The sequence below is a fragment of the Cervus canadensis genome, chromosome 20 (assembly GCF_019320065.1).
Source record: "Cervus canadensis isolate Bull #8, Minnesota chromosome 20, ASM1932006v1, whole genome shotgun sequence".
Lineage (NCBI taxonomy): Eukaryota > Metazoa > Chordata > Mammalia > Artiodactyla > Cervidae > Cervus > Cervus canadensis.
In genome coordinates, this window is record NC_057405.1 from 32,852,674 (window position 1) to 32,996,852 (window position 144,179).

Below are 144,179 nucleotides of genomic sequence, written 5' to 3' on the forward strand. Positions count from 1 at the left end.
TGGTATTGCTGGGTCATGGCAGTTCTATTTCCAGTTTTTTAAGGAATCTCCACACTGTTCTCCATAGTGGCTGTACTAGTTTGCATTCCCACCAACAGTGTAAGAGGGTTCCCTTTTCTCCACACCCTCTCCAGCATTTATTGCTTGTAGACTTTTGGATAGCAGCCATCCTGACTGGCATGTAGTGGTACCTCATTGTGGTTTTGATTTGCATTTCTCTGATAATGAGTGATGTTGAGCATCTTTTCATGTGTTTGTTAGCCATCTGTATGTCTTCTTTGGAGAAATGTCTGTTTAGTTCTTTGGCCCATTTTTTGATTGGGTCATTTATTTTTCTGGAATTGAGCTTCAGGAGTTGCTTGTATATTTTTGAGATTAATCCTTTGTCTGTTGTTTCCTTTGCTATTATTTTCTCCCATTCTGAGGGCTGTCTTTTCACCTTGCTTATAGTTTCCTTTGTTGTGCAAGAGCTTTTAAGGTTCATTAGGTCCCATTTGTTTATTTTTGCTTTTATTTCCAATATTCTGGGAGGTGGGTCATAGAGGACCTTGCTGTGATTTATGTCGGAGAGTGTTTTGCCTATGTTCTCCTCTAGGAGTTTTATAGTTTCTGGTCTTACATGTAGATCTTTAATCCGTTTTGAGTTTATTTTTGTGTGTGGTGTTAGAAAGTGTTCTAGTTTCATTCTTTTACAAGTGGTTGACCAGTTTTCCCAGCACCACTTGTTAAAGAGGTTGTCTTTTTTCCATTGTATATTCTTGTCTCCTTTGTCGAAGATAAGGTGTCTGTAGGTATGTGGATTTATCTCTGGGCTTTCTATTCTGTTCCATTGATCTATATTTCTGTCTCTGCGCCAGTACCATACTGTCTTGATGACTGTGGCTTTGTAGTAGAGCCTGAAGTCAGGCAGGTTGATTCCTCCAGTTCCATTCTTCTTTCTCAAGATTGCTTTGGCTATTTGAGGTTTTTTTTGTATTTCCATACAAATTGTGAAATTATTTGTTCTAGTTCTGTGAAGAATACCTTTGGTAGCTTGATAGGGAGTGCATTGAATCTATAGATGCTTTGGCAAGTATACTCATTTTCACAATATTGATTCTTCCAATCCATGAACACAGTATATTTCTCCATCTATTTGTGTCCTCTCTGATTTCTTTCCTCAGTGTTTTACAGTTTTCTACATATAGGTCTTTTGTTTCTTTAGGTTGATATACTCCTAAGTATTTTATTCTTTTTGTTGCAATGGTGAGTGGTATTGTTTCCTTAATTTCTCTTTCTGTTTTCTCATTGTTAGTGTATAGGAATGCAAGGGATTTCTGTGTGTTAATTTTATATCCTGCAACTTTACTATATTCACTGATTAGCTCTAATAATTTTCTGGTAGAGTCTTTAGGGTTTTCTATGTAGAGGATCATGTCATCTGCAAACAGTGAGAATTTCACTTCTTCTTTTCCTATCTGGATTCCTTTTATTTCTTTTTCTGCTCTGAATGCTGTGGCTAAAACTTCCAAAACTATGTTGAATAGTAGTGGTGAAAGTGGGCACCCTTGTCTTGTTCCTGATTTTAGGGGAAATGCTTTCAATTTTTCACCATTGAGGGTAATGCTTGCTGTGGGTTTGTCATATATAGCTTTTATTATGTTGAGGTATGTTCCTTCTATTCCTGCTTTCTGGAGAGTTTTAATCATAAATGGGTGTTGCATGTTGTCAAAGGCTTTCTCTGCATCTATTGAGATAATCATATGGTTTTTATCTTTCAATTCATTAATGTGGTGTATTACATTGTTTGATTTGTGGATATTAAAGAATCCTTGCATTCCTGGAATAAAGCGCACTTGGTCATGGTGTATGATTTTTTTAATATGTTGTTGGATTCTGATTGCTAGAATTTTGTTAAGGATTTTTGCATCTATGTTCATCAGTGATATTGGCCTGTCATTTTCTTTTTTTGTGGCATCTTTGTCTGGTTTTGGAATTAGGGTGATGGTGGCCTCATAGAATGAGTTTGGAAGTTTACCTTCTTCAATTTTCTGGAAGAGTTTGAGTAAGATAGGTGTTAGCTCTTCTCTAAATTTTTGGTAGAATTCACCTGTGAAGCCATCTGGTCCTGGGCTTTTGTTTGCTGGAAGATTTCTGATTGCAGTTTTGATTTTCTTGCTTGTGATGGGTCTGTTAAGATCTTCTATTTCTTTCTGGTTCAGTTTTAGAAAGTTATACTTTTCTAAGAATTTGTCCATTTCTTCCAAGTTGTCCATTTTATTGACATAGCGCTGCTGGTAGTAGTCTCTTATGATCCTTTGTATTTCAGTGTTGTCTGTTGTGATCTCTCCATTTTCATTTCTAATTTTGTTAATTTGAACCACCTGTTTTCTTATGGAGGAAAGGTTGGCTTTATTATGCTGTGCTGACAGTCATACACTTTCGTGTTTTATTTCTGTGTTGGCTACAACCAACGGTTTTATTTTTCTTTGAGAATAATCCAATTAGACCTATTCATCATCAACAGATTACCATGCACAACCTCCTCTGAGGTTGACAAATGTATCTAACATACTCTGCTTTCAAATATGTAGCTTGATAGCAAATATGAAGTGCATGGATGCATTTGGTGGTATTCAAAACCACAGGAGGAAATGAGCCAGGGCATGGAACCTCACCTGGAATGTGGCTTGCCACCGGAAGTACTGACTATGGTCCCCCTGATATGAGCATGGGACCTGCAGCTGGGGCCTCCAATGGCCAGCCACCTCTGCTAGATTTCAGCTTTGTGCCTTGTTTGGAAGCAGGTCCCTGGACCTATAGAACCAGGGGAAATTAATGTTGGTGCCCCTGAGGACTATCCCACCCACCCAGTCACCTACAGTTACTGTCTGACTCCTGAGAACTCACCTCCAAGGCAAGTCCTAACCCGGTGGAATGTGTGAGCTCTGGCTCGGCATCCAGGCTAAGCTTGTACATACTCCCTCCTGTCTGTCCGGGTGACTCGCTGAGGGTTCAGAGCACATTTTCCCTTCCCTGGCTGCCAGCTGTAGCTATTGGCTGGCTCCCTCTCTCTTTGGAACAGCTTGGCACTCCTGTGCTAATGCAGCGGCTTGAACTGATGTGCAATTGTGCAGAGGCCTGCCGAAAAGCGCAAGACTCTCTTTATCACGAGGATGCGGCCTGGGAGCCATCACATCTGTGGGAACTTCAGACCTGGATCCTTCCTGCTCTCTACCTGTTGCTACTTACTAATCCTCCTTGTGGCCCTCTTCCGGTTTCCCAGTGTTCAGAAACCTCACAAATGGCAAAGACATGAGAGTGCCAGTGGTTGGAAAATCAAAGGCAAATTGTCCCCTTTCATCTGTGTTCTAGAAATGAAGGGCTTGTGAGTCTGGAAATAGGGGCAATTTTCTTCCCTGCTCTGCTGTCCTTGGCACTTTTGTGTAGTTTGGAGATCATTAACTGAAAGTTGTAGGTGGGCCTACATCTCTTGTAAGTTACCGATCTTTCCAACTAGACTCCCTTCTTCATCAAGAGCAGGGTTCCAGTCTCCAGGGTCTTTTGTACCTTCCCTAGAGCCTAGTTTAGGGTTGGGTTTAATGAAGCCTTCGAAACTAGGCTTCCCAAAAGAATGAATGGGACAAACTGCCATGGAAAAGCCAAGCGTGTTGAAGGAAGGGCTGGCTTGCCAGTCATATTAATTTTTTCCACACACTTTCTACACCGTCAAAGGAAAGCATTTCTTATTCTTGGATGAGAGAAAATGCATAATAAGTCAGTCTGCAGTAACCTAATTTCACCTCATGGGTTAAGCCAACAGCCAGAGTGAAATTTTGAAGAAAAAGTGTTTGTAGGCATCTGGGCACATGGCAGAGGCTGGGTATTTTCTGTGAATTTGTACTTGGGTATGAATACTTAGACTTTCCAGTTATTCTTCAGTAGATGGAAGAGGCAGCTGGGTCTCTGTAAATACAGGCAGTGTACACAGTGGATAAGATAATGTTGAGGTTTGACAGAAAGCAGCAAAATTCTGTAAAGCAATTATCCTTCAGTAAAAAAATAAATTAAAAAGAAAAAAAGAAAGAACCTCAGAAAAAAGAAAAGATCTTGGGCTCTGGATTCAGAGACTGAAACTTAGTGAGGCCACATTCTAGCTGAGTGAATATGTGTGACATCACTTTTATTCTTTAGTTCTTGGGTGCTTCATTTATCAAGTGTGTGTCATAGCAATCCCCTCATAGAGTTGATTAGAAATCAATGATATTATTAACACCAAGTGCCTAGCCATGTAGCTGATATAATCAACAAATACCCAATCAGCAGTAGCTAATATTATTAATGATGTTTGACTAAAAATGCAGGATTTGAAGGATGAGACAGTAAGATTGATAATCCAGGTTTTAGTTTGTTTCTAATGTTAACCTGAATTTCTGAGCACTTCCCACCGAGAGAAAAGGGAAAAATGACCAAACCCTCATGGAAAACAAAGCTACAGTAAACTAAACAGAAGTGTCTACTGCACTCTCCTTGGCTTATTGTTAATGCTTTACCTTTTGGAAAGCGGGCTACATAAGGACTTGGTGGAAGACAGAATTGTTCCACCACTTTTATTCCCAAATATGTAACTGGTGTTCTTACAGACTCTTTCAAAGGTTGAATTTCAAGCTTATGTAACCACATGGAATAACTCGATGATTTGAGAGATTGCAATTCATTGTGACAACTTGGATCTATAAGCCATTTCCCTAGCCATTCCAAATAGATAAAGATCATCTACTGTCAATACAACTGGGATTTAAGTTTTAAAAATTGGGAGAAAATAAGTTTTTCATGTGGTCCCTTGGTTTTGAGGGCTGTCCATACTGAGCTATCTGGGTATTGATTTTACCCCGATGGCTTCCAAATGAAAATAGATGCGAGAAATATGTTCACTGCTTATACATTTAAAGTCTTCAAAATTAGCTAAATGATGGGGAGATATTTATAGCAAGAGGCTTTGAACTTTCTGGGAAAATCACATTTTATTTTTCCAGTTGAGCTTTTAGAAATAATACTGACTGTGTCTTATATAACGCTAAGTCAAAGATCACATACTTTAATGAATACTAAAATTGCTCACAATATCCTTTAAAAGCCAGCTTGGAGAGAAGCTTTTTCATAAGAAATGGGTATTTCTGGAACAGAATAAATGCTAATGTAGGAGCACTTGCTTCTTAATTTATATTTCCCATGAACTCTATTTGAACTTTACTTCAAGGACACACAGCAGAAAAGCTAGAATACCCCACCCTAAACAGAGAATGAATGTATTACATCCCAAGGATGGACTACACAAGTATTGGCTCACTACTTGATAGAGGAAGAAAAATAAAAATACTCCAAGCCCCTTTTGTTTAGGAAAATTTCGGTTTTCAGGTTTATCCTCAGTACTTTGAAGCTGAAGGGACTTGGAGCTCTGTGGCTGAGTGGTATATTTCAGCTGTGAATAATAAGAAATATGAAAAATGGGTTGCTGTTGTAAAAAGCTGGCTAGCTCTGGTCCAGAGTGAATCAAAACTCTGCTGAGATACTACTTTTGGCCCAAGACATGTCTTCTTGGCTTAAACTTGCTCTGAGTCAGATGGACACTTTTCGGGCTTTATCTCACTTGACCGCTCTATAACATTTGACATCGTTGATTTGGATTGTCCTCTGTGAATCTCTCTTCTTTGGCTTCTGTGATTCTCCACTCTGCCTGGTGATACCTCTTCTTTTTCGGTTCATCCCTTAATTGTTAGCCTTTCTGCAATATTTTTTATGATCTTGTTACATCTCACACTCCACATCTGGTGATGTCATTCATTTAAGGCATCATCTACTACACACAGACGGGAAGGATCAAAAATGTATATTTCTACCTTCTTATTAGATTTTTTTTTCTTGACTGTTCTTCTAGGACCCCAAATTTAACGTGTCCCAACTGAACCCATAATTTTCTGTCCTACTTCTCCTGGTCTTCCTTTCTCAATGAATACTATTACTTAACTGCCTAATTAAAAAAGCCTAGGTGTCATCTCTGACTCCTCTATTTCCCTAGTTCTCTACAAAGAGTGATCTGCAAGACCTGATGTATCCACACGCTACTCCTCTCTCACGATTATCCATTTCTGTCCAAACTCAGTGTCTGAGTCCAGGTTCTTATCACTTGGCTCTTTGATCACTACCTCAGAGGCCTTCCTGGTTTTTCCCTGACTCCTTTCTTCATGCTCTAGAGTGTAATAAAGCATTACAAAGTAGACACTGGATCATTTCTCTTGTCCAATTAAAACCCTTATAAAATTTGCCATCATCCTTATGATAAAGTTCAAATGGGTAAGTATTAGCATAAAATATCATCTATGCTCTGATTCCCTTTTTTTTTTTTTTTTTAACTTCTTTAACTTCAACTCTTGACATTTCTCCTCTTGAACTTTACCCTCCAGCCATGCTGAAGTACTTGAAGTTACTGAATGGACCATTTTCTGCCTTTCCTCTGGGCCTTCACTATGTTTTCCTCTCTGCCTGGAACAAGCTCCCCTTGTTTGTGCAGCTCACACCCACCCATCCTTTCAGCTGAGAGGGCATTTCATCTGGGAAACCTTCTCTGATCCTCTTTCCAATCCCAGATCTGAGTTAGATGTTCCTCCTTGTCACCTCTTACAGCACCCGACGCATTTATATTCTGAGGTTTGTTTTTCTTCAGTCACTAAGTTGTGTCTGACTTTTTGCGACCGCAAGGACTGCAGCACTTTGGGCTTCTCTGTCCTTCACTGTCTCCCGGAGTTTGCTCAAATTCATATCCATTGAGTCAGTGAGGCTATCTAACTGTCTCACCCTCTGTTTCCCTCTTTTCCTCTTGCCTTCAATCTTTCCCAGCATCAGAGTCTTTTACAATGAGTTGACTCTTTGCATCAGGTGGCCAGAGAATGGGAGCTTCAGCTTCAGCATCAGTCCTTCCAACGACTATTCAGGGTTGATTTGATCTCCTTACCAGGTTTGATCTCCTTATCAAAAATTATTGTCAATGCTTATTTACTTATCTTTCTTCTCCAAGATCTATTTGAGGTCAGGAAACATATCTTTGCTACATTGTATCCCTAATGTTCTCCTCAGTCCTAGGTACATAGAAGGCACTCAATACATATGTTTTATTTATTTATTTAAAGAGAGGGTTTTGAAAAGTCTTAATGACTTTAAAACTTTGTTGCAGTATTGCTTCTGTTTTATGTTTTGTTTTTTTTTTGGCCTCAAGGCACATAAGATCTTAGCTCCCCAACCAGGGATTGAACAGGCAACTCTTGGATTGGAAGGAGAAGTCTTAACCACTGGACTGCTAAGGAAGTCCCCAATACATATGCTTTAGAATAACTACTTAATTGCTGAATTACAACTCATGGAGAAGGATGTGATTCAAAGATCTTGCTTTATTTTGGAAACACCAAGCATTAGATAAGGCTCTCTGGGCAACTTTCTATAATTCTGTACCCTCCACTCACATTCTAGACATGAGGGCATTAAAGAGATAATTGACAACTGACATGAGGCTGTGATGGACAGGGAGGCCTGGCGTGCTGCGATTCATGGGGTCGCAAAGAGTCAGACATGACTGAGCGACTGAACTGAAATGAACTGATGAGGCTGTGATGGCTTCAAAAGCCTGAATTCTAGGAGTCATCTCCATGTCCTTCGAAGGAAACAAAAGAAAAATGTTTCACTATTCTTGAAGCCATTATGTGCCGCATGGTTTCTGAAACCAGAGAAATATTTAACTCCACATTCATGGCTTTTGGGAACTCATGTGAAATCCAGAATGTTGGATCTGATACTCCATGAGTTTGTGGGAATCAAATAAAGGTTGTCAGTGGCTCAGACTGCCAAGAGGGCTTGATATTTCCATCAAGTTTTCTTCTTCCAAATGAACCTTGGGGTTATTTGTCTATAGTTCTGCCAGGGGCGGTGATTCGTTGGGAACAAACCACCGTGAACATACTCTCAGGTCTCCATCATGCTGCTGTTGTGTGAGAAATGGAACTTATCAAACATGCAGCAGAGCCGAATTCTCTGAATTCTACAAGACTGTTCAGAAAGCTTGGAACAACACACACCCACAATTAAAGCAGAAAAGAAGGATGAGTAAGTGAGGAATTGCGAATCACATATTTTTCTAAATTAGATTTATCTGGTAAGCTTAAATATGTGCAAACATATTTTGAATGATCTGGTATGAACTACAGTTTTGGGATTAGATAGCTCATTTTACTTTGTCCTTATGTGTGAGGTAAAAAGAGACTTACTTTGCTGGATATTTGTCTTTAGTAAGTATTGGATTTTGAGGGGATATGAGGCTTTTTAGCCAAATTGAAAAACTGCTCAGAATTTAAAGAACACTCCATCTGAATTCAAGCTGTATTTGGGTTTGGCAACATATATATATTTTTTCCTTTGGAAAGGAAAAGCATGTTAAATTCTTATGACTTGGTAGATCTCAAGCAGGTTCCCATGCAAGCTTGTAGTCCTTATGATATACAGAGCTTTGGAGGGAATCTATAGATGAGGGCAAGATTTATCTTAAAATGAAGCAAACCAATGATGATTTTCAAGGAGAGGAATTGTTTCCAATCAAAGGCTTTGAGATGTGAAGCTTTTTATAGTTTGATTTTCAATGTTTTTTGAATTGCAAAATTTACTGGATTTTCTCATCCCTTGCAGTTTGTTGTCAAATTCCTCTTCATAAATAGTAGAATAAAAGTGGTTTGGATACTTTAAGGCTTAGAAGAAAAATAAGTACTACCTGTGTGTGTGTGCTCAGTTGTGTCTGACTCTCCACCACCCCATGGACTGTAGCCCCCAGGCTCCTCTGTCCATGGGATTCTCCAGGCAAGAATACTGGAGAAGGTTACCATGCCCTCCTCCAGGGGACCTTCCTGACCCAGGGTTCAAACCTGTGTCTCCTGTGGCTCCTGCATTGCAGGAAGATTCTTTACTGCTGAGCCACCAGGGAAACCTAACAACTATCCATAAGTACCTATTATATGATATTGGGCTTCCCTGGTAGCTCAGCTGGTAAAGAATCTGCCTGCAATGCAGGAGACCCCAGTTCAATTCTTGGGTTGGGAAGACCTTCTGGAGAAGGGATAGGCTACCCACTCCAGCATTCTTGGACTTTTCTGGTGTCTCAAATTGTAAAGAATCCACCTGCAATGTGGGAGACCTGGGTTTGATCCCTGGGTTGGAAAGATCCCCTGGAGAAGGGAATGGCAACCCACTCCAGTATTCTTGCCTAGAGAATCCCAGGGACAGAGGAGCCTGACAGGCTACAGCCCATGCTGTTGCAAAGAGCTGGACACCACTGAGCAACTAAGACTTTTACTTTCACAAGTTGGGTCATCGAGCTCCTTTGGCAGAAACTTGGGAATCCATATGGTGGCTCTTCTGCAAATCTAAAAGAGATGGAAGGAGTGGAGACTCTAAGCGTGGAGTGATACTCTTTAAAAGGCTGACTCAGGGGGCCTGTGTGGATACATATGTGGCATTAGTGATGAAAGATGGATAAACAGCTGAGAACTCAGAACCAGTAAGGATGACAGACCCTGAAGAGGCACGTAGCCATATCCAGTCATTTCCACCTTGTCCATCCAATTCTTTTCTCTCTTTGCACTGTTTTCTGTTGTGAATCCCATTACTTTCCCAAACTGTGGTTTAGCTGGTCCAAATGTCTTGGACCTGTAGGATATGCTGGTAAGTCAAACACAGCACAACAAGTCTAAACCCCAATTCATGTCATACTTTTCTATTCAAACATTTCCCTTTCCTGGTTTTCTCCATTTCTCTTCATGGAAACATTAACACTTACAGTCATGCAGGTCAAAACTTCAGAGTCATCTCTGATTCCATCCCTCTTTCCTCATCTAGGCAAGGTCCATTATGTAATGATGATGATGATGATGATGATGATGAAAGTTGCTTCAGTCATATCTGACTCTTTGTGACCCCTTGGACTGTAGTCCACCAGGCTCTTCTGTCCATGGACTTCTCCAGGCAAGAATACTGGGGTGGGTAGCCATTCCCTTCTCCAGGGGATCTTCTTGACCCAGAGTTCAAACCCGGGTCTCCTGCATTGCAGGCAGATCCTTTACTCTCTGAGCCTCCAGGGAAGACTACTCATTATATAAAGTGAAAGAAATGAAATCTCTCAGTTGTGTCCTACTCTTTGTGACCCTATCGACTATAGCCTACCAGGCTCCTCCATCCATGGAATTTTCCAGGCAAGAGTACTGGAGTGGGTTGCCATTGCCTTCTTCAGGGGATCTTCCCAATGCAGGGATCGAACCCAGGTCTCCCATATTGCAGGCAGATGCTTTACCGTCTGAGCCACCAGGCAAGCTCCATTATGTAAACATATCTGCAAATCCCCAGCAGTATAACAAGAACACTCTAAGACACAAATCACACATTCAGCAAGAGTTTGAGTAAAATAAATGGATGTCTTTGCTTTTCAGTTTACTGCTGTTTTTGTGCAGGGAAGATTTTTTACTGTTGAAGAAAGAGGAGGAGAAATAGAGAAATCAGAAAACCAAGTATGATTTTTGCCACAAAACAGTCACATCTCACACAGTTAGAAACTTTTGATAAGAGATAGGTTAGGCACTTCAGGTCCCTGGTTGCTTCCTGATATCATTACACCATCACCAGGCACTGTGATTAGAACTGCAGGTGTATTTGGTAATAAACCAGGAGGACATTGAAAGGATACTAGAAATATTACTTGTCATAATCACCTACTTTGATGGATGAATCTCAGAGTTAAGATGGATGAATGGAAGCTTTAATGGATGAATCTCAAGTTAAGAACCTCATCCTCAGACCTTCATTCCAGTGCTGAGGTCTTGTAAAATTTCTTAAGTTCTTACTGGGTAATGTCTGCCTTCTCCAATAAAGCAGGAGATGAATTCTAGGAGAAAGTCAAGTATATTTCTAACAAAGCTCATCTGGTTCTCCTCTTTACATATATTATTAATGAAGGAATTTTGGAAGAATGGAGGGAAAAGATACATAGGCACCTGGGATTTTAAGAGAAAGAGCTTGTCAGATTTGGGAGTTTGAAAATTTTGGACACGTTGACAAAAATGGTGAATGAAAGCTGTCTTCTTGAAAACAGTAAAAAAGAAAAAAAAAAGACTCTCCATTCCTACTGTCAACACCTACTTATCAGAGACCCAGTCTGAGGGAGTCATCATTCCTTCATGTTGTTACTGAATCTCTCCTCTATAGAAAACTCCCTTTGAGTAAAAGTGAAAAATTAGAATCCAGAAGGATATTTTGCCAGCAACCTCTCTAATGGCCTTTTCATCTCTCTGATGAATTCACTGTAGCTATGGAAATTCTAATTTCCTATCTTGGGTCAGCTTCAGAAATGTGCTTACTTACGTGCTTCAAATGGACTTATCAACTAATGAACCAAGAAATAATTTTTTTTTTGGCTGTGTTTAAATACATCTTGCTCAAACTTTAAAGGTTAGGGCATTTTGGGGTCAGGTTTGCTCCATAATTTTTCTATGCAACATATTCACTTCCTATTAAAATCTATTTTTTTTTTCTAACAAGAAGGTGTTAGGCTTCTGATCTCTCATGGAAATTTCACTTTGCAAGAGCATTACCTCATCCAAATGTATATTCCCAGTGAACCTGTCATCAAGTGGACTTGAAGCCTTCATTTTTTCCTTTTGTAGCAAGATGCCTGACTCATTACTTATGCAGGGCTTGCTAGTAAAATTGGGGATGGGGGAGTAAAAGGAATTAAAAAATAATATGGCAATTATTGACTTTAGACCTGAGTGCAACCATTCTTGCAACATCTGATGCTGAGATTTTGGGGTAAACCAAGTTGTTCTTTTAGAATCAAAATGAGAGCAACTGGAGTCTGTTTATATAATACTTGAGTCAAGTTCATGAACTCTATAGTTACAAAGGTAACTGTGCCATGGATTCTGCTCTCAAGGATGCTAAGACACACCCATGGTTTAGCTATTCATTCAGCAAACACTTTCTGAGCATGTTTTGCCTATTGAGGTTGTCTCTGAAGATGCAATGGTACATGGTGCACTTCCTTACAAATGCTGAGTGTAAGTCCTGATGTAAAGTAATAGGCTGTGAGTGAGGAGCAGAAAATGAATAGTAGATATTCAAGAGATATAGTAGCTTCATGTATGTGCCTGGGACTTAGTCTTCATGAAGGAGGGAGTATTTGCTCTAGGCCTTGAAGGATGGGCATGATTGGACATATAGGGAAGATAGGAAAGATGATCCATAATGGAGGAAACGTGAAGCAGCTCAACTGAGGATGCCTCAATCTCTAATGTTCTCTAACCGGATGATTCCAAGTGCAAGTGGAATCAGGGCTCCTCAGAACTGTGGAGGACTGAAGTCAGTGGTGCAGATTCTGCACTCAAAAGAACCTCGCCAGTCAGAGGAACCACCCAGAAGATCAACTCCCATGAGAGTCTAAGTCATAAGGAACCAATTCCTGTTTGGCCATGTTTTCTCAACAAAATTTCTACCCATTCACTACCTAAATGGGCCTACCTCAGTGGTAAAGAATCTGCTTGCCAGTGCAGGAGATGGAGGTTTGATCCCTAGGTAGGGAAAATCCCTGGAGTAGGAAATAGCAACCCACTCCAGTAGTTTTGCCTGGAAAATTCCATGGACAGAGGAGTCTGGTGGGCTACAGTCCATGGTGTCGCAAATATCTAACACAACTGAGAGACTGAGCGTATATGTACCAGCTGAATACTTAACGAACTTGTATTCTGAGTTCAGAGGCTTGACAAAAGTCTAGAATCCTTTTACAGAGAACTGGATAAAATGAAAGCTGCTTTTTACTGCACACATTATGTAGGAAGCAGGCTAGCCTCCATTATCAGAAAGTTCTGAGGGAGAATCTGAAATGGGACACCTAACTCAGCAGCCGACAATGATATTTTTTGTTGATATTTTACATTTGTCTTCAGTTCTGTTAATTTCAGTGATTTCCTAATTTACTATTGAGATCCTTTAATCAACTAGGATATCAAGTCATACCGGCAGACTCCTTGATTCAGGTTTGTAGCCACTGAAATTGTGAAAGAACAAATCTATTATTTTAATCCATCAAGTTTGTGATGCTTTGTTACAGTAGCCAGAAACTAACAGAAATGTCATCTGTAAAATGAATAATACCAACCCATCAAAGATACAGTGAGAGCATTGAATGAGAGCATGAATATAAAGAACTTTGCCTTATCTGGTCCAGAATAGTGTTAGTTGTGCAGGCCTGCCCCACTCTTCATGCACCGTGTACAGGCTCCTCTGTGCATGGAATTCTCCAGGCAAGAATACTGGACTGGGTAGCCAGTTCCCTTCTCCAGGGGATCTTCCCAACCTAGGGCTCAAAACCTGGGTCTCCTACATTGTAGGAAGATTCTTTATTGTTTGAGCCACCGGGGAATAATTGATCACTAAGTCTTATCTTTCTGGATCGAATTTTCCAGCCCACGTCTCTATGCCAGTTTTGGATCTTTTTCTTTAGCAGACACATGCACAGGCTGTTGCCTTCAGTTCTGTGACCCCATGAACTGTAGCCCACCAGGCTCCTCGGTCCATGGGTTTCTCCAGACAAGATTACTGAAGTGGGTTGGCATAACCTTCTCCATGGGATCTTCCTGACCAGGGATCAGACCCACATCTCTTATGTCTCCTGCATTGGCAGACAGATTCTTTACCACTAGCGCCACCTGGGAAGCATAATACAGATCATACATATCCACATACAACTGATTGCAACTTGCTTCACTCAGACCTCATTCCGGTCTTCCCATATGCTCTCAGCTATGAACCTCTCAAGAGTTTCTCATATTTTTGAAACTGCACACATCTGAGAGTTTCTCATATGTTTTTAAAACATTTATTTCACACTGATAGCGAAACCAATACTAGGTGCAGAAATATAGGCTGGGGAAGAGATAATATACAAATTAAGTAAATAAAATATACAATATGTAAGATGATGACGAGAAATTTGGAGGAAAGTTAATTTGAGGAGGAAGTTGGAGAGTCAAGTAGTGTGTTGCAACTTTTGTAGGATGGTCAGGGAAGGCCTGAGAAAGTGCCAGGTGAGCAAACATCTGAAGGAAGGGGCATAGTAAGAACAGTTGTTGAGGAGAAGTGATTGGGGTTTGGAAGTCTGAATTACTGGGGAGAAGCCTGAGCTGGAGATAACTGACATAAACATGTTTAGATAAATTTATTTAGAGTATTCTCTGTTTTTATGAATCATTTATTTACAGAATATTCTGGAACAATGTAAAATTTTCAGCTTATTCTGAAGCCCATTCTCTACCAGCCCCTCTTCTAGAACTGATTCTAATAATCTAACTGAGGACATTGACCACCGGCCATTTAGATGTACATGCTGGTGTTGTGTATGCTTACGTTGTGGCTTGAGCTGTAGTCTATATTTTGCAGTCTTGAAAACGCTGTGTAGTGCTCTGGTCCATTCAAAATGTGAGAAAACTTAAGTAAGGGACATGATTATACCTGGCTACTTCAGGCTCTCCACATGCAAAATAAAAGATTAGGTTTTAAAAAGGGAACGTTTGGTTCACAAATTTCATTTTTACATGACATTTGCCTTGATTCTAAGGTGGAACATTTTAAACTGTGAGCATATTTCTAGCAGAATTTTTTTTCAGAAGAATTTTCTTTACTCCTGATAAAAATGGTTCTTCATGTACGCTTCTCAGAGGACTTCTCTCACTGAGAAAACTTATTTACAAGTTTGACTCTGGACTGAGGGAAACAGATGCTATCTGAGACGACCTTAGAATGTTTCATAAGGCAATCAAGACATTTTTCTGCCTTGGTCCTGATGATGTTTAAAGCAAAATTATTGTAAACTTCACATATTTTTGGATCCTAGATGTTCATTCAATTTAGAGCAACTTTAGGCTTTCAAAGTCTTGGAACTAACTATCATCTTCTAGTTTATTTTAGTTTTTATCATTGTTGGAACAGTCATTACTTTGTCAAGTCCTTAAATCTCATTATAAGACTGGATTCTTTCTTTTTTGTCTATTTCTCCCTTACCCCATCACTATTCAAGTCTGTTTCTCTGTCATTCAAAAGTAAGGGTATGTATGCCTGCTTAACTTCAGAAGCATAGTTTATTAGTCTCTGGTTATTACTCCCCTTTGAAGTGTTATTGTTGATAAATCATCTGAATGGTGAGATTCTTCCTTCTCTAAGAAAAGGTACATATCACTGATTGAACCAGGTGAAGCAAAGTTTAGAAAAACATAATTGACTCACTTTGTATCCTGATGGCCAGTCACATGATTTAAAGCCTCTCAGGAATTTTATATTCTAGGAAGGACTGAGAACAAAAAAGATTGGTGCAAGCAGGAAGCTCATTTAACAGGTTGGCACATAGTGAATACTCAGTAAGTACTAGTTGAATAAAATCACACATTATGTACATTTAAAAAATCCACTCTCTGATAAGAAAGTGTCAAAATGAACTTTAAAAAGTTGTAGAAGAGTTGATGCTTTTGAACTGTGGTGTTGGAGAAGACTCTTGAGAGTCCCTTGGACTGCAAGGAGGTCAAGCCAGTCAATCCTAAAGGAAATCAGTCATAAATATTCATTGGAAGGACTGATGCTGAAGTTGAAGCTCCAATATTTTGGCCACCTGATGCAAAGAACTGACTCATTAGAAAAGACCCTGATGCTGGAAAAGATTGAAGGCAGGAGGAGAAGGGGATGACAGAGGATGAAGTGGTTGGATGGTATCACTGACTCGATGGACAGGAGTTTGAGCAAGTTCCGCGAGTTGGTGATGGACAGGGAAGCCTGTTGTGCTGCCGTCCGCAAAGAGTCGGACACGACTGAGTGACTGAACTGAAACTAATCTCTTTGTTTAGATTTAGTAACCAGAATAGGCTTGAAACAAGAGGAATAAAAACTTCATATATGGAATCACTGTGTTGTGATGTGTACTCTTGAGCAGAAATAGAAGAAATCCTTACAGAGAGAATCTTCTGAGATGAAAAGTCACCTTGGGATGATGATAATGATAATGACTGGTAAGACTTAGTATTTGCTAACTATTTATTATGTACCGGATTAAACACTTTCCATAGATTATTATTTCATGTAATCTTTACAACAAATTTGCTAGGGAGGTAGCAATTTTAGAATTTTAGAAACCTAAGAAAGCCTTTTCCATGGTCTTACAGCAAGTGGTAGCACTTAGATGAGAATACATATAGTGAGTTACAGAACCTGCATGCTTATCTACTACATTCCAGTGAAATTTGTGATATAAGGAGGAGTCCAAGAAAACTAAAAACTAATAAAAAAGCAAGAGTAAAACAACTATACTCCAATAAAATTTTTTTTTGAAAAGCGAAAGTGGAAATAATTTATATGAATGAACACTTGCAAAGGAGGCAATAAAGGCACAATTGAAAGTATTAAAAATCTGAATCAGTGATGTGGAGACTCCTTGAAACTATTACCACAAACAAAAAGAGAAAACTATTAAGGGACATGATGACAGCTGCAGTGGGCAGAGAATGGAGATACAGCCTGAGAATTATATGAACTTATGAGGAAGTAGCCACGAGAGAGGAGAGTGTGTCATGAAAGATTTACTTGGAGCAGATTCTTCCTTTTTTTTTCCCCCAAAGTGGAAAAGCCCTAGAGATGCAAATCAGAAGGGCTTACTGAATTCCAGGTTAGAGGTGGGGTGTGTGTGTGGGTATACAATGCTGCTGCTTCTAAGTCGCTGTAATCCTGTCCAACTCAGTGCGACCCCACAGACAGCAGCCCACCAGGCTCCCCCGTCCCTGGGATTCTCCAGACAAGAACACTGGAGTGGGTTGCCATTTCCTTCTCCAATGCATGAAAGTGAAAAGTGAAAGTGAAGTCACTGTTGTTTCCGACTCTTTGCGACCCTGAGGGTAGACCTATTCCAGCCTTGCAAAATTTTGAGTTGACAGAGATTTTAAAAAACATCTCAGGTTGACATTAAAATTTACCCCATCCAACAGTAAATATCAGAGAACCATGTAACAATCCACAGAGTCATTCATGTGTGAAGGCAACAGAAAAACACTGTCAGATACTCAGAGGCTCCAGAAATATACTAACTGCGCCCTCTTGAAATTTACTTGAAGACAAACATTAACTCATCAGTGTAAGATTTTAAAAGGGTCCTGTCACTAAGTGAATACATAGGCATTTTCCCCTCCCTTTTAGAATTCTACACAAAGGAAATAAATGACAATGCGCAAAGTAATATATGTGAAAATTACGGTCTCTGGTCCCATCACCTCATGGGAAATAGATGGGGAGACAGTGGAAACAGTGTCAAACTTTATTGTTTTGGACTCCAAAATCACTGCAGATGGTGACTGCAGCCATGAAATTAAAAGACGCTTACTCCTTGGAAGGAAGGTCATGACCAACCTAGATAGCATATTAAAAAGCAGAGACGTTACTTTGCCAACAAAGGTCCGTCTAGTCAAGGCTATGGTTTTTCCAGTGGTCATGTATGGATGTGAGAGTTGGACTGTGAAGAAAGCTAAGCGCCGAAAAATTGATGCTTTTGAACTGTGGTGTTGGAGAAGACTCTTGAGAGTCCTTGGGACTGCAAGGAGATCCAACTGTCAATCCTAAAGGAGATCAGTCCTGGGTGTTCATTGGAAGGACTAATGGCTGAAGCTGAAACTCCAATACTTTGGCCACCTCATGTGAAGAGTTGACTCATTGGAAAAGACCCTGATGCTGGGAGGGATTGGGGGCAGGATGAGAAGGGGACGACAGAGGATGAGATGGCTGGATGGTATCACTGACTTGATGGGCATGAGTTTGAGTAAACTCCGGGAGTTGGTGATGGACAGGGAGGCCTGGCATGCTGAGATTCATGGGGTCGCAAAGAGTCGGACACAACTGAGCGACTGAACTGAACTGGACAGTGTTATATGTTATAGGCAAAAATTGAAAATGACCAAAGGTTCTATTAGAAGAACATGAGATGTTATTCAGTCATGAAAATGATTAATATAAAAAGGAATTAAATAATATAGAAAAGTCATTTCACAGTTTTCATTTTGTGTGATCTCATTTATGTGAGACAAATACACTGAACATTTCTTGGAGGGAAATAGTTCATTTTAGTTATGTCTGAGTTGACAGGATGATGGATATTTATCTGTTTTGTCACTTATTTTCCTTTCTTTACAAATATTTTGCAATAAACCTAAGAATTTGGCAGCAATGCACAAGTAGAGAATAGTAGGGATTGAAATCTTCAAACTTAATTTGGGGTTAATTTTAGGCAACAAGAGTTCTATAGATTGCCTAAGCTGGTCATACCATTGAAACTGAACTATTAAAAGTGCAAGTTGTATAGGGATGCGACAGGCCACAGGCCACAGGTCACATGCCCGAACAACCTTGGAGCCAAGTTCCCTTCGGCCATGAATTTTGGAAGAAAACGTTCTCTTTTTGGAATATTTGCTATTCTCCCCTTCCATGCTTCATTTCTTTCTTTTTTTTTTCTAATTGAATTGGAACTTCTACTTTAGTTTCCTTCAACCTTGCAATTTCTTCAAACCATTTGGATGCTAACATCTCCAATAACAGTGAGATTCCCAATAGTTAACTTCAGAGTAACTTTCTCAAAGGTAATTTCTCCAAAATCATCAGAATTGCTCTCCTTGCAGCAGAAATCTTTCCTTTCAGTGATATTTACATAACATAAAAATTTGCTGTTTTATGCAGAAATATTTTGTCCAGTGGACCAGTTTTTATTCCTTTTCCTAAAATACTTATATAAAGAAATTATCATTTGAACACAGTATGCCAGCCTATCTGCTTTTCCCAGAAAGGCTGAAAAGGATCTGTTAAAACGATGAACTGTCATTCCAATCCTACCTCATATCCCAGACGTTTGTAAAACAAAATGACTGTGTGGAGGTCTGCACCATTGCTTAGTCCTTTATGCATATTATAGTGCATTGAAGCTATAGATGATTAAACATAGAAAATTCTGGAATAAAAAGCAAAATGTATTTTCTGAACTTTTTTTTCAATAATAGTTCAGTTTCTTTTTTTTTTTTTTTCTGTAGAACTCCTTCTTTATATGTCTTCCCTCATCCTATCTTTGCCATCAATGTCTTATTCTCCTTTTTATGTGTCTTGAAGGAAGTATCTGGTTTTGTCTTTCATGAGTAAATGTTAAACTTCACCTCTTTTGTATTTCTCTTGCCCTCACATTCATTATCTTTTCTTCCCTCTCCAAGCCAGTACTTCCAAGTACAGCAGTTACTTGATGCTTTCAATAAAGCCTCCCTTCAAATAATCCCAAAGCAATTTACTTATGGTCCTGTGCAATTTATTTACACATATGACATGTTAAGACAAAACAAAAAGCAAAATTGAAATAGCATACAGAGGTCTTTTTGAGAGTTTAGAAACATTCAGTTTTAAGTGATTGTTTTATTGTGCATGAAAGTTGATACCTGTTGTTTTTAGAGTTTTTTCAGACCCAAATCCTAAATATCATTACTGGTTGTAGAAGTCCTGTGATTTGTATAACCCTGAGACCTGAAATGAATTTTGAGGCTATTTGCTTTAGAAGGTAGAAGAGTACAGGAGCTAAATAATGGACTCAGGAGCCAAACTGCCTAGGTTTGAATCAATTTCTTTTCTGCCACTTTCTAGCTATCGGAACTTGAACTAAGTATTTAGTATTCTGTTTGTCTCCTCAGTTAATAAAGTGAAGATAATAATAGTATCTACTTCATGGGTTAATTGGACTTCTCCAGTGGTTCAATGGTAAGAGATTTCCTCTGCAAAGGAGGAGACGTGGGTTCGATCTCTGGGTTGGAATGATCCCCTGGAGGAGGACATGGCAACCCACTCCAGTATTCTTGCCTGGAGAATCCCATGGACAGAGGAATCTGGTTTTTATAGTCTGGGCTATGATTCATGGAGTTGCAAAGAGCTGGACACGACTGAGCTACTGAGCACACATGCACACACACATGCTCAATTAATATAAATATTTAGAAAAGTTCCTGGTACTTGGTAAGTTGTATGTGTTTAATATTACTACTTTCCAAGTTATTATTTTTAAGATTAGGGTTTTCCTAAAGTGCCTGTCATTCCATATACAGGTGAATAGGATGGATTACCTAAAGGATTACTCTTCTTTCATAAGAATGGTATTAAACATTAAATTGTTTACTTCAAGCATATAGCTACTTAACAATTTCTACACTGTTTAAATTTCTTTTTCCTATTTTGATTACATAGCACCTTAGCTGGAAGTATCTGGAAACTCTTAGCAAATAAATATTTTGTTACTAAAGTGTGTTTTTTTTAAATTTAAGAGAGTTATTTAATCTACTTAAGGATAGAGACTGTTTTCACCTGCAAGAACTGGCATGGCTGATTCATGTCAATGTATGGCAAAAACCACTACAGTATTGTAAAGTAATTAGCCTCCAACTAATAAAAATAAATGGAAAAAAAAAAAAAAAAAAAGAACTGGCCAAGTGAAAAAAACAAGAGAGGAAGAAAAATTTGGAGAGAGATGGAGGTGAGTCTTAAAAAACCGTAGCTAAAAATCTCTTCATCAGTAGTTCTATCTTTTCTTTGTTCAACCAGTGGTTTTTAAAACACTGTTTAGGAAATGAGTGGCAAACGCTACTTCCTGTCTTCAAGGTGTCTGTTTCTTTAAATTACTTTTTGTTGGAGTACAGGTGCCTTACCATGTTGTGTTAGTTTCTACTGTATAGAAAAATGAATCAGCCATGCATACACGTATGAAAGTGAAAGTGAAAATAAGTCGTGTCTGACTCTCTGTGACCCCATGGACTATACAGTCCATGGAATTCTCCAGGCCAGAGTATTGGGTTGGGCAGCCTTTCCCTTCTCCAGTGGATCTTCCCAACCCAGGGATCGAACCCAGGTCTCCCGCATTGCAGGCAGATTCTTTACCAGCTGAGCCACAAGAGAAGCATATACATATACCGCTTCCCTTTCGGACTTCCTTACTATTCAGGTCACCATAGTGCATTAAGTAGGGTTCTGTGAGCTATACAGTATGCTAAAACAAGTTATTTATTCTATACTTGGTAATAACAGTATATATGTGTCAATACCAATTTCCAGATTCCTCCCACCACCTTTACCCCTTGGTATTCACCCCTTGGTATTTGTTCTCTACTTTTGTGTCTCTATTTCTGCTTTGGAAATAAGATCATCTATACCATTTTTCTGCTTCCCTTATGGCTCAGCTAGTAAAGAATCTGCCTGCAATGCGGAAGATCTGGGTTCAATCCCTAGATTGGGAAGATCCCCTGGAGAAGGGAAAGGCTATGAACTTATTTACAAAATAGAGACAGACTCACAGATTTAGAGGATGAGTTTATGGTTACCAGGAAGGAAGGGTAGAGGGGGATGGAGAGATCGAGAGTTTTGGATTAACATGTACACACTGCTATATTTAAAACAGATAACCAACAGGAACTACTATAAAACACAGGAAACTCTACTCATTATTTTGTAATAACCTAAATGGGAAAAATTTTGAAAAAGAATAGATACATGTATATGTATAACTGAATCGCTTTGCTATACACCTGGAAATAACCCAACATTTAAAATCAACTATACTCCAAAATAAGAGAAAAATTTTAAAAATGTCTTGCTTAAGGATAGAATTAAAGGTAGACTTATTGGTTCATTCCAGAGAAGGATTCTTCAGATTAGAACTTGCTAAAATCTGCAAAAGAAGTTGTTAAGAGAGAGAAACCCCACATTCTGCATTGAGAATTATATAAGCTTTAATATTGCCATCGTAATAGCTAATACTTTATTGTGTGCTAAGTACTTATAATTATTATGTGCTAAAAACAATTCTATACATTTATTACACTTTTTTGTTGTTGTTCAGTCGCTAAGTCATGTGTGACTCCATGGATTGCAGTATACCAGGCTCCCTTGTCTTTCATTATCTTCAGGAGTTTGCTCAAATTCATGTCTGTTGAGTCAGTGATGCTATCTAACCATCTCATCTTCTGCCATCCCTTCTTTTGCCTTCAGTCTTTCCCAAGATCAGGGTCCTTTCCAATGAGTCAGCTCTTCATATCAGGTGGCCAAAGTATCGGAGCTTTGGCTTCACCATCAGTCCTTCCAATGAATATTCAGGGTTGATTTCCTTTACGATGGACTTGTTTAATCTCCTTATAGTCCAGTAGAGTCTCAAGAGTCTTTACCAGCATCAAAATTTGAAGGCATCAATTCTTCGTTGCACAGCCTTCTTTATGGTTGAACTCTCACAACTGTACATAATTACTAATCACTGTACAGGTACCAAATTGAAAACTTAAAAAGGAGAAGAAGTTTGTTTGGGGTCAGGTGGCCTATCAGTGGTCTCAGAGAGGTCTACCTGACATCATATCTAAAGCACATCCCAAGCAGGCCTGTCCCTCTATGACACTTTAACATGTTCTGTGTCCTTCATTTGAAATTCTCTTTTATTTACTTATTTACTGATTTACTTTTGTCTCCCTGACATGATCCTGTGTATCACATAAGAGCAGGGCAGTGACTGGTTCACAATAAGTGACATTTTATTAAATGAATAAGGGTTTAACAGTACTTCATAAAATTCTTAAAATAACCACATATCATAATTATTATTTTTGTGTTGTTTTCTTTTTACAAATAGGAAAATAGAAACAGGTGGATGAAAAAAGAAGACCCCAAAGCACACTATGGATTCAAACACACTTTGGATTCAAAACTAGATTAATTTTTACCCAAACTTCATACATTTTCCTATATGCACACTAAGTCTCTGCTCAGAAACACCCTTGAAACAAAGCTGATAAACTATAACAGTAGCAAATAAAGAGGATAAAAAAGAATCAATTAAAATATGGATGGAGGAGAGGGAGGAAGTTCCCAGAGGGAGGGAATATATGTATGCATATGTATATATGTATACATAATATATGTATACTGATTCACTTTGTTGTACAACAGAAACTAACATGAGATTATAAAGCAACTAACCTCAATTTAAAAAACAAACAAACAAACATGGACAGAGCAGAAAAGAAGAAGATTTTTTTTTAAGGTATCATTTTTGTTTGGGTATCAGATCACTCTTGTTCCTTTGGAACTGTCAGAATTGGAGTTTGACCCTATCATGTGACTTATGCTCCTTGATTCAAAATAGAGTATATTAATAACAAATTGAAGAAGAGTAAGACCAACAAATCAGTAGACAATTCCTATGAAGAAGATGGTTGTTTACTCAGTTTTCAGGAGAAGGGGGACTACCGTTCCAGTGGGGGCCACGCAGGGAAGTAGCAGACGGGTTACCACGCAGCAGGAGGGGGCAGAACTGTCGTCAAGGACCTGTATTGTGGTTTCTGCGGGAAGAATGGGCAAGGCATGGTGAACCACCTTACGGCTGGTGAGTCTGAACAAGTTCAGCAGGCTCTGCTGTCTGGGGCATGTCCCTAGGTGTCTGGTACCTGGCCCTGATGATTATGGATTAGGAACGATGGACAGTGGCCTAGAGTGCAAAGACTAAAGTGTAAAGGAGATGGTGTAAGTGTGAACTCTGAATTGGTTTGTATTTGAAAAGCACACATGTGGGCGAGTTGTTTACCATCTCTAGGAATTGGCTAACCCTGGATGGGACAGCCCCTCTGGGGACAGCAAGACTCCAAATGTCAAAGCATCAGAATACAGGAAATAAAAAGATATGGTGAAGACATTCCTCAGCTGTGCTTCTGAGACACTGATTACAGAACAAGTACTGAAACCACATTTTTTATCCATTTGGGTTACAAGTAGTCCATTGAAACAGCAGATTTATATGCAACTGTTTGTTTTTTATGCAGTTCACAAAATTTGTGTTTTATAGAACCAAGGTAAAAATGTGTGGTATGTTTTCTGTGTTACCTTTTTGCAAGCTTTCTCTAACTTCTCTTATTTAAAGCTTATTTTTATTTCTTTATTTATTTTGGCTGCACCACAGAGCATGTAGAACTTCCTGGGCCAGACATAGAACCCATACCACCTGTAGTGGAAGCATGGAGTCTTAACCCCTGGGCCACCAGGAAGTCCTCTCTAACTTGACCTTTATTTTCCAGGAGAAGAAAAAATTATTTAATATAATAGAGTGGTCCTGAATTGGGGGCAGTTTTGCTTCTCTTGTGGCTCAGCTGGAAAAGAATCCACTTGCAATGCTGGAGACCCTGGTTTGATCCTTGGGTTGGGAAGATCCCCTGGAAAGGGAAAGGCTAGTCACTCCAGTATTCTTGCCTGGAGAATTCCATGGACAGTCCATGAGGTCACAAAGAGTCAGACACGACTGAGCGACTTTTACTCACTTGTTCCCTGAAGGGGCATTTGGCAATGTCTGGAGACACTCCTGGTTTTCACAACTGAGGAGGATACCACCATCAAAGCTGCTACTAGACATCCTACAATGAACACACAGAATAATGCCTGCAACAAATAATTAGCTAGTTCAAAATGTCAATAGTGCTGAGGTTAAGAAACCCTGGTGATCATGGAATATTACTCAGCCGTTAAAAAGAATTCATTTGAACCAGTTCTAATGAGATGGATGAAACTGGAGCCCATTATACAGAGTGAAGTAAGCCAGAAAGATAAAGAACATTACAGCATACTAACACATATATATGGAATTTAGAAAGATGGTAACGATAACCCTATATGGAAAACAGAAAAAGAGACACAGAAATACAGAACAGACTTTTGAACTCTGTGGGAGAATGTGAGGGTGGGATATTTCAAAAGAACAGCATGTATACTATCTATGGTGAAACAGATCACCAGCCTAGGTGGGATGCATGAGACAAGTGCTCGGGCCTGGTGCACTGGGAAGACCCAGAGGAATCGGGTGGAGAGGGAGGTGGGAGGGGGGATCGGGATGGGGAATACGTGTAAATCTATGGCTGATTCATATCAATGTATGACAAAAAAAAAAAAAAGAGAAACCCTGGTGATATAGAGTGATTCTTAGTTTACCTATTTTTTTTTAACCTTCTTCTGGGATTTCCCAGGTGGTGCTAGTGGTAAAGAACCCATCTGCCAATGCAGGAGGGGTAAGAGACTCAGGTTCCATCCCTGGGTTGGGAAGATCCCTGGGAGAAGGGCATGACAACCCACTCCAGTATTCTTGCCTGGAGAATCCCATGGACAGAGGAGCCTGGTGGGCTACAGTCCTTGCACTTGTATCCATAGGCATTTGCTAGCTCTTTCTGTTCTGACATTAGAAAATAAAGCATAAACTTGACAATGAATCCAGATTCTGATTTTTCCCATTGTTCTTCACGTTCTTCCTGCTCTTTGCCTGATTTTGGAGATAGAATTCCATTCTATGTTATGTAATTTCAATACTTATATTTAAAACTCAAATGACTCTTTTCAAGTCTGTGTTATAATTGCTAAATTACATTAAAAAGAACCTTTAACTTTCTGTATATACTTTTTTTGAAAAGGAATGAGAAAAATTGATGGCAAGGGTCATTATATGGAAATAACTTATTTATTCAACATTCAGTGAAAAAATTTTTGCTGAATGATAAATTTGTTTGATAAACCTATAGCACGGAGCAGTATGGATGTTATTTATTTTGCCTGAAGCTTTGTTTTCAGTAGTAGATTAAAGCTTTCTTTTAATATTAAAGCTTAATAGATTAAGCTTTCTTTTCAGCCTAGATTAAAAAGTGACACCTTTTCTGTGGTTCTCTAGTTTCTTTCCAAAAAAGAAAGTGAAAGTGTTAGTCATTCAGTTCTGTCCAACTCTTTGTGACCCTATGGACTGTAGCCCACTAGGCTCCTCTGTCCATGGAAATCTTCAGTCAAGAGTACTGGAGTGGGTAGCCAATCTCTTCTCTAGGGGATCTTCCCGACCCAGGGATGGAACCCAGGTCTCCAGCACTGCAGGCAGATTTTTTACTGTCTGAGCCAGGGAAGCCCATTTCTTTCTAAAATGACATGCAAATAGAGGTCAAAAAGTAAAATACTGAGGTCACTGAGAACCAGGAAAAATCACATCAGGGACTTGCCCAGTGGTTAAGAATCTGCACTTCCACTGCAGGTGTTCGGTTTGGATCCCCAGTCAGGAACGAAGATCCCACATGACTTGAGGTGTGGCTCCCCCCAAAAAATCAATGGAGAGGAAAATGGGATAGTTGAGAGAGACGAGACCCTAAAGTTTGTAAACCCCAGCAAAGCAAATTGTCAACTAGAAAGATCTACAGCTTATGGATCCTAGTGCCCAGAAGACTATGACACTGGCCCACAGCTTTTCAACCTAGTAGATTCAGGTATTATTTACTTCTTTTGGGCTTATAGCTCTAAGTTTACAAAGCCAAGGAATAAGAAAGTTATTTATGTGTGTATAATTTTATGATATTATCTATCTTAAAATGTTGTGTAAACTTGGGCAACCCACTTGAACATTTTAGTTCTCACATTTATAAAGTGATGCAAACCTTCAAATATTTGAAAAGTTTTATTACTTCCCTGGTGGCTCAGAGGTTAAAGCATCTGCCTGCAATGCGGGAGACCTGGGTTTGATCCCTGGGTCGGGAAGATCCCCTGGAGAAGGAAATGGCAACCCACTCCAGTATTCTTGCCTGGAGAATCCCATGGACGGAGGAGCCTCATGGGCTACAGTCCATGGGGTCGCAAAGAGTCGGACACGACTGAGCGATTTCACTTTCATTTTCACTTTATAACTGAATTATCCGGATATCCATGTCGACATGTTCCACATATGAATTCATTGTGTTGGAAATAACAGGATCGCGTTAAATTTAAAAACAAGGAAAAAAAAGGAAGTGTTTTTTACACATGGAGGACTTTTTCAAACACAGATTGCTCAGCACTGCCCCTTGCCAGAGTTTCTGATTCAAAAAGTCTGGAGCGGGGCCTGAGAACTTGCATTTCTAATAAGACGTTGTAGAAACTGCTGATGCAGGACCACACTTGGATCTGTAAGTGTAGGGTTCCCCATCCATGATGTTATTTAATCCTCACCACAACCCTGAGCAATGGATATTATTATTCTCTTTTGATACTAGTACACACTGAAGCTCAGAGAATTGAGTAGTTACCTAAGCTCACCTACATGATGTAACAAGAAAGAGCAAGAGGGAATTCTGTCTGTCCTGGTACCAGTTTCTGGGAATCCCCTCTTAGTCCTTCATTATCTACAGCAGGTGCTATATTGATGTCTGACCCAGGCATTTTCTTTTATTATTATTATTAATTTGTTTATTTTTATCGCAGTATAGTTGATTTACAATGTCAGCGTCTGTTGCACAACAAATGAATCAGTCACGCTGCTGCTGCTGTTAGTTGCTATGTTGTGTCTGACTGCTTGCAATCCCAGGGACTGTAGCCCACCAGGCTCCTCAGTCCTTGGGATTTCCCAGGCAAGAATACTGGAGTGGGTTGCTGTTTCCTTCTCCAGGGAAGGAATATTCCAGACCCAGGGATTGAACCCGAGGCTCCTGCATTGGCAGGTAGATTCTCTACCACTGAGCCACTTGGGAAGCCCTGAATCAGTCATATACATTTAAGCCCCTCTCCTTTGGATTACCTTCCCATTTAAGACACCACAGTGCATTAAGTGGAGTTCCCTGTCTTATACAGTATGTTTACATTATTTGTCTATTTTATATATGGTATCAATAGTGTATATGTTTCAATCCCAATCTCCCAATACCTCCCTCCCCACTCCTTTCCCTGTAGGTATTCATACATTTGTTCTCCACCTCTGTGTCTCCATTTCTGCTTTGCAAGTAAGGTCATCTATACCATTTTTGTAGATTTCACATATATACTTTAATATACGGTGTTTATTTTTCTCTTTCTGACTTCACTCTGTATGACAGACTCTGCTGCTAAGTCGTTTCAGTCGTGTCCGACTCTGTGCAACCCCATAGATGGCAGCCCACCAGGCTCCCCCGTCCCTGGGATTCTCCAGGCAGGAACACTGGAGTGGGTTGCCATTTCCTTCTCCAATGCATGAAAGTGAAAAGTGAAAGTGAAGTCGATCAGTCGTGTCTGACACTTAGTAACCCCATGAACTAGAGCCAGGCTCTTCCATCCATGGGATTTTCCAGACAAGAGTACTGGAGTGGGGTGCCATTGCCTTCTCTGATGACAGACTCTAGTCCATCCATTTCTCTCAAATAACCCAATTTCATTCCTTTTTATGGACAAGTAATATTCTATTGTATATATGTACCACACCTTTGTCCATTCCTCTGTTAATGGACATTTAGGTTGCTTCCATATCTTGGCTATTGTAAATAGTTGCTGCAGTGAATACTGGGGTGCGTGTGTCTTTTTGAATTATAGTTTTCTCCTGATATATGCCCAGGAGAGAGATTGTTGAATCATATGGCAGCTCTATCGTTAATTTTTTAAGGAATCTCCATACCGTTCTCCACAGTGGGTATATCAATTTACATTCCCATCAACAGTGCGAGAGGGTTCTCTTTTCTCCATATCCTCTCCAGCATTTATTTCTATTCTATTTTATATCTATTATTTATAGGTTTTTTTGGTGATGTCCATTCTGATTGGCGTGTTGTACACACACAGTAGGTTGAAAAATGTTGAAGAAGAGGTAGATTTGAGACAAAATCAGAACACTGGCATGGTTGAGCATGAGAGAGCTGGATTAAGAAGTAAAGGTTACATTTTGTCTAGAAATAGGAGGATCTCTGGTCTACACAGCACTTCCTTCATTGTATACAGCAGGTGCTATATTTATGTCTGACCCAGGCATTTTCATTCTTCATTCATGAATGAAACACTGTGCCATGAGATGGAAAAGTCTTAAACGTATAATAACAGACAGAAACCGAGTTTCAGAGAGGGTGTGGATGATATTTTTATTACTTACTTTACATCCAGTGGTATTTGGCCTGCCTGTTGTCACCTGTTCACTTTTTACCACACTCTCTTTATTACCAGCTATGGACTTGGACTTGAAGCTGAAGTTGCATTTGAACGTTTAAAGTTGAAATTTAAAGGGTGAGAGTGAATTAACATTCATTTAATGTTAATTAAATAACTTAAGCTGGACACTATATTAAACCCACTATTTCACCTGATTTCAGTAAAGAGAACAAAGAGAAATCAGGAGACTATGGTAGGGCATGGATACATGGGCACAATTAAAGTGTTATTCATGAAGATGAAGAACTAAGAAGATCATGAAGATGGAGAACTAATTAATTTTCTTTAATGAGCTAAGGAGAATTTTAGAATGCTTCATATGATAATATGTTATAATTCAGATTCAAATTAAGTAGTAATGGACTGTGTTTTCTAAAATACCATCTTGAGAGGCAAAATTATGCCTGTTTTCAGAGTTTGGGAGCTCAGTAGTTTTCAAATCTTTAAAGTTTTTAAAATATTTTATATATATTCATATTTATTTCCAGGCACTCTGCCTACTTTTGTTCTGGTCGTTCCATTTTTTTCCCTTTTTCACTCCTTCACTGCTCAAGTCCAACACAAACGGTTCCCTTTCAACACACGATTCTGCTCATTATTTAAGATGGAAATAAGGCTAGAAAGGCATTTTCTCATGCTATTTCTAGGACACCTCAAATTCAGCTTTGCCTTTAGGCCAATTCCTATGGAAAACCCAACCAAAAGCTTCTGGAAAACCTAACCAGTGTCTCCAGCAAAAGAAGTTTAAGATTCTGTGGCCCATTTACCATTTTCTCCTGTGAAATAAAAAAATTGGTTGGACTGTATTGCCATTACAGGACTATCATAGCAGGAAATTTTATGGAATAACTTAACCATAATTACAAAGAAAAACCCACACAGCAATAAAGCAATTTTAAAGAGTATTTCTCATTTAGACCAGATTTTCTATTCTCGGAAAATGGTCATCTTAAACCCAAGAAGGGTCAGCGTGCAAGAGGCTAACAACAGACTGCTGATGTGTTCCTTAAAAAACACCTCTCCTCCCATAAGGGCTTGGATTTTAGGCTGTCGAAAGGCTTCCTCCAGTTTTATGAGAACAGAAGTCTTTCCAGGGTAATGAGGGTGTAGCATGTGTTCTCACATGAAGGATCTTCCTGGACCATAAAAGTGTGATTGTTCTTTATATGTCTTGCAAAGGCTTGTAGTTTGGACAAAAACACTGGAAGAAAGCATAGGGCTCACCATGAAAGCTGGAACTTTAGTCTCCAAATGGATTAACTTATACTCCACTTGGTCTGATGGGGCACTAAGAGTGTTGGTTTATTTTTCTTTCATCATTGGTTTGCCCAAAGCTCATGACCAATTGCTTTAAAAAAATCGTCTTTTCCATGCCCTGAATTATTTTTCCTCTTTCCTTTTTCTTGTAATCCTTTATTAAACACCTCCTTTATATATAGTTCACATTATTAATTTTTTTTTTCATCATCATGATGAAGCTTAAATTTCCTTGTCTCCGTTAACTTTAACACGAATCCGGATTTCCTTCCTGATGTAATAGCTGTTTGTTGTTTTAACTTGACACTTCATCATATGTTTAAAATTTATACATTCATTTTTAAAATATCTGGATTGTATTAAGTTCTATCACAGAACGACGGTAGAGGCATAAAGTGAAGTTGCTCAGTCGTGTCCGACTCTCTGTGACCTGATGGACTGTAGCCTGTCAGGCTCCTCCGTTCATGGGATTTTCCAGGCAAGAGTACTGGAGTGGGTTGCCATTTCCTTCTCCAGGGGATCTTCCTGACCCAGGCGTCCAACCCGGGTTTCCCACATTGCAGGCAGATGCTTTACCATCTGAGCCATCAGGGAAGCCCCACGGTAAAGGCATAGAGGTGAGTATTTGTGTCCAGCAAGGTGAAAAATAAAACTAGACAGGAAGCTTCCCCATATAACCTTCTTGTGCTTTATGGTTATTTCTTGGGCTTGTGCAAGACAACAGCAAAGGTCCATCTTTAGTGCTCTAGAGTCGGGATCTCTTTTCGTTTTCTCAGTCTCCAACCTTCCCCTGGCATTGAGACCTGCAAGGTGGAGAAGGGGAGAGAGCTGTGTAGCTTGGTGGTTAAGGGGTAAGTTGTAGTGCTGGACAAAGTATGAATTCAAATCCATGCTCTTTTGCTCCTTAGCTATGTGACTCTTTGATTCTTATTGACCCGCAGTCTTATTTTTAAAAATAGGATTAGACAATTTCCTACTCAAAGTATTCTCTTGAATGTGAAACGAGGAAATATGAGTAAAACACCGGGAATAATGACTGGCCTAGAGCAAGTACTATTCTATTCAGTATAGAATAGCTCACTGCCACCTGGTTCAGTGGCAATGTTGTTTTAATTTATATTATTGACATCTGTTGTGGTCAGAATCACTCTAGCCCTGCCCAACTTCTCCCTTTCTCAGTTTACTTCTTTAGGCTTCTGATGTATTTCTTCCATAACTCAGTATGACAGGGAACTAATTTGATGATGGCTGGGGACAAAGGCAGGTTCTAAGTCCTTCCAGAATATATGGGTCTTCTGCAGAATTGGTCCCCACTTAGTTTTAAAGGGATATTAAAGGGAAAGCTGGGCTTTGACAAACTAGTATGAGGATTTTAGAAGATGAATTAGTTGTGTGCCTGCTTGTTGTTTAGTTGCTAAGTCATGTTGGACTCTTTTGCGACCCCATGGATGGTAGCCCACCAGGCCCTTCTGCCCATGGGATTTCCCAGACAAGAATACTGGAGTGGGTTGCCATTTCCTCCTCCAGAGGCTCTTCCTGACCCAGGGATAATCAAACCCACCATGTCTCCTGCATTGACAGGTGGATTCTTTACAAGTGAACCACCAGGGAAGCCCGTAGTGTCCGCATACTGGAACGTAAATGACACTGCTTACTCTCACACTTAGGATTCATCTGTACAGAAATTGTTGGGAAGTCCTCCCAGTTGGTGGACCCAGCTATTCTTTGATCAGAGGACAGTACTTTGTCCAATTGAGGGGAAGCAGTTTGCAGGTCATGAGAAAATTTCAGTGCACAATTATATTAAAGAAACTTTGCCATTATCCCAAGTCAATGTCCCATTAATTTCTGGACATTGAGTGAGGGGTGATAAAGGGCAGATTGGTGACTGGAAAAGTAGAGAGAAGGTCTTTCCTGGTTCTCCTCAGACCTCTCTGGGTGTTAGGGCCCCAACTCTCTTACAGTCCTGTTTTGGCCCTTGTATCTCAAACACTGGGGTTTCCAGATCTCTTTGATCACACAAGTGCTGTTCTTACTGCACACACTGGAACAACTTCATCTCTGTCTGGGATCTTTTTGTTTACTTATTTAATTTTAAAATTTATTTTTATACAATTTTAAAGGTTACTTTTCATTTATAGTTATTACAAAACATTGGCTATATTACCTGTATTGTACAGTACATCCTTGAGGCAATCTTATACTCAATAGTTTGTACCTCCCACTCCCTCACCCCTATATTTCTCCCCCTCCACTGGAACCCCTAGTTTGTTCTCTGTATCTGCTTTTTTTGTTATATTTTCTAGTTCATTGTATTTTTGAGATTTTGCATATAAGTGACATCATACACTATTTGTCTTTCTCTGTCTGACTTATTTCACTTAGCCTAATGCCCTCCAAGTCCACCCACATTGCCGCAAATGGCAAAATTTCGTTCTCTTATGACTGAGTAATATTCAATATATAACATAGGATATTCTATTATATATAAGTATATTCATTATATAAATGTTTAATGTTCCATTATAGATAAATAGAAGTTAATATTCCATTACAGACAATATATACATAATATTCCATTATTGTTCAGTCGCTAAGTTGTGTCTGACTCTTTGCTATCTCATGGACTGTGGTACTCCAGGCTATATATGTATATCTACACACACACGCACACGTGTGTGTGTGTGTGTGCGTGTGTGCGTGTGCTGTGTTCAGTTGCTTTAGTCGTGTCTAGCTCTTTGTGACCCTATGGACAGTAGCCCACCAGGTTCCACTGTCCATGAGATTCTCCAGGCAAGAATACTGGGGGGTTGGGGGGGTTGCCATGCCCTTCTCCAGGGGATCTTCCTGACCCAGGGATTGAACCCATGTCACTTATGTCTCCTGCATTGGCTGGTGGGTTTTTTACTACTAGCTCCACCTGTATATCTACAATAAGTCTCAAATTTTCTTTATCTGTTCATCTGTTGATGAATATGTAGGTTGCTTCCATACCTTGGACATTGTAAATTGTTGCTATGAACATTGGGGAGCATGTTTCTTTTCAAATTAGTGTTCCTGATTTTTTCTGGATATATAGTCAGGTTGGAATCACTGGATCATACAGTTCCCACTGTCTGTTTATATTTTCTTGTGAGTTTCATGGGCTTCTTACTTTTAGTCCGTGTCAAAGTAAAACCTTCATGGGACTAACTCAGCTCCTTCCCCTGCTTCTGGTCGATTCTCAGTATGATTTCTGTCCACCTATCACCTGGCTGACAAACAGGAGTTATCTGTGGCTCCTTCCTTCCCTCAGTATCCACCTTCATTGAGATCTGACAGTTTACTTCATATTTATTTCTTAAATATGTCTCTTCTAACCTGTATCCCCCTTCACTGCATGATATTATTATTATTTCTGTGTGTGCAATTTTTGCAGTAGATGTATAACTAGATCTATCCTCTGCATAACTACCAGAGTGGTGAGTCTGAAATGTAAATCCGATCACTTTGCTCTCAGTCATGGCATAAAGTCCAAACCCTAAAGGTTGTACAAAAAGCCTTTCTTGGTCTGGCACAGGGTGGGCCCTCACTCTCCACAGCTGATGCTCCAGCCATGAAAGGAAGCGAGTGAATCTCTGTCGACTTTGTCTGTGTCTGAACAGAAGCATTGTTGATATTCTGTTAGAAGCATCACCGTTTAATGATCAGCAGGGCCAGTGTTCACTTTCTCACTAATCATCACCATCATGAGTTAGTCCATAAATCCTGTTACATAGGGAAAATTGAATAACTAGTGTATTGGTACTTAATTTCAAGGATTTATGGGTTAAAGTAATTTCCCCTAAAATAGAGTTACAGATAAGCTTATAATATGTCAGTCACTTTATTGGGTGTGGATAAAGCACCCCAATTTTTTATTCAGTGGGTAGAAACAAGAGATTTAGGGCATAGGGTTGGAATGGCAATCTGGTTGATGCAATAGCCTGGTCTCACTTGGCATGGTACTACTTTGCTTGCTTGGAGTGTGGGAAGAAGGGAGAGAGAGCAACCAAATGTTTTTTCTTCCAAGGGACCAAATTTCCAACAATGACCTTTACTTACTCAATGGAACTCAATGATCAGTAAAGGTTCCTGTACAAAGCATATAACACACCCAAATTGGGTAGTTTCAAGAAAGGGTAATAGGGAGCTTATTTTTTGGAGTCGCTCACTTCATTGTCTGTTCTAAATTTTTTCATTTTATATTGGAATGTAGTTCATTTACAATGTTTTGTTAGTTTCAGGTGTACGGAAAAGTTACTCAGTTATACATATACGTATATCTATTCTTTTTCAGATTCTTTTCCCATATAAGTTTTATGGACTATTGAGTAGAGTTCTTTGTACTTGTTTGTTACCTATTTTAAATATAGTAGTGTGTATACATCATCCCCAAACACCTAATTTATCCCCCCAAAGCCCCTGTACCTTTCCCCTTTGGTAACAATAGGTTTGTTTTCCAAGTCTGTGAATCTGTTCCTGTTGTATAAATAAGTTCATTTATATAATTTTTTTAGATTCCACATATAAGTGATATCATATGATATTTGTCTTTCTCTGACTTCAACTAGTATGGTAACCAAGTATATCCATGTTGCAGCAAATGGCATTGTTTCATTTAAAGAGGTCATTTTAAAAGATGTGGAGGGAATTTCCTGGTGGTCCAGTAGTTAGGACTCCTCACTTTCACTGCTGAGTGTGAGAGTTCAATCCCTGGTTGAGGAGCTGAGATCCTGCAAGCCACATGGCGTGTCTCCCTCTCCAGAAGTGGGTAGCATACAAGTAAATATTTAGGTAGTTGAGGACCTGGGGCTGGTGGAGACTTTGTAATGATTCTTAGGCCTGAAGGAGTCAGGTGGTGGCATGTTGGTAGAATCTAGAGACAATGTGGGAAGGGCAACCTGTGGAAGTGATCTTCATTCAAGGTGCTGAGCAAGCTGGGGTGATCTTCCTCTGACGGGCCCAGAAAAAAGGTGTCCAGACTTCATTCTCCTTTAGTCCTCCAGTATTTTACTGCTGTTCCCATTGGTCAACCCTTCAGGAAGGTATAGGGCAAGGGAGCTCTTTGATAAGGTCTGTTTTAGTCAGCCTTGTGAGACAAAGAACAGGGAAGATCTGGAAGGAAGTAGGCCTGAAGGGGCAGTGGCAGAAATCTGACACAGCCCATAAGAGGTCTCTGAATTTACCTTCTCTGAATTGTCATACTTACACCAACACAGAGGAACATGATCCAAATTCAACCAGAGAAAAATCTGCCATGGTTAGCAATGTTCTGGCATCTGCTGCTTTTGACCATAAACTATCCTTCTGAAGATAACTGAAGTGGCTTTTTGCCAGAATATGATGTTTCCAATTACAGGTAAAATAATAGTCTGTGTTAACAGAAACTGAGATTGCAATCATCTGTGAATATGACCGCAAGTATGCCCATACCTTCTGTCTAGTTATCTTCGGAACATTTGTACTTGGGTCATTTTACAGTTGTTTGTGAACATCCCAAAGGATTGTTCTGAGGTTATGCACTTGTGTTATGGCATGTGGATTGATCTAAAGATTTTCAGTAAACCTTAACATAGCTAGGTAAAATCAAGACCCCTGCAAAAAGATACACTTGTGTATCATGTATAGAACTTAGAGAATGTAGCTTTGAACTGAGAGCTACTTGAATGGAAAAACAGGCAAAGGAAAAACACCTAGCAATTTTCTCATTGGTAGATTTCGTTGCCACGGTGTCAGAAGTCCTTGACAATAGGGGGAGGGTGTTTGTTGGGGGATAGAATGAGGAATGCTATCTGAACAGTTTTTCAGGAAAAGATCAGTGGCAAGTCAATTAGATGAAAGGATGAGAGAGAAGATTCTTAACTAAACAAAGCTAGGTATTTGTATTTGCTACTTACATCATTTCCTTCTCTATCTATAGAGTGAAAGAGCAAAGGCTATATCTATTAACTAATAATATAAGAAATATAGAATGACTCCAGACAATTTCCTCAGGAATAGAGGAAATTTCTTTGAAATCTGAAGACAGGTATAGTTACTAGGTATTTCTATGAAATGGATATGATTAGATTTGTACATGTTAAAAAGCATCTTCTGGGAAAATATGTTAGATTGATTATAGGTATGAAAGTTAAGAAGAAGAATAAAGGAAAATTTTGAATAATCTAGTATAGAGATGTCAAGAATAATGGGGAAAAATAAATGTGACCAATGTGATAAACAATATGGAAAATGGTAAACAAATATTACTGAGAATTCAATGGTACATCTGGATCTTCTTTTTTAGGAATACCTGACACATTAAATATATTTTGGATGCATTACCAAAGAATGGAAAAAATTTTAACAATAGGAACCATCATAGTCCCTGAATGTCCTGGTGATTTGGGGCAAGTCCTTGTATCTGTTTGGTATACCAGTTGCTTCGTCTGTGAGGAACAGAGTTGAGACAGGATTTTTCTTTCTTTCTTCTTCCTTTTTTTTTTCTTTTTGCATTTTCTTTCTTTCTCCTCCCCCCCTTTTTTTTTGGCTATACCATACGACATGTAGGATCTTAGTTCCCCAACCAGACATCCAAAATCTGCCTCCCCTGCACTGGAAGCTCTGAGTCTTAACCACTGGATTACCAGGGAAGTCCCTTGAAAGATTTTTCTAGTGTTAAATAGACATTGTACTAAGAACCCTGAGGTCTACCGTAGATACTACCCTTACTCAGGTATTGAATGAAGTGTGACTCACAAATAGTAAGTTTTTACATGCCCAAATCTTATGTTAAGTTCTGTGAATTTTCGTGTACATCTGTAATTACAAAATCAAGACAAAGAACATTACTAGCACCCCAGAAGGTTTCTTTATGCCCCTTCCCAATCAATGCCCCCCTACCTAAAGATCGTCTTCTAATCTGACATCTATTTCAGTAGATTTGATTTGCCTATTTTTGAACCTCATCAACATGGAACCATACAGTATTAAAAATGGTATTGTTTAACTTAGTTATTAGTATTATTCCAAATGGTAGTGTAGTGTTATGCAACATTTTGTGCTCTTTGTGTTTTATACAACTAAGGTGGTTCCTGTAATTTTATTTATTGTGCTGAAAGCTACTTGGGTAATTTTCTTCCAAGTGGGAATATCCTCTCTTCTGTCCAATTTTCACTCAATATGAGGAGCCAGTTCAAGTTCACTGTCTCTGTGAAGCCTTTTCATAACTATTCCAGTTCATATTATTGCCTTGTTTTCCGACCTCCACGTAGCTCTTAGTCTATAATACTTAGCAAGGACATTAATCATACAGTACTTCTAAGTATTTGGCTGTTCCACATATTTGTAGTGTCTTCCTTCTAAAAAATTACATGTGCCAATGAAAAGACAGATTGATCTGTTATTTTTTAAAACCTGGAATAATATAAATACCATTGAATAGAAATGAGTGACACCATGCATGTATGTTTTTCTCGCTGTTACATAATCACTGTTTTAGAATGTGAGCTCTGGGGTCAGACAGCCTGAGAATGGGTTTTTGAGCCATTACTTTTAAGACTTGATTTTACTGTCTGTAAAACGGAGTTCATGGCAGAATTTGCACATGCATATACTTTTATATATGTGTGAATATATATATGCACATGTATATACAGCACTTTTGTCTTGACTAGGATTTTCAATCTTGTTCAGTCCTATCTTTTGAAAAACCATCCTTTATATGTGATTCTATCACACTTTCACTAATTGTTCTGGTTTTAGGATGGAGTGAGTGAATTGTGTTTATATACTTATACCTCAGAAAATTGTTTCAGAGTCACATCTTTTAGATGATCAGTTAAAAAAACTTTCTTTCCTACTCAGGGCCTGACATATTGGTTTTAACCCATGCTACTAGCAGGAATTGCTTATGTACAATTCTGATGTAGCATTGACTGGGCTCTTTATAGTTGCTAGTGCTGTGATAGATGTGTTTGTGCCATATTAACATTTTACTCGATCACCTGGGTCCTGGGTAACTTACTGGGTATGATAGAAAGTGTTACTATCCAAATATCTAGAGTAGTTTTTTTTTTTAAAGTAAAATCTGTGAAACTAATAAGATTAGAAGTAAAATCTTAGAAAAAATACCAAGTTATGTTTTTTCCTGAGTGACTTTTAGTCACTTTCAAACTCAAAGAAATAAAAAGTGTATTTGTATCCAAAACTGTAATAAAGAGTATATAATTTGGCTGAAAAATTTCCCAGAGGAAAATTAGACCAACATAAATATTACAAATAAATGCAATTTTTCTCTTGAGGATTATGATGGAGATGAATGATAGTCTTGCCTATATATGTTCTAAAAGTAGTGACTCTTTTATTTATTTTATTGATGTATTTATTTAAAAAATTTTTTTGGTCACAGGCACTACAGGATCTTAGCTCACCAACCAGGAATCAAACCCTCATCCCCTGCATTGGAAGTCTTAACCACATGGAGTCTTAACCACTGGACCACCGGGGAAGTCCCCTGACCATTTAAAATGAACCTTGAGATGCAGGTTGAGGAAAAGTGGAAGCAGATCTCCACACACTGGTGTGGTCACAATAAGAGGTGTAAACCTGTGCAATGGATCTTTTCCTAAATCAGTCTTATGCTCAAGCTAGTGTACCATTAGACAAACAAACAAATAAAAACAGAAACCCTTTTCATTTTTGGGTGGACTCTCAGATGAATGTGGTTTTCCTACCATATTAGAACTAATTGAATTCTGACATAATACCCCATTCTTTTCTTCAGTTCCAATTCTTGGGTATTTATATAGCAATTTTGGTCATATTTTGGTAATGATGTAGATTTATAGAGGATTATAACAGATGATTCATACAAAATCTTTCTTTCTTTTCTTTTTCTTTTCATTTCTGGAATCCTCTTGGCAAGACTTCCAAAACTTAGCCACTAATAGGACATAAATACAGAGTGGCTATGTTTCTATTTCTAGAGAAGAGTAGAGTAACTATAGTGCTGAGGTCCTGGGGGTGGTTGGATTTTGGTACTTCCAAATTGGCAAAACATACTCATTTGCAACTTTTTAAGATCATGTTCATTCTGTGTTTATCTTGGTGACTTGTCAGAACACGGCTGGACTTTGGCAATTCTATGTACATATGCATTTTGTATTTTTTTTCCTTTAAATATTTCCTACTTTTTTTGGGGAAAGATTCATTTGTTTTCTAAAAACATTCTGGGAAATTTGAGAATGAACAGGTGTAGAGCAAGCATGTTAAACGTCTAGGTGTTGTTTTTGTTAACCTTGCTAACAACATTTCCATATTTCTTTCTTCAAAACATTTAGCTCTTGCTGTCTACATGTCCACTAGGTAACATGGTATTAAAGTTGGAACTAGGCTTTATTTTGATATTCTTGCAATGGAAACAAATCTTTTGTATTTAAGGGAGAGAAGAATCCATCCCAGTCTATAAAATAAGACAGAAAGAAAGACTACACCAACCAGAATATGTAAGTTTAAATATGCCACTTAAAAATGTTTATTTCACCTTTTAATCTAAATTGGAAAACAGCCAATAACCAGGTTCCTTCGTGTTTTCCAGGGAAAGCCAACTTGCCATTTTAAAAAGCAGATTTATAATCCTTTCAACATTCACCAAATCTGTATTGAAGGTGTGCAATGTTTTGTTAAGACCCAGAGACCCAGTGGTGAGAAGAGATTCAGGTCCTACTCTGGCCTTCTATAGCTTACAAAAGATAGTCATACATTTTCTTCATGTCTCTTTTTTAAATCTTGCAGTGCAATTTACAGAATAATTGCATATAATTTACTTTCAACATAGTATGTATATATGTATGTTATTAATTATATCACATAAATGATGACCTATTCAAGCGTGCAGTGATTCAAAATATTATGCTTAGCTTTTATGAAATGTTTCTTTATTGAAAAGAAATCTGTACATTAATTCCCAGTGTCTTTGAAGGTTTACATTTTATTTCCGTCAAGTAAAGATACAAATAATTGCTAAATAATACTGTCTATAAATATTCATAATGAGACAGAATGCTTGTATATCCAAATTGTGCTTTAAACACACACACTTTAATCAAGGGCTCACTCTAAAATGATAATTAATATAGCTGGCATTTGCATTAACAAAGGACATTTATAGAAGGTACATTTATCAAGTTAAGCACAATTATAGCACATGTGGCTGCTGGTTAATTAAAATAACATTTGCATGAGAGTTTATGTTAGACACTGACACAGGGAAATATTTTCATTTCCATATGCTTTGAGTAATTGTATTTTAATATCTTTTTCTTCTCTGAAGTAGTTATTTCATTTACTTTTTTATAAGAATTCAGTACATTTAAATCTGTTCTTTTTCCAGATATATTAAGTAACTAGTAGATACTATAACTCTGAGCTGTATTTACTCCCAGCTGAGATATATTTGATAATTTTTGGTGTTATATGGATGGACTGAGCTTGGTTTGGGTGTTACATTCTTTCAATTCTGTGTCCCTCTGTGAAAAGATCATGAGTGTTACATTTTCTGCCTACATGCTTGGTGGACTGTGTGAGGTACCACTCAGATCCCTTTACTGGATTACAGGAAATACTCTCTTAGCTGCTGCAAGTGATGTTGGAAGAAGGCACCAGTTAGCATCCTTCTTTAGGGACTATATCAAACTCCCTGCCCTGAGCAGCTCACAGCCATTGGCTAAGCACCATGGGGTATAAAGACCCAGCTGGTCTCTCCAGTATCTTCTAGCTCCAGAACTCCTGTGGGGTCAGCTGAGGCTGTTGTGGGGTTGGAATTGCAGTGCAGATAAATTTCTCTGCTATCTACTCATTTCCACAGGTGTTGGTGCCAAAAGCATGCCGAAAGAAACCCTCCTTTTCAGAGGTTGCTTCCTGGGAGCTCAAGCTGTGGAATCTGCCCAGAAGTCAAAGGTCTTGATGGCAATTGTACGCTGACAGCAAGTTCTAGCAGCCATTACTACACTGACGCTTATTCTGGTCACTGAATCAATATCAATATTCATGAAGATAGAGCATCTTGATTTTGCTCATATTTTTGGACTCTCTATAACAATCAGCTTCTTCATTTCATCATGGATAGCTGACAAATAATATGGCAAGTAATTGAACTCATCAGAAAAGTAAAACAAATCTATAGTAATCACATTTTGCTTTAGTGACTAGTCTTTGAGCTCTTTCAACCTGCAGATTGAGCAGGCTGTGGTGTGCTTTTGAAACAAAGGAAAAGATGAAACAGATGCTTGTTAATCATGTTGGAACTTCTAAAACAGCTGTTGCCATGGGAGATATTGTTCCAGTACTTCTTTTGAATTTTACATGAGGACATTTGCTCCCTCCTTGGCATTGCAAATTACAGGAGTGATTGAGGTAGTTCTAAAATCCCTAACTCCCCTTCCCCATTTGAATGCCTAGCCTTGCGTTTTGGCATCAATTTGAGCTGTAATGCCTTTGCAGCAAAGCAAGGAAAAGTCTGTGAACTATAATTGCTCACTGCAAAAGTGTTTGATGATTAGCACAATCTCTCAAGCAAGTTGTAAAGGATAGAAACTGTGCTTAGGGAGTTAATAAAACAATCCCGCAGTTTCCCTAGGCAGTTTTTCCAGGTGCAACGTCTGCCCCTCTCAAAACAAAATCTACAGCTTCGGAATAGAGTGAGCCGCGCGCATGGATCAATGGTCAAACCCAGAGAGTGGGGCTCATCCAAGAGAAACAAGACGAAAAATTCAACCAGAGACAGAAATCTGGACGTGCACCAAACAACTTTTCATCAGTGTGTCTGTCCGGGAGGAAACATTTTCCAGTGGCCTCCTTCCTTTTTTTTTTTTTCTTTCGAAATGAGCTCAACTGCAGTGTTCGCAGGCGTTGTAACCAACAAACTGCTTTAGGCATGGAGGAGCATGAATAAGTGATGCTGTCTGTTCAAGGTATCTTACCTGCTCCGCCTCCTCCACCCCCCCCCCCCCCCCAAGTCAATTCAAACCTATTGATAAACCAAGTCTAGCATATTTGTCTGCAGTGTCCACGTGGGGATTTGCGGGTGTGTTTTCCTAACGGTGCGGGACTCGGGGGTCAGGCAGGCGAGCAGGGCTGACGTAGAGGGGAAGAAAGCACTATGATATAGGCTGACCTCTGTTAGGGAAAGGGTAGAACTTGGGGGATTTGTTAACTGTTGTCTCTCGTTCATTTGCTACATATGTGCCCTCCAACTTCAGTTGTGGATGCCGTGAAAGGAGCCGGAGCAGGCCTAGTACCAGCACCGGGCACCTCCCTGAATCTGAAGGCAACGAGGCGGGCATCGGTCCACCGGAAATGCACAAACAGCTTCTTCCAGACGCTGGCCTTCGTCTCAATGAGATGCTCTTTGGCTTAAACCGATAAACCGCCCCATCAGGTGGGACCATTTGGAAGTGACAGAGAAAACACACAGGGCTCGAGTGTTTTGCACTCAGCGGTGTTTACAGAAACAGGAAAGCCTGGTGAGTCATCTTCTGTTTTTAAATAGGAACTACCGAGAATTCATACGTGCAGATTGCCACTCCATGCATTTAAAATGACCGAGCAGTTACATTTGAATGTGTTCAGAGGATGAGCAGAAGGCAGCTTACTGGCATTAAGTATATTATTCACTATATTATATAACTGTAATAGAGTGATTTCAAAAGTCTCATGAGACGGTGGGGAATTAGAAAGATAATTTTGTCCTAGCTGTTTCATTTTTATCCCCCTGGGCAATAGGGGGACTGTTTAGTATTCAGAAGGTGGCAGGGACCACAAAGGTCACTGTCTTCAGTATTCCTGAATTATAGCAAACACATTGCAAATGGCAAGTTGTCAATATGCCATGATTCAGGTGGTAGCCTGAAATAAAGAAAAGGAAGCAGGGCTTATGGAGGGAGAGGAGGAGAAAAGCAGTGATGCTGGTGGAGAATGCAGGAAGGGCTGTGTTGCCCTCTGAATGTTTTATCGACTTGCTCTCCTTTCAATACTTGTGCTCCACAGATGCCTTTCAAGTTATTTCATCCTGCACCTTTGCAAGATCCCTCATCTTGTTGTCAGTAAATTGGATGAGTGCACCTTCTGTATATTCATTCAAGCGATGTAAATATTGAACAGAAAGGGAGCTATGGGTATGTATCAAGGAATCTTCCTCTGAGGGGACCTTGTGTCATTAGTCTGTATTCTTTGACATAGTTGTTAAAATACAAGTCTGGCTAATTGCTTTAATTCAACTTGCATTTCTTGTGTGTTATCTATGGGACCAAGACTTGCCAAGTGACTTGCTGAATAATGGTACATTTTGCCATTTTCCCCAAGGCAGTGCAATAGAGTATGAAAGAACAAACTTTCTTTATACACACGCACACACACACACACACACATATGATTGATTTCCACTTTATTTTCTTAATTTTTTTGGTATTTATTTTTTATTTGGAGGATAATTGCCTTATAATGTTTTTTTTGTATTTCTGCTGTACAGCAAGGTGAATCAATTCTAAGTATACATATTTATACATATTTCCCCTCCCTCCAGAGCCTCCTTCTCACCCCACTTCCCTGACCCAGCCCTTTAAGTCATCACAGAGAACAGAACTGAGCTCCTGAAGCGCAGACTTTCAAGCAACCCACCTGGGTTTGAATCTGGGCTCAGCTACCTACTTTAGCTGTGTGTCCTTGGGCAAGTTACTTAATTTCTCTGTGCCTTAGTTTGCTCATCAGTAAAGTGCAGATGGTAGTGTATTCCTCCTCGGGTTTCTGTGTGAATGAGATGTGCTAGCAACAAGTGTGTATTCCTAGAAATGAGCAATGAGTCTGTAGTCACTGCTATCCAAGCGTTTGCTGTCATCCACGTCGTCATCCTCACTAAACAATTGGTGAGCCCGTCATAATGTTGGTATTGAACCTGTGTGGCAACCCAAGATCACTGTTCATTTCAAGGAGCTCACAAAACAAAGGTTTAAAAATCAGTTCTAGAATGTTCCTGCCGATCATTCCTGTTGAGGCCTCCCTCTTTTACATCATGGATTATATGAACTAGGAAATAAATGCTCAATGGTTTTAAAATATGTAGTGAAAAGTAGATATCTAAGCTATGTATTCTCCCAGAAGAGAGCACGAATAGGTTTTTCTACCAGTAGCTGAAGTTTTCACAGCTGAGGAAAAGCATATGGTTCTGCCATAATGCTGGGTATCCTTGAGTAAATTACTTTATCTCTCTGAGACTCAGGTTTTAATTTTTCCTTTGTTTTCTTGTGAAGTAAGAATGAGGATATAAATTTCTTGTTTTCATTTATTCCAAGGCACTATTTTGAGTAACTAATATGCACCTTGCATAACTAGGTTCTAGATGTATTTTTATTCACATTGAACAGTGAATGTCTTTGCCATGATAATAAGCAGATATAAAAAACATCTATAATATTAAGAAAGAAAAACTGCTATAGGAATATAAAGCCTATATTGGACCTGAACTTAGGTCTTTTTCTTTATTTTCTTCTCCAATGGGCTTGTCTGAATTTCAAACCATGCTCATTTGCTTAATTTGGCTGCATTTCTTTCTTTCATTGACTAATTCTTAATGTTAGATGGTAGTTTGTACTAATATAATTTTTAATGATTTCCAAAGAGATCGTTCAGGGAATCTTCTTAGCTTACAGAGAACATTCTGGGTTTCTCCAAGTTTATGAGCCTTGTCAATGTGAGAATAAGGGGCTTGAAAGTGATATGGAACACGGGGCAGCAGATAGTTTTTCTGATAGTGGACATTTGCATGTTTGTGAATTTATAGTCATATATAACACTATAAATTTTTGGACTGGAACTAAGAGGTGAGGAAATCCCTACTGTCCACCAGACACTTGAGGTTCTTCCCCAACTATATTATTTTGGAAGATCCCATGGCATAATTTGTGATGTGATGGGGGCCAGAGCAGGGGGTTTTTGGAGGATAGCGGCTCACCCCCCAGGTAAGAAGCATGGATGACCATGCCCATTTGTGAAGAAAATAAAGAAAACAGACACATTGTTGATCAGGTCCTAAAGAAAAGGGCATTTGTCCATGTTTTCATGGCTTCAGTATCTCTTCCTGGGAAAAGAAGATAATGATGTTTGTCATTATTTTAGCAATGAATTGTTTGCTCTGAAATCACTAAATAAAATCAACACTGAAGTTACCAATATTTTCCACCAGACACTTTCATTCTCACCTTGAAACTCCTTAGGTGAAGGCATCAATGATGGACTGATGGACTTTCTTTTTACCCTTCAGCATGTTCTCCAGAGACTCTGGAAATGCCCTTGGGCCTTTTCATTTGTTGTAGCTTAGAAAGAGCACAGTGCCGCTAGAGACAGCGGCAACTGAAAGCAATTTCTGGGCTATTTGAAATGCTTAATAAAAACTCCAGGAAACTTGGCCCCTTAAGTGCAGCATATGTGATCTTAATGTGGGACTGTTGTTCTTCTGGCAAGACCCCCTGTAACACAATTGGATTTGTTCCTCAAAAAGTGTCAGCAAGGCGCCGAAAGGATTCACAGACTGAGCTTTGGTCAGAACCTGTAGGTTTTCTCGGACTCCAAATTGTCCATGACGGGTACAAAAGACCCCCTGCTGACCCGTCCTCCCAGCATTCTTGGGCCAATTTCTTTTTTTTTTTTTTTTGCCAGGTCCTTACTCTTTTATGATTGAAGAGCTCTCAATGTGTAAATAACAAATGGAAGTTGGACAGAGAGATTGGGCCTGAACTTAGGTCTGTTTTCTTTATTTTCTTCGCAAATGGGCTGGTCTGAGTTTCAAACCATGCTCGTTTGATTACTTTGGCTGAATTTCTTCTTTCTTTGGGTGATTAATTCTTGATTTTAGATCGCAGTTTGTACTAAAATCATTTTCAATGATTTCCAAAGAGTTCTTTCAGGAAATATTCTGGGTTTCCCCTCCAAATTTATGAGCCTTGTCAATATCACCCAGCACTTGGATGTCTGAACAGGCCTCCCATGCAGTACTTTCTCCTGGCTTTGCCCTTTGAATGCGTTCTGTGGAGTAGATCCTGGGTTTTAGGTTCGACAGGGATGCTGAGCCTTGCATCTGCTTAATGTTTCTTATGGGTGCAGTTGGACAGATGAATTATGTAAAATAATGTTGCTGACTTTATAAAGTTTAAAGTTCTCTTGTGTAGAGGAAATGTGTTAAAACACTTTGAAGTCTCCTTAAATTTGCACAACACTTGAGTACGTCATCATCACCAGCAGGCCACCTACTCTGGCTCAGTGCTGTCTTTGAAAGCGCTTCCTGCGTGGACTTTCAAAAATGCAAGTGGGATGGAGCAGAGTAAATAGTCATCCTCTGTTCCCTTCCAGGATCAAATGACATGATAGTCGCTTAGGTGATATCCTACGCAGACAACATACCTTTGTGTGTAAACATGGATTTTGACATCTCTGTAGATACACCCTGGGTCAGAGGTCAAAAATTTGTAGTCTTGGTTTCTCCCAAAAAGGTACTGGCAAGCCCATGGGTGATAGGAATGTGAACAGTGAAACAGACCTCCTACCCATGGTGATCAGAAAATAAAAGAATGGATGCCTAGCACCCAAGGTTCTAAAAGGCAAAACTAAGTGGAAAATGTCCCAGGAGGTACGTGTGTCTACCAGGGTGACGCTGTTTGCTTCTCTTTCTGGGAGTTTCCCATTAACGTCATCAGATATTTATAATCCACCTCCTCCCTTTTCAGAACTGTCAATTAATTCCATTCAATACTCAGGCATTTTGTGCTAACTACCGGTTCTTCTGGCGGTGCTCCGAGAGAGATAGGATGCTCTGATCTGTGTCTCAGCAACACCTCCATTGCTAGTCTGTCGTTACCCGCATATGGGTGGTGTTGAGAGATGCGAAATGGGGGCGGAGTTTGCAGACAATTTCCTTTCTCTTCTCTTTCTGGAGTGGCTACAGTGAAGATAAGACAAACCAGTAACCCCTGTGCAAAGCATTGCCAGCTTCTCCAGTGATGGAAAAGTGCTTCTGAAAGTCAAGGAGAGAGGGAGAGCCAAGGCCTGTATCTGTTCCTGGTTAAATTTCCCTTAATTTCAGTGCCAACAGCCTTTATACTCTGTCCCTTGTTTGTACTCAGAATAAAAGCTGCTCTCTTACAAATGTTTAACCTGCAAACTTCACAGGTATTAAAAGTCCTACAGAGCCCAGCAAAAGGAACCTGACCTCTGTAAGCACCCCACCCCCAATGGTGTCACGGGCTGTTTGTTGAGGGTTACTTTGAAGGTTCAAACAAATAGATTGAGAAACAGCTTTATGAAACTTAATAGATTCTTAAATAGATTGTAACTGGATTATCAGGAAAATCCCCAAGAAGCTGTCTTAAACTTGCTTTGTGTATAATGTCCAAGAAATTTATGAAAGTTCATTCTCCATCTCTCTCTCCCACCACCCTTCCTTCTCAAATTCCCTCATCTGATTTATTCTTGTAATTGGTAAGTGAGCCATTTTCCTATTCTGTTAGAATGTCTATGAAATGATAAAGAGAAAAAAAGTTAATTAAATGGAAGAATTTGTGGAGGGATATTAGGTTCAGAAATAAATTATTTCAACATGTGAGGTTTTCACTGGGCTGCCAAAGAAAATCCATGCAGTAGGTCACAAGAATAGAATCAGTAGCTGGTAGGCTTAAATTTCCTGGTTTAGAAAAACTTAAGATGGGTGTTCAGATATGACGTTTTCTAAGTTGGGTGGTTTGGAGTAGAGTATGTACTTACAAGTATAATTTCAGAACACAGATTTTGGCAAACTGGATTAGAAGTGAATTTAACATTATTAATCTTTGCATTAATAAATGAGGCACTGTATTTGATGATATTTTGTTTTAATATTTTAAATTACAAATACTGTGCTAGAAGAAAGGAAAGTGAATTACAATTATGATTTTGTTACTAACAAATAATGTATTGGAAGAAAATTTATTTAAATTGTAGGGGCCTTGGTTTACCAAAGATGAAAATTTTAATGTCTGCTTAGATACTTGCTAACTTTCCAGATCTAAGAACACCCCAAACAAAGCAGAGGTATCACTTCAGTTCTGTCCTCTGCTTTCCAATCAGACTTGGTTAGAAATAATACCACATTTCTGGATGCTATTTAGTTATTACAATATTGTGTTATCACACAAGTAAACTTTTACTTTAATAAAAGTTTGAGGGCTGCTGGCACTATGAATAAGATACTTGAACTGCTCAAACTTAAATAACTTCTCAAGGTTTTCCAGGATAAATTACATTGATTTCTTTTGTAGACAAGAAACACTTTCTGCATGATTTCGAATTACATGATATTTTTGTTCTTGTTTTACATTTCTAAAAATCTAGTTTTGAGGATACCATAGGCTTACACAACAAGTAGTAAAAATTAAAAAGCTTCATGAAGTTGGTCATGGTAATTAAGAATAAAAAAAAAGAGATAAAACCACAGGATTCATAAAAAGTTGAAGTTTTAACCTTTTTTGAATTATAGACTTAGAAAGTCTGAGAAGAGCCTTGGAAACCCTCTTACTACAATAAGCATTAGCATACACACACACTTAGACACAGCCTCGAGAGAGTCAAAAGCAAAAGAACTACTTCAGGCCTTTCTGTGTCCCAATAGGTGGTCTCTCCGTTTGGTCTTTGCAGTTATCTTTGTTGTCTGTATGGTGGTGTTAGAGGGAACTATGGCAAATAGTGACAACTCTGAGTATCCAAGTATGAGAAGAGCATAGTGGCCCAGATAAAACAAAATGATAGATGATTCTCAAATTGTTTCTCTTTGGTCTTGTAAAGGCTTCTTTTCCTTTGTGCTCATGTTAAAATCTGGCCTTCTTGAGAACACACGAGTTGTTGGTTAGCCATATTTGTGGTGAGTTGCTGGGGCAAAGCCAGCTTGAATTTAAAATAGGCTGCGGATGGCCTACAAAGTGTATGCAGAATATGTGGATAATTACGAGCTTTCAACAGGTTTTTATGTATTAATAAGCCATTTACTCCAAGGAGAAATCTGAGCACATTCAAAAAAAGTTGCAGTAATTTCCACACAGATAAATACGTTTTACCGCAGCGTGTGAATAGACTTCAGAGAGGGGCTAAAATTCCCCTTCCAGATTTTTCACATCATAGTAATCTATATTTGGAGGTGTATTTTGCTGTGAATGACATGGAAGAGAGCAAAATAAAGTATTTGTTCTCTCTCCCCTCTTTCTTCCCCAACCATGTTTTATTTTCTCCTGTTTCCTTGTGGTCACGTTCTCTTCTCAACTTCTGAAGACAATTTAGTCTGGGTCTCACTCAGTGTGTGGTGCTGGAGGATGCTTGGGGCACCCTAAAAGTAATGCTGAGTCTGATTCTTATTAGGATCAGAGCTGCTGAGCAAAATCTTTAAATAAGTGAAACCATTTGTAAGGGTTTCTCTTGATAATGCGTATCCCATTTATTTCCCTGTTACAGTGACATTCCCTGGTAGATGTTATTAATAGTGTTTTATGAAATGTAAGTCAGGACCCTAAAGGGCTGAGCAAATTGTCCCCAGCCACTAAGGTTGTAAGGACAGAGCCAGGTCCAATTAACTGCACATCTACATTCCCTTTAACTATCTTTAGCTTCAACTCCAAGCTGGGGTATACCAGATGCCCAATTAATATTTAGGGAATATTGTTTGAAGGATAGAGTTACCTTCAAAATTGCATTAGTTTCCTGATGTGATATCTAGCCAAGCATCCTGCCATTCATCATCCTTTGCTCTTGTTACTGAGTTCAAGTTTGTACCGTCTGCCTCACGACAGGCCAATAAATCAAGAGACAAGCTGTTGAGGCATGGAATAGCGACTTTATTCAGAAAGCTGCAGGCCCAGAAGATGGAACTATCATAATTTAGTCTGAATTCAGGCTTCTTTTATATTAAAAGGGGGAGGGGGTGACTTCCCTGGCTGTCCAGTGGTTAAGACTCTGGGCTTCCTTTGCAGGGGAATGGGTTCATTTCCTGATTGAGGAACTATGATCCTGCATGTTACATGGTGCAGCCAAAATAAGGGGGTGTATGGGGTGTCATTGGTTGTTGCAAACTTCTTGGTGCAGGAGCCCTTTGTTCTTGCATCTGTCCACCTAGGTCAAGCCACAGTGTTCCTGTAAGCCTCCAAGAAGATAAATATTATTCTGTATCCTGAAACTTTTTATATCTATATGAATGAAAATTGTTGCACCTTAAAAAGTGAGAGCCTTGAGAATGGATGGTCCTGTATATTTTAGGCTATAGGCAACATTCTTAACCTGTAACATAAGCAATTGAATAAAAAGGTTAAAGGAAAAGTAACAAGTCTAATATGGAATCAGTTTTGTTCTTCTCTATTACACTCTGGACTGGATAGTCAGTTTCCATGCTCTTGGAAGCAGAGTGGTGGACTAGACAACTCCAGCTAGAAATTCATGTCCTGAAACCTATAAAATTGAATAACTTCCTCACTAATAAACATTCTTTGAAGTTGTGGGTGCAGTGATTTAAGAAATACACCTATGTCTTTTAGTCAAATAATAGAAGATAGTTTTTTAAAAAAAAATCTGGAGTATAGTTGTTTTACATTGCTGTATTAGTTTCTTCGGTAGAGCAAAGTGAATCAGCTATGTGTATATACATATTCCCTATGTTTTGGATTTCCTTCCCATTTAAGTCACCACAGAGCATTGAGTAGAATTCTCTGTACAATGCAGTAGGTTCTCATTAGTTGTCTGTTTTATATATAGTAGTGTATATATGTCAATCCCAGTCTCCCAATTCTCTCTTTTTCCCCCTTGGTATCCATACATTCGTTTTCTACATCTGTGTCTTTATTTCTGCTTTCAAATAGTTTCATCTGTACCATTTTTCTAGGTTCCACATAAGTGCGTTAACATAAGTTATCTGTCTTTCTCTTTCCAACTTATTTCAGTCTATATGACAATCTCCAGGTCCATCCACATCTCTGTAAATGGCACAATTTCACTCCTTTTCATGGCTGAGTAATATTCCATTGTATGTATGTACCGCATCTTTTTTAATCCATTACTCTGTTGATGGACATTTAGCTTGCTTCCATGTCCTCTCTACTGTAAATAGTATTGCAATTAACATTGGGGTGCATGTAATCTTTTGGAATTACAGTTTTCTCTGGGTATATGTCCAAGAGTGAGATTGCTAGGTCATATGGTAGTTCTGTTTTTAGTTATAAGAAACAGAAGACAGTTTAAAAAATATACTAAAGAGTAACTGAGCCATTTATATATGTTGGTTTAATATAATCCTAAGAATATTTTGCTAGAATATCTTGAAGAATTTAGGAAATATTATGTGTTGACATTTTAGAAATACACTAATACTTCTTTCCCACTAATGGTGATTTTTTAATCCTGGAAAACATTCAAGTAATTATAGTCAGCTTTCATGTATCAGTGACTATTCAAAGTAACATTCTTATATCTGATATCTAGCTTGATTTTATAATACTATCTATATTAGAAAGTTTTAGAATGGCTTCCTGTTATGTTTTGAAGCCAAAAAACTTTCAACAATGCTATAATTATTTTTAAAATTTGATTATTTATCATTGCTCATTTCTATTATTAGTTCATATCAAGTCTCTTAAATGTTTTAGTGTTTATGTAAATAGCAGCTTACACTAAGGAAGTTTCCAGGCTTGGGATTCTTGAACATACTGAATCCTTGATCACATTCTCACCCTGGTTGTTGGTTGTCTGCCTGGATTAAAAGATCAAAAACAGAAATAAAAACTGTAAGTGAGAGACTTTTCATAATTCTTTTCCTGTTGAATTGTGTTTCTTTCTTTAAATTCCTGTTCCTTAGTAAATGAATTTGGCAAAATCCTTGCCTGGATGTTGAAAGGAATAACAGTAAGAAATACAATGGAGAACAAAATGCCAATTGAGTTTTTAATCTTTATTTAAGATTCATAGTGGTAGTCTCCATATCATTGACCCCTTGTGTTACTGACAAGGGGTTCTTGTCTCCTTAATCAATAGGAATTGATCAGAGGCCAGACAGGAAATTCAGACAAGGTTTTATTGGGGTCCCTGCTGCAGCAGGGGAGAGTGAGAACAAACAACAGGCCCCCTTGCTTGCTTGCTCCCTGAGGAGGAGATGAACTTTTCCCTTATGTGGGGCGAGGGTAGGGGTGTGCCCAGGAGTCCCACTGGAGGGGTGGCTTAGATGCTTTGTCCACCTCTTAGGTGGTGGTGTATACAGGGGCATGGGCCGTACACTGCTTTTGCTCAGGACTCTTCAGAAGTGGCAGTTGGATCTTTTGGTCTCTTTGTATCTTTTGTCCAGAATTTGCTCTTACTGTACATGCATGCAGCTATTTTTAGTCCCATATAATTTCTTTGTATTTTGTTGCTTAAGAAGAGGTGTGTCTAGCTGCAAGCATTGCAGCACTGCAGCAAAGGATCTCAGGTCCCAAGCCTGTCTCACTTAAGTGGTCATTTCAGGAGGTAGAGGGCAGAAATGGGTATCATAAGTTGAGCTTATTGGGTTCTAAACCAGGAATTAGAGCTAGATCTGCCTAAGTTATATTGTGAGTGACTCTAAAGGTCTGGAAAAAGCTTGAAACCCAGGGGTCCATTGATAGTTGCTTCGGACTGTGGGGTACTGGCAAATGTGTATGGCTTAGTCTGCTTGCTCTGCCTCTAACTTCATCTAAGTACATCTCCAACGACAGAGAATGTCTCCCTACTCAGACATTCTAGGCTTTTCTTAAAGGTTTGTAAAACTGGGCGGGGTGTGTAAGGGGGAGCAAAGATAAAGAGTCAGTCACAGGTGTAGCATGTGGAAGACATGTGCTCTGTTGCTCTGCTGTATTTTGGGGGGAAAGAGGATAAGGATACGAGGATAGGATGTTTAAGAACATATCTCCATATATTATGCATGATGTTCAGCAAACAAGATATGTCAGATCCTGTTCAGAGCTTGAGAAAGACCTGCACAAACACTATTCAGGAAGGCCTTTCATAGGATGGTGATTGTCTCTGTTGGGTAGGTGGCTAGAAGAGGATTTGATGAACTATTTTGGGGAAAAGACCAAACCTGGGATTCAGTCCCTCTCTAGGATATGCAGATGCAAGCTTCTGCTGACACTTGGGTCTTGAGTAATCCTAAGTTACTGAAGTTAAGCACATTTGAGGCTATTTAGCACTCTTTATGGTTTGATGATGGTTCTCAATAATATTATTCATTGTTTTAATAAAATCATTTTTTTTTTTTTTTGCCAAAAATGACCTCTCCTGAACAGAGACAGATGCAGGTTTTCTGTGCTCACTGCTTATAATTTTTGGAGCCCTCTTTAAGAAAATAGCACAAAATTACAAATACAGACTAAAGTGTAATAGTGACTAAATCTTTAGAAGGTAGAAAGACAGTACAGTGCATCAGAAAATTTAAAAAGCTGACAATCACTGAAAGCATAATAAATTCAGAAAAATAGCACAATATTTGTATTGATAAACTGCCGGACACATTTCCACTATGCTTTTTCCCTCTTTTTATTATTATTGGCTCTATGATCTCTGGTTTCCTTTTTTTTTTTTTTCCTGAAGACAAGGTTTTAGAGCAGTTTTCGGTTTATAACAAAATTTAGAGAAAGGTACAGAGGTTTCTCTTATATCCTTCGTTATCAACATCACTCATCAGTGGCACTTTTTAAATTTTTTTTACCAAGAGTGAAGCTCACTGACACATTATAATCACCCAAAGTCCATAATTTAGTTTAGGGTTCAATCTTGGTGTTGTATATTTTGTTTGTTTGGACAAAAATATAAGAACATATATCCATAATTCTAATATCAGAATATACTGTTTCTTTTCACTGTCCTAAAAATCCTCTGTTCTCTGCCTATTCACCTCTTTCCCTCATCCCCTGGCAACCACTGATCATTTCACTGTCTCCATAGTTTTGCCTTTTCCAGAAAGTCATATGTAATTGGAATAATATAGAACCTAGCTTTCTCAGATTGGCTTCTTTCACTTGGTAGTATGTGTTTTAGGTTCCTCCATATCTCAGTAGCTCATTTCTTTTCAACTACTAATAGTATTCCCTGTCTGGATGTATCACAGTTTATTTTTACATTCATTTCCTGAAGGACATCTTGGTTGCTTCCAATATTTGGCAATTATGAATAAAACTGCTATCAGTATTTGTATGCAGGATTTTTATGGATATACATTTTCAACTTTGGGGGAAAATACTAATGAGCAGTGATTGATGGATCATGTGATAAGAGTATATTTGGCTTTTTAAGATCTGATTGCTTCTTTACATGACAACAATTTTCTAACGTCATTTGCTTCTTTATATGATAACAATTTTATAATGTCATTTTCTTTGGAGAGAGTAATTAAGTCTTTCCTCTTATATGACCGAATGAAAAATTTTTTTCTTATCAAAGAGAGTTAGGATGCATAAAACAGGTAATTTCATATATGCAGATGTACTTCTTGCTAGTAGCTGTGTTATAGGTTTGTGTCCTACAGAAGGTCTGATGAATTCTGTCTCATGATTGCCATCCAAAAAAGGAAAAAAAATAGTTCAGTGTACTTATAACTGTTTGCTCTATGTCATCAAGTATATTTCTGTCAGGAAAGAACTTCATTTGAGGCATACTGAAGTCCCATTTCCTCTGTGTACAATGTTAGAAGTCTTATGACTGGAAGATTTTTCTGCAGATTCGCTTCTGGATCTATACATATCAAGACTTGTTTCTCCTTACAGGATCCGTAGGTTTCCTAGGTTGTGAACTGTAAGCATGCTTATGTTCTATAAGCCTGTCCTTAGAGACGGGTTAGAGTGTTAGTACAATGGTGGGAGGAGTATTTTTGGAAGCGGTTCCTATGCTATGCAGGAGAGTAGTGACAATAGTACACAGAGGTGACTGCAGATCACAGAAATGTATATCACTAAGCCCAACAAATGTGCCCCCAACTTAATTTCTTCTTATCTGAAGCACAAAGACCCATGGCCACTCCAATTTATAAAACTTGTATGACTATGAACACACTCCTAAGCCTCCTCCCAGAGCCTTGGAAGTGTCTTGTATAAGTGAAGAACCCTGAGGCTTAAGTTTCATTAGCTTCATGGTAAATTCACTTTTCTTTTATACAGCTCGTGAAGTTCTCTTGGAAAGTACACTGGGGTGGTTTACCATGCCCTCCTCCAGTGGATCGTGTTTTGTTAGAACTCTCTGCTATGACCAGTCCGTCTTGGGTAGCCCTGAATGTCATGGCTCATAGCTTCTCTGAGTTACACAAGCCCCTTTGCCATGACAAGGCAGTGATCTGTGAAGGGGATCACTTTTCTACCATTGGATTTTACCCTTTTTTCCTACTGACGTGGTCTTATAGACCTTCATAGTATGTTGCTTGAACCTGTGTCATCGGGAAGACCAAATCTGACTTCACATTAGATCTGTTCCTTCTATTTTAACCCTTGTGCTCCATTGCCTGGGCTTAGCCATGCTGGCTTTGTACGTTTTGTAAAAGAATGTTGCCTATAGCCTGAAATATACAGAATAGCCTATTCTCAAGGCTCTTAACCTTTGAAGGTGTAACGCCTTTTCATTCATATGGAGATAAAACATTGCAGAAGAGAGAATAATATTTGTCTTGTTGGAGATTTACAGGAGCATAGTGAGCTGACCTAGGTGGACAGCTACAAGAACAAAGGATTCCTGCACCAACAAGTGTGCAAAAGCTAACCATGCCCCTCCCTCACCTTGCTTTTAAAAATGCCTTGTTGAAACCCTTCGTGGAGTTGAGGGGTTTTGGGAGCTATGAGCCACCCATCTGCCATCTCTCAGAGTCTTTTATGACCCTGCAATAAACCTTTCTCTGGTCCATGTTCTGACATTTCAGTTTGTTTGACCTCACTGTGCCTCAGGCACATTAACTTGCATTTGGTAACACCTGTCTTCCAGTTGCATTCATCCTATCTTACACTGTCTTGTCTATAATATTTAAGTGTGAAAAAAATATGTATACACACATACACATTCATATATATTTATTAACTACATGTATTTACTTCCTTCTTCAAGACTGATCTCAGAGTTGCTTCCTATATAATATTAATCTTTGTGGATAAATCATTCTACATATATATAAACTTATCTGTCATTGATGGGCAAAGCTTGGACATTTTTAAAGGCTTTTTGATACAATTTTCACAATTATCTTCAGAAAAGTTTATCCTTGTGAACTTTCCTACCAGAGATATGTTGTTTTATTACATTCTCCAAAAATGACTGTCATGCATTTCTCCAACGAAGACATGCAGATGGCCAATAGGCACATGAAAAGATGTTCACTATCACTAATTATTAGAAAAATAAAAATTAAAACTATAATAAGATATCACCTCACACCAGCCAGAATGTCTATCATCAGAAAATCCACAAACAATGAATGCTGGAGAGGTTGTAGAGAAAAGGGAACCCTCTTACACTGTTGGTCGGAATGTAAATTGATACAACCATGATGGAAAACAGCATGGAGGTTCCTTAAAAAACTAAAAATAGAGCTACCATATGACACTGCAATCCTACTCGTGGGCATATCTCCAGAGAAAAACATGATCCAAAAGGATACCTGTACACTGGTGTTCACACAGCACTGTTTATACAGCCAAGACATGGAAGCAATGGATATGAAAGAATGGATAAAAAAGATATGGTACATATATACACTGGAATATTACTCAGCCATTAAAAATAATAAAATAATGCCATTTGCAGCAACATGGAGGGACCTAGAGATTGTCATACTGAATGAAGTAAGTCAGAGGAAAAATATCATATGACATCCACTATATGTGGAATCTAAAAAGAAATAATACAAATGAACTGACTCACAAAACAGAAACAGACTCACAGACTTATGGTTGCCAGAGGAGGGGAAGAATGGAAGGAAGGGATAGTTAGGGAGTTTGGGATGGACATGTAGACACTGCTATATTTAAAACGGATAACCACAAGGACCTACTGTATAGCATATGGAATTCTATATGTAGCAATATTATGTGACAATCTGGATGGCAGGGGACTTTGGGGGAAATGGATACATGTATATATATGGCTGAGTCCCTTTGCTGTTCACCTGTAGGTATCTCAACATTGTTTGTTAATCTGCTATACCCCAGTACAAAAGAAAAGTTAAAAGAAATGTCACGCTTTGAGTTCCAAAATAATACCATTGTGCAAATTCATTTGGAGTAATTTTTATTTTTACTATATTGAGTTTTGCCATTTGGGATCATAGTATATGTTTTTTCATTATTCAGTTAATCTCTGTATGTCTAAGCAAAATTTTACCATTTTCTCTCTATATGGTTCATGCATTCTTATTAAAATATTTCAACTTTGTTGCTATTGTGAGGAATATCTTTTTTCCCTTAATTTGTTTAAACTTTCATTGCTGGTATATAGAAAAACTATTTTTGTATACTTATTTTTTAGTTATTTTGACTTGCTAACTATAATAGTTCTTCAGTTAGGATAGATATTCTTTGAGGAAGTATTTTATTTTGTTTACTAGAGGTTCGGATATGAAAATTAAGTTAATGTTTTTTGGCTTGCATAAAAATAATCATATTTAATCATATTCTTTAAATCTACTTACATGATGAATTTAATTAAAGTGTTTCTTTAATTAAATCATAATTATAGTTCTGAATAAATATTTTTTGGTCCTGGTGTTTTATTCTTTTAATATTGTGCTGAACTTTTTCCCCCAAAAAATAATGTAGACAGAGGTGTAACTACAGAATGCTTATTGCAGCAGTATAAAAGAAAGCAAAGAACTATAAACAAAGTAAATGTTCAAAACTAGAATGTTAGTTAAATAAATTAAAGCATATATTTCCAACTGAGACTGAGTAGACTTCATAAAGATATTATAAAACTGTATGTCTTAGTATGTCTATATTATCTGGTACAAAAGCTGCAAGTATGGAATGGGACCATTTTAAAGTTATGTATGTGTAAGTGTTTGAGTCTGTGAGTGTGTTTGTGTGGGAGTATATGAATGTGTCCAAAAATGTGTCTGCGTGTATGTATCCATCTGTGTGTGTATATACTGAGAATGACCTATACTGGATTTTAGCAATGAGATTTTTCCAGGTGAATAGAGATTATATTTTTCGTTTTATTATTAGAAAAAATGACATTATAGATTTATCCAATTGAACAAAAGGTACAATTAATATCTCAACACAGAAACAATCATTGCTAGCAGTAAATGAACATCATTCCAGATATCTCCTCAGTTCAGTTCAGTTCAGTCACTCAGTCATGTCTGACTCTTTGCGACCCCATGAACCGCAGCACGCCAGGCCTCCCTGTCCATCACCAACTCCTGGAGTCCACCCAAACTCTCACATCCATACATGACCACTGGAAAAACCATAGCCTTGACCAGATGGACCTTTGTTGGCAAAGTAACATCTCTGCTTTTTAATATGCTATCTAGGTTGGTCATAACTTTCCTTCCAAGGAGTAAGCGTCTTTTAATTTCATGGCTCCAATCACCATCTGCAGTGATTTTGGAGCCCCCCAAAATAAAGTCTGACACTGTTTCCACTGTTTCCCCATCTATTTCCCATGAAGTGATGGGACCAGATGCCATGATCTTAGTTTTCTGAATGTTGAGCTTTAAGCCAACTTTTTCACTCTCCTCCTTCACTTTCATCAAGAGGCTTTTTAGTTCCTCTTCATTTTCTGCCATAGGGTGATGTCATCTGCATATCTGAGGTCATTGATATTTTTCTCGGCAATCTTGATTCCAGCTTGTGCTTCTTCCAGCAGCGTTTCTCATAATGTACTCTGCATATAAATTAAATAAGCAGGGTGACAATATACAGCCTTGATGTACTCCTTTTCCTATTTGGAACCAGTCTGTTGTTCCATGTCCAGTTCTAACTGTTGCTTCCTGACCTGCATACAAGTTTCTCAAGAGGCAGGTAAGGTGGTCTGGTATCCCCATCTCTTTCAGAATTTCCCAAGGTTTATTGTGATCCATACAGTCAAAGTCTTTGGCATAGTCAATAAAGCAGAAACAGATGTTTTTCTGGAACTCTCTTGCTTTTTATTTAAATTAGTTCAAAGCCCATTACCAGTCTTACTGTCAGACAGCTCAGTTGCTCAGTCGTGTCTGACTCTTTGCGACCCTGTGGACTGCAGCACGCTAGGCTTCCCTGTCCATCACCAACTGCTGGAGCTTGCTCAAACTCATGTCATTCGAGTCAGTGACATGAATAAGGTAAGATAGGGTAAGAAACTAGTCTTCCCCTCGTTTTGCTATTTTATCTATTGCCCAGGTAGAATTTTCAAGGAGGGTTGACAAGTACTACTATTTTTTTTTTTTTTTTTTACAAGTACTACTATTTTGTGAATCTTTCACAGGGAAGACTGTTGGCCTTTCTCAAGATCAAAATGACTGGGCACACCTTGTTAGAGCTTATTTTATTTCTTGTCCATAGGTGATAGGATGGTTACTTGCTGGCCATTCTGGCCAGTTGTTGAAGGTGGTTATTGAGAATGATGTGACCACTGAGTCAAGTTAGACCCAGGCAATTGAGACTCCTAACTCCCTCCCAGTCCCAGAATGTGTGTTCCACCTACTATCCCTGTGCTAGCAGTCCTTTGGAGGAAGCAGCCTTGTGAGTAAGGTGTGGTTGAGATCCTCCAGGACTTCCTTAGCAGTTCAAAGGTTAACACTCCTCATTTCCACTGCAAAGGGCATGGGCTTGATCCCCAGTCGAGGAACTGAGACCTCACATGCTACATGGCCAGATCATCTGGAGTGAATATGTGAGTGACCCCAGTTAAGGCCTCCATGTAAACTTTCAAGATTCTGGGGGACAGATATGGAAATCTACTCATCTTGCAGCTGCCAAAGGTAAGCCTTGTAGGTAAGTTTCCTGGCTTATTACACCTGCCCCCTACTCATCTGGAGCCATCTGTCTCTTTATTCAGCCTTTCCTTGCCCTCCATGTACAGACTCCAGTTTACAAACCTACACTGACAGACATGTTCTGTCTCCCTCAGTAATATTTAGTAAAATTGATTTTGTTGCTGAAATTTTAATGTTGGGAGAATCAAAACAAAAGTTTGGATTTCTGGGTTTTCTTGAACATACCAAAGATCTGATAATATAACATCCTTTTAACTGTTTCTTATTGTTTTTCTTTTTTGGGGGGGTTTGGAATTGTGTCTATTGATCAAACATATTTAGAAAAATCTGGGTTTAAAAACTTAATGGACTACTGCAGAATTTCTTAGGCTTTCAAAATGTATCGTAGGTAGCCAAGAAATAGAATAAGCAATGTCAGGATAAGCAATGTTTCCCAAACATTTTTTACCATAGAATTCATTTCTTGAGAAGAATTTTTTGTAGTATATCTTACAGGGAAATTTGAGAAATGCCCATTCATGTCAAATTGCCGTATTTTTGTGTGTGTCTATTTTCTGTTTGCCCTTTGTCAGCCTTTATTCTTTTATTGTAATTGGAGGATAATTGCTTACAGTGTTCTTGTCCTCTTAAGGCAAAACTGGCTGGAGCTGTCTTGTTTTGATAGCTTTGTGTGCTCCTCAGTCACTGGGTCCGATCACTTACATGTCCTGCCCCATTCTTGACAGCATCAGAGTTTGCAAATTCAGTCCTAGAATTTTTTTGACGTTACTCTCTTATTTCATGGCACCAAGTATTGAACTAGTTAATTTTACTACGACTTCCTCCTTCATTTCTTGGGAGGCTTGATTTATTTGCTTTTATTGTCCTTCAGAAGGTCTCATGTGTTATATTTCCAAAATTCTTTCATGTTTGAGAACATCTGCCTGTTGCCCATATTCTGAAACCAATGTGTCTGGCTGTAATATATTTTGTATATTATAATTGTTTTTCCTTCAGGGTATCATAGGCTTAGTATGTTAAGTCTGCAACCAACCTGATTCACTTCCTTTTAAATTGACTCGCTTTTTCTATCTGGATGGCTGAAAAAAATATTTCTATGTTCTTAAATCTTAATAACACCAGGATATGTTACAATGTTGATCTTTATCTTTTTCCTCATAGAGAAGGCCTGTCCTTTCATCTGTGCTTCTTGAGGCAGGTTTATTTACATTTTTATTCTTTTAAAAACTTTCTCTATAAGCTGCTGTTTTTTAAATTGGAGTGTAATTGCTTTGCTTTACAAAATTGTGTTCATTTCTGCTGTACAATGAAATGAATCAGCTATATGTATACATATATCCTCTCTTAGTCAATAAAGTATAAGTAGATGTTTTTCTGGAACTTGCTTGCTTTTTCAATGATCCAACAGATGTTGGCAATTTGATCTCTGGTTCCTCTGCCTTTTCTAAATCCAGCTCGAACATCTGGAAGTTGTGGGTTCATATACTGTTGAAGTCTTCCTTGGAGTATTTTGAGCATTACTTTGCTAGTGTGTGAGATGAGTGCAATTGTGTAGTAGTTTGAACATTCTTTTGCATTGCCTTTCTTTGGGATTGGAATGAAAACTGACCTTTTCCAGTCTGTGGCCACTGCTGAGTTTTCCAAATTTGCTGGCATATTGAATGTGACACTTTCACAGCATCATCTTTTAGGATTTGAAATAGCTCAGCTGGAATTGCATCAACTCCTCTAGCTTTGTTCATAGTCAAGAAGCAACAGTTAGAACTGGACATGGAATGACTGGTTCCAAATTGGGAAAGGAGTGCGTCAAGGCTATATATTGTCACCCTGCTTATTTAAATTATTTGCAGAGTACATCATGCAAAATGCCAGGCTGGATAAAGCACAAGCTGGAATCAAGATTGCCGGTAGAAATATCAATAACCTCACATATGCAGATGACACCACCGTTATGGCATAAAGTAAGAACTAAAGAGCCTCTTGATGAAAGTGAAAGAGAAGAGTGAAAAAACTGGCTTAAAACTCAACATTAAAAATATGAAGATCTTGGCATCCAGTCCCATCACTGTATGGCAAAGAGATGGGGAAACAATGGAAGCAGTGACAGACTTTATTTTCTCGGGCTCCAAAATCACTGGGTATGGTGACTGCAGCCATCAAATTAAAAGATGCTTGCTCCTTGGAAGAAAAACTATGACTGACTTAGACAGCATATTAAATAGCGGAGGCATTACTTTGCCAACAAAGGTCCATCTAGTGAAGGCTATTGTTTTCCCAGTGGTCATGTATGGATGTGAGAGTTGGACTATAAAGAAAGCTGAGCACTGAAGAATTGATGCTTTTGAACTGTGGCATTGGAGAAGACTCTTGAGAGTCCCTTGAACTGCAAGGAGAGCAAACCAGTCAATCCTAAAGGAGATCAGTCCTGAATATTCATTTGCCACCCAATGCAAAGAACTGGCTCATTGGAAAAGACCCTGATGCTGGGAAAGATTGAAGGCAGGAGGAGAAGGGGACGACAGAGGATGAGATGGTTGGATGGCATCGCTGACTCTGTGTTCATGAATTTGAGCAAGCCTCAGGAGTTGGTGATGGACAGGGAACCCTGGCATGCTGCTGTCCATTGGGTCACAAAGACACGACTGAGTGACTGAGCTGAACTAATCCCCTCTTATCTCAAGGCTTTCCTCCATTCAATTAATACAACTTTTAACTCTTATTTTCTTGCTCTTTCTAATTTATCGGGAGACGTGTAGTGTTTCTAATGGTGCTCTTGCTAGTTGATCTCTGCAGGCTTTCTTTTTTTTTTTTATCGACTTCTGTTGTTTTGTGTCTTTTGTTTCATCATATCTCTTGAAGTTCTTGCACATTATGAATCATATTCAGAGAAACTGTTATGCTCTTAGAACATGCTTTCTTTTAAATTTTTTTTCACTTATTCATTTTTATTTTCTTTTTGGCTGCACTAGGTCTTTGTTGCGGTGCATGGGTTTCTCATTGTGGTGGCTCTTCTTGTTGTGGATTGTAGGCTCTAGATGCGTGGGCTTCAGTCATTGCAGCACATGGGCTCAGGAGTTCTGGTGCATGGGCTTGGTTGCCCCATGGCAAGTAGCAGCTTCTAGACCAGGGATTGAACTCGTGTCCCCTGCACTGGCACCAGGGAGGGCTTCCCTGGTGGCTCAGACAGTCATGAATCCGCCTGCAATGCGGGAGACCTGGGTTTGACCCCTGGGTTGGGACGACCCCCTGGAGAAGGAAATGGCAACCCGCTCCAGTTTTCTTGCCTGGGTGAGTCACCATGGACAGAGGAACCTGGCAGGCTACAGTCCATTGGGTCGCAAAGAATCAGACACAACTGAGCAACTTTCACTTACTACTAGGGAAGTCCAGTATGCCTTCTAAATGAGATTTTTCTATCAGTCATGTAGGCCATGCCACTTTTTCTTCCTATATATTTGCTGTGTTTATGCATGATTGTTGCTGTTAAGTCACTCAGTTGTGTCCAACTGTTTTGCAATTCCATGGACTGTAGCCTGACAGGATCCTCTCTCCATGGGATTTCTCAGGCAAGAATATGGAACAGGTTGCCATTTCCTTCTCCAGGGGATCTTCCTGATCCAGGGATGGAACTCCCATCTCCTTCATCGGCAGGGGGATTCTTTACCACTGAGTCTCAGGGAAGCCCATACATAATGGTAATGCCATTTAAAAAAAATGTTGTTCATGCCTAACAAGGGCAGTACCCAGAACTTCGATTTGCTCTGGAAGCTTGTCTATGTGAATTTTCAAGATCTGGCCACTTTGTCTTTCTCTCTTTGAGCTATTGTCTGGGGTTTGGATATTATCATTCAATTTTTCTCTAGCCTCAAGTCATGAGAGTGGAGAAGGTAGAAAGTTCAGACTCTGCTTTTTCTTCTTGGATTTGGGTCAATTTCCTGTTTTACAATCCATTCCATTTAATGGGATGTGTTCTCTTCCTGAGCCCTTCAATGTGGGATGCTTCCAGTAGAGAGAATTCCTTTAGATTTTCCTTGTTGCTTGTACATGTTTCTCCCAATAATCTTCTGTGTATTCACTCCTCCTCCCCAGTCAGAATAGGAAAAAATAATATTTCCTGTGGGATTTAGCCTCATCTTATGGTAACTGGGGGCCCAGAGGGGTTTCACCTTCTGCTTAATCTCTTAAACATTTGGCTCTTGTGGACAGTTTTTATTTTTTCTTATTTGTATTCAATTCTGCAGCTTATTGCTGGAGCTCTTTCATGCCCTCTTTTTCTACTTTGGCTGGAAGAAGGCAGATGGCCTTTCCTGGCAGGTTTTTTCTTTATGAGTTCCTTTGGTGGAGATGCTTGCAAAGATGTTCTCTTGACTTTCCCATGAGCAGCCTGTTTTCTCAGCTTCTATCTATTTTTAGGAATATTAGTAACACTTTTGAGGACTTGGCCGAAATCATCTGCTTTCCCTACCATCTCTTCTGAGAGATGCAGATAAGATGAAAGGACTTCCTGAACCAAATAAGCATCTTTTATTTATTTGCTTGGCCGTGTCTTTTCAAAATCTATGTCATGTATTTTTGTTCCGTTCATTAAATGTTGAAGCAGGCAGATTCCCTCATTGTCTATTTTAACTGGAAGTCTGAACTATTTTGCCATTTTTTCTTTCTTTTTCTTCTCCCTTTTAAAAAAATGTAGGCCAATGTATGTTTATTTATTTAAATTTATTCTACCATGGACATATATCTATTTGGTTATTTATTTTAAAAATTGAGTAGTATGTTGAAATAGATTTTATATCATTTATTTAGGATTGTATGATTATCTTTCTAACACATTAGACCACAGTTTCTTTTTGAGATACTGATGTCAGTTTTGCTATCAGAATTATGCTGGTTTTATATAAAGACATGGAAGTTGAAATATTTTTATGCATTCTGAAAAAGTTTAAACAACATAGAAATTATTTATTCTTACAGGTTTTGTTCAATTCACTCAATTATCTGTCTGGTCCCAGTAGCCACTTCAGGAGTATATTTTGATAACTGTTTCATCATTTTCCATGGTTATCAGTATAGTTTTGATTCTAGGATTAATTTTGGTAACTTCCTAGAAAATGGCATATTTCATTCAGGTTTTCCATATTTGGCTTCTCAAATTTTTATGGTCTTTCTGTGTTTATAGGCATTTCTCATATGCATATTTGTATTGCATCTTTTAAATCATTACATTTTTTAGAATTTTGTTATTTTTTTCTGACCTTTCCAAAAGACAAAAGTTTAGATTTTGATATTAAGTTTAATCTCCCTGTTTCCTAATATATTAATTTTCTTCTTTATTTATTGGTTTAAATTTTTATGGATATGAGAGTTGGACTGTAAAGAAAGCTGAGTACCAAAGAATTGATGCTTTTGAACTGTGGTGTTGGAGAAGACTCTTGAGAGTCCCTTGAACTGCAAGGAGATTCAACCAGTCCATCCTAAAGGAGATCAGTCCTGAGTGTTCATTGGAAGGACTGATGCTGAAGCTGAAACTCCAATACTTTGGCCACCTGTTGAGAAGGGCTGACTCATTTGAAAAGACCCTGATGCTGGGAAAGATTGAGGGCAGGAGGAGAAGGGGATGACAGAGGATGAGATGGTTGGATGGCATCACCCACTCAGTGGACCTGGGTTTGGGTGGATTCCGGGAGTTGGTGATGGACAGGGAGGCCTGGTGTGCTGCGGTTCATGGAGTCGCAATGAGTTGGACATGACTGAGCAACTGAACTGAATTTGTATAAATTAGAATAGCTTTCTCACATTTTAGCTGGGTAAGTATTTTATGGATATTTTTTATCCTCCTCAAACGTATAGATTTTCACTATCATCTTTTGGCTTTTGATATTTTAGAGGGAAATATGAAACTAGTCTCAATTTTGTGCTTTTGTATATGACATGAAAATTTTCTACCTAGATTTATTTTATTAGTCTTTTATCTTTTAATATTTACTTTTATTGGAGGATGGTTGCTTTACAATGTTGTGGTGGTCTCTGCCATACATCAATGGGAGTCACTCATAATTATTTGTATACCCCCTTCCCGAACCCTACCCCCTCACCCCTCTAGATCATCACAGAGTGTCAAGCTGGGGTCCCTGTATCTGTTATACAGAGTGAAGTAAGTCAGAAAGAGAAAAACAAATATCATTTATTAACACATATATAGGAAAACTAGAAATATCATTCTGATGAACCTATTTACAGAGAAGAAATGGAGACGCAGACATAGAGAACAGTCTCATGGACACAGTGGGGGAGGAAAAGCATAGGACAAATTCAGAAAGTAGCATTGACATGTATACATTATCATGTGTAAAATAAATAGATCTTTTTTTTACATCCCCTTGTTTTTCTAAAATGGAAAAAAGAAAAGCAGTATGATGTATCATTACTCGTCTTTTTTAAAATTATAGTTGATTTGCAATATCATATTATTTTATATATTATATATATGTCAGGTGTACAACTTAGTGATTCAATATTTTTATAGATAGTACTCCATTTAAAATTGTTACAAAATAATGTTTTATAATAGTTATTTCACTGTGCTCTATGATATATACTTGTTGCTAATCAATTTTATACACAGCAGTTTGTATCACTTATTCTCATACCCCTAATCATGCCCCTCCCCCTTACCTCTCCCTACTGGTAACCACTAGTTTATTTTCTGTATCTGTGAGTCTGTTTCTGTATTGTTATATGCGTTTGGTTTTGCTTTTTATAGTCCATTTTTAAGTGATAACATACAGTATTTGTCTTTATCTAACATCTCACTAAGAATAATACCCTCTAGGTCTATCCACATGGTTGGAAATGGGATAATTACATTCTTTTTATAGCTGAGTAATACTCAATTGTGTGTGTGTATGTACCACATCTTTGTTATCCATTTATCTATTGCTGGATGTTTAGGTTGCTTCCATATCTTGGCTACAGTGAATAATGCTGCTGTGAACATGGGGTGCATGTGTCTTTTCATTTTCTTCAGATATATATCCAGTGGTAGGGTTATTGGATCATATGGTAGTTCTTATTTTTAACTTTTTGAGGAAACTCCATACTGTTACCCTCATGGTTGGACCAATTTACAATCCCACCAAACAAAGTACTAGGTTCCCTTTCCTCCACATTCTTGACAACATTTGTTATTTGTAGACTTTTTGATGAAAACCATTTTGACAGATCTGAGGTGAAATCTCGTTGTGGTTTTGATTTGCATTTCTCTGATGGTTTGCGATGTTGAGCATCTTTTCATGTGCCTGTTGGCCATCTGTATATCTTCTTTGGAAAAATTATTCAAGTCTTCTGCTCATGTCTAAAATCAGATTATTTTTGGCAAATTGAATTGTATGATCTGTTCATGTACTTTGGATATTAACCCCTTACTGGTCATATCATTAGCAAATTTTTTTTTCTGATTCAGTAGATTGTCTTTTTGTTTTGTTAATGATTTCCATTGCTGTGCAAAAGCTTTTAAATTTAATTAGGTCCCATTTGTTTCTTTTACCTTAAGAGACAGATCTAAAAAATATTAAATGTTTTATGTCAAAGAAATTTCTGCCTATGTTTTCGTCTAGGAGTTTTATGGTTTCCAGTCTTACATTTAGGTCTTTAATCCATTTTGTGTTTATTTTTGTATATGGTGTGAGGAAATGTTCTAATTTTATTCTTTAGTATGTGTCTTTCCAGTTTTCCCAGTATCACTCATTGAAGAGAGAAAAGTATATTTTCTTCATTATATATTCTTGCCTCCTTTGTGGTAGGTTAATTGATCATAAGTGCATGGATTTATTTCTGAGCTCTCTATTCTGTTGAATTGACCTATGTGTCTGTTTTTGTGCTAGTACCATGCTGTTTTGATTACTGTAGATTTTCAGGGTAGTCTGAAGTCAGGGAGTATGATACCCCCAACTTTGTTCTTTTTTGTCAAGATTGCTTTGGCAACTTGGGATATTTTGTGGTTCCACATAAATTTTAGGATTACTTGTTCTAGTTCTGAGGAAAATGTCATGGATGTTTTGATAGGGATTGTATTCAGTTGTTTGGGGTAGTATGGACAATTTGACATTAATGATTTTTCCAGCCCAAGGAAACAGAATATCTTTCCATATCTTTGTTTTTTAATTCTTTAATTTCCTTCATCAGTGTTTTGTAATTTTCAGAGTATAGGTATTTTACCTCTTTTTAAAGTGTATTCTTAGATATTTTATTCTTTTGGTGCAATTTTAAATGGGATTATTTTCTTGCTTTCTTTTTTGCTGTTCACTCAGTCCGACTCTTTGCCACCCCGTGGACTGCAGCACACCAAGCTTGCCTGTCCTTTACCTTCTCCCAGAGATGGTAAAGGACATCTTTCTCTTTTCTCTTTATGATAGTTTATTATTAGTGTATAGAAAAGAAACTGAATTCTGTATATGAATCTTGTATCCCACAGTTTTATTGAATTAACTCATTAGTTCTAATAGTTTTTTGATGGATTCTTTAGTTTTCTTTGTATGGTATCATGTTGTCTGCAAATAGTGACAGTTTTACTTCTTCCCTTCCAGTTTATTTTTCTTGCCTGATTGCTGTGGCTAGGACTTCCAATACTATGTCATCACCGGCTCTTTTTTTAATGGTCTTTTTTTTTTTTCAGCTCAGAAAAGTTTTCTCCTGTAATATCTTTGATTATTATTTTGGTTCAGTTTATTTGCTTTCCTTCTGAGTAACAATTCGTATTTGAATGTTGGCACCACGGTCTCTATTTTCCATATCTGTTCTCTTTGCTCTATCAACTTCCTCTCCCCTAGAATAATCTGTGTTCTGTAGATTCCATCTTCTCTATCTTTACAGCCCGATTCTTGTAGGAGCTGTATTTTACGGAATACATATTTCCATCAGAGCCCCCACTGCCCGTCTTTTGTTTGGTTTGAGCACGCTGAAGATGATCATAATTGCCCTCTTATCTTCTGGAGTCCACCTCATGCGAAGAACTGACTCATTGGAAAAGATCCTGATGCTGGGAAGGATTGGGGGCGGGAGGAGAAGGAGATGACAGAGGATGAGATGGTTGGATGGCATCACCATCACTCGATGGACTTGGGTTTGGGTGGACTCCGGGAGTTGGTGATGGACAGGGAGGCCTGGTGTGCTGCGATTCATGGGGTCGCAAGGAGTCGGACACGACTGAGCGACTGAGCTGAACTGAACTTCTGGAGGGCACTGTTTGAGCAAAGGTAGCTGGATTGATAGGAACTCAACTATGGCTGACGTAAGAAAGGGAACACACGTGGTGGAGGATTGGGTGTCCAGCATCATGCCCAGGGAGCTGGCCAGAGAAAGGAAGTGACACAAGACGCCAAGGGAAACGTCTCTGCTGGGTCAGCACCGTTTAAGGAACGTCGCTGACAGAAGTCAGTCTCATCCTCACACCCAGGTGTCAAGGTTACTGGAAATACAGTTTTGTTCTCAGTCGCCATGTACTCAGCAGGAACATCAGGGTCCCGAGAAGGCCAGGTGGGGGCCTGGATGGGGGGGACAGAAGTTTGTGTGGGCTCCTGGCAGTCCTTGTCACAGCCTCGATCTCTTTGAGTTGGAGCTAACTGCAGAAGGGATTAAAAAATGTTCTCTGTTAGCCACCATAAACCAAAGCTGGAATTCACTGTTTCTTCTCAGGCTTATTTATCTTCTTACATGATGTTCAAACTTGTTTTCTCCTCCATTTCTGATGATTTCTTGGAGCCGGCTATATTAGAAAGATGGCACGAACAGTTAAGGTGGAACTCATTTTTCCACCTCCTCACTTTTGAAGGCCAGGTTGCTTATTCTCTTCCTTATGGGGCAGTGACTAGCAGATTATTCATACCATGATTAGTCAGCCCCAGTTCCCTCATCTCACATCCTCCCCTTCCCCTACTGCCTCTGATCACAGGGTCCTGACATGCCTGCTCTCTTCTTTCCTGCTACTGTCATAGGTAATCTCCATCACATCTTCCTTCTGGCTTCCCACTCCATCCCTATTAATAGCTTTCATACCATCTACAGCAATGACTAGCATTTTTATTGTTATTTACCCCTCAGAAAGTGCTTCCTCAAACTTTTCCTTTATTGGTACCTCATGACAATGCTGCAGTTTTTTTCTCTTAAATCTTTGCTAAGGCATATGTTTTAGAGGTTAGTGACTAAATGCATGTAGACAAGGGGTGGACCTTTCACTTCAACCCAGTTCTCCTAACCCCACTTCTCATGATCTTTCTACCCATGTTGTAAGTGGCAGCTCTTCTTATGCATTGCCTCTCAGCAGTAGCAGTCAAGTGATGAAAAGTCTTGGATTAGTGGGTCCATGGGAAGAGAGTGTATCATATGCACCTAATTGAAACAGAGACCATGGGGTCCAAACCGGTAAAGAGGATCCTTGCTACAGTGCAGGAATGAACCAGGGTCCCCAGATATTCATGCTTATAAACACATGGACTCCAAAATAATCTTTTCTCTTCTAAACTATTCTTCAAACTGAACAATATTAAAAGGACAAACATTTCAGGGGTTCATGAATAATGCACAGCTGTCATAGCAAACCTTTTCTTCCTCTGGAGTATTCTGTCAGAGCTCATGTGCTAAATGCTTCACCAAGGGAAGCAATCCGTGGGTGGAAGCAACCTCGCAGATCAGAGATGATCAGCTTTCTTTCCAGTGGGTCAATGGCTTGTAGAATGGCCTTAGATAAAGAACGAAGCAGCAAGGAGAAAACCATGAACTCCGAAGGTTGGCCGAGGCAGAAAGGTAAATAGGTGGTAGCAATACAACTATCTTTTTTTTTTTTCTCCCCAAGGGAAACTCAAGTTTGAAAGCTTTTCAAAGAATGTGAGAAGCACCACGCAGAGTAGTTCAGGTCAAGTTTTCAGCTTCTAAACTTGGGTTTCTTAGATTATTTCTTGACTTCCTTTGAAATCACAAGCATCTATAATAACACTTCATATTATTCAGATTTCTTTTTATTTTAGCCACTACACAGGCCATAGTCAGATAGAATTTTTAGCTTCCATTCAGGCTTCTTTGGTGGTTCAGTCAGTAAAGAATCTGCCTGCAGTGTAGGAGACCTGGGTTCGATCCCTGGGTAGGGAAGATCCCCTGGAGAAGGAAATGGCAACCCACTCCAGTATCCTTGCCTGGAATTCAGGCTTCCCTAGTGGCTCAGCAGTGAAGAGTCTACCTGCAAAATAGGAGATCTGGGTTTGATCCCTTAGTCAGGAAGATCCCCTGGAGAAGGAAATGGCAACCCACTCCAGTATTCTTATCTGGAGAATCCCATGGACAGGAACCTTGCAGGCTACAGTCCATGGAGTCACAGAGTGGGACACAATTTAGCGATTAAACAGCAACAGCAGCTTCAGATCAATACATTCAGCATTTCATGAGGTGTTTCTAATTTCTTACCATGTCCAGGCAGTTGTATGGTGAACAGTGCAAAGAAAAGGTCTTAGTGCTTATGACCCTTTGTGACCCTGTGGACCATAGGCCGCCAGGCTCCTCTGTCCATTGGATTCTCCAGGCAAGAATACTGGAGTGGGTTGCCATGCCCTCTTCCAGGGGATCTTCTTGACCTAGGGATTGAACTCACATCTCTTATGTCTCCTACATTGGCAGGTGGGTTCTTTACCACTAATGCTACCTGGGAAGCCCACTTTATGGAAATATATGAACTTGTAAATGTCCCTTTTTCTTGATCTTCTGCCATGTGATTTTCAGTGCAGTGTGGCATTTATTCAGCAGTGTAACTTGTGCAGGCTAAAGACAATAGAGCTGGGTAACCTTTTAAGATAACACTTTACTTCTTTCAGTTATGCATGCAAGTATTTCTTTATTTAATCAGTCATTCAGATATTTACTGGGCGCTTCTATGGTGTGCCATCTGCTGGGGATGCAGCCTTGATTAAGACAGACCAGTATGCCTGCTTTCAAGAAAATAGTGTCTGCGCTATATTCAGTGCCTCAGGAATAACCAAGAGGAATGAAGAAAAAATAAGCATTATATTTTTGTTTTCCGTAAAATGGAGCCATATAAGACAGAGGATGAGATGGTTGGATGGCATCACCGATGCAATGGACGTGAACTTGGGCAAACCCCGGGAGATGGTGAGGGACAGGGAAACCTGGCTTGCTACAATCCATGGGGTCACAAAAAGTCAGACACGACTTGGCGACTAAACAACAATGAAATGGAGCCATGTTCACAAACAAGAAGCCTGCTGCTCCATTGGCCTCAATATGTATTGTTTGGCCTCGATGGTTGAAAAGATTAATATTCTTGTTTTTCAAGTTTTGCTCCCTTTCCAGCATGGTCCTCTGCATCTTCCTTCATCATATATGCCTGACCTGCTTCTCTTGTTTGGCACTTGTGGCTCCTGGGGGTTTTGGACTCTCAGATGCTTGGACTTAAATCCTGAGCATTTACAAAGCTGTGAAGGAAGGACAAGTGAGAGAAGGGTTCTTGGATCCCAGAGAAGGATAGGAGAAGTCAGGAATGTGTTTCCCAAGCATAGACTGGAAAGAGGTTCCCCTCCAGCCCGATGGAGAGGGAGGAGTGAACAGGCTTGGGCAGCTCTGCTTCTGGGGAGGGAGTCATAGGAATGTGGAGGAAGATGGCCCCGTGGGGCCATCAGTCAGCCTGGTCTAGAGGGAGGTCATGGAAGATCCTCCCCATGTAGCCCTGCGCAGTGCAGCAGATGGGGCCGTGGCATGACTATCAGGAGGACTGATGATTGATATTTGAAGATCACAGAGTACTACACTGTGGGCCATGCCTGGACCTGGCCTGTGATCCTAGACTTTTCTGTACAATAACCCTGAGGTCAGGGAGATACTGTTGCATATCAGGGAGGGTGTGTTTTGCCAGCTGGCATAGCACTTGGATTTGGCAGTTCCACTGCATACTTGGGGGCTTCTCAAGTGGCACTAGGGAAAGAACCCGCCTGCCAATGCAGGAGATGTTAGAGACGCGGGTTCGATCCCTGGGTAGGGAAGATCCCTTGGAGGAGGGCATGGCAACCCACTCCAGTATTCTTGCCTGGAGGATCTCCATGGACAGAGGTGCCTGGTGGGCTACAGCCCATGGAGTTGCAGAGTCAGACACGACTGTAGTGACTTATGCACACACGCCCTGAGTCCTGACTAATCGGGAAAATGGTGTTTCAGGTCCATGTCAGTCAGTGGACAGAGATTGCCACTTGTTTGACTTTCTTGCAGAAGGAAGCTTCCACCATGTTCCATGAGAGTAGAAGAATGGAAAACTGGAAGATGATCCTATTTTCCCTTGTAATCTGTCTCAGTTGCTGCCATTTGCTGAAGGACTTGGTCTGTGACTTCTCTGTTCTTTTGTAAATTTTTCTGGCAGTCCTTTCCCTTTGCTGATGTCTTCCTCATTCTCAGATGCCTTGGTTCAGTGTGGTCACAGGGAGCATTTCTAAGACCATAATTCTCCTTCATAGTTGGGCTGTCAGTGAGGCCCCGTGATTCTGTCTCACAGACTCACCTTCTTTCTGCCACTCTCTTCTTGTCCCTCTACTCACTGCCCACAACTCTGGCCCCTTAGCTGCTCTAAAACACTCCCTCGGAAGGCTGGTGTCCAAAGTGTGCTCATCAAACCGGCAGGGTCAGCAGTCCCTGGGGACTTGTTAGAAATGCAAACTCTCAGGCCAGACCCTAGACTCAGTGAGTCAGATGACTGTGGGTGGAACCTCACTGTCTGCATTTTTACAAGCCCTCCAAGGAACTCACATGCTTGCTGGAGTCTGAGAACCTCTGTTGGCAAAGGAAGCCCTCAAAGAATGAAGTGTCCATGGCAGAGAGCAAAAGGAGGCGTCCCCTGGGGTCAGAGGACAGCTGTTCTTTATGAAAAACATACACACTCTAACACAGGAGTAAATCTTCCAACTCTCTTAGAAAAACTGCAGCTAATTTCCTCTGTACATCAACCACTGTTAAATGTTTTGACCTCCTGAGCAACTTTTCAGGAGAATCCTAAAGTCTAGAGATTTCACTGTATTTTTAGTCTCCCTTGCCACATTTTCTCAGTGAATGGATTTTCTAATGTATCATGAGTATTTTCATTGATCTATGCTGAGTGTTATTTGATTGTCTTAGCACTGGTAAAAAAGAAAGAAAGAGAGGAGAGAGGGAATGAAGGAAGGGAGCGAGAAGGAGGGAAGAAAAAGAAAGAAAGAAAGAAAGAAAGAAAGAGATTTGACTTTGCAGAAAGCATGTGGAAAGATAAATGGAAATTTTTATGTGGAGTGTTCTAAGAACGTTATAGTGTATTTTGTCATTCTGCATGTTCTTCATGAAACTCCTCAAAAAAAAAAAAAAAAAGAGTGCAGAAAGGTGGGATTTTAAAAAACTGAAACCTGAACAAATTTAATATTTTCAACAAGAGTCAGCAATCAGCAGGACTTATTTAGTTTTCGTGTTCATATAACACGTAGAGATTGCTGTTTACATGTTTATATTGTCACCCAGCAGGCTAACATGAATGGTGTGCTTCACTTTTTCTCAGACAGCAAAGTATTGATTTTGCATCACAAAGGGAAAATATAAATGCAGGTCTTCCTAAGATGACCTCAACCACAATGGTAGAAAATTGCCAAGTGTTAGAAATCCCAAGTACAGTACTGGCAGAGTGCAGAGGTTCACAATTTGTGACACATAGTGTAAAATCCCTAGACTCTGTTTTTAATAATCAAACTGAATCAAGATGGTGGGACCATTTAAATCACTATTAAAAAAAAACACACAAAACAGGACCATCAGACATCCAGGGTGATACATTTGAAAGGATGTCAACTGTCAATATAGATGACAAAGCATGAATCATGAACATTCTCAAAATTGAAAATAAAATTCCCAGTGGGTCAATGACTGACTCTAAAGAAATCTGGTTCCTGAATCCCCCAAGAATACTGATTCTTATTAAAAGTGCATTTGGGATGAGGGCTGCAACTTTCAATATATGAAAAAGGTTCACTCCTATGTTCTAGGTAGTTCTGTTTTGAATATGTCTTTTCTTTTGTAGCTGTAACCAGCCACTCAGAGTCACTGGCATCCTGATGTGAATTGAATTTTAGCTGGTGTTGCTGTTTTATATTAGCTTTTGCTAGCTTTTGTCTTCTCTTTTCACTGCCTTGAGGGAAAGGTGGTATTTAGGCATCAAATTATTGTTTTAAAACAAAGGATGGGGTTGTTGATCAGGGGCAGTGAGAAGATTTTCTTTATTACCAGAATTGGATTGTTCTGAAGCAATTCATCCAAAAGGAAGCCAAGTAGAAACATTCATGTTTCAATCAGGAGAAAAGTAAATATTGTTTGTGTATGAATAAATACACTAAAGGAAAAATAAGGCATTTTAAAATGCAGAGCAATTGTGTTTGAGTCTTTTCCTTATAGTATTTGCCAACATGACTAATTATGTGTTAGATGCTAAGTCAGGTTGGATTTCCAATTTGACATTGTTCCCTCCTCCTTTCTCCCACCGCCCACCTCCCCATCACCTATCCCTTACATCACTTTGTCATCTGGCCTATTTACTTGGAGGATGTGGGCATCATTCAATTCAAAAATTACCTGCTATAAGTGAATAACTGAGCTGGGTAGGAAGCCATGAAGTGGAAGAAAAGTGGGATCCTGAGGGTAAACAGAAGTGCAGAACTCAAGGAGCTAACAAGTCAGTGCTGATGCAGACATAGATGCATAGAGTTATAACCCAGGGCAGAGAGTGCTATAATAAAACTACAGACATAGTTTCGTGGTCTCATTCCATGGTATGGAGGGAATGCATGTTTGTTTTATAGAAGAGATGGTTTAGAACTGGACCTTAAATTAGAGACCATATTTGAAAGGTGATGATGGAAAGACACCCTGTTCCACATGAAGGTAGGAAAGATGGATAACATGGCTTAGACAGAAATGTATATGTCATGATTTATGGTTGTGGACGAATCATTAAAGATAAAAACTCAGACTATAACAAAGACTTTAATAAAGGGGTTAAAAAAAAGACAATAAAAAGCTAAGTGTTTGGCAGAAAACCTCAAAGATGGACAGCATGGATTTGAGATGGTTAGTTACACCTTCTCAACCATCTCCTCTACCCCAATGACAATGGCACTGTTCTACTTGAGAAATACATTGTCTAGTCTAGAAGCCAAAAGGCAGAGATGGTCATTGGGGCATGGGTTCCAGGAACTCTGAGCTCTATCAATCTGTCAATAAAACACCAAAGCATCCAAAAATCTCAGGACACTGTCAATCCAATAGACACTCAGTGTGTATGCTGTTTGTATTATTTGTTCAAAGCAGTTAAATTCAGATTTAACATTTCACAAGCAAAATTAGCCAGGTCACTGAAACAAATTTTAGAATTAAGTGTACTGGATATTTTCGAATTATGTAGACCCAGCCTATACAAAAAAAAAAAAAAAAAATCCTGGCCAGTGAGTTGGCTGGAATTCTTATTAAACAAAAGCCATAGCACTTTGTCATGGGGTTGAGTTTAGTTTTCCTACCACATCTTTTTTTCAAGTGAGTCACTAGAACAACATCCTGACCCCACAGTATGTTACCAACAAAAGCACATCTTTATTTTTCTCTGGTTTCTCTTTGCAGCCAAGCAAGGCTTTGGCCATATTATATTCATCAGCAAGAAATCCCCAAATACCAAGCAGCATACCAGTATCTGCATGGGCCGTGGATTCAGGACAGCTTTGAAATCCTGGAAGAGAGACTCAATCTCCCTCTCTTCTTGGGCATGCTCTAGAGCAAACAGTGATTTCACTGACCCATGGCCGACTTAACTCTTTGTCTCTCTGACACAGAAAGGGATCTCCAGCAGGTCTCACTTGTTGAGCATGGCTGTGTACAGAGCACAAAACAGGAAACTGGCCTTTGCAATGTGCAGAAACAAATCTTTGGCTTGGGTGTATGGTCTTGTTCAAATCTCTCAAAGCCGGCATTCCCGCTGAGACTTACTCTGAGTGTTTGCATGTTAAGACCAGATGAAACTATTTCCCTTTTCCAAGTCAGCACTGCTGTGCTAAGAAGTCAGTAAACAGTGTTTACTGTTAGCAGTGGACGTTGCAGCCCTCGAAAAATTGGGTATGGGTGCTGATCAGATGGAGACTCATTTAGCAGCCTCTAGGAGGCTGAGTATCCACACAAGTAGACCTGGATGAGGGAGTAGTGTTTTCATTGAGTTTGATCCCAGATTACAGCAGCACAGTCTCCTCCACAGTGAACTCCTGAGTGGCCAGCGAGGGCCAGCATGAGACAGACATGCATGCCAGTTGGGTTTGACTCAGGGTAGGGTGTGGCTTTACATACACATCCACAAGCCTGATGCAGCCAGAAGGAGTAGACATGGGCTTTTGTTGTATTTAAGCCAGTGGTTTTTTTCTCCCCTGAAAAGCAAAATAAGAAGTTCTCTGAGTCCTTATACTGAAGGAAGACAAAAATCATAATCATTCTGTGAGATCTCCTGAACAGAGAACCTAAAGGTCTAAAATAGTTTATGGTGGGGAAAAAAAGCATATTTAGCTCCACTATTAACCTAGTATTGAAACATGGTTCATCTACTCTTTATGTCAGGCTAGAATAAAAGATAGCATCTGCAGACAACATCCAAGAACATCCTAGGTTCCCCCCCCCCCCCCCCCCCCCCCCCCCCCCCCCCCCCCCCCCCCCCCCCCCCCCCCGGCAAGATTGTCTTTAAAATTTGTCTCAGTGCATAAAAAGATCTAAGATCCTCCAGAGGGTATGTTTTGTTTTGTTTTTCTTTCATTTCCCTACCTTTAAAGGGAGAAATTCTTAACCAATGTTGACAGTTGAGGCTCCTTGGAAGTCTTTTGGGTTCATTGTCTTCTGAAATGATTAGAAGATCTAGATTCTCAAGTTCCATAAAACTCAGGGTGTCCAGTATACTTTGTTTCCTGATAGCTTTGGCATAGAGCTCTGCTGCTCACATTACTTGGGTGTAAGTTCAAATGTTGGTTCTACCATTCCTGATTGTGTGAACCTGGGCAACTTATTGTTGGGAGACAGTTCTCCCTGGTTCTCTGTGTCTTCACATCTTTCAGGCAGAGGGAGTGACTGTTTTTGTTTTAGACTTTGTTTCAAATATGTTTGTTAGTAAATAACCTTTGAAGAAAGAGACAATGGCTCCTTCTGGAACAAACAGCTGGCATATTTTACAAAAATTTCTGTAACGTGTTATGCAATTCTTATAACTCAATCTACACTGTGCAGGTTTCACCCAACTCTGTGTTGCTCTGTGGGACTGGGATTCAGAAAATTGGCAAAAGAAAATGCTGGTATTCTGTCTACTGTGCATAATAATGTTCTTTGACCCAGAAGTCTCCTGCCTGCTGCAAGCTTCCATGAAACTAGTCTAAGTTGTTAGCTTTCACACATAGTAACATATCAGACCCTGGACAGTTTTGGACACCTTTTTAAAACATTAACCCTCAGTTTCCTCATCTGTAAAACAGATTTAAACAGTACTGATATATTTGTAGTGAGGAAAATAAGCCAACGCAGGAAATGTTGAGATGTGGGTTCGATCCTTGGGTTGGGAAGATACCCTGGAGTAAGAAATGGCAGATCATTCCAGTATTCTTGTCTGGAAAATCACATGGACAAAGGAGCCTGGCAGGCTAGAGTCCATAGAGTCGCAAAAAGTCAGACAGGACTGAGTGACTGTGCACACACACACACACACACACACACACACACACACACAATCTTATACTAAGAAGCCCCCAAGAAATATTCACTGTCATTGTTATTAAAGTGATACATTCACCCTCTACCTCAAATGTATCAATTCTTATGTGTAGTCTTATTTTGAAAGAAAACTTCTGTTCAAAATTCTGTTAAGAAATGTATAACTTCAAGATATTCCTCCTCAAGTATAGTTACTTTTGAAATCAATTTCTTTCATCTGTGAGATTCACACTTTATTTTCTCAGGTTTTCACAGCACAATTTTGTGTAAAATCTTGGATGGATCTAATGTAGAAACTTACATTCAAAACCAAAACCAAAAACACTTCCTTTATTTGTATCCATGGAAAGAAATGAGTAAAAGGAGATTTGTAGAATAATTTACTTAGCTTAGTTTGACTTATGGTTAAAATTTTAACTTCTAAAACATCTTGTCTTTATTCCTCAAGAGAACTGGGTAAAGGCACAATGGATAATGTGGTTTCATCTGAACGTATCAACATGATCACTGAGAGCCTACATGTAATATGTAGCTTTATTGCTGCCTTCAATATTTGAAGAAGAGAGAGACATACATTGTAGATATAATTGTCTTATTTTTCTTTTTTAGTATAATTGTTTTCCAATGTTGTGTTAATTTCTGTTGTACAAAGAAGTGAGTTAGCTGTATGTATACATATCTCCTCCTTCTTAGACCTCCCTCCCACCCACCCACCCCGTCTCACCCCTCTAGTTCATCACAGAGCATCAAGCTGAGTTCCCTGTGCTATGCTGCAGCTTCCCACAAGCTATCTATTTTATACACGGTGATGTATATACATCAGTCCTAATCTCCCTGTTTTTCCCCCTCACCACCCCCCACCATGTTCACCTGTCCATTCTCTACATCTGTGTCTCTATTCCTACCCTGCAAATAGGTTCTTATTCTTATTTTTCTAGATTCCACTTATATGTGTTAATATTCAATATTTGATGTTAATATCAATACTCTTTCTCTTTCTGATTTACTTCAGTCTGTATGACAGATTCTAGGTCCATCCACATCATTACAAATGACCCAATTTCATTCCTTTTTGTGGCTGAGTAAGTCTTAAGATGCCTCCTTGGATCCCTTTGATAAACAAGAGAAAAGTCACAATTGTTTGTCCAAATTTTACAAGCTCTTCCACTCTGTCCAGCTTTTCCTTCCATACATCTTCTGCTTTAACTCTTTTACTTCTTCATAGGTCCCTGGATACTTTGTGGCCTTCACCTCTGCTGTACATTTTAGACCTATGTCTATCCCTTCTTTCTGTTCAACACAATCCCATTCATCCCTGAAGGGTCAGTTCAAGATTCTTTTTTTCTGGGAGCCTTTCTTGCTTTATCCAAGTAGAACTGGCTGATCCTTTCTTTGTCCAACTCACATTTTTAGTTAATATCACTATTCTTACCTTAAAGAATCACTCTGGATTTATTTGGCTATGGTCTACTTGACCTAACAGTTTGCTAGTTGCTTAAGGGTAGAGATTGTCTTATTCATTTTTTTACATCTTCTTTGACATGCACAGTGCCTGGCAGATGTTGATTTTTTTCTTATCAATGGGGAATAGAATGGACCTGGTCAGCTTTTTTGAGATTTAAGCCATAGGATTTGTTTCATTGGCGCTTGGTTAAACCTCAGAGTTTCTCAACACTGGTTGCTCACTGGAACACAGAGAGCTTTGGAAAAATTTCTGGTGTGTGAGCCCAGGGACATCGACCACACCTAATCTTCATGGATTTGGATTTAGTTGGTTTTAAGTGGAGTCCAGAGACTGTTAATAATAATAGCAATCACTTACATAGTTCTTACTATATAAGGCAGTATTTCAGGCACCGTTTTAAGCACTTCATTTGCATTAATTTATAAGCATTTTTTCTTTGAAAGCCAATGTTGAGAACCACTACAGTCTGGCTAAAAGGCTAGAAAATATAATCACTGAGGTTGAAGTAGAATAATGACACAGAATGATAGAACTAAGCTGGGTTACGTTAGCAGAGTCTATATTTTTTGTTTGTTTTAGCTTTTAATTAAGTAGGGGAGTAAAAAAGCAATCCAATCCAAATGTGTACACTTGTGATGAGTTGTGGTTAGACCAGAAAGAATTTTCAGTGACTGCAGGAAGAATTCAGATTGCAGAAGGAGATGTTAAGCATTAAGAATCACTTTTCTAGCTGAAGGTCCAATTCTCATGAGACAGCACTTTATTAACCAATTTGCCATAAAGTTTGTCTTTACTTGCTGGAGCTTTTCACTTTTGAAATGGAAGGGCTAATCTGATTTGACATCTTTGCAGTTATTTAAAAGAAGTGTAACATCTGGAAAAAAAGAGACTATAATGAGGAAAGTAAAGGGATGTTATAAGAGATTGGACTGAAAATGGCTCTAGGTTAAAATAGTAAGTGTAGAGCAGTAAAAGGGGGAATTTTATGTACCATATTTAATTATAAAAACTTTTTTTTCGTACAAGACACATTATAAAAATAGTTTGCTTTTGCTTTAAAACATATTTTTCTAACTTTCTTAAGGAACATGATTAGTATGGTTTGGGCCACCCTCAGTACTGCTCATAGATTCCTTGCTAACCTTTTTGGTGTTTTTTTCTTTCCTCCCATCCATCCTTTCTGCCTACCAGTTGTCTGTCATCACTTACCCCGGTTGTGCAGGGAGGGTTAACCTCAGTGAGACAAGACACACATGGCCCTGGACCTGGAATGAACGTGCCCACTTGGGTGGCACAGGGAGTAGGAAGAGTCTCACAAAATCCAGTGAATCCAGTGTCTACAGAGCAAGGCAACAGGGAACCATCTGATGGCAGCCACTGGGTATCCGTGGAAGCTGGAACAGCATGACCACGTGGCAACCAGATCCAGCAAGACTGGAAGATAAACCCCAGACAGGCCATGGCCATAGCAGTTGGATTTTACTTCTGGGGGTAGATGAGGGTTGTTTCAGGAGTTAGCTTCTCTCCCACATGTCCTAAGGTGTCTGTAGGGCTATAGATAAAGGGAAAAGCCAAGGCTTAATTACTAGAATTGAGAATAAGGTGAAGGTAGTCTTAAAATAAGACAAACAATTATTAGCCAATAGGCACAAACCTGAGAGGCAGGTCAGTCACAAAAATGACTTTTTCCTAGGTCTCAGAAACAGACCAGAGTTCCTTAAGGGGCCATGTTTTACTTATAGGTGATGATGGTCAATCGTTTTAGATGTAGGTAGAAGATGGATGCAATGTCTGATATACAGATAAAGCACATCATCTTAACACCTACCTCTGGTCTTTCTGATCCATTTTCTTCAATTTTTTTCCTATCAGTTATAGAATAAATCAGTCTCATTAATCTGAAATTCAGGCCTTCTATAATCTGGTTTCAATTATTTCATTTTTCACTTTTCCTTATCATATCTTCTTCCCCCAACTTGCTTTGTCAATAGCCTACAATTCCATAATCCAGACTAGTTAAATATTCTTCTTTGTCTGAACACACCCTATACTTTACCGGCTTGATGCTTTTTTCAAAAACTTCTCCTTCTTGTCTTCCCATTATGTAGAAACCATTCCTAAATACCAAATGTTAGCGGTAATTTATTTTTTCTCTTTTTTTAACCACTGTACCATTGACATGCCTTTTCAAGCAAAGCCTCATGTTGGTATGATTCATCTTAATGCTGCTCGTGAAGCCCAACATAGTGGGAAAGACAAAAACACAGGTTTTTAAAGACCAAATTTATTGACTTTATTCTTTGACATTATCTTTATTTTACAAAGTCACATTCATTTACACATTTTGAGTTTTTGTAGACTTTACTGGACTTGAAGAAAACCCCATATACTTTTTGAATGAACTCTGATGTCTTATCAGTAGACAAGAATAGTTTGAAAAATTCAGATTTTTCAGAATTTTAATATTTAGTTGCATATCATTTGTATGTATATTGTAAAGCTGACCCTTGAACAGCACAGGTTTGAATAGTGCAGGTCCATGAACATGTGGACATTTTAAAATAGTAAATTCTGTAGAATTTACTACAGATTCCAACCAAGCACTACATGATGCTTGGTTGGTTGAACCACTGCATATGGTACTACAGATACAAAGGAACTGCATAGATGGAGGGCTGACTGTAAGTTATATGTGGATTTTCAACTGTACAGAGGGTTGGTGCTCAACTTCATGTTGTTCTGGAGTCAACTGAATATTTATCCTGCTATGTAATACAAAGACTTTTGTGTATGATTGGATTTTTATGATATTTAGAAGAGGCAAAACCATGAAAAAATAATTTATTGTGAACTTAAAAGGCAAACAATTAACTTGGATTAAAATGTTTAACAATAGGTGTACTCATTACTGTCAACCATTAGTTTAGAGTGATAGCAATTACCGGATGATTGCCTATGAATGAGAAGGGATTGATCAATATTCAGAACTTATTCTTAGTTTTATAGAGATCGGTGGCTCTCAACCAGGAATGATTTTGACTTGCCTTTAAGGTATATCTGACAATGTCTGGAAAAATTTTAGGCTTTCAAAAATGTGGGTGATGTTACTGGCATCTAGTTGGGAGAGACCAGAGGTACTGCTAAATGTTCTGCAATGCACAGGCCAGTTCCCCACAGCAAAGACTTAATCTGGTCCATAATGTCAATGGTGCTGAGGCTGAGAAACTGGATATAGACCAAGACTAATGTTTGGTCTATTGAAATTAACTTTATATATATATATATATATATATAATACTTTATATATATGCTTTATATATATAATACTTAAAAATATAATATAAAATATATACAATAAATATGATATAATATCCATACATTGCACATAACATATATACAATATGATGTATATAATATATATTTTTAAATGAAATGATCAGCCATAGAGATTTATTAGTTTCAGAAAGTAAACTAAAGTTAACCAAAGTACACATTACATAAAGTGTAATTAAGATGTAGAATAATGACCTTTCAGAGACTGCAAATTCTTTTTTAATATATATTTTATTGAAGTATGGTTGACTTACAATGTTTAAGGTGCACAGCAAGGTGGTTCAGTTATACAATACACATATATTATTTGTGAAATTATTTTCCATCATAGGTTATTACAAGATACTGACTATAGTTCTCTATGCTATACAGAAAACCTTTGTTGCCTATTGCATATCTATTTTTTAATTAGAAATCTACCATTCTATTCATACTAAGTCAAAAAAGTGGAATCAAAATGTCATAAATTTTTTAGTTAGGCAAAAATTCATAAGTTTTCTAATATATATATATTATATATTTGTACAAAAGCTTTTCCTACACTTGATAAAGACTTGAGAAAGAACATCAAAAAAAAGAGAGAAGAAATGGAGAAATTGGAGATCATAAACAATGAAATGGGAGCACTGCATATGAAATAGAAGAAGTGAAACAAACTAGATGAAAGTAAAGATCCGGTTGTTTTTAAACATGACTGCTCATTAGAAACATACCTGGGGCTCTGGAGAAAAAAAGCAATACCTGAGCATTTGTATTTTTCAAAAAATTTCAAGATAATTTTGATATACATCTGGATTTCAAAAAGTGACAGTAGGTTTTTTTATTAGATCCTAGTTTTGGTAATATAGAGTTCTGTTATTTTTCTGTTGACCAATCATGATACAATGGCATTAAGTGAGTAATAGTTACATAGTCACAATAGTAAAAGATGTTTATAAGTTTTCACAATCAATAACCAGACAAAAAATAAAAGATAATTATAATTTCAAGCCGTAATGGGAACATGATTAGCTTAACAATATAAAATAATTACATACAACTTGGTGGGTGGGAATCAAGCAGAGTAAGTGGAAGTGCATACACGCACATGTTTTCATCCAGCCAGCCAGTCTATGTCTTTTGGTTGGTATATTTAGTCCATTTACATTTAAGGTAATTATCAATATGTATGATCCTATTACCATTTCTTAATATTGTGGGGTTTATTTTCTGTAGATCTTTCCCTTCCCTTGTGTTTCCTGTTTAGAGAAGTTCCTTTAGCCTTTGCTTTAAAGCTGGTGCTGAATTCTCTTAACTTTTGCTTATCTGGAAAGCTTTTGATTTCTCCATCAAATCTGATAAAGAGTCTCACTAGGAAGAGTTTTCTTGGTTGTAGTTTCTTCCCTTTCATCACTTTGAGTATATCATGCCATCCCCTTCTGACTTGCAGAATTTCTATTGAGAAATCAGCTGAGAAATAGCCTGATGGGTGTTCCTTTGTATCTTATTTGTCATTTTTCCCTTGTTGCTTTTAATATTTTATCTCTGTCTTTAATTTTTGTCAGCTTGATTACTGTTCGGCATGTTCCTCCTTAGGTTCATCCTTCCTGGGACTCTCTGTGCTTCCTGGACTTGGTTGGCTCTTTCCTTTCCCCATGTTTGAGAAGTTTTCAACTATTATCTCTTCAAATATTTTCTTAGGTCCCACAGTCATGTCTGACTCTTTGTGACCCCATGGACTGTAGCCCACCAGGCTCCTCTGTCCATGGAATTCTCCAGGCAAGAATACTGGAGTGGGTTGCCATTAGGCTGTCTTTATTTCTTTTCATTCTTTTTTCTATATTCTGTTCTGCAGCAGTGATTTCCACCATTCTGTCCTCCAGGTCATTTATCTGTTCTTCTGCCTCAGTTATTCTGCTATTGATTTCTTCTAGTGTATTATTTACCTCTGTTTATTTGTTCTTTAGTACTTCTAGGTCTTTGGTAATCATTTCCTGCATCTTCTCAGTCTTTGCCTTCATTCTTTTCCTGAGGTCCTGGACTATCTTCACTATCATTATTCTGAATTCTTTTTCTGGAAGGTTTCCTATCTTCACTTAATTTAGTTGTTTTTCTGGGGTTTTATCTTGTCCCTTCATCTAGGACTTAACTTTCTGCTTTTTCATTGTGATTAACTTTCTTTAATATTGTTTTTGTGTTAACTACTATAAGATTGTGCTTCTTCTTGCTTCTTCTGTCTGCTCTCTGATGGATGAGGCTAAGAGGCTTACGTAAGCTTCTTGATGAGAGGGACTGGCAATGGGAAAAACTGGGTCTTGCTCTGGTGGGCAGGGCCTTGCTCAGTAAAGTTTTAATCTAATTATCTGCTGATGGGTGGGGTTGCACTCCCTCCCTGGTAGTTGTTTGGCCTGAGGCGACCCAACCCTGGGGTCTGTGGGCTCTATGGTAAGGTTAATGGTGAACTCCAAGAGAGTTTATGGCAAGGGGGACCTTCCAGTGCTCCTGTCCTTGTGGTGAGCCCATGCTGACCCACACCTCCACAGGAGGCCCTCCAAAATTAATGGGTCATTTTTGTTCTGTCTCCTGTGGGGTCACTGCTCCTCTTGTCTGGGTCTTGGTGTGCAGAAAATTTTTTTGTGCCCTCCAAGACTGGAGTCTCTGTTTCCTTCAGATCTCTAGAAGTTCGATAACTAAATCCCACTGCCCCTCAAGGCCAGATTCCCTGGGGATTCCCAGTCCCTTTGTCAGATCCCCAGGCTGGGAAGATTGACATGGGGTTCAGAACCTTCACAACAGTGTGAGAACGTCTTTGGTATTATTTTTCTTTAGTCTGTGGGTCACCCATTGGCGGGTATAGGATTTGATTTTATCATGATTGTGCCCCTCCTACAGCCTCATTGGACCTTCTTCTTTGTTTTTGGACATGGGGTCTTTTTTTTTGGTGGGTTCCAGCATCCTCCTGTCAATGGCTGTTCAATAGCTAGTCGCAATTTTGGTGCTCTTGCAAGAGATGAGTGCACGTCCTCTACTCTGCCATCTTGAACTGGAAGCCACAGGTTCTTATTATACTTAAATGTTCTGGTTTGAGTTTTGTGTAAATAAATGAACCCAATCTTCAGCCTAAGACGTATGTTAATAATGCCCAGGCTTTTGTGGTGGTCATGTAAATTCTGGTTATTTTTGTTCGGGTTCACATGTGGTTAAGCTACATGTCTCCATGGTTTCACTGAATTTCAGGATTTTCTTGGAGGAAAATGGGAAGATGGAAATAAGGTGATGAGTCTGTTAATCAGCTATAACTTTGAAACTTCCTTCCCTTTTAAAGTTTTGCATAACTTGGGCTTTTTAATACTTTTAGTATAACCCAAATGACTTATAGAAAAACTTCAAGGTGTGGTCAGCATGCACTTTGAGATGAGGGCTGAAGACTCTGCTCCACCATTTATTTTTGCTGTTTGGTTTGGCCTCGTCCATTAAACAGGATGATAAGCAGGGCACATATGCTGTGTGAACTGAGCGGGCCTCCCAGTGGGCCTGAGCTGTGGACTCTGAGACCTGCTGCTGTGCTTTCATGTTTGAGTTCAAAATTCTCCTACTTGTTAGCACAGAGCAGAGGCCAGGCCCTTTTAAGCTCAGCAGGAAGCAGCCACTTGGAAATCCAAAATGCTCATCTAGGAGGAAAACACCTTCAGTGGCAAAGGTTTTTTCATCTGTGATCTGCTTTTCTCTTTCTTTGTGTCACTGGGCTCCCGATTCCTGACTCAGCCTTGTGGGAAGTTCCCATTTTGAATCCAGTTTTGGGTCTCTGGGTTGAATTTCCTTCTGGCTAACCCTGTGGCTGCTCCTGGAGGCAGAGAAGTTACTCTCTGGATCTGTAAAGATCAGGAATACCAAGGCCATCTCTGGTGCTGACAGTTATAGCTCTGGGCCAGGGGGTAGGTTTAGCCTGGGACTGTGGCCCTGTGATTAGTGGGTACATTGATCCCATCAAGGGTGAACATCCTCCTGAGATGATGTGAATCAGGCCACTACTATCATTTGCTTGTTTTTGCTTCTGTTGTTCATGATCATGGTAACTTCCACATTTTACACAGTGGGCCTGTGTTTTGGAGTATGTAGTGGTTTTATGAGCTCGTCAGTGGTTTTGGAATCAGAGAGTATCTATCACATGTTAGCTGAATAAACTTGAAAGTTACTAACTCCATTGAGTCTCAATTTTCTCATCTCAAAATGGATAGAATAGTCCCTCCCTAACTAGATGAGATTAGATACTGTATTGTGTAGGTATAAGCATATAAGAGTAGGTTCTCTAGAGCCAGACTGCTTGGGATTCAACCCTGGCTCTTCTGCTTGGTGGTGGTTTAGTTGCTCTGTCTTATCTGAATCTTTGTGACCTCATAGACCGTAGCCTGCCAGACTCCTCTGTCCATGGGATTTCGCAGGCAAGAATGCTGGAGTGGGCTGCCATTTCCTTCTCTAGCTCTTCCACTTTCTAGCTGGCTGGTCTAGCTGGTCTTGAACACAGTGCTTTCCCTCTGTGATCTGCTAAGCGCATGCTAAGTTGCTTCAGTTGTGTCCAACCCTTTCTGACCCTGTGGACTGTAGCCCACCAGAGATAATAATAGAATCCACTTAGAGAGTTATTGTCAGGATTAAGAGACTGAATCATTTTGTTGTGAAAGTAACTTTGCCTGAAACTACCACAATATTGCCCATCAACTATATTCCAGTAAAATTAAATTAAAAAAAGAGAGAGACTATATGGGCAGAACACATAGAATAATGTTGGGTATCTTAGATACTTAGTAATTTCAATTACTTAATTACTTAGCTAAACGATAATTTTGAGGGTGAAAATACTTTTATAAGCAGAGAAATTTTTTGTGTGTTCATTCCATACATGTGCAGCATTTATAAATGCATCAATACTATATAGAAACTCTTAAAAGCCCTAAATTATTGCATGATCTGGGTAATTTCTGTTTTCCATATGTTGAGAAATTATTTCAGATATATAAACAGTCACTTATTAAAATAGACCAATGTGTTTGGTCTAGTTTTTGAGCTGAGTAAAGTTCAAGAAAAGTGTATACAAACTTGCCCACATGCTTTATGATGTATGTAGATAGGAATTGGGTCTAATGAAATCAAGTAATTGAAGAGAAACTGTCACAGCTCAAGAATGTCAGAAACTCTTGGTTATATATACACCTGGGAACTGAAGTTCCCTTTCTACAATGACTCTAAATGATCGGCTCTACAATTAGCAGGTGGCTCAGTTTGTAAAGATTCCACCTGCAGTGCAGTTTCAATCCCTGGGTTGGGAAGATCCCCTGGAGGAGGGCATGGCAATCCACTCTAGTATTCTGGCCTGGAGAATCCCATGGACAGAGGAGCCTGATGGGCTACAGTCCACAGGTCACAGAGAGTCAGCATGACTGAAAGACTGAGCATGCAGGCACATTTGGAAAGTTACACTGGAATTAATGAATTAATTAAATTGAGATGCAGTTCATGTACAATATCATGTTAATTTCAGGTGTACTGTTACATAGTCATGTACTTTTCCAGTGGTCATGTATGGATGTGAGAGTTGGACTATAAAGAAAGCTGAGCACTGAAGAATTGATGCTTTTGAACTGTGGCATTGGAGAAGACTCTTGAGAGTCCCTTGGACTGCAAGGAGATCCAACCAGTCCATCCTAAAGGAGATCAGTCCTGGGTGTTCATTGGAAGGACTGATGCTGAAGCTGAAACTCCAATACTTTGGCCACTTCACGCGAAGAGTTGACTCATTGGAAAGACCCTGATGCTGGGAAGGATTGGGGGCAGGAGGAGAAGGGGACGACAGAGGATGAGATGGCTGGATGGCATCACTGACTCGATGGACATGAGTTGGAGTAAACTCCGGGAGTTGGTGATGGACAGGAAGGCCTGGTGTGCTGCGATTCATGGGGTTGCAAACAGTCGGACATGACTGAGTGACTGAACTGAACTGAACTGATTACATAGTAATTTAACATTTGCCTATACTATGAAATAATCACCACAATAGTAACCATCTATTCCCAATTATTACAATATTATTGACCATATTCCTTATACTGTGTATTATATCCTCATAGCTTATTTATTGTATAATCCGAGGTCTGAATCTTTTAATCCCCTTTACTACTTTGCCCTTACCTCTACACCACTCCCTTCTGGCAACCAACCGGCAGGCAGGTCTGGTCTCTCTAGCAGTTGGCTGTGAGCCCCTGCTGTGTGAGGTGTCTCTGGGCCTGCTGGAGGGCAGGGCCAGGTCCCAGTTGCTAACTGCAAAGCCTGGGGGTCCTGAGGTTTGATGATGGCCCAGTGTTTGGAGGAGCTGCTGTCTGAGCAGCCTGGGGGCTGTGGAGCTGGTTCTGGCCCACTGATGGATGCTGCCAGGTCCCCACAGAGCCGTTTGAATGACCTAGCAAGTGTGGAGCTGACCCGCTGGTGGAAGGGTAAGATCCTGACACTATAGGCTGGAGAAGGAATTCCAAAATAACACTTGCCAGCAAGTTGTTATTGTAGTAGAATAAACTCCCTCAAGGGCTTCCCCAGGGGCTCAGGGGTGGAAGAATCTGCCTGTGAAGCAGGAGATGCAGGCAATGCAGGTTTGATCCCTGGGTCAGGAAGATGCCCTGGAGGAGGAAATGGCAAACTACTCCAATATTCTTGCTGGGAAAATTCCATGGACAGAGGAGCCTGGGGGGATACAGCCCATCGGATTACAAAGAGTCGGACATGACTGAGTGTCTGAACATATGTGAGCTCCCCCAAATGGCTGCTGCCAGGGTCTCTATCCTCAGTGGGATGAGGGTGGGGGGATCCTAGTTTCCTTCTGCCTCTCTGTGAGGCACTCCATGATCAGCAAGTGGGTCTGGCCCAGGTCCCTTTCAAACTACTGCCTCTGCACTGGGACTTGGATCATGTGAGCTAATGTATATACCCGAAAAGAGTGGAGTCTTGTTTCCCAAAGAACTTCCAGCTCTCCTCAACATGAGCCCTGCTGGTTTTCGGTATAGGATCCCTGGGCTGGAGAACCCAGTGTGAAGCTTTTACCCCTTGCTCCTTGGGGAGGACATTATGATTAGGATATTCCTCTCATTTGTGGGTCATCAATCCAGGGGTGTGGATCCTGCTTATACAGCATCTCCGCCCCTCCTACTGATCTCATTGTGGTTCCTTCTTAATGTCTTTAGCTACGGAAAAGCTTTTCTGCTTGTCTTTGTTTTTGTAGATAAACTTTTATAGATAGACTTTGTTTTTACAGTCTTTGTTTTATAGATTGTTTTTATAGACAGCTGCTCTGTAAGTAGCTGTAATTTTGGTATGCCCGTGGGAGGAGGTGAGTTCTGGTTCTTTCTACTCTGCCCTCCTGATGCTGGAGCTATGTCAAGTTACACATGGCCTTGTCCACCCCCAGAAAAACCCCCACGGACCATCCCTCCCAAATCCCTATCTCTCTCTCTTTTTTTTGATGTAGTCTACTTTTTACATTTATTTGTAAAAAATGTATGTATTTTTAATTGGAGGCTAATTGCTTTACAATGTTGTGTTGATTTCCGTCATACATCAACATGAATCAATCATAGGTATACATATGTTGCCTCCCTCTTGAACCTCCCTCCCCCTTCCCACCCCCTCCCACCCCTCTAGATTGTCACAGAGCCCCAGTTTGAGCTCCCTGCTTCTTTTCAGCAATTCCTATTGGTTATCTATTTTACATATGGTAATGTGTATGTTCCCATGGTACCCTATGAACTCGTTCATCTCCTCTTAAACTAGCTATTAATTTCTAATTGTTTTCTTCTATATTACTCCGACTGAGACCTCAAGCTCATTTACAGCATGCATGTTTTTAAAAGCCTTAAAAGGATGATCTATTTATTATTACACTGTTCCGACAAGTTTGGGCCTTCAATCCACTGCAGGTACACTTGCTGGTTGGTATTTTGAGATGTTTTACAAGAAGAGCATTGGTCACTTTTCTTCACGCATTTTTTGAAATCTATTTGTTTGAAAAGAACAAAGAAATGCAAAACGGATTATGAAAATCAATGTATTTTGTGTCTTATGTTAGCAAAGTTTTATTTTCAGATGAAAAGAAACACATGTTGTTGGATTGATAAAAATAGTTTATTGAGAGATAATACATGTATGATGGCTTAATGTCTCTTTCAGAATATAATTAGGTTTTAGGTCATAAAAAGATGCTAAAACAAGCTGTAAACATTTCAAAGATTATTGAAAATAAATTTTAATATTGTGTAATTTGATTTCATTTAAAGTTTATCTGCCATATGTTATGCTTACCAAAGGGGAAGGGGAGTAAATTAGGAGTTTGGAATAAAAATATATACACTACTATATATGAAGTAGATAACCAACTACCGTATAGGCACAGGGAAGTAGACTTACTATTTTATAATTACCTGTAATAGAGGAGAATATAAAAAAGAATATATAAAATGCATTTATACATATGTATAACAGGTACATATGTACAACTGATTCACTTGCTGTATACTTGAAGCTAATACAGCATTGTAAGTCAACTGTATTTTAGTAAAAATTTTTAAAAAAGAGAAAAAAAAGGTTTAGTTATTGCTTTCATTAAGCTAAAATAAAAAGGGATTGTCTTTCTAGAAAATATCTAGAAAAAAACACAGATGTTTTCTAATTAGTTCATCCAAATCAATCCATAAAATGTTTTGCTTTATTTATTTAATGAGGTTAAAGAACTGAAATGACAGCTTTTAACTTTGCACATGTTTGGAAAGATTTTCAAAGAAATGGTGGCATCACAATGAAATTAGGGCATGAGGAGGAAGGATCTTCAGAACTTCAAGACTTTCTTCAAAATAGAAAAGCATATTTTAAATTGTTCAGGTTTTCCAGTTCGTTTGGCCTGGGCAGCTTCCTGCATGTCTTGTTATAACTACTATGTTAAATTTAGTCATATGTTCAGAAAATGGAGAAAAATGTTCACCACTGGCAGGTGAAAACAGGAAATAAAAATATTGACTTGGGATGTTCCCAGGACAATTAAACAGCTAATGAAAGGACTGTAGTTCCTAAGGCCACCGTGAATAGGAATGTGGGCATAACTACCTCATTTGGCATCCAGTTGATTCCAATTCATGGTGCCTATAATTTCTGGCTATGTGAGCAACAAGGCAAAATAGCTTGTATTACAGTAAAATAAAAAAAAAGTGCTCCCTAAAGGATTTATATTTTTAGGATGACAGCAGAATCTTTTCTTCTTTAGGAAACACCTGGAATATTTGAAAATGCCCAGTCTTTCATTTTTATTCCAGGTGTAAACAAAAGGAGTGCCTACCTAATCACCAGAGACTTTGTTTACTTAGAGGACTAAGCTTTTTAGATCTAGTATGACCTCTAACTAGAATTGTTAGATGTGATGGTAACACTGTCAGAAATTAATATATCATTTGTTCAGGTTCCAAATAGAACACTATGATAAATTACTTGGAAAGAATGTCTTTAAGGAAAAGCTATTCAGCTAAGAATCTTTTATGGAGGAGTTACCATGTATGAGGCACTATGAAAAAAAGAAAAATAGCGTTTACATTTTTTATCAAGAAAAGTTAAATTTGGTGGAATTTACTGAGAGGTGTTGACTTTTTAAAAAGCTTTATTTTATTGAAGTATAGTTGATTTATAGTGTTGTGTTAATTTCTGCTAGACGTGATAAATTTTACTTTCAGAAAAATATAAAAGCAGTTAACCATTTTTAGTAGTGGTTTTCAAACCTGATGGCAAAATGCATCAAGTACTTGCTCAAAATGTGTTTTGATAAAGGTTTTAATCATTCAAACAGTGGCTATTTCGTTTTCAGGAATTGTTTGTTGAGTGTCTTTCTTACAGGTGACGTCAGAAAAACGACTTGTGTTATCAGTCACGTTTAAGGGATTGGATGGGAACTCTCAGTGACAGGGGAAGGGAGCAGGAGGGGAAAGTTTCAAAAGCAAGAGAGTAAATCTCCGAAGTTCTCAGAGGCTAGGCGTCTCAGAGGGACAATAAAATCCCTCAGCCCTTTAAACTCCCACCAGATAAAAAGATGTTTGGGAACATGAGAGGTTGGAGGACATTATTTGCCTCTTTCTTGGAGCCTGGGAAAATGACTGTGAGCCCTGCCTGGCAACCTTGTCATATAATCAAGATACCTGAATATTTGGCCCTCAAAATGAGGCAAGGTTTACTTAGAAGCCAGTGGTCCCTGAAGAGTTCTCTCAGTGGGGATGAAGGGATGCCAGGGAGGAATGCTGAAGCGGAGGGCGATCAAGCAAGAGGCCGAACGCCAACCTCATTCTAGACTACTCCACCCCCCTTCCCATAACTAGACACCCCATGTGGCGTAAATTGACTAAGTTGGTGTCTCACTTGAGTAAGAAAACTCTAAAGTGGCTGAGAAAAAAAACAAACTTGGAATGGATTTAGCTAAGTTTCAGTCATCCAGCAACTGAGCTCCATTAGAGAGAGATACGTTATGTTACACATCTGAACTTTGTTAATTAAAAATATTGTACTTCCAAAGATTGCCATGACTTCAGGGAATGTGCTCTATTTCCTGTGTATATGCAGAAAATGATTATGGAGCACTTGCTTGACACTAGAATCAGCTTCATAGTTAGGAATGTAAACTATTTTACAAAAGTCCCCTTAATGGATTCAGTGGAGAGAAGTTAATTATCAGATGTTGATATGCTCAGAAATGTTCATATAACCTATCAATTAATTGGAAATATGTAAAGTTATTACTGTTTTGAGTAAGAAATCACCAAGATCAACCAACTCTTTCTCTCTATGCGTGTGCTCAGTCGTGTCTGACTCTTTGTGACCCCATGGACTGTAGCCCTCCAGGCTTCTCTGTCCATGAGAGTCTCCAGGCCAGAATACTGCAGTGGGTTGGCATTTCCTCTTCCGGGGTATCTTCCTGACCCAGGGACTGAACCTGAGTCCGTTGTGTCTCCTGCACTGGAGGGCAGATTCTTTACCATTGTGCCACTTGGGAAGCCTGTATCCATCACAAAATCTTCAGGACTTTGCCTGTCAATTTCTAGAAATGGCCACTTAAGATAGCAGATTCTGTTTTGTGGACAGTGTTTGGAGTTGGTTCTGATATCCTAACTTTCTTCGTAGGTGTAAAACCAATGAAATAAAAAGTATGCTTTTGAATTAAATTGCTATCTTTTTTTTTTTTAACTTTTGTGACTTTTCAGTGTAATTAAATTCAAAAATTTTAGTAAGAATTTCATTTAAGGATGCATTTTTTTCACATACCTGGTAATTAATAATTTCCGAGAGGGCTTTGAAGACCTCAAAGTTCTGAATATGTCTATGACTTCGATGGCTTTCCCCAATCACAGAATTGCAATGGGCACTATAATACATATCATAGATCCTGGAGATTTATGTCTAGACAAGCTCTATGCTCTGAGACTTCAGTGACTTAGGGTACCTTCTGAATTTATATAACCCATAGTAACTAAGGATTATTTTGCAAGATTTTGACTAGAAATTTGGAATGTGTCCAGTCATTGTCTTTCTAACCTTAATCTCTTTTTTCTCAGAGTCCATTTTCAGATCCACTTTCTTATAGGAGTTATATCATGCTTATTGCTAAAATTCCTAAAGATTACTTCCTGTTGGTTTAAAATTACTATTAATAAAATTGCATGTATTATCATGGGAAACCTAAGATGGATGATGTTTCTAATAGCCTCTAACTGGAGCCTGAAAGGATGAATTATGTAAGTTAAAAAGTTTTATTTATGTATTTTTTAAAGATTGTTTCTTTTGATGTGGGCCACTTTTTTCTTTTTTAAGTCTTTATTGAATTTGTTACAATAATGCTTCTTTTTTTTATGTTTTGTTTTTTTTGGCCACAAGGCATATAGGATCTTAGCTCCCTGACCAGGGATTGAACCTGCATCCCATGTACTGGAAGGCAAAGGCCTAACCACTGGGCCTCTGGATAAGGTCCTCTGTATCGTTGATGTATAATTAGCTGCACACATTTACAGTGTAAAATTTGAACATTTTGTAATATGTGTACACCTGGGAAACCATCACTACAGTGAAGACAGTGAGCATATTCATCATGTTCGAGACTGCCCTGTGTCTTTTGACAGCACCTCCTTCCTGCCTTCCGCTGTCTTCTCTCTTCATTTCCAGGGATTGTGCTGAATCTATAGATCAGATCGATAAGAACTGATGTTTTGACAGTACTGAGCCTTCCTATCCATGAACATGGAGTCTATTTATTCAGTGCTTTCCTTTCTTTTATCCGAGTTTTGCAGTTTTCCACATACAGATCTTGTACCTATTTTGTTAACTTTATCCTTAGGTTTCATTTTTTGGGTACCAGTGCAAATGAAGTTGTGCTTTTAATTTCAAATTCCACTTGCTCACTGCTGGTAGTTGACCACACTTTGTATGGTCAGCTTTTAAAATTTTAGCCTGTCTGATAGCTGAATAGTGGTATCTCATTGTGGTGTTAATTGTACTTCCTTAATGACTGATAACATTGAACATCTTTTCCTGTATGTGTATTGCCTGCCTTTTCCTGTATTTCCTGGTATTTGTATTGCCATATATATTTCACACAGTATGTGTTAAACTCTTTTAAAATTTTCCTGTATGTAACTCAGAGGCCCACACGTTTGGTGATTCACTGGGAATACTCACAGGATGCAGAGTCAGAGGTACTCATGAGTGTGTTTTAGTACAGTGATCATCAATAGAAAAGGATGTACTAGGTAGTTTGGAGGAACCTGATGCAGAGTTCCAAAATGCTTCCTCTTAGGAGGGATTACACCCAACACATTCCTTTCACCAGTACTGAGATGCAGCAGTGTATGTGCAGCATTTTGGTCCAGAGAAGCTTGTTTGAGACTCAGAGTCCACAGTTTCCATATGGGGCCAGTCTTATAGCTACTCTTTGCTGACATAACCAGCCATAGTACCAAAATTTGAGAAGAAAAGTAGGTAGTCACCATCAATCACATTTTTTGTATGTCGTGGCAGCCTGGTGCAACAGTGTACATACAGTGCCCAAGGTGAGCAAAATGCCCTTATTAATGTAGGGAACATTCCAAAAGCCAAGTCCCCAGATACTAACCAAAGGCCAATGCTGCAAACAGACCCTTTCAAAGATTTGTTGTTCTTATTCAGTTGCTAACTCATGACTGACTCTTTGCGCCTCCGTGGACTGTAGCACCCCAGGCCTCGCTGTCCCTCACCATCTCGCAGAGTTTACCCAAGTTCATGTCCATTGAATCAGTGATGCTATCCAAACATCTCATCCTCTGCCACCTTCTTTTCCTTTTGCCTTCAGTCTTTCCCAAAGATAACAACCTCAAAAATACTGTGTTAACTCTTTCTTGATAGACACACGTACACACTCACACATACACACACACACACTTTTATTTTCATCGAAACATTCTGATTACTATGGGACATCCAGGAAAAAGTTATAGTGAACCAGAAAAAAAACACTGGACTGAGAAAAGTTACAAGTATAATATACAAGGCAGTAAAACTTCTAGGAATGTGGTATTTGCCTTGGGGCCATAGTCACTGGCATTTGGGTCAGAAATACATTTATAGTATCATAGTAAGAAATCCACTTCATTTAAAGATAGAACCTACTTTAATTGATGAGACATTGAGCCTGGGAAGAGAGTGAAATTTACAAAAATTAGAAAACTTTCTCCAGATAATTCTTTAGGGTGGCTGAAGGCCCACGGGGCAGACTGGAGACTATAAGTAAAGAATGAATCCAGAGGAAGATTCCAGTGTGGTAGCACCTTAAGACCAGAGAGGAAGTCTGGGATGGATATGTTTTTCTCACCCAGGGAAGCTAGAGGGTCTGACTTTGGGGACATGAATCCCTCTATATAAAGCTGTGGTGCTGTCTTGAATTTACTCTGATTTTAGTTTTTTTGAGCAGCTTGCATCAAATTCTCTACCTTTCTCATGAAGGCTTATTGTCATGCATTAAACAATAACCTCTTCAACATTCTGATGGTAAAAAATACTTCTTATAAGGCTGTTTCTTAAACTATGTCTCAGTAGAAGCCAATAAGTTAGGAAGGAGAAAGGGAAATATGTGCAAATTAGTAGTTCAGTCTAAGTGGGCAATGTACTACTTGCTGGTTAGTCTTAATCCAAGGACAGGTTTTAGAGCATTTGGTGGCATTGACTCCTGGCATCTCTCAAACATTAATAAATATTGCTTTTCTTGGCTTTTGATAGTTATTGTAAGACACCATGTTCAAGATTAGGTTTTCTGAAAAGTACCCAGAAAATAGGTGTCAGAGGCATTTACACTAATAGAAAGAGGCACTGGTTTTGTATTCACATTGTCAAATGAAAATAAAAGCGGTCAAGAAAGATGTCCCCTCTCTTCAACTGAGAAGATGTGCATTTTCCAACCTAAAATAAGAAGGTGGTTTTCCAAAAGAATATTACTATATGCAGACAAAATAATCTGACCTTGGGATTATGATCACTACCTAGATAATTTATAAAGGTTGTTGGTTAAGAATGGAAAAGGGTCTAATACCAGATGTGTGTCTTTGATGAAAATAGAAGTATTTAGATTATGGGCCATAAAGAGTAGTTTGATTGAATGGATTTTCCTAGGTCATATTATCAATTATATTATCATATTATATCAATTATATTATCATATTATCAATAACATCATATTATCATATGATATCTATTACCTGTCCTTCATAAGAAAAATATATTTTGGCAACTATCTTTTTTAACTGTGTTAAACATCAAAAAATCAGGAAAAAACCAAACAAACAGTTCCCATAAAATCTTTCAGCCCTAATGGGAAACATCAGTTGATATAGTTTTATTTTTCAAATTCTAGTTTTGTTAAATAAAGACAATTTTTATTGGTACCATTGTTACAGTGGAGCTAATGGTGAGTTATTGGTGTTTTAATGTCCAAGAATCATAAACTTAGTGAATTTTTCTATTGTTTTGGGTCTAATTGCTTGAAACCTTAAAAAATATATTACTCATTCTAGTATGAAAGAGCATATAACAAGAATATTATGGCTAAGAATAAAAGCCCAAATACAAGGCTACTTAGAAACTTTTGTATGTTCTATAACAGTTATGTACAGTCCTGAAGTATTTTAATATTGTATTTCGTTCATGGTAGAGTTTTTACACACCTTTTGAATGTGCTTCCACTTCAAATATTAAGATGACTGAATTCATTTAGTTTCATGAAACAGCTCAACGTTTCTTGAAATCAGTTGTGCAAAAAAAAGAGGAAAATAATTGCTGACAAAGGGAAATACTAGCCATGAAAATCAACATTATGACTGTATCTACAGGGGCAGAAAGTGAGGTGACAGTCTGGTGATCATATGACTAATTTTCTCAGAGTAAATACCACCTCAGAAGATAATGATGGTGGTGATGATTGTGATGGTGGTGGTGGCGGTGATGGTGATACTGGTAATAATATCAACACCAAGTATCGTTGATCAAGTGCTTATTGGGTATCAGGCATTGTTCTAAGCCCTATTCTTGCACTAATTCATTTGATCCCCAAGGACCACTAATAGGTAGGTATTTTTACTCCTATTTTTACAAATGGATTGAGAAACAGAGATTATTAATAATGTGTTTGAGGTCACATAGTAATAGTGGTAGAGGTATGATTGAACCCCAGGTGTTTTAGTTTAAGTACTGTTCTTGAAACCCACACTATTTATATGGAAGAGTGATAAGTCTGATGTTCGTAATTCCCCAATTATCTCATGTGATTGTGTTCAGAGACAAAGAAGTTGGTGAATGGGAAGACTTTTGCAAACTTAGACTGTAGTAAACAATGTAAGGGTAGATAATTTAATCAAAACCATTTATCCAAAATTTTAGCAAGATATTTAAAGCAACGACAGACTGATTTGGTTTTACAGGTAAGTTTTTATATCCTGGGCTAAAGATCCTGCTTCAGTGTGCTTTAGTCTGATTTTTCAGAGAAGCCTAATGTGTGAGTCAAGAAGATGATGGCCTACAGGGAGTGTTTAAGGCTACTGGAAAGACTTTCTTATTTCCAAATTATCCCTAACACCCTCTCCTGGTGCTGGGAACTCATCCACTGGAGGCGGTGTAGTACAAGAAGGACTATTTCAGAGAGCGTCAGGACCAGTGTGGCAGGCAGTAGTGTGCCAACAAGGTGGAGAGGCAGGAAGATGAATTTGGCTTCAGTTCTTTGTAAATTAAAGTCTTTCCCACTTTTAACACTCTTTGAGGGAAAGTAATGACTGTTAAAATGCACAACCTCCTGGGATTAATAATCAAATTAATCACTAATACCTAGTGAGCACTCACTAATTAAATTCTTCCCCAGGTAGAATATGTATATTAATATATATGTGTATATATTAGAGAAGGATATAGACTACGATGAATGACACTGATGAATAGTCACTGGGAGGAAGTCTGATGGAACCTGGGGGGTGCCATAGAGCCTCAAGAGGGTGCTATGGATCCTTAAGAGGGTGCTATGATAAAGAGCTGTCTTTTTTTTTTTTTTTTTGATTAATTAAAAAATTTTTTGACTCTACCGGGGTCTATTTTGTGGCACACGGGTTTTCTCTAGATGTGTCACTCTTGTGGCTGCTCTTGTAGTTCATGTGGGGTGAACTGTGGCCCCAGGGCATGTGGGATCTTAGTTCCCCAACCAGGAATCAAACCTGTCCCCTACACTGGAAGATAAATTCTTAACCCCTGAACTACCAGGGAAGTCCCCAAGAGCAGTCATTTTTTATTTCATATCATTGCTTTGCCTGTCATTGCCATAATTTCACTGCCCACCCCACTTCCTCATAGTACCCTGCAGCCTTCCACTTGCCTCATCAAAGTGCTAAGGATTCCCTACCATGCCCTCCTGTTCATTAATCCCCTTCCTTCCTCAGTTCATCATCTCCTGCACATGCTAATCCTGCAACTTGTGTTTTGATCAGACTTGCCAGATACACAAACTCTGGGAATGAACTGAGTGGTGGAAAGACGAGTATGTCTGGGACTATTGATCCTTTACCCTCATTGTTTACTCCTTTCTTAGTGTACAGGACTGTCTTCTGAACCCTGTAGGTAAAGTTTAAGAGTTGGAAGTTTAGGTTTTGCCCAGGGAATCTGGAGTCACAGTTTTAGAGATGAAGATGACGATAGTTCAGAACTTTTTTTTAAAGGAATGAGTTCATGCAAACCCCAAATTGAAGACTTCCCTAAGATGTGGTAAATCTTCTGGTTTCCATTACCATGACATTTCCATTTCACCACATCTAAATATTAGGTGCCCACCTGTTTGGGTACCAACCTTCCAACACATCTCGACACACTTACACACTACCATTGGCCCTAAAACCAGTCCATGTACCTGGACTTTCAGTAATGGAAACAGTTCTATTATTTTCATGCACAGTGGAGTAGAAAAATACGTTGATCAGATCTATGATTTGTGAATGGTTTAAAAGGTGGTTACTATTTTGAGTGCGTCTAGTTTGTTCACGTATCCAAGCACAGGTCTGAAAAGATTTATTCCTCTTTATTATGTCAAGATTCCTAAGTGGCACCGGATGAAATTTCAGACTGGGACATGGTTACCCTGGTTACGTTTCATTATGTACTGTGAAATGTTAAAGAGAGAAGGATTTGTGTTTGTGTTTCATAAAAATTAGAATTAAAATCTCCTTAAGGGAAGGGATTTTTGTCTGTCTTATTCACTGGTGTTTGTCAGCACCCAGAGCACTGTGGGCTCTGAGTCAGTGATTATTGACTGAAAACAGCTTCACCATATGTCTTAATCTTTGCAATGGAATTAGGCGCTAGAAATATTGTGCCATGTTTCTATACTTATCACCTGAGTCTCCTCGCCCCAACCTCCACCTTATTTTCTACCATAACATGATCAGAATTCACCAGGATATAATTAAAAGTCACTATTATTTCATCGATCATTTAGCAAAATCTATATAACTATTTTTAATACACAGAAAGCTCTGGGTGGAAAACAAAATTAATCTTGGTACTGAATGTCTCAAATAATATCCAGACTTGAATGAAAGTGTGCCATATACACTATCATGACCACCATATTAGCAGGTGCTAATTTGCTCAGTTTATTTGGCTGATAGGATATTATTTCATAGAAAGAATTGCTTTTGTTTTATAGTTTGGGTAACTAAAGAAGAAAACAGATTTTTCTCTTGCTTTTGACTTCTTAAGTTTTAGAAAGGGGATGGATACAGGAAGTCAGACTCATCCTTGTCTCTCTATGAAGATAATTAAAAAAAATCATGAACAAGTTGGGAGTTTAGAATCAGAAATGATGGCATATATTGCTGTTCTAAACAGTAGAAAGTGAGAAACTAATTGGATTTCCTGGGAGATGAAAAGGACCCTGTTTCTCACTGCTCTTTTAGAGGTTAAACACACCAGTGATTCTGTAATGGTAGATTTGACCTAGTTTAATAAATGCTTGCTTGTTTTAAACTAATTTAGACTTCACTTGAGCAAACTTCTTGTTGTGGTGTGATTTTATTTTAAAGGTTTGGAAATATCCTGAAAATCTCAAACAACTACCAATGTATGCCATATTGTATCTTGGACATCTGATTATTTGATGAGATGTGGACCTATATTGAGTCTGAATACAAATTTTATAACTTTAATTTTTGCTCATGGGGTTGTACATTTATTGCAGGAAGGGCAATAGCATTGAGAATTCTAGAAGTGGTGAAAGCAAAAGACATTTTTCTTTGTTTAAAAAATCTTTAAGAATAATTTATTTTTAAATTCAACAGTGATGAATTATGGGATTTATGACATACATAGAAGTAAATGCATGATAATAACAGCATAAAAGTTAGAAAAGGGAGATGCAAGTATACTGCCATGAACTTTTTTACAGTACTTATAATGGTAAATGACATAAGATCAGCACGTGATAGGTTACAGAGTTACGTTGCAGTCCCTGATCAACCATTATGAAGGAGAAAACAAAGAAGCATGGCTAGTAAGTCAGTAGAAAAGATAAAAGGGAATAAAAAATATTTAAGACAAACAAGGTGCAAACAACAGATGGGACATAGAAACCTTTAGAAGGATGGGTGACTTTTAACCAAATCATATTTATACTTATATGATTAGATATAAATGTATGTCATGGTATCACATGTAAAAAGCAGATTGACTAAAAAGTAAGACCCGGCTATGTCCTGTTTACAAGAGACTGATTTTAAATATAAGATCATAGATACATTAAAGGAAAAGGATAGGAAAAGACACATCATGAAAACACGTCAAAAGGAACCAGAAAACTTTATTTTAATGTCAAAGTAGACTTTAGAACAAGAAATATGACCAGGAATAAAGAGAGATCACATTTTGATAATTGATTTATCCAAAGAATCCAACTACCCAAAATGTTTATGCAGCTAACATCTCAGCTTCGAAATACAGCAAAAATAGATAGAACCGAACACTTTTTATTGTAAGCTTTTAAGTTTCTCAACAGAGATTCTCTTACTACTGGAATGTTCATAAATCTAAATTCCATGGATGAGAAGGATTTACTATATAATATTTAAACCATTAATACTTGTACTATTTTTGTGAAGATAAAAATCTAATTTCTAACATTAATGCATTCAGGAGTATTAATTAAAATATTTACTCAAGAAATATTTAATATGTGCCAACTACATACCAAACACTTCATATATATTAATTAGCATAATAATTCACATTCAGTTCAGTTCAGTTCAGTTCAGTCGCTCAGTCGTGTCCGACTCTGTGGGACCCCATAGACGGCAGCCCACCAGGCTCCCCTATCCCTGGGATTCTCCAGGCAAGATCACTGGAGTGGGTTGCCATTTCCTTCTCCAACTAGCAGAGTCTAAATACCTACAAGAAACCATGAAAAATTTTCCAGAAAGCATACTATGATTTTAAAAGTCTATATTTAATACTACCGTATTTTTTTTTCATTTATTTTTATTAGCTGGAGGCTAATTACTTTACAATATTGTAGTGGTTTTTGCCATACATTGACATGAATCAGCCATGGATTTACATGTGTTCCCCATCCTGAACCACCCTCCCACCTCCCTCCCTATCCCATCCCTCTGGGTCATCCCAGTGCACCAGCCCCGAGCACTTGTCTCATGCATCCAACCTGGACTGGCGATTTGTTTCACACTTGATAATATACATGTTTTGATGCTGTTCTCTCAGATCATCACACCCTCGCCTTCTCCCATAGAGTCCAAAAGTCTGTTCTATACATCTATGTCTCTTTTTCTGTCATGCATATAAGATTATCATTACCATCTTTCTAAATTCCACATATATGCATTAGTACACTATATTGGTGTTTATCTTTCTGGCTTACTTCACTCTGTATAATGGGCTCCAGTTTCATCCATCTCATTAGAACTGATTCAAATGTATTCTTTTTAATGGCTGAGTAATATTCCATAGTGTATATGTACCACAGCTTTCTTAACCATTTGTCTGCTGATGGGCATCTAGGTTGCTTCGAGGAAACCAGAACTGAAAGAGACATGTGTACCCCAATGTTCATTGCAGCACTGTTTATAATAGCCCGGACATGGAATACTACCGTATTAATAATGGGTTGACCAAAAAGTTTGTTTAGGAGTTCTTCCATGCTGTTAAAATAGTTGTAAGTAGATGGTTTGAAAAAACTTGAATGAACATTTTGATGAACCCAGTATTTGTCAGGGTTTCTCCTTGTGGCTCAAACAGTAAAGAATCTGCCTGCAATGCGGGAGACCTGGGTTTGATCCCTGAGTTGGGAAGATCCCCGAAGGAGGGTATGGTAACCCACTGCAGTATTCTTGCCTGGAGAATCCCGTGGACAGATGAACCTGGCGGGCTACAGTCCATGGGGCTGCAAAGAGTTGGACACGACTTAGCGATTAAGCACAGTACAGCACAATATTTGCTAAATGAATGAATAGATGCTATTTCTCCTGTCAAACGATATTATCAGGGCTTGAAAAGTTTAGTCGCTTAGTTGTGTCTGACTCTGCGACCCCATGGACTGTAGCCTACCAGGCTCCTCTGTCCATGGGATTTTCCAGGCAAAAATACTGGAGTGGGTTGCCATTTCCTTCTCCAGAGGATCTTCCCGACCCAGGGATCAAACCCGGATCTCCCACATAGTAGGCAGACGCTTTACTGTCTGAGCCACCAGGGAAGTCTTCAATTAATTTATTGTTGGAGTCTTAATTAAGTCTTCTTGATTAATTGATGTGTTTAAAATAGCTAAATAGTGAGATTTGTGGAAAATATTGGATTTTCTAGAATTGATAGAATCTTCCTATTGTAATATTTCCATGACCTTATTAATTAACCAAATCTTAAAAACTTGTTTTAGTAAAGGAATTAGAAATGAATCAAAGAAATATGGGAAGCACATTGGTTTAAAAAAATAGGATTGAAATAAAAGTATATGTTCTGATTGCAACCATAACTCAAAAACTATTTTGAGGCTCATCAAAACATCAAAACCTATGACAGTCATCTTCATATTCATATCTCAGACATGTTCACTCTTTAAATCTCTTGGAATAGGGTTAGCAGAATTCAAGGGTTGCTAAGGAAACATATCAAGCACAAACATAAAAAGCATAACAAGTTCAAAGGGTTCTGGGGACTTATTATAAAGACCTAAAACCTGCCAAATAATTGGAACAATAAAAGTGGAAAATTAATTTCAAGCAAGACTAAACATTTCAACCAAGTGCTGAGAAAATTTTGAAGAATATATACATATGGGAAAAAGAGGTGAGGACTTTTAAAGATTCAAGTGGTTAATTAACGAAGACTGAAGCCAAATGCAAGCACTGGGAGTATAGCAGAAAAATTTGGTTTCTGGTTTCACAAAGGGGAATTTGCTTTAATCAAATTTATTAGTAAGAAGGATGAGGGTAGAGAGAATAGGCTCCTTGAAGCAGTTGAAAAATAGACCAATATTCTAAGCTTTGCGATTTGATGTATTTCTTGGTCCAAGTAAAATAAAACCAGGGTGTTAAAGGAAGTAGAGACAGAAATAAGAGACTCTTTTTTATGAATAGTTTTACAAGTGCACTTAGCTCTGGAGAGACCCCCTAGGATTAGCCAATATGATGGAATTATTTTAAAGGGTCTGGGAATATACCAAGTGGCTTGCATACCAGTTGACATCACTCATAAAAATGTGTTAAAAGGTGTTTTGAGGGTCAAATGAAGAAACACTTGGAAACTTATTTGATGAAAGAATGCCAACTGACTCTTTTAGATGGGAAAGAGATGCTTCATTAACTTGTCAAAATGTCAGAAAGGTATTATTTCTGAGGAAGGAAAGAGGTGTTATAATACATGCTTTGCATTTTGATAGTGGGCAATTTATTGACATGCTTTACTGGGGTTAAAACGATCCTTTCTCTTAAAAGTGGCATAATGGGAAAATGGGTAGATTGAACTGAAACTTGCTTAATGGGAAGAAACAGATGTCATTTGTCAACTGAAGCATTGCTAGTTCAGAAAATCACTGTCTATCTCTAGAGGATTTTGTTTAGGCAGCCATGAGAACAGTCTCTCCTTTCTAGACATCAGTGTAGAATAGATGTAAGCCCTGAGTGTATAGGCAGACTCATACTATACTTGATGTGTGATATAAGGTTCAAAAATTTATTTTTTAATAAAATTTCAAAGCTAAGGGAAACAGTCCCATCTGAGACATCAGTTTGGCAGCCTCTATATTCATTTCAGGGATCCTGCCTTTGGATAAGTCATTCTTGGAATTTCTCTTGTGGAATTGTCCCACAAGACCATGGCAAGCTTCAAAAATTATATTTAACAGAGAAAAATGTTCATACTTTGAGTGCAAATATTACATTTGGGAGAGATCCAAAGAAATCAGAGTCTCAGCTGGTAAAGAAAGTGAGAGATTAAACTGTTACTAATTTTTTAAAAAACGGGGTGTAACTATTAAGTCAAGAAAGGGACATTCTTTTGTGGCTTGTAATCTGGTTTTCAAAGTCATTCCCAAAGCATTTGAAACATACTTTGATCAGTGAGATATGGTTGTTACAGGACGAAGGATTCTCAAGGTGATGGCTTTGAAAGATAAATTTAGTATAAGTTCCAGTATGTTGGCTAGAGAGCCAGTCTCATGGTGTTTATGGTTTTAACTTATAAAGAGAGAGAAGTAGAGGGTGTTGATGTCTAGTGAAAATTTCTTGATGATTTTAAGACATGGAGCAATACACAGTTAAATTTTTATAGAACAATAAAGAGTCAAGTTTTTGATGTAGTATATATAGAGGAAAGAGTGTGGTACCTATTGGAAGGCCAGAGCTGGGGCTATGTGAAACTCAGATCAGTCACTTTGACAAAAAAGGTTGGGGAGGGATAAATTAGAAGTTTGGGATTAACATATACATACCAGAATATATAAAACAGATAATCAACAAGGATTTAACTGTATAGCACAGGGAACTCTACTCAATATTCTGTAATAAACTTATATAGGAAAATAATCTGAAAAAGAATGGATGTGTATATGTAACTGACTCACTTTGCTATACAACTGACTCTAATACAACATTGTAAATCAGTTATACTCCAAAGATAAAGATGAAATAAAAAAGTCAAAGTGAAAAACTTTTAAAAATTATAAAAAAGAAAGCAGAAAGAGAGAGGGAGGGAAGTAAAGAGAGGGAAAATGTAAGAAGAAAGAAAATGAAGAAAAGAAAGAAAAAGGAGGGAAGGAGAGGTAGGTGAAAGAAGCAGCCAACTCTTTCTTCAATATAACATAAATTTAAGACTAGTGGAGTTGTAATTAATGATATATCACGTCTTACAAAACTGACAAATACAAGAAAAACAAAAAATGAAATGTCAATAAATAGCAGATTTTCAAGTGTGGCAGTTTTGAAGAACATCTGCTAATCTGCATGCATTCCTGTTGTTCAATCGCTAAGCCATGTCTGACTCTTTGTAACTCCATGTTCCTGCAAATATATTCATTTATCAAAATAGAGCTCATTTTCCAGTCTGTGCTAGTATCTTCTATGTGATGGAACATGGGGGTTCTGGATACCTTAGAAATGTGTTTATTATAAACAAATATGAAAACTACAGCTTACCTGGACCTTTGAAAGACTACTTCAAACAAATGGATTAAAAAATTTAACACACACACACAAAATAGAGTTATGCTTACTTTTGGAAGATGGGCAAAATATTACTGTTCAAACTGGAGAGGGATTGTGAGGTTCCAATGAGATACTGTAGAAGAAAACACTTGAGATGTCTAATACTTGGTAAATATAATTTCATAGAAAATATTTTATGAGGGAAAAGTAGAAGCATATAAAGACACTGGACTTCCTTGAAACGTTAAGCTGTTACTTGAATTTATCAGAAGCAAAATATGAACTTTGTCACAATTTTTTTTATGTAAATGATAAAGAAATAGTACTTGCCTTCCAGTTATCACATGGAAATACAAACTAAGTGAATATTTGCAGAAATGTCTGGAGAGAAAGGCCCTGTATGAAGTGTAAGTTTATTTTATGTGAAGTGGCCTGGCAGGTGCCTGGCATAAAACCAGGTTACAATATATCCTATTTATTATGAATGTGGTTAGTAGTAATGTACCAGGATTTGTCTTTCAATCTAATACTTTCATATTTACATATTTAGAACTTAGATTTGAGCATATTCTCTAGCAAAAATTCTGATGCTTTATTTCTGATGCTTTTATTTCCTTAGCACACTAACTGTGGACCAGAAGATCGTAGAGAAGGGAAAAATAACCTGCCTTTAGCAACAACAACAAAAAAATCCACCAAGTAATGGCAAATATGACTTCAACAACATGAATTACTCTGGGCACAAAAGAGTAAGAACAAAAGACCTGAGCCTGATTTTCAGATTTCTAAATTACATGTTGAAATTGAGCATATAAAAAAATACAAGCATTACACAAAATGCCCTGAACTTAAGAGGCATTTTTCATTTGGCATGGCAATATTCTCAGACAGCTAAAAGAATGAAATTTTGTCTTTACTTTTTCTTCTCTATTACTGCACCAGGCTAGTGTGTGCTGTAAATTAGCTCATTATGCCCAGGGTAGGATATTGAATAGTCTTATTCAATTGTTACAAAAATGGCAGTAATACATTTTAGAAGTCAGACCCTTTGCTAGTCTCTCTGATATTCTGTAATGTGAAGCCAGTGATTGTATAAACTGGACTTTGCTCTGTGAAAATTCAGGCTCTGAGATGCAGCAGAAAGGAGTGAGGACCCTGCAGATGCTGGCACATAAGGCTGATACCACAGAAAAGCCAGCCCGTTTTATTTGACAGGGTCCAGAATCTATCTTTATTGAGGCTTCAGGACACCAGGGAGGCAGACACCCTGCAGCCTTGATCCTCACATATTAGCAGTTCTCTCTCTCTATCACATGGAATGTTTCCAAAATATCTTCTCCATTTTTTTTTTTTTCCCTGAAGCCAGAGACTAGAACTATCGTTTGATGGGATAAGAGCAGTAACTCACACTTAACTTCATGGACATTTCATGAAGTACCCAACTACTTATTGTGAAAACTGCATGCTTCTTGATCCAGACAGAGATATTCTGTGTGAGTGTGTAAGAGAAATGACCTTATTTAGATATTTTAAATCTATTTATGATATAGATGTATATTTAATGTTGATGTGTTAATTTGGGTAGGGGGAGAGTATTTGCAACATTAAGCAAAATTTGGTAATCTCTCTTAGACAGAACCCAGTCTATGCCAAGAATGGCTGACTAGAAGGGTTGGAAGAAGGTCAGGTGAGATATTAGCCTGACTGAAGACCAAAGTGTTCTCTAGGTAAGGCGATAATAAACCATGTTCATGGGACAGTTTGTTTATAAATATTGATGTAACTCACAGGGTTACGAGTTTATATAGGATAAAGAGAAGCTTAATGATTTTCAGGACAAAGCCCCAAATCACTGTTCTGTTTCAAATTTAAGGAATGTAAGGGGATTGATGAGAATAAGTGTATTTAATTCAGGAAACTGTTTTTGAGTTAATTAATGGTGGGTGCTTTGTGCACTGCATGGAGTAAAAGCATCAAGAATAACTTCATGATTTATAAGGCCTAAATTCTACATTAATGTCATAGGTTTGTATTTTAAATTTAAGGCTCTAAATTGCATCTTGACAGTTTAAAACATTCTTAGAAAAAAATGGAACATAAGAATAATAATAATGACTTAAGAAATGGCATCGAGTGTTTCCTTTTGTCCCTGGAAGACTAATGAAAGGAGGTGAAGGGAAGATGCTTATCTTCATACTGTTTATTCACATATTTATGAATTCTCACTATGGGTCGGGAGCCATTCAAGGAGATGAAGACATAGAAATGAACAAAATGGACAAGGCCTTCATAGATCTTATGTTTTTGTAGGGGAAACAGACAATAGGCAAATGTCAAGTTGATATGGAGTATGTCAGACGGTGTCAGAAAATACTTGTGGAGAACAATAGCCAACATTACTCTTTAGGTTGGGTGGATGGGTAGGGTAGGGACTGTTAATTTTATATTAAGTTATCATGGAAAACCTCAGAGGGTAGGTGACTCACAGATAAGGATTCTGAGCTGAGGGTACAGGCCATATATACATGTGAGGATCAAGACTTTAAAAAATTGATCCATTTATATAAGAAGATTGTCATTGTAGTGTATAATTAAGGCTTTAATGCATTACACAATTATCATTTCTTTTTAGTTGTTGGAATAATTAAGTTCCAGTCTTTTCACAATTTGGTGATTTTAAGGCAATACTGTTGTCCATATTCACTATACTGTGGACTGGATATCTGGGACTTACTGACTACTCGTGGCAAGTTTATATCCTTAAACAGCTTCGATTCCAAACCCCTGGGTTTCCCTGGTGGCTCAGCTGGTAAAGAATCTGCCTGCAATGCGGGAGACCTGGGTTCAATCCCTGGGTTGGGAAGATCCCCTGGAGAAGGGAACGGCTGCCCACTCCAGTATGCTGGCCTGGAGAATTCCATGGACTTTACAGTCCATGGGGTCGCAAAGAGTCAGACACAACTGAGTGACTTTCACTTTCACTTTCATCCCAAACCCTGGCCTTCCTCCCCTGGTGACTACCATTTTACTCTCTGAGTTTGGCTCTTTTAGATTCCACATGTAAGTGATATCATACAATATTTGTCTTTCCCTATCTGATTTATCTTACTTAGCATAATGCTTTCAGGGTCCATCCATGATGTTGCTGGAGTATGAAGACTCTAAGTCAAGAAAAAACTTGGCCTGATTTAGGAACACACAGTTGTTTCAAAAAGTTTGCTGGAGTGTTACATAAATTAGTTAACATGTGTAAAGAGTAACTAGGCATGCCTGCCTCTAGGTCTGTTGTTAAGTGTGAATTCTTCTATATTGGGCACTGGAGAAATGGGCTTTCTTAGAGAAATTGTCCTAGTTCTGTGTAGGACTTTTTCTTTTTTCATGGATCTAGTTCTTTGCTACCCACTGATTTTCTTACCTTAATGCAAACTGTTTTTGAGTACTTAGTATGTGCTGAATATAGTGCTAAATTGTTGCTTCTGTTTAGTCGATCTGTGGTGTCCAACTCTTTTGCAACCTCATGTACTGTAGCCCGCCAGGCTCCTCTGTCCATGGGATTTCTCAGGCAAGAATACTGGGGTAGGTTGCCATTTACTCCTCCAGGGGATCTTCCCGACCCAGAGATTGAACTCAGATCTCCTGCATTGGCAGGAAGACTCTTTACCACTGAGCCACCAAGGAAGCCTATAGTGCTAAACTCTGTACACCCATATCTTTAAAAAATTTATTTTATTTATTTTTTAACACCAAAATATTTTGTATCGGGGTATAGCTGATTAGCAATGTTGTGATAGTTTCAAGTGAGCAGCGAAGGGACTCGGCCATACATATACATATATCCGTTCTCCCCCAAACCCCACTCTCATTCAGGCTGGTATGTAACAGCGAGCAGAGTTCCATGCGCTCTACAGTAGGTTCCTGTTTCTAATCCACTCTAAACATAGCAGTGTGTACATGTCCTTCCCCAAATCCCCAACCATCCATTCCCCTCAGCAACCATGAGTTCATTTTCTAAGTCTGTGAGTCTCTTTCTGTTTTGCAAGTAAGTTCATTTGTATCATTTCTTTTTAGATTCCACATATAAGGGATGTCATATGATATTTCTCCTTCTCCATCAGATGCACCTCATTCAGCATGACACTCTGCAAGTCCGTCCATGTCTTTGTAAATGGTCTTGTTTCATTCTTTTTAATGGCTGAGCAATATTCCATTGTATGTATACACCACATCTTCTTTATCCATTCCTCTTGATGGACATTTAGACTGTTTCCATATCTTGGTCATTGTAAATAGTGCTGCAATAAACACTGGGGTACATGGGTCTTTTCAGGCCGTGTTTTTCTCTGGATATATGCCCAGGAGTGGGGTTGCAGGGTCCCATGGCAGCTCTATTTTTAGTTTTTTATGGAACCTCCATACTGTTCTCCATAGTGGCTGTACCAATTTACATTTCCATGTACACACATATCTTACTTAATGATTTTATCAGTCTTTTTTTTTTTTTGCTGAGAAATCAGTATTTTAAAAATTATTTTCTTAATTTAATTTGTATTTTATATTGGAGTATAGTTGATTTACAATGCTGTGTGAGTTTCAGTGTACAGCAAAGTGACTCAGTTATACATATATCTATTCTTTTCCAGCTTCTCTTCTCATGTAGATTATTACAGTGTTGGGTAGAGTTCCCTGTGCTATACAGTAGGTCCTTGTTGACACTCTATTTTATATATAGTAGTATATATATGTTAATCCCAAACTCCCAATTTATCCCTCCCTCCCCTCCTACCTTTCCCCTTTGGTAACCATAAGCTTGTTTTCCTTGCCTGTGAGTCTCTTTCTGTTTTGGAAATGATTTCATTTGTATCATTTTTTAGATTCCATGATATGTGATATCATATGATATTTGTTTTTCTCTGTATGACTTACATCACTCATGATAATTGCTAGGTCTATCCATATTGTTGCAAAAGGCATTATTTCATTATTTTTCATGGCTGAATAATATTTCATTGTATATATATACCACATCCTCTTTATCCATTCCTGTGTTGAAGGACGTTTAGGTTGCTTCCATGCCTTTGCTATTGTAAACAGCGCTGCAGTGAACACTGGGGGCATGTATCTTTTTGGATTATGTTTTCTCTGCATATATGCCCAGGAGTGGGATTGCTGGATCATATGGTAGCTATTCTTAGTTTTTAAAGCAATCTCCACACTGTTCTTCATAGTGATTGTGCCAATTTACATTCCTTCCAACAGTGTAGGAAGTTTCCTTTTCTCCACACCCCCTCCAGCATTTACTGTTCGTAGACTTTTTGATCATGGGCCTTCTGACCAGTGTGAGGTGATACCTCGTTGTAGTTTTGATTTACATTTCTCTAATAATTAGCAATGCTGGGCATCTGATTTTCTCAGTTTTGAAGGCTGAAAGTCATTGAGGTTAAGTTGTCCAATGTACAAGCCAGTGAGTGACCGAAACAGAGTTAGCACTTTGTTTCATGACTGATGCCGTATTGCAGACAACTTCAGTAAAGCTTGGACTGAAGTTGTAATTTTCTTGCATTTAGTATCATGTACAAACTGAAAAAGAAATCTCCTTGTCTACAGTTGTTAAAAATTTAGCCTTTACACCAGCTTCATTAATTTTTGTAGATATATATTTTCTAAATTATATTCTTTGGAAAACTATACCAGAACATTTTAAACAATTTTTATACAAAAAATGGTCCCATGGCCAAATAATTTTTAGAAACACTAGGTTATATGAAGATAAATAAGCTATTTGAATGCAGGGCTTCTTAAAAGTCTTTACAATTCTAATGTGCATTGAACATCTGCAGGAGGTGAATGTTTTCAACTTATTTTTATCAGTGGAGAGACTGTTGTGAAACACCTAGTAATATTTCAATGAACTAATTTTTATAGAGCACAGTTTTAGAAATGATGCTTTAGTTATTTCACTTCCTATGAGCATACTACCCAGGTTCATAGAGTGCAGGGAGTTTATGATACTTCCATGAGAATGCACTCTGGTTATTGCTTACTGCAAAATACTTTCTTTTCTGTGCTGCCCCAATTTGAAGGAACTCCTGTAATTTGAATTTTGGTGGTAAAATACAATATTCAGGGTGAGTGACATTTAACTTTCCTTCCAATATTTAGAAATCCCTTAGTGTTGATGTGTAGGTTATACTTACAAATATATGTCTCTTTTATCCCTTCTTACTCATTTTCAGTAGCTGGGACTAAGGAAGAGAAAGATCTGTCCATCTTCTTCTTTGTTGTTTGCTGTTTAACTCTTTCTTGTCTTTCTTTGTGTAGTTTTGTCTTTTATACCTGATTCAAAAGTTATGGATGAGTTTCAAGTAGGGCTATTCTGGCCTCATAGGTAACATCACAATTTGCTTTGAACAAACACTTTTATCTTTGGCTTGTAAATGAGCCTTCTGCTCATTGATTATACCTCGATGGGGCTTTGGAATAAGTTAACAACAGAATAGGGCTTCCCAGGTGGTTCAGTGGTTAAGAATTCGCCTGCCAAGCAGGAGATGTGGGTTTGATCCCTCGGTGGGGAAGATCCCCTGAAGAAGGAAATGGCAACCCACTCCAGCATTCTTGCCTGCAAAATCCCATGGACAGAGGAGCGGGGTCACAAAAGAGTTGGACTCTATTGGCGACTGAACAACAACGGAAGAGAGAAATGTACAGGAGACATGTCTAAAATGTACTATATCCTTTTCTTGGATTCTTGCTTTCTGGGGGTCCCAGTTAACTTGAGAAGACTTACTTTCCAAAACATCTTTTCACTCTTCAGAATTTCTCCGACCAAGTGGTCAGCAGAACCTGAGTTGGTTGGTGCCCTGAATAACCATTTGTTTATTTCCATTCTGTTACACAGTTTCTAGGGGCTTCTCTGATAACTCAGATGGTAAAGAATCCACCTGCAATGTAAGAGACTGGGGTTCAGTCCCTGGGTTGGGATGATCCCCTGGAGAAGGGGTTGGCAACCCACTCCAGTATTCTTGCCTGGAGAATTCCATGGACGGAGGAGCCTGGTGGGCTGCAGTCCATGGGGTCACAGAGTCAGAACACTGAGCAACCAGCATACACACACACATACACATTTTCTAGAAGTTAAGTGTTCCTTGGGGCTAATAGTCTTTGTTGGAGCAAGTTGGCTCATTGTTTCTGGGCAGACTTCTCCTTCCATTTCCCCAGGCTCTTCTTTAGAAGGTGTGACAGCTTCTACCAACCCTGATTTTTCTCTTGTGCTCCTGTGGTATGGTGTCCCACGGTCACACATCGTGAGCCACCTGAGAAAAAAAATCTGGGCACAGCATACTGGGACCCTAGGGCCTGGTGAGATCCACAGATGGTTGCACACATCGTCCCCGAATCAAACTCACAAAGTGTTTCTGGTAGGAAATTTCTGTTATTCTCCTCAGGAAATGTATGCCAAAAGCCAGCAGTCACTTTTCTCCTTCAGATTTTAAGAGTGATTCACACTAAGGTGGCCAGAGCTGGCTAAAGTCACCATGGCTGACACCCTTCTAGAAATGGTGACTGTTGGTAAGATCCCAGCAAGGTTTTGAGGCGGCGGCCCCTTACTGGCAGCAACTTTGGTCAGTGGGTAAGGCCTCTGCCTGGGGCACCAGGCCCTGTTGGCCAGGCGCCCTTTCGCAGCAGCTTTCAGCAGATTAGCTCATAGCTGAATCCTCTCGGTGGTAGAAGGCATTAGTGCTAAGTGCCCCACAATACCTTCAAAAAATTTCCTCCAAGTCCTTTGAAGTCGTATTGGTCAAGCAGGTCTATGTTACACCATACCCCCCTGTCCTGTCACTCGATTCCCTTTCATTCATAAAATTGTCCAATTTTTGAGCTGGAAGAAAGCATCTCTAAGATCAGCTCCTTATTTGGTAGCTGCGAGACACAGGCCTCAGAGAAGTGTCCCGATTGCTTAGTGTTATAAGGAATCGGGTTCAGCCAAGACTGGGATTGTTTTTTTTTTTTTTTTACCTGTGCTCTCCCCCGCAACCCCAACCAAGTCCAGAGCCATTCCTACCAGTTGCACTGCTGCAGAATGCTCTGAATGTGAGTCCTGAGACACGAGTTAAGTTCTTTGCAAGGAGCAAAGGGAAGTGACTCAGACTAAGCCAAGTAAGACAAAAGACATATCCCGAGGCTATAAAATGGATCCTCTTTCCGAACTGCAAATGGAGAGTCAAACCTAAGCACTCTCTTGTCACTCTGTTGCCACTTGAGTTGAGAAGCAATTTTGATCTGAAAGCATATGGCAAATAGGGACGTTACTGAGGTGAAGGGAGCATAGTGTGTCCCAGTTTACCCATGGGTCAGGGTACTCTCCAGAAATTGGGATGGTTTGCTGAGTGACTGAGCTTGGTGATCCTGAAGAAGCTAAAGAAATACTACCAGCATGCAATACAGTAGTAACCAGGGATTTCTATTTATTTGATTACTTGAATAACTCTATTCATTGATGATTTTTAAAAGCACAAAGGAGGGTAATGTTTTGGCCTTTGTTAATAAATTGTTAAGTAATCACTATTCTTGTTTTATTAAAATTCAAGCTGTTAGCAAAACAACTATATCCATTAACCCAGTAATGTGTTGTAGTGCTTCATTCTTTGTCTTAGTAAGATTTACAACATCTAATAATAAAATCCTTAAAAAAATGTTTTTGGAAACAATTTGAAATTTAAAGGAAACAAATTGCCTATCTAAAGAAGGGGAACTGGAGTGTGTTGTTTAGAAAATTCCATTCTGAGTTGCTATCCTTTAAAGTATATCATATAGAAGGATCAATACTGACCAACTGTATTAGACCTATATTAGACCTATATTATACAAGTCTAATATCTAATAATATATGATTTTAATATATCTTATCATATATGATTTTTATCTTTTTTCCTCTGTTTCTAAGTGTATGGAATATTTGAGAAATTTGCCCTTTGTCAAGAAGAATAGGAATATCATGGTAGATTATTATGTAGGTAACACATTCTATTTTAAATGTTTTATATCTACATTGTATCCCTTTAACTGTTTTATAAAGCTCAGTAAAGTATATTCATTTGGAAGTTGAAACATTATGAAGTATCTAGAAGTAATCCTGCTTGTCAGTTCAGAGAGATGGACATTGATTGACTTTTTGAATGCATTTATCTGTGGGAGCATTTATACACAGTGGACTTAGAAAATGATATCATGGAAACAAAATGCACATATTTTGTTTTCCTCTTTTTTTATTGACATAAAATTCATGTGACATAAAATTCACCATTTTAACCATTTTAAAATGTACTCTCCTGTGATATCGTGCATCTATTGCCCTAATTCTAGAACTCTTTTATTCAGAACTCTTAAAATAAATTCTATACCCAAAGCTCCCCCACCCCCTGGCAACCACAAATTTACTTTCTGTCTTTATGGATCTGCCCAATCTGGGCATTTCATATAAATGGGATCATGTAATATGTAGCCTTTTTAACTTAGCATACTATTTTCAAGATTTATCCAAGCTATAGCATGCATCAATACTTTATTACTTTTTTATGACTGAATAATAATCTGTTGTATACACCACATTTCATTTATTTATTCATCAATTGATGAATATTTGAGTTGCTTCCGCTTTTTGACATTATGGTTAATATTGCCATGAACATTCTTGTACAAGTTTTCATCTGAGCATATGTTTTCAGTTCTCCTCGTTATGTACATAGGAGTAGAATTGCTGGGTCACATGGTAACTCTATTTTTAACTTTTTGAGGAACTGTCCAGTTGGACAGTCACCAAACCATTTTACATCCTCACCAGCAATATATGATGGTGAATGTTCCAATTTCTCCATCATCTCCCCTACATTTATTTTCTGTTTTATTTGATTTTGTTTTATTTAAATTATAGCCATTCTGGAGACTATCTCATTGTAGTTTTGATTAGTACTTTCCTAATAACTAATGATGTTGAGTATATACCAATTTTCATCTACACCTTTATGCTAAATGAAGTACCAAATGTAATTGAACAGAAAACTCAAGCAGGGTATGTAAACAAATATTATTATACAAACACCATGTCAATAAGATGCAATTTCTAGTCTGTAACATTCATGTGTATATTTCCTATAAAATTCCAGTTACTTATACTCACAGGCATATATGAAATAGTCTCATGGAAATTAAGGGCTTCCCAAGTGGCTCAGCAGTAAATAATCCACCTGCAATACAGGAGACGCAGGAGACATGGGTTAGATCCCTGGGTTGGGAAGATCCCCTGGAGGAGAAAATGGCAACCCACTCCAGTATTCTTGCCTGGAGAAACCCATGGACAGAGGAGCCTGGTGGGATACAGTCCATGGAATTGCCAAGAGTCAGAAACGATTTAGTGTGACTAAGCTGCAACAATAGCAGTGTGGAAGTTGAAGAGGGATCTGGGAAGTTGGAACTTTCAGCTGATTGATACAGACCTGAGTGACTTTCTGAAAAAACATGGGTCTTTCAGTAGCTGTCATGGTGACTGCCTTCAATAACTCTTTAAGTGCTCATTATGGTCATTATGGTTTTTCTCTTTCTTCTCTTCCAGACTAGACACAAGCTGTCACCTGACTTTTCTTTCTCTTGTGAGTGTAATAATCCACTTTCAAATGTGGGCCCTGAAGCTCTCTACTGACAATCTGTTGAAAAGGTGTTTAAAATAATAGTAATAGATGCTTAGTGGTTTCTTGATAAGATTACATTAGGGCTTTAGAAGATGGATTATGTGATGACCATTTTGACTGTTTAGTTACTTCTCCCTTTTTGTTATTAGGTTATTTTTGGAAACATGACACTTAGCTGCTGCTGCTGCTGCTAAGTCGCTTCAGTTGTGTCTGACTCTGTGTGACCCCATAGACGGCAGCCCACAAGGCTCCTCCGTCCTTGGGATTCTCCAGGCAAGAACACTGGAGTGGGTTGCCATTTCCTTCTCCAATGCATGAAAGTGAAAAGTGAAAGTGAAGTTGCTCAGTCGTGTCTGACTCTTTGCGACCTCAGGGACTATAGCCTACCAGGCTCTTCCGTCCATGGGATTTTCCAGGCAAGAGTACTGAAGTGTTTTGCCATTTCCTTCTTCATGACACCTAGTATTTGACTGCAAATATTCCAGTGACCTTAGTTTTTAAAAACACCCAATAGTGTGGACTTTTGATACGTCATGCTTTTCTGAATCAAGCAGTTTAGATTATTAAACAGGTGAATTTAATTAGAAAAAATTTCAGGCTAAGACGGTCTGATGTCCCAGCAAACATTTACTGTGTTGTTACATGCCTGAGCTGGTGTCTGTCTTGAGTTCCATGAGCCTTAAGATGTTAATTACCACTTGTAGCAGATATTTGGTGGCAGTTAATGTACTCAATTGCTACCTGTCCTTTTCAGAAGCAATTAGAGGTCCTTGGTTGCACTTAAATTAACAGCACCCTTGCCAGATCTTGTACAAGAGCTGTTTTCACCTTTTAACCACCTGCACACCCTACTCCTCCCAAAGATGCATCTGAGTTGTGATAAATATTACTTGGGGTTTAGGGTGATGCGTGGCAATCCACTCCAGTATTTTTGCCCTGGAGGATCCCATGGACAGAAGGGCCTGGCGGGCTACACTCCATGAGGTCGCAAAGAGTTAGATATGACTGAAGCGACTTAACACACACACACATGCATTTTCCTATCTATGCACTTACTTATAACTACCACATTAAAACAATACAAACACCTTTATTTTTCGCTACTTATGTGTAAACCAGTCACTCATGTAAGTTCTACTGTTTATCTTGATTATCTTGTTTTACTGCTTCTTTGTTATGGATTGTCTGTGATGTCTGTTTAGTCAATTTTGGGAAGGTTGCTTTTTTTCTGAAGAAAAATGGTGCTAATAAGTGATTTAAGGAAGCTGTGTTTAAGCATCACTTAGTATAAGGCTACTTTGTTTTATCCTCCACTGTTGTCAGGCTAATACTGTCTGATATTTTGTTCCTAATCTCCACCCTCTTGTCCAGGAAACTACCAGCTTTTATTTTGATGATGATGGAAAGAAATGATAATGATGGTTTGACTCATTAGCCGTTCATTTAATGAAGTCAGATAAAAAACATATAAGTAGCCTAAATCACGTCTGAGCAATTTGGAAAGTGTTATCTCCAAGGAAAATGAAGTCCTCTGGCAATAATTTACAGGTTGTGTGGAGAAGTTGCTATGAGTAACAGATTGGCACAGGCAATTTTTATTTTCCCAAGGGTTACACCTCCTCCCAGATTTCTACACATCTGTTTCTTTCTCAAGTTCATCTGATCACATGCACAGGTTTCAAAGTGTGTATGGTTACCGAGTCTCGTTTGATTTACAGGCTGCATATTGCCAGGCACAGGGATTGATGGGCATCTCAGAGATTGAAGGTCTGAACAAGGAGTAAGTGTGACTTGGAGGAGACTTTGGAATAATAAAGTCATACTTGAAATGAAGCATAGATAAGAGGAGAAGGCATCAGACCAACAAAATATTGTTACTATGCATAGAGAGAAAGAATTGAAAGAAGGGTGGGATGCAAAAGAATTATTGTGTGTGGGTGGATGTAGGTGAAAGATAAGGAGAGAAAATGAGTTTCTCTTACATGAGTTGCTGGTCATCGACCGAAAGTGGTTCTTGGTGTTATTAATAGTGACAGTTGACTTCTTAAGGGATTTTTTCCCCTTGATATTTAGACCTAAGTTTTTCTTTTTCTTTTTTAAAATTTATTCTCCATTTGCGTTTTCTTTATAGAAGCTTGAAATCTTTGGGAACAATATTTCCTTTCCTAAACTTTCCTTAAATGTTTAGTTGTTAATAAAAAATAAATTATGAAGCAAACTGTGACTGTGTCTTAGACAAATCGATAGCTTTTTCCAAATATAAACATATAATCTAATATTGTAAATTCAGTGTAAATACATGTACCAAACATCAGCTGGCCCTTTATTTTTGCTAAAATGATATGTGTAACATTGCCTTCTAAATCTACACCATTGATTGTAACTGGAGATATCTATAGAGCTGGAGATATCTATAAGGATTCATTAAAGTTTGAGGAAAGCAGTGCATTGCTGTGGTAGAAGCATATACTTGGCATCAGAGAGGCTTCAGTTCAAATTCTGATTCAGTCTCTATCTGTGTAACTTTGGGCACATTGCTTAGTTTCCCTTAACCTTTGTTTCTTACTTTGTAATACAAACACACACACACGCATAATGCTTGTAGGGCATACATATTTCCTCTGTATGTTGTTCAGTCGCTCAGTCGTGTCCTATTCTGCGACCCTTTGGGCTGCAGCACGCCAGGCTTCCCTGTCCTTCTCTATCTCCTGGAGCTTGCTCAAACTCATGTCCATTGAGTCAGTGATTCCATCCAACCATCTCATCCTCTGTCATCCCCTTCTCCTCCTGCCTTCAATATTTCCCAGCATCAGGGTCTTTTCAAATGAGTCGGCTCTTTGCATCAGGTGGCCAAAGTATTGCAGCTTCAGCTTCAGCATCAGTCCTTGCAATGAACACTCAGGATTGATCTCCTTTAGGATGGACTGGTTGGATCTCCTTGCAGTCCAAGGGACTCTCAAGAGTCTTCTCCAACACCACAGTTCAAAAGCATCAATTTTTCGGCTCTCAGCTTTTCTTATAGTCCAACTCTCCCATCCATACAAGACTATTGGAAAAATCATAGCTTTGACTAGACGAACCTTTGTCAGCAAAGTAATGTCTCTGCTTTTTAATATGTTGTCTAAGTTTGTCATCAGTTTTCTTCCAAGGTGCAAGTGTCTTTTAATTTCATGGCTGCAGTCACCATCTGCAGTGATTTTGGAGCCCAAGAAAATAAAGTCTCTCACTGTTTCCATTTTTCCATTGTTTTCTCATTTATTTGCCATGAAGTGATGGGACCAGATGCCATGATCTTTGTTTTTTGAGTCTTGAGTTTTAAGCTAGCTTTTTCACTCTCCTTTCACCTTCATCAAGAGACTCTTTAGCTCCTCTTCACTTTCTGCTTACATAAGGGTGGTGTCATCTGCATATCTGAGGTTATTGATGTTTCTCCTGACAATCTTGATTTCACCTGGTGATTCATCCAGGCCAGCATTTGGCATGATGTACTCTGCATATAAGTTAAATAAGCAAGGTGACAATATATAGCCTTGCCATACTCCTTTCCCAATTTGGAACCAGTCCATTGTTCCATAACCGATTCTAACTGTTGCTTCTTGACCTGATACAGTCAGGAAGCTGTTTAACTAAAAATTACATAAACAGTATATCTAAATCATAGGTCTAACTTTTAATAATAATACTGGTAGTAATAATAATAATGATGATACTCAAAGACTAAAAAACCAATAGTTTTTTTAGGAATGGCACCAGTTATAGTATAATTAACAATACAGAGACATATAAGCCCAAGAAAATATATAGAATAGAATCTCTTAGATATTATTGTAGCCAAAACATTAATTTAATATTTCATGATATTTTGTATATGAACATTTATAAATGAGTATTTTCTTTGGTATTTGAGCAAAAGATTGCTTCCCATTGTTTAAATTTCAAGTAAGACTGCTTGCTTGTTTGATTGTTAAATTCTTTACTATAACTTAGACCAATACAGTGCTTGCAAGAAGCCAGAATAGTTTTCTGCAGCAATGACTTAATATCAACCTGAGAAATATGTAGGAAATGTTACAGGAAGATGTTAAGTGATAGTTTGATAAAGGCATTATGGGAAATGCACTTGATTCCAGGAGGCAGAGAGAGTGGCAGGGCTGGCTTGAGGTGTGGTTCAGTTCAGTCGCTCAGTCATGTCCGACTCTTTGTGACCCCGTGGACTGCAACACGGCAGGCTTCCCTGTCCATCACCAACTCCTGGAGCTTGCTCAACTCATGTCCATTGAGTCGGTGATGTCATCCAACCAGCATCAAAAGTTCTGCTACTTACTATATGTGTGATCTTGGGACTGTCTAGCTAACTTGGAAACTAATTTCCTCATCTGTAAAATGGGGATAATGATACCTGCCCCTGCAAACTGTTATGATGATGGCATCAGATTGCATTTGTAAATAGTTTAATATAATAACAGGGACAGGTAAACACACTAGAGTCAACCAATAAAGTGAAAATTAACCTTTCCACTGAAATGGAGTATAAGAAGTTCTGTTATTTTTGTCTTGATTTACTTAGTCTTTCTATATTAATGACTAGACCTAAATCATGAGTTTATTTTCAGAAAACTTCAGAGTCATTTCTTTAATCCATTAATGTGAAGTTGCAGTTCTGACTTTCCAGTGAGGCTTTTTCTTTGGAAAGTCACTCAGTTGTGTCTGACTCTTTGTGACCCTATGGACTATACAGTCCATGGAATTCCCCAGGCCAGAATTCTGGAGTGGATAGCCTTTCCCTTCTCTAGGGAATGAGGCTTTGCTCTGTTAAAAAAAAGGAGTTATTGTTGTTATTGCTTATTAGTGCATGCTTTTTCCATTGTTTTTATAACATGTAATCTGCTTTGATAATTGAGGTGAATCACACAATTTTTAAAAAAAGAAGTGAGTTTCCGCATCCAGTTTCTTAAACTAACTAGTCAATTAGCACACAGATTTAATTATTTGCCTCGAGGGAGATCAATAATTAATTTACCCACTTAAAAGCTATGACTTGGGTGTGTCCCTTAAAGCATGCCAGTTAAAAATAGAAAAGCCAGACTATAAAAAGTTTGTTTATTGACAAATTGGAAGATGTTGCTAGGTTTTTTTTATAAGCTCTCTGAAGACCATTGCTTTACTTAAGAAATTTCAACTACTCTTGAAAAGGCTGCCTAAGTCTTAGCATTATATTCGTACTTAGTAATACACACCCAGTTCTCACTGATGATTCCCCCATAGTTGTGGTGCTTAGGGGGCTTTGTAGTAGACAGTTTATAAACTTGCTGTGAGTTGACTACGATGGAAAAAAATGACTTTGAATTAGTCTAGTTAATTTAAGCCGTATACTTGAGAGAACCAGAAATACTGGTTGCTATGAAGTAATTGCTAATATAAAATTGTAAGTTTTTGCACTTGTTATTAACAAACCTGCAACTGAGTTGGGAGACTGAGGAAAATTTGACTTTTAGTCACCTTTGTTTCCAAATCTATTTTATCTGAAGTTATCATGCTAACAGTTTATCATGCTAACAGTCATTTTCCATCTGCTCAGTCTGTTCTGGCATGACTGGTCTGCACTCTGTTCTTTAAAAAGATTTTTTTTTTTTTACAATGTTCTTTTCTGCCATACAACGACATGAATCAGCCGCAATTTGCATATATCCCTTTCCTACGGAGCTTCCCTCCTTTACCCTCATCCTATCTCTCTAGATCACCACAGAGCACCAGACTGGACCCCTGTGTTACACAAAAACCCCACTACTAGGCATACACCCTGAGGAAATCACAGTTCTACAAGACACATGTACACCAATTTCACTGCAGCGCTGTTTACAACAGTCAGGACATAGAAGCAACCTAGATGTCCGTCCACCCATGTCCATGAATGGATAAAGAAGATGTACATATACACAACGGCATATTACTCAGTCATGAAAAAGAACGAATTTGAGTCAGTTCCAGTGAGTTGGATGAACTAGAGCTCATTATACAGAGTGAACAAACTCCTCTCTGTTCCTAAATAAGCCTTGGAGGCTTTGTACTTGTGGCCTCTGCCTGGCCTGCCCTCCTCTCGCATATTAGCACCACCCATTTCTTCATGTCCTTCAAGGCTTTGCTCTTGGTCATTTTCTGAGTTGCCTCCTCTGATCCCCCTACTTAAAATTGGACACCCCAGTGCTTCTAATTTCCCTTAGTCTGTTCTGTTTCATTCTAGAGACCCAATCTAAGCATCATTTAAAGCACTGTGCATTTAAAAACACTTCTGTTTTTTGTTTCTCCTCTCAAATATCCCCATCAAATGTAAACTCTAGAATGCCAGGTACTTTTACTTTATTTATTTAATTTACTTTTATTTGCTTTATTCAATGCTGTCATCTTTCCAGGCCTAGAATATTGTCAGATACCAGACACCTAATGAAAACTGAATAAATATTTTGAATGAATGCAAAATGCTTCAATAAATAGGTTCAGTGGACTAGCTTGAACACCTGGAAATGGTTCTAATTGATTATTTGGCTGATAGCCTCAAACCTGGACTTATCAAATGGAATGTGCCTGATGCCACTAAAGTGCCAGAAATAAATTGCTATCTTTTTTTTTTTTGTTGTTGTTTGTTTCTTGGCTGCATGGTGTGGGTTACAGGAACTCCCCCACAGGGGATTGAACCTAGTGAACCATGGCAGTGAAAAATGCCAAGTCCTAACCACTAGGCTACCAGAGAATTTCAATAAATTGGTGTCTTGTGGAAAGATAAAGCCAAAGAATTTAGGGAGGTTTGGTATATCCCAACTTTGTTCCTTAAGAAGATATAGAAAATACTTCTAGACATTGACAGTTGCTGGCTAGGTGATCTTGAGTAAGTCACTTCACCTTTCTGAGCCTCTGTTTCTCACCTGGGGTGATTATGCATCACAGGTACAGTGAAGGTTTAAAGTGAGATAGTGGGTACCAGGATTATAGTACCATTCCTATTTTTGCTATTTTTGTTTTAAATATATGAAACCAAAGGCTAATAACACTGACATTGAAAACATGACCTGCATAGGTAGAGGGAGCACTTCCTTTGAATAGAACCAAACCCAGTGCCTGGCATATGGGAGGTAAAGCACAGATGTTGACTTGCACTGCATGTGTGATGTTCCTGTTGGCAGAGACTGGCTGAAAAACGGGAATGGTTGCTGTGTGGAGTCATTCAGGCCCTGAAATCAAGCCCAGAGCCTTTGGAGTTGGAGCACTGACTCCAAGAGCCTAGCCCACCAGAGAACTAACCCCAGGGAGTATCAGATAGTGAGAACTCACACAAAGGAAACCACTTGGATACAAGACTCAGCATCACCCAACCACCAGTAGCACCCTGTTCAGGATGCCTCATCTAAACAACAGACAAAACAAAAATACAAACCCAGTCATCAGCAGACAAGATTATGAACTCGCTCAGCTTTGCCCATTAGAGGAAAAACAAACAAACAAAAATTCAGCATAAATCTCACCCTATACGAAGCTTACACAAACCAATGGACCAACCTTAGGAGAACAGAAAACAGAAGGAAGAAAGAATTCAACCTTGAAGCCTGGGAATAGGAGACCTCAAACACAAGAAGTTAAAAAAAATGATGAAAAGGCAGAGAAATACTACACAAATGAAGGGAAAAATTAGAAACACAGAAGTCCAAATAAATGAAGAGGAAACAGGTAAACTACCTGAAAAAGAATTCAGAATAATGATAGTAAAGATGATCAAAAACCTTGAAAACAAAATGGAAGAAATGCAAGAATCAATTAACAAACATCAAGAAGAATTGAAGAATAAACATACAGAGAAAACAACACAATTACTGAAATTAAAAATAGTCTGGAAGGAATCAATAGCAGAATATCTGAAGCAGAAGAACGAATCAGTGAGCTGAAAGATAAAATGGTGGAAATAACTTCTGAAGAGCAAAAATAAAGTAAAAAGAATGAAAAGAACAGAGGACAGTCTCAGAGACCTCTGGTACAATATCAAATGGCACCAACATTTGAATTATAGGAGTCCTAGAAGAAGAGAAAAAGAAAGGGTATGAGCAAATTTTTGAAGAGATTATAGTTGAAAATTTCCCCAACATGGAAAAGGAAATAGTCAATCAAGTCCAAGAGGCTCAAAGAGTTGCATACAGGATAAACCCAAAGAGAAACATGCCCAGACACATACTAATCAAACTAACAAAGACTAAACACAAAGAAAGAATATTAAAAGCAGCAAGGGAAAAGCAACAAGTAACATACAAGGGAAAACCCCATACACTTAACAGCTGATCTTTCAACAGAAACTCTTCAGGCCAGAAGGGAATGGCAGGATATATTTAAAGTTCTGAAAGGGAAAAATCTACAACCAAGATTACTATACCTGGCAAGGATCTCATTCAAAATTGATATAGAAATCAAAAGCTTTTCAGACAAGCAAAAGTTAAGAGGATTCAGTACCACTAAATCAGCTTTATAACAAATGTTAAATGGACTAATACAGTCAAGACACACAAAAGAAGATAAAAGATCTACAAAATTGACCCCAAACAATTAGGAAAATTGCAATAGGAACATATATATAAATAATTACTTTAAATGTAAATGCATTAAATGTCCCAACCAAAAGACACAGACTGGCTGAATGGAAAAAAAAAAAAAAAAAAAAAAAACAAGACCCATATATATGCTGTCTACATGAAACCCCCTTCAGACCTTGTGATACATATAGACTGAAAGTGAGAGGATGGAAAAATATATTCCATGCATATGGGAAGCAAAAGAAAGCTGGAGTAGCAATTCTCATATCAGACAAAATAGACCTTAAAATAAAGAAGATTACAAGAAATAAGGAAGGACAATACATAATGATCAAGGGATCAATCCAAGAGGAAGACATAACAATTGTAAGTATCTATGCACTAACATAGGAGCACCTCAATATATAAGACAAACATTAACAGACATAAAAGGAGAAATTGACAGTAACACAATAATAGTAGGAGACTTTAACATCCCACTCACACCAATGGACAGATCATCAAAACAGAAAATTAGTAAGGAAACACAAGTCTTAAATGATACATTAGATGAGATGGAGCTCATTGATATCTTCAGGACATTCCAAATCCAGAAGAATACACCTTCTTCTCAAGTGCACATGGAACATTCTCCAAGATAGACCACATCTTGGGTCACAAATCAAACCTCAGTAAATTTAAGAATACTGAAATCATACCAAGCATCTTCTCCAACCACAATGCTATAAGACTAGATATCAATTACAAGGAAAAAAAAAACCTGTAGGAAACGCAAACAGATGGAGATTAAACAATATGTTTCTAAATAACCAACAGGTTACTGAATAAATAAAAAATTTCTGGGAAGAAATAACAACTCAAAACCTATGGCATGCAGCAAAAACAGTTCTAAGAGGAAAGTTTATAGCAATACATCCTACCTCAAGAAATAAAAAAAAAACATCAAATACACAACCTAACTTTACACCTAAAACAGCTGGAAAAAGAAGAACCAAAAAGCCCCAAAAGTAGTAGAAGGAAAGATATCATAAAGATCTGAGCAGAAATAAATGAAAAAGAAATGAAAGAAACAATAATGAAGATTAATAAAACTAAAAGATGGTTCTTTGAGAAGATAAACAAAATTGACAAACCTTTGGCCACACTCATCTAGAAAAAAAGGAAAAGAATCAAATCAAGAAAATTAGAAATGAAAAAGGAGAGGTTACAACAGACAATGCAAAAATACAAATACAAAATAATACAATACAAAATACAATACAAAAATACAAATGATTATAAGAGAGTATTATGAACAACTATTAGCAATAAAATGGATAACCTGGAAGAAATGGACAGATTCTTAGAAAAGTACAGTCTTCCAAGACTGAACCAGGAAGAAATAGAAATTATGAACAACCCAATTACAAGCACTGAAATTGAAGCTGTGATCAAAAATCTTCCAAAAAACAAAAGCCCAGGACCAGATGGCTTCACAGAATTCTATCAAACATTTAGAGAAGAGCTAATGCCTATCCTTCTAAAACTCTTTCAAAAAATTGCAGAGGAAGAAACACTTCCAAACTCATTCTACGAGGCCATCATCACCCTAATACCAAAACCAGATAAAGACAACAACAACAAAAAAAGAGAAAACTACAGGCCAAATTACTGATGAACATAGATGCAAAAATCTTCAACAAAATTTTAGTGAACAGAATTCAGCAACACATCAAAAAGCTCATACACCATGATCAAGTTGGGTTATTCCAGGGATGCAAGAATTCTTCAATATACACAAATTAATCAATATGATACACTATATTAACAAATTGAAAGATAAAAACCATATGATAATCTCAATAGATACATAAAAAGCCTTTGACAAAATTCAGCACCTATTTATATTTAAAACTTTTCAAAAAATGGGCATAGAAGGAACCTACCTCAACATAGTAAAGGCTATATATGATAAGCTCACACAAACATTATTCTCAATGGTGAAAAACTGAAAGCATTTCCCCTTAAGATTAGGAACAAGACAAGGGTGTGCACTTTCCCCACTATTATTCAACATAGTTCTGGAAGTCCTAGCTACAGCAATCAGAGAAGAAAAAGAAATAAAAGGAATCCAGATTTGAAAAGAAGTAAAGCTCTCACTGTTTGCAGGTGACATGATACTGTACATAGAAAATCCTAAAGACAGTATCAGAAAATTACTAGAGCTAATCAGTGAATTTACCAAAGTTGCAGGATAAAAAATCAATACACAGAGATCATTGCATTTCTATATACTAACAATGAAAAATCAGAAAGAGCAATTAAGGAATTCATCATTGCAACAAAAAGAATTAAATATCTAGGAATAAACTTACCTAAGGAGACAAAAGAACTGTATACAGAAAATTATAAGACATTAATGAAAGAAATCAAAGATGACATAAACAGATGGAGAGATATTCCATGATCTTGGGTAGGAAGAATCAATACTGTGAAAATGACTATCCTACCAAACACAATCTACAGATTCAATGTGATGCCTATCAAATTACCAATGACATTTTTCACAGAACTAGAACAAAAAAATTCACAATTCATATGGAAACACAAAGACTCTGAATAGCCAAAGCACTCTTGAGAAAGGAGAATGGAGCTGGAGGAATCAGCTTCCTGACTTCAGAATATATTACAAAGCTACAGTCATCAAGACAGTATGATATGGCACAAAAACAGAACTATAGATCAATGGAACAAGATAGAAAGCCCAGAAATAAACCCATGCACCTATGCGTACCTTATTTTTGACAAAGGAGGTGAAAATATACAATGGGGCAAAGACAGCCTCTTCAATAAATGGTGCTGGGAAAATTGGATAGCTACATGTAAAATAATGAAATTAGATCACTTCCTAACACCATACACAAAGATAAACTCAAAATGGATTAAAGACCTAAATGTAAGACCAGAAACTATAAAACTCCTAGAGGAAAACATAGGCAGAACAGTTGGTGACATAAATCAAAGCCAGATCCTCTATGACCCACCTCCTAGAGTAATGGAAAAAACAAAAGTAAACAAGTGGGACCTGATTAAACTTAAAATATTTTGCACAGCAAGGGAGCCTATAAGCAAGGTACAAAGATAACCCTTTGAATGGAAGAAAATAATAGAAAATGAAACAACTGACAAAGGATGTATTTACAAAATATATAAGCAGCTCACACAACTCAATACCAGAAAAGCAAACAACCCATTCAAAAAGTGGGGAAAAGACCTAAACAGATATTTCTCCAAAGAAGACATACAGATGTCTAACAAACACATGAAAAGATGCTCAACATTGCTTATTATTAGAGAAATGCAAATCAAAACAACAATGAGATATCACCTAACACCAGTGAGAATGGCCATCATCAAAAATTCTACAAACGATCAATGCTGGAGAGGGTATGGTGAAAAGGGAATGCTTTTGCACTGTTGGTGGGAATGTAAATTGATACAGCCACTATGGAAGATGGCATGGAGATTACTTCAAAAGCTAGGAATAAAACCACCATATGACCCAGAAATCCCACTCCTAGGCAGATGGCCCAAGGAAACCAAAATTGAAAAAGACACATGTAATCCCATTGTTCATTGCAGCACTCTTTACAAAAGCTAGAACATGGAAGCAACCTAGATGTCCATCGACAGATGAGTGGATAAAGAAGCTGTGGTACATATACACAGTGGAATATTACTCAGCCATAAAAAGGAACACATTTGAGTCAGTTCTAATGAGGTAGATGAACCTGGAACCTATTATACAGGGTGAAGTATTCAGAAAGAGAAAGAGAAATATCATATTAATGCACATATATGGAATCTAGAAAAATGGTACTGAAGAATTTACTTACAGGGCAGCAGTGGAGAAATAGACATAGAGAATAGACTTGTGGACATGGGGAGAGGGGAGGAGAGGGTGAGATGTATGGAAAGAGTAACATGGAAACTTACATGACTATACGTAAAATAGATAGCCAATGGGAATTTTCTATATGGCTCAGGAAACTCAAACAGGGGCTCTGTATCAACCTGGTGGGAGGATGGGAAGGGAGATGGAGGGAGGTTCAAAGGGGAGTGGAATATATGTATACCTATGGTTGATTCATGTGGATGTTTGATAGAAAACAGCAAAATTCTGTAAAGAAATTATCTTTCAAAAAAATTAACTTAAAGAAAATACTTGTAAACGTGAAGAAATTCATTGGTGAAGAGAGTGCAGCACCTTTGAAAAAGACTGCAGTGGCTAGCCTCTCTAGAATAGGATAATACTATCAGGTACATTGTAGCTCATGTCTATCGAGGACAAATTAGCAGCACTTCATCAGCCAATTAGAGTGGTGTTGTGCCTGTAATAATCCCCAGGGTGAGAGTGATAATAATGAAGTTTGACATGCAGAAGACTTTGGAAGTAGCTAATGGATCATGAGGGATTCTAAGACTGAAATTGATGATATCCTACCAAGGTCCTACTTAAAACATCTCTAGGTTTGACAGTGACCTGAGTGACTCAGAACAATAGACATTTGTGGTCCTCCCTGCACTTCTCTGACATGATACAAATCATAGACTCAGAGATCCTTGAATGAAGGGAAAGATCTGTCTTACTGAGGAACAACTCTGCAGTAGTCTCAAATATATCTCCCTTCTAGTCATTTTTTAGTATTTTATAAAGAGTGTATTACTAGTGATTAAACTTATTATTTAAGCTGTAGGTAGCTGAATGTCAAAATGGGCTTGTGATTGAATTTGATCAAGAAGGGCTGACTACCCTCCAGTTTAGAAAGCTATGATGGCTGAATGATTGTGGATATTCACTTTTGGGGAGAAGAGGCACATACTTTAATTTGGAACATAGATTTTTTTCTTTATGCCAGGTATGAGCATGCTGTTGTTTTTATTACTAGTGCTTACAATTACATGTATAGGAAGAAGGCTATGTTTCTATTGGAATATTGGACTGGATTATTGATGGTACTTATTATTGTGCTGTGACAGTAATCACTCCTATCACACTCCAGCTTGTGTTCCATATCAGTCATTTTTGAGTCTCAGTATAACTACTGTCTCTTGTTTATGAAATTTTTCCAGTCTCTGAAGTCTATAACACTATTATAGCTAATAATTTATTCCTTAATTATATACTTTTTTCTTAACTAATTTTATATGTAAGTGCTTATATTTTCCTTGATATATTATTTTGAGATGAGGATATCTTATATTCTCTCTTGTACCATGTTCAAAATCTTTGAGCTGTTAATATAATGGAACTTCCATTTTCATAATCTCTTTTTATGTAATATTTCATACTCATTTGTTACTTTGACAAGTAAAGCCTCAACTCAATCATAGCAACTCAGTCACGAATACTTAGTCATAATAGACCAAATAGATAAGTCTTGACACCCAAAGTCTAGAAAAGTTAAAATACATCAGCCTTTCTGGAAAGAGGTCAAAACACCCATTTTTTTATTTCAGAAAGCAACCAGCAGAGGGAGCAAAAGAGATGTTTAAGTGTCCTTGCGGACCTTCCAGGATGATTGCTGTCTAGAGCTAGGTTGTGTTTTAAATATATATTCCCCCTAATCCCAAGGCAGAAATGCTGCTTTATAATTACCATGCACCTGTGAAGTCAGTTCTAAGAGATTCTACCTAAAGGATTTCTTTCTACAATTTTGAGTCCCATGAAAACCTCTGAAGGTACAAGGTAAAAATTCAGGCCTAACATTTTAGGCCTTCAAAATTCTAGGTAGTTTAGAAATGATGACAGAGGGATTTTAAATGAATTAAAAACATTAGTTTTCTAGCTATTACCTAGGATAAATGATTTTAATAAATTTTTGCTATGATCTATGTTGTCTAGGGCTTCCTAGATGGCTCAGTGGTTGAAAAATCCCCTTACAATGCAGGAGACATGGGAGATGTTGGTTTGTTTCCTGGGTTGGGAAGATTCCTTAGAGGAGGGCATGGCAACCCACTCCAGTATTGTTGCCTGGAGAATCCATGGACAGGGGAGCCTGGAGGGCTGTAGCCCAGGGGGTTGCAAAGTGTCTGATATGACTGAAGGGATTGAGCACGCTCGCACATGTTGTCTAAAACTTTTGAAGAGATTTGCACACAAACTCTGCATTGGGGATTTTACTATGTTCATGATAAAATTGCACTTTATGTGTGATTAGGAAAATAACATAGAGAAGGTAATTCTGAAAAGAATCTTTCAAATGATGTATTTAAGTGTGTATGTATATATACACATGTATACACATGTAGTACCTATACTTTATGTATACACATATAGTACCTATATTATTGTATACACATGTAGAACCTATACTATTGTATACACATAGAGTACCTATACTATTGTATACACACGTAGTACCTATACTATATGTATACACATATAGTACCTATACTATATATGTTGTCTATATTCCCATTTAAAATGTGTATCAAAACATTATAGGCCAAAAGAGCTTCTCATTGTCCTGAGCATTTTGGTTTATATAATTGTCATGTATAATCATGAAGATGGCCAAAGACTTCTGTGTGGCTTACAGCATCCCTTGCAAAGCTTCAGCAATGTCATTTCTTGAATTCTTTGGGGGAGTTCAACATGAAGACTCCTTGGATATATAAGATCTAATTTCCCAAACTGTTCCTTGAATTTAATAAAGTTATATTAAAGCACAGCCACCAGGGAAGTGAAGAAGCAAAAATAAAGAAGAAAAATCTGTGATAATGCAGAGCTAATGTGAGTTTAATATGAATCATTTTATTCATCTGCTGAAGGATATGAGAAACAGGAAGTGTTTCATTTTTAAAGAGAAAATAATTATAAATAATGTCTGTGTAGCTTCTTTTGTGTTGGGGATGTATAAAGTCTTATACCAACAAAATATAATATAAACTTGGGAATTTCCAGATATCCTGGCCTAGTGGACATCTTCATCACTCTTATCATTTTTTTACTCTAAGTAGAATTAGATTATATTTAGTTATTTAAGTTGATCTTCAAAAAACAAGTCATACAAAGGTTCCCCTGACTGATACTAATGAGATTATTTTTATGAGGAAGTAAATTGAATAAGTGTGTGTGCACGCGCGCAGGGTGACTGATCAACAGAAATAAGTTTAATATTTGCTTCCTCAAGAAAGAAACAAACTTTACAATTATTGTGAGAGTCTTTTTCCCTCTGTTGTTTCTTTCTATCCTGTAGTGAATTAGTTTTTATTAGAATGTGGTCATTCCTTGTGCTGGAGGCATAAAATCAGAGTAACTGAAACTTTATGGGTGATACCTTGTCTGTCTTTTGGCGGAGTAGCTGGGTTGTGCAGCTCATGGAAAGAACAGCGTATGGCTTGAGAACACTCCATAGAGTGTTTTGTAAGAACATCCAGAACAGAAATAAATAAACTAATGTTGGCATTCTTTTCATGAAAGACACTAATAAAGCAAAGTTTGAAAACTCAAAGTCAAAAAGTGTCTTTTCCTTGAAAAGAATTTAAAGCCCTCGGGAAATATAACTGCCTGGTATTTCTTGGCTAAATGTAGCTTAGATAAGCCCATTGTTTTAAGTTTTTTGGAGGACACGGCAGGGATAACATTTGAACTTGTTGAAGTGATGCAAAGATTGAGAGAAAGTACGAAGAGAAAGGTGGTCTCGTGTGATTCAGTGAGTTGGCTTGGATTAACAGTCCAGAGGTGTCAGTTCTATACCCAGCTTTATCACTGAATAATTGATCATCCTTGACCAGTTCAACACATTAGTTTCCTTACCTGCCAAATATCTTACCTCTTTTTATAGGATAACATGATCAGACAGAGGAACTTTGAAAATACCTATAAAAATATGAGCTACCTTTATAAAAATTACTTGTTGCTATTAAAAACACTCAAGAAGATGATCATATGGCTTTTTCAAATACAATCTATTGTTTGAAAATAATAAAACTTAACTAGGACTATACCAAAGTGCTCTAATCTTTGAGAATAAGATGAAAAAAATGCAGCATTCATTTGTACAAAGCATAACCTTTGTAATGATTAGGGAGATGACCTTAAAAGGCTATCAAATTCACAACCTCACACAATGAACCAAGTTTAAGCCAATTCAATTAAATGAGATTTTCCATTGTTTACAAAGATGACCACAGTCAGCCAGGACTCCATTCCAATACAAGCAGTTTCGATATTATGCAATCTTTCCTTATGTAATTCTTGATTCTCAGGCCATACTTGCATTAAGATAAAAATAGAATATTAGGATTGTTGCCAATGGAATTTCTCTGGCTCTGCTTCTATTCCCTATATGAGAACTCTAGACCACCCTTATATGTGTATTAAATAGTTGTAGCATTCTTAAGATGTACATCATATACCATCAACAAATTTATCCTTTTAACCACCCAGTGGCATCCCCTGTTCTGTTTTCTTTCTCTCTTACCCTGATTCTGTAGAGGATGCTCATTGCCTTGCGGTATTAACAGCAGCAACTTTGCTGCCAACGTCACCCTATGGAGATGATTCTAGGAGCAATAGAGTCTGCATCTAGGCTGCCAGTGTCTATTGCTGAGTATCTTGATGGATCTGTCAGAGCATCTGCCACCAATGTCTCCTACTGTGGGGGTGAGGCTGGCCCCGGGGCTGCCATTGCTTGAGAGCTGCACATCTGTGCCAGATGTTCTTGTTTTCACTTGTTCTTCAGTGGATGCGTCTGCAGTCTGGAACTTGGATACAAGTCTGCAGGCTCTGGGGAGATGGAAGTGTGAGAGACTGACATTGTGTTGTCCTCCTAATTACCTCTCTCCTTTGATTCTGGCACATCATCCTTGAACCAAACATGTTTGCAGTTCTTTTTCTCTTTGAGTTTCATCCAAGGAGCGGTTTTAATGGCCCATGTAATACTTCCCACCAGCACTCTCTAGTGCCCTACCAGACACAGGCGAATATTGTCTAGCTAAAACTGATACTCTTACCCGATTACCCTCCTAAAATCTTTTGATCATGCCAACTTCGAGGTTTTTCCCTTAGTTTGATTCTTAGAGAGGACTCTCGTGTGTATGTTAATACAATACTTTGTACATGTATGGGTCCCGGACAGCCCTTTCAGCGATCATCGTGGCAAAAACATCTATCTCAACGTTTTTCAGTAAGGTTGTTGTTTTATAGACTTTTGTGCATCTTTGTGGTTGTAGGCTTGAAGACTTCTTCAGTGTATTCACAAAGTAAGATGGCTTATTCTAAAATGTAACTACTCTCTTCTGCAAGGTTTCTTTGTTCGTGGAACCTAAAAGGCGAGATGAAGCATTATTTATGGGGTCCCAACATAACCCTCGCTCTCTGATTCCTCGTGTTATTGGAATCACAGGAAGGGTGCATGCCTTTTAAATGATGCATAAGAATGAAGTGTTATAGCAGGCTCCTGGTTTACCCTGGCTTGTAGTTTCCCGAGAGAAGCCAGAATTGGCCAAGGAGCTCCTTTTTAAAAAGATGGAAAAAATTCCATGGAAGATGAACATAGATCACTTTAAAAATCATTTTTCTCCCAATTCTTTTTGGCTCTTCAGTCCATAAATATCAAAGCCCACTTTCAAAAGGTACACATACCATATTTGTATTGGACTATAATAGCAGGGATTCTGAGAACCATTCAGACATTTGACAAATGTCAGTCTGAAACAAATGATTTTATTCCTGGCTGGGTAAAATTTCAAGGAGACATCAATTTGGATGCATCTCTAAAAGATGATATGTCAATACATTAGTGAGTATCAGAAAGCAAATTGACAGGTTTTGTCAATACATTTTATTTTCCTTAATCTATCTTAGACAGTATATTCTAAAGTGTCTTTCTTTCAAAGTTATCCTGTGATATTCTCTGGGAAAGAAATGTTCCATTGACAGTGAGTTTGGGAAAGGCTTCATACCATATTCTCAGAGGTTCTAGAGCAAAAATAATCAGCTTAACTCATTTAATCCATCTACTCCCAAACTAACTTGATCGTAATAACCACACCCAATCTTTCTAACAGGAACACTTTTAACATCTTGTGGAACACATTTGGTAATTATTGCTCTGTTGTAACCTCTAACTTTGAACAGAATGGGTCATTTATTCCAATTTCCTCTTCCCTATGTATTTCAGGTATTTCACTGTTTCTATTGAGTCAACAAAGGTCTTGGCATGGTCTATACTTCATTCTACTTCATTCTAACTTCATTCTACTCACATTCTAATATGTATTTCTCATGCATCCTTCTATGGCAAAATAGACTTAGGTTCTCATCACAGGGTAACACAAATGTTGGTTAGCTGCTAAGTTGTGCCAACTCTTTGTGACTCAATGGACTGCAGCACGCCAGGCTTCCCTGTCCTTAATCATCTCCCAGAGTTTGCTCAAACTCATGTCCATTGAGTCGGTGGTGCTATCCAACCATCCCATCCTCTTTCAACCCCTTCTCCTCTTGCCCTCAATCTTCCCCAGCATCAGGATCTTTTTGTTATTAAGTCAGCTCTTTGCAACAAGTGGCCAAAGGATTGGAGCTTCAGCTTCAGCGTCAGTCCTTCCAATGAATATTCAGGGTTGATTTCCATTAGAATTGACTGGTTTGATCTCCTTGCTGTCCAAGGAGAATTTCATGAGTCTCCTCCAGCACCACATCAGTCCTTCCAATGAATATTCAGGGTTGATTTCCATTAGAATTGACTGGTTTGATCTCCTTGCTGTCTAAGGAGAATTTCATGAGTCTCCTCCAGCACCACAATTTGAAGGCATCGATTCTTTGGTGCTCAGCCTTCTTTATCATCCAGCTCCATACATGACTACTGGAAAAAACATAGCTTTGACTACATGGACCTTTGTCAGCAAAGTGATGTCTCTGCTTTTTAATATACTATCTAGGTTTGTTGTAGCTTTCCTTCCAAGGAGCAAATGTCTTTTAATTTGTGGCTACAGTTACCATCTGAAGTGATTTTGGAGCCCAAGAAAATAAAATCTGCCACTGTTCCCACTTTTCCCCCATCTATTTGCCACGAAGTGATGGGACTAGATACCATGACCTTAAGTTTTTTGAATGTTGAGTTTTAAGCCAGTTCTTTCACTCTCCTCTTTCACCCTCATCAAGAGGCTCTTTAGTTTCTCTTTGCTTTTTTCCATTAGAGTGGTATCATCTGCATATCTGAGGTGGTTGCTATTTCTCCCAGAAATCTTGATTCCAGCTTGTGATTCATCCAGCCAGGCATTTCATATGATGTACTCTGCATATAAGTTAAACAAGCTGACAGTGTACACCTTGACACACTCCTTTCCTAATTTTGAACTATAGTCCACTTTTCCATGTCTGGTTCCAACTGTTGCTTCTTGACCTGCATACTGATTTCTTAGGGGCCAGGTAAGGTGATCTGGTATTTTCATTTCTTTAAGATTTTCCACAGTTTGTTGTGATCCACACAGTCAAAGGCTTTAGTGTACTCAATAAAGCAGAAGTAGGTGCATTTCTGGAATTCTTTTGCTTTCTCTGTGATCCAGCAGATGTTGGAGATTTGTTCTCTGGTTCTTCTGCCTTTTCTAAAATCAAATTGTACATCTGGAAGTTCTTGATTCATGTGCTTCTAAAGCCTAGCTTGAAGAATTTTGAGCATTACCTTGCTAGTATGTGAAATGAGCACAGTTGTTTGGTAGTTTGAACATTCTTTGGCATTGCCTTTCTTTGGGACTGCAGTGAAAACGGACCTTTTCCAGTCCTGTGACCATTGCTGAGTTTTCCAAATGTGCTGACATATTGAGTGCAGCACTTTTGCAGCATCATCTTTTAGGATTTGAAATAACTTAGCTGGAATTCCAACACCTCCACTAACTTTCTTTGTAGCAATACTTCCTAAGGTCCACTTGACTTAACACTCCAGAATGTCTGATTCTAGGTGAGTGGCCACATGATCGTGGTTATCTGGGTCATTAAAACATTTTTTGTATAGTTCTATGTATTCTTGCCACCTCTTCTTAATCTCTTCTGGTTATGTTAGGTCCTTACTGTTTCTGTCCTTTATCGTGCCCATCTTTGCATGAAATATTCCCTTGATATCTCCAATTGTCTGGAAGAGATTTCTAGTCTTTCCCATTCTATTGTTTTTCTTTATTTCTTTGGATTGATTTTGCCTCAAGGACCCCATAAACTGTATGAAAAGGCAAAAAGACAAACGTAGAAAAGATTTGAACTTGTGTATTTTGGGTGAGGCCTGGGGATTATTTTAGGATCTGGATGGTGCTGAGCCTGGCTGTCTCTTGTTGGCAAAATACAAAATGTGTGAGACAGGCACCTCAGAGAAGCAATGAACTCAGTGACTGCAAGAGACTAGATGCCATCCAGGCTGAGTGTTCCATCTTTTGCCAGGAATCAGAGGTCCAGGTTACCAAGGTGACTGACCTCAGCTTAGGCTGCAGTCATTATGGAGCTGGATTTAAGCTTGGTCTCCTGACTCTTAGTCTTTTAACTTTCCTGCTAAATTTGAGGCCTCTTAGATCTCTGGTGGTATAGTGTACCTTATTGCAAATTCGCCTCTGCTATTCTTGCCAAAAACAAGAGCCCACAGCTGTTGCCCTTGGTTTTGAAAAGCACAGCTGTAGAGCTGACAATGCATGCTGCTGCTGCTAAGTCACTTCAGTTGTGTTCAACTCTGTGCAACCCCATGGACGGCAGCCCACCAGGCTCCCCCGTCCCTGGGATTCTCCAGGCAAGAATACTGGAGTGGGTTGCCATTTCCTTCTCCAATGCATGAAAGTGAAAATTGAAAATGAAATCGCTCAGTTGTGTCCAACTCCTAGCAACCCCATGGACTGCAGTCTACCAGGCTCCTCCGTCCATGGGATTTTCCAGGCAAGAGTACTGGAGTGGGTTGCCATTGTCTTCTCCCTGACAATGCATAGCATGTAGTAAACATTTTCCCCCAAATATCAAATTTCACCAAAATATTTCTAAACATAAAGTGTCTGTTTGTCCTATATGTGTGCTGTCTCTGTGTGTGTATGTGTAGGTGGTGGTGGTGGTGATGGGGTGGTCAAGAAAGGGAAATTCACACTCTAATTGAGTTTAGACTAAGAATACACTTGTTCTGTGCCTCAGGAACAAAATGAATAAAATAAGTAGAAATATCATCCTGTTTGAACAATTGTTATGTATTTTTTCATACTCGTTTCCTTTTCTAGAGAGCTTTAAATAGGCTGCGAAGTAAGTTGGTGGTGAAAGTTGAGCTGGTAGCAATTATTTCCTCATATCCTTACTGACGTGGATAATACTAGCTTTTCTTATTTGTGTACAACCTAACTGAAAATGCAGATCCAATGACTAATGTCTTGGGTGTGTAAAAATGGCAGGAAGGCAACGTTTATAACTCATCACTCTGTTTCTAGATTTCCCTCTGTTTCTAGATTAATGTTAGTGTCCTCTTAACTCATCAATCTAAGTCCTTTCACAGACAGATACATATTCTATTGCAATTAACTGGAGGGATTGCCTCTCAAATATTTGTTGGAAGCCCTTTGGGTTGAATTGAGATTTTAAGAGAGAATTAAGCACTGCAGAATTATATCTAGCTATGTACAAATATTGAGGAACTAAAAAGCCTCTTGATGAAAGTGAAGGAGGAGAGTGAAAAAGTTGGCTTAAAGCTCAACATTCAGAAAACTAAGATCATGGCATCTGGTCCCTTCACTTCATGGGAAATAGATGGGGAGACAGTGGATACAGTGTCAGACTTTATTTTTTTGGGCTCCAAAATCACCGCAGATGGTGACTGCAGCCATGAAATTAAAAGACGCTTACTCCTTGGAAGGAAAGTTATGACGAACTTAGATAGCATATTTAAAAGCAGAGACATTACTCTGCCAACAAAGGTCCATCTAGTCAAGGCTATGGTTTTTCCAGTAGTCATGTATGGATGTGAGAGTTGGACTGTGAAGAAAGCTGAGCACCGAAGAATTGATGCTTTTGAACTATGGTGTTGGAGAAGACTCTTGAGAGTCCCTTGGACTGCAAGGCGATCCAACCAGTCCATCATAAAGGAGATCAGTCCTGGGTGTTCATTGGAAGGACTGATGCTGAAGCTGAAATTCCAATACTTTGGCCACCTCATGCAAAGAGCTGACTCATTGGAAAAGTCCCTGATGCTGGGAGGGACAGGGGGCAGGAGGAGAAGGGGACGACAGAGGATGAGATGGCTGGATGGCATCACCGACTCGATGGACATGAGTTTGAGTAAACTCCGGGAGTTGGTGATGGACAGGTGTTGATCCTTTAATGGACTGGAACCTGGTTGTCCGGAGTTGACGAGAGAGTGAAGAAGGCAAGAGGCTAATATTCCCTGGGTTATGCAGCCGGTTTTCATGCTCCAGGGAATCAGCCAGAAATAGAGAGATAAAGAGAGGAAGAGAAAGAAAGAAAGACACGGGGACCAAAGCTCTGATGGAGCAAAGGTGTTTTAATCAACATGGCATGGGCATACATACTGTTTTACAAGGTAGTTATTCTCATCAAAGATAAAGATTAAAATTCCAGATTTACAAAACACAAGGTGATCCCTATTAAAGAGAGAAGAGGTTACTTATCACCACAATAAGAAACTAACAAAGGAAATGCCTGGATTCTTCAGCTCTGGGAAAGGCGTGCCTCTCCTCTTAATTCCTGATTATTCAGGAATTAATAAGGGCTAGAGGATTCCTGACAGACAGGGAGGCCTAGTGTGCTGCAATTCATGGGGTCGCAAAGAGTCAGACATGACTGAGTGACTGAACTGAACTGATATACAAATATTTCTGGGAATAGTCACAGAATAGATGCAAATAGGAGTAATTATGAAGCAAAAATGGCATTGTTTGGATATAGCAGAATATTTCATGGCTTCTCTTTTAATTCCTTTATGATTGTATTTATTAAATCTCAATCAGAAAAAAAATTCTGAGATTGAGAAGTGGTTCCCAAGAACTGGCTATACATAGTTACTATTATATTTTAAGATAAGGATTCTTCTTAAAGAAAATAAGAGAATTATATTCTGGCTCATTTACCAAAATATGACATATTTGACAATTAAAAAGTATAAATAAGGATAAAATTTACTTTAAAACATCTGTGTAAGAAATTATCATTTATTAATCACTACAGCATTGACATGAATTAGAAAAATAATGGCAAATTATATGAAAAGAATAGTATTTAATTCATTTACAAAGATAGCTTGGAGTTCTTATAGATTTATATATATCTCTTATGATGAATCTAGCTCCCAAGGATTCAGAGCTGAGTCTGGAAAGACTGGATTTTAGCATAAAGACAACACTGTTCCTTTTGCTGGCTGAATCACCTTTCTCTTCCAGAACTCTGTAAAATATCCTCTTTAGGAAAGCCTTTTCAGACTCTTCTTTCTTTGTCACCCCTTCCCTGAATTTCAGTTTCTATTACTCCCTGCCACCACATGCCAGACAGTGATCAATTCTGTCCATTCAACATCTCTCAAATCTGTCTTTGAGACCAGAATTCTTACAACACTTTTCTAATTCCTCTTCCTCCATCGTTGATTTATTGAATCTGTTCTTGAAACAGCTTCCAGAGTAAATGTCTATAATAACAAAATGCATTGACTGGTTACTATATGCCAGGCACTTAATATTCATCAGTCCTTTTAATTCTCATGGTGATATCATTATTCCATTTTGTTAGATAAGGAAAGTATAGCTAGGAGAAACCAAGTTGCCCAAAGTTCACACAGTAAGAAGAGGCAGAAACAGAGTTGAACCCTCAACCTCTGAAACCCTGTTTGCTTCTCTATTCCACTCCACTTCTTCTTCAAGATCTAATTAGATCATGTTACAACTTGTGTTCATTGTGATGTTTCTGTCACTTATGAAATGGTCAGTTTGGGAAAGTAGCAATTTTTTAAAAAAAAATATACTCTTGTTCCACTGCATAGAACAGTAAGGGAAAACTATGTGACATAGTTTTTTATGGTTCCTTGCTGGTATTGACTGTTAATTAAGCTTATCCCAAAACCAAGTATTTCAATGGTGCAGAGAGACAACATATGGATTGATGTGTAGGTCAGACATATGTGAGTGACAGAGACGTTTAGATCTTTAATGAACTGTGGTTGCTTAATTCAGTTGAATTAAGTCACATTTATGGGTTCAGTGCCTGTGTGGGCCAGTTTATTTGGTCATGCTGCACCCTTGACCTCAGTCTATCCTTGCTAATGAATATTATTAGCTGAAGGCAAAGTGCAATGTGAATGGAAAAAAGCAAATCCCTCTTTACACTTGGAAGAAATTGCCCAACAGATATGTCCTATTGACGCTGGCAGAGAAGCTGGGCAAGTCGTCAATAAACCTTTGATTGTTTTCAGTTCTTCTGAAAACATCCTTATTTGACAAAATGCCATGAATCATATACAGATTTCAATCCACTTAATAAAATTGCTTTAACTGAATTTAAAAAAATAAAACATTAGGAGAGAGAACAAGTTTAGGTGAAAATGGAACAGGAACTATACTGATAGCTTCAGTTTTATGAAGAAAAATATAATGTATCTAGATTGGAATGGTTAATAGTCAGCTATTAGAGTATTTTTACTCAGAGTGTGCACATCTTCCTGTTTCTTAAAATTCTTTTAATCAGAGGTGAATAATAGTAGATTCACTTTCACATACTTGAAGTACAGCTGCTGTAATTGGAGGAAAATAAGG

The 144,179-nt window shown here is 38.4% G+C and overlaps 1 long non-coding RNA gene across 2 annotated transcripts; it reads left to right on the top strand.

Annotated features, from left to right (window-relative positions):
* Window positions 1–41,202: 41,202 nt before the first annotated feature.
* LOC122422857 lies at window positions 41,203–109,554 on the top strand. Of its 2 annotated transcripts, XR_006263986.1 has the most exons (4): window positions 41,203–42,302; window positions 42,591–42,854; window positions 43,378–43,505; window positions 108,792–109,554. It is a non-coding gene; the product is annotated as an uncharacterized LOC122422857 (long non-coding RNA). The 2 variants fall into 2 exon arrangements; XR_006263985.1 differs by lacking the exon at window positions 108,792–109,554 and having other exon boundaries at window positions 43,378–43,940.
* The last annotated feature ends 34,625 nt before the right edge of the window (window positions 109,555–144,179 follow it).